At 61.1% G+C, this 119,637-nt stretch overlaps 15 protein-coding genes across 17 annotated transcripts; 11 read left to right on the forward strand and 4 right to left on the reverse strand.

Moving 5' to 3' along the window:
* The first annotated feature begins 3,831 nt into the window (after positions 1-3,831).
* On the forward strand, positions 3,832-8,311 carry TMPRSS5 (transmembrane serine protease 5). Its single transcript, XM_058423370.1, has 12 exons — positions 3,832-3,907; positions 4,103-4,210; positions 4,384-4,506; positions 4,780-4,963; positions 5,191-5,304; positions 5,468-5,511; positions 5,589-5,750; positions 6,282-6,461; positions 6,981-7,079; positions 7,256-7,398; positions 7,967-8,119; positions 8,269-8,311. The coding sequence occupies exons 1-12, from the start codon at positions 3,832-3,834 to the stop codon at positions 8,275-8,277; spliced, it is 1,395 nt and encodes a 464-aa protein (XP_058279353.1). The 3' UTR covers positions 8,278-8,311.
* Positions 8,312-8,393: 82 nt separating this feature from the next.
* On the reverse strand, positions 8,394-16,669 carry ZW10 (zw10 kinetochore protein). The gene is made up of 16 exons (XM_040085254.2): positions 16,553-16,669; positions 15,973-16,107; positions 15,399-15,500; positions 15,174-15,251; positions 14,915-15,074; positions 14,584-14,733; positions 13,997-14,188; positions 13,644-13,807; positions 13,277-13,459; positions 12,856-13,094; positions 12,050-12,121; positions 11,267-11,436; positions 10,585-10,715; positions 10,209-10,340; positions 9,801-10,003; positions 8,394-9,627 (listed from the first exon to the last, which is right to left on the reverse strand). The coding sequence occupies exons 1-16, from the start codon at positions 16,667-16,669 to the stop codon at positions 9,507-9,509; spliced, it is 2,349 nt and encodes a 782-aa protein (XP_039941188.1). The 3' UTR covers positions 8,394-9,506.
* A 1,233-nt stretch (positions 16,670-17,902) lies between these two features.
* LOC120762651 (T-cell surface glycoprotein CD3 delta chain-like) lies at positions 17,903-19,518 on the forward strand. The gene is made up of 5 exons (XM_040085255.1): positions 17,903-18,033; positions 18,328-18,534; positions 18,838-18,969; positions 19,127-19,167; positions 19,321-19,518. Exons 1-5 carry the CDS (start codon positions 17,961-17,963, stop codon positions 19,381-19,383), a joined length of 516 nt encoding a protein of 171 aa, XP_039941189.1. The 5' UTR covers positions 17,903-17,960; the 3' UTR covers positions 19,384-19,518.
* Positions 19,519-20,619: 1,101 nt separating this feature from the next.
* Positions 20,620-23,934, reverse strand: LOC120762480 (T-cell surface glycoprotein CD3 epsilon chain). The gene is made up of 7 exons (XM_040084922.2): positions 23,726-23,934; positions 22,625-22,645; positions 22,347-22,361; positions 21,957-22,157; positions 21,528-21,680; positions 21,195-21,241; positions 20,620-20,897 (listed from the first exon to the last, which is right to left on the reverse strand). Exons 1-7 carry the CDS (start codon positions 23,772-23,774, stop codon positions 20,841-20,843), a joined length of 543 nt encoding a protein of 180 aa, XP_039940856.1. The 5' UTR covers positions 23,775-23,934; the 3' UTR covers positions 20,620-20,840.
* Positions 23,935-26,259: 2,325 nt separating this feature from the next.
* MPZL2 (myelin protein zero like 2) lies at positions 26,260-30,562 on the forward strand. Its single transcript, XM_040084923.1, has 6 exons — positions 26,260-26,314; positions 27,689-27,855; positions 28,159-28,369; positions 28,578-28,722; positions 29,127-29,214; positions 29,727-30,562. The coding sequence occupies exons 1-5, from the start codon at positions 26,260-26,262 to the stop codon at positions 29,185-29,187; spliced, it is 639 nt and encodes a 212-aa protein (XP_039940857.1). The 3' UTR covers positions 29,188-29,214; positions 29,727-30,562.
* A 1,088-nt stretch (positions 30,563-31,650) lies between these two features.
* On the forward strand, positions 31,651-38,042 carry MPZL3 (myelin protein zero like 3). Its single transcript, XM_040085116.2, has 6 exons — positions 31,651-31,751; positions 32,448-32,614; positions 33,059-33,269; positions 34,080-34,245; positions 34,990-35,053; positions 37,068-38,042. Exons 1-6 carry the CDS (start codon positions 31,673-31,675, stop codon positions 37,092-37,094), a joined length of 714 nt encoding a protein of 237 aa, XP_039941050.1. The 5' UTR covers positions 31,651-31,672; the 3' UTR covers positions 37,095-38,042.
* Positions 38,043-40,399: 2,357 nt separating this feature from the next.
* LOC120762482 (junctional adhesion molecule-like) lies at positions 40,400-45,796 on the forward strand. Its single transcript, XM_040084924.1, has 8 exons — positions 40,400-40,444; positions 42,227-42,275; positions 43,549-43,700; positions 44,005-44,230; positions 44,322-44,463; positions 44,801-44,861; positions 45,065-45,160; positions 45,335-45,796. Exons 2-8 carry the CDS (start codon positions 42,233-42,235, stop codon positions 45,494-45,496), a joined length of 882 nt encoding a protein of 293 aa, XP_039940858.1. The 5' UTR covers positions 40,400-40,444; positions 42,227-42,232; the 3' UTR covers positions 45,497-45,796.
* Positions 45,797-47,381: 1,585 nt separating this feature from the next.
* Positions 47,382-52,901, forward strand: SCN2B (sodium voltage-gated channel beta subunit 2). The gene is made up of 4 exons (XM_040085305.2): positions 47,382-47,611; positions 50,199-50,365; positions 50,506-50,716; positions 50,820-52,901. Exons 1-4 carry the CDS (start codon positions 47,542-47,544, stop codon positions 51,017-51,019), a joined length of 648 nt encoding a protein of 215 aa, XP_039941239.1. The 5' UTR covers positions 47,382-47,541; the 3' UTR covers positions 51,020-52,901.
* A 5,415-nt stretch (positions 52,902-58,316) lies between these two features.
* On the forward strand, positions 58,317-62,706 carry SCN4B (sodium voltage-gated channel beta subunit 4). Of its 2 annotated transcripts, none has more exons than XM_040085050.1 (5): positions 58,317-58,410; positions 61,015-61,178; positions 61,796-62,048; positions 62,258-62,387; positions 62,478-62,706. In XM_040085050.1, exons 1-5 carry the CDS (start codon positions 58,359-58,361, stop codon positions 62,569-62,571), a joined length of 693 nt encoding a protein of 230 aa, XP_039940984.1. In that variant the 5' UTR covers positions 58,317-58,358; the 3' UTR covers positions 62,572-62,706. The 2 variants fall into 2 exon arrangements, with proteins under 2 accessions (XP_039940984.1, XP_039940985.1); XM_040085051.2 differs by having other exon boundaries at positions 61,823-62,048.
* A 2,467-nt stretch (positions 62,707-65,173) lies between these two features.
* On the reverse strand, positions 65,174-69,040 carry TMPRSS4 (transmembrane serine protease 4). Its single transcript, XM_040085148.1, has 13 exons — positions 68,914-69,040; positions 68,723-68,753; positions 68,528-68,641; positions 68,232-68,384; positions 68,017-68,146; positions 67,228-67,329; positions 67,101-67,141; positions 66,523-66,682; positions 66,240-66,406; positions 65,969-66,079; positions 65,725-65,864; positions 65,448-65,597; positions 65,174-65,310 (listed from the first exon to the last, which is right to left on the reverse strand). Exons 3-13 carry the CDS (start codon positions 68,631-68,633, stop codon positions 65,299-65,301), a joined length of 1,272 nt encoding a protein of 423 aa, XP_039941082.1. The 5' UTR covers positions 68,634-68,641; positions 68,723-68,753; positions 68,914-69,040; the 3' UTR covers positions 65,174-65,298.
* A 4,970-nt stretch (positions 69,041-74,010) lies between these two features.
* SMIM35 (small integral membrane protein 35) lies at positions 74,011-79,183 on the forward strand. 2 transcript variants are annotated; one of them, XM_040085065.2, is made up of 6 exons: positions 74,011-74,143; positions 74,504-74,698; positions 76,069-76,185; positions 76,491-76,524; positions 76,681-76,787; positions 77,001-79,183. In XM_040085065.2, the coding sequence occupies exons 2-5, from the start codon at positions 74,683-74,685 to the stop codon at positions 76,784-76,786; spliced, it is 273 nt and encodes a 90-aa protein (XP_039940999.1). In that variant the 5' UTR covers positions 74,011-74,143; positions 74,504-74,682; the 3' UTR covers position 76,787; positions 77,001-79,183. The 2 variants fall into 2 exon arrangements, with proteins under 2 accessions (XP_039940999.1, XP_058279366.1); XM_058423383.1 differs by lacking the exons at positions 74,011-74,143; positions 74,504-74,698; positions 76,681-76,787; positions 77,001-79,183 and having other exon boundaries at positions 75,604-76,185; positions 76,491-76,510.
* Positions 79,164-83,255, reverse strand: IL10RA (interleukin 10 receptor subunit alpha). Its single transcript, XM_040084925.1, has 7 exons — positions 83,189-83,255; positions 82,349-82,469; positions 82,081-82,259; positions 81,647-81,813; positions 81,183-81,333; positions 80,901-81,025; positions 79,164-80,779 (listed from the first exon to the last, which is right to left on the reverse strand). Exons 1-7 carry the CDS (start codon positions 83,253-83,255, stop codon positions 79,844-79,846), a joined length of 1,746 nt encoding a protein of 581 aa, XP_039940859.1. The 3' UTR covers positions 79,164-79,843.
* Positions 83,256-86,381: 3,126 nt separating this feature from the next.
* TMPRSS13 (transmembrane serine protease 13) lies at positions 86,382-94,764 on the forward strand. Its single transcript, XM_040084927.1, has 13 exons — positions 86,382-86,402; positions 90,998-91,172; positions 91,418-91,519; positions 92,188-92,310; positions 92,388-92,517; positions 92,731-92,823; positions 92,907-92,950; positions 93,194-93,353; positions 93,435-93,607; positions 93,920-94,018; positions 94,251-94,393; positions 94,494-94,646; positions 94,750-94,764. The coding sequence occupies exons 1-13, from the start codon at positions 86,382-86,384 to the stop codon at positions 94,762-94,764; spliced, it is 1,431 nt and encodes a 476-aa protein (XP_039940861.1).
* Positions 94,765-99,711: 4,947 nt separating this feature from the next.
* Positions 99,712-109,334, forward strand: FXYD6 (FXYD domain containing ion transport regulator 6). Its single transcript, XM_040085119.2, has 8 exons — positions 99,712-99,810; positions 106,115-106,177; positions 106,371-106,409; positions 106,498-106,572; positions 106,693-106,729; positions 106,969-107,018; positions 107,097-107,140; positions 107,587-109,334. The coding sequence occupies exons 2-7, from the start codon at positions 106,120-106,122 to the stop codon at positions 107,123-107,125; spliced, it is 288 nt and encodes a 95-aa protein (XP_039941053.1). The 5' UTR covers positions 99,712-99,810; positions 106,115-106,119; the 3' UTR covers positions 107,126-107,140; positions 107,587-109,334.
* Positions 109,335-110,363: 1,029 nt separating this feature from the next.
* Positions 110,364-112,474, forward strand: FXYD2 (FXYD domain containing ion transport regulator 2). Its single transcript, XM_040085122.2, has 6 exons — positions 110,364-110,471; positions 111,088-111,126; positions 111,257-111,331; positions 111,939-111,975; positions 112,101-112,131; positions 112,284-112,474. Exons 1-5 carry the CDS (start codon positions 110,462-110,464, stop codon positions 112,123-112,125), a joined length of 186 nt encoding a protein of 61 aa, XP_039941056.1. The 5' UTR covers positions 110,364-110,461; the 3' UTR covers positions 112,126-112,131; positions 112,284-112,474.
* The last annotated feature ends 7,163 nt before the right edge of the window (positions 112,475-119,637 follow it).

Below are 119,637 nucleotides of genomic sequence, written 5' to 3' on the forward strand. Positions count from 1 at the left end.
TGGGACGGGAGCAGTGTGCCCGTTCCCTGCCTCTGGGGAGGTTGGCACCAGCCCTGCAGGGAACCGCCTGGAAATTGTCTCCGCTTCACACGGTGCCAGCTGCTTTTTAAACAAATTATTGTATCGGGTTATAGCAGCGCCTCCGCTCAATTCCAGTTCTGCTGAAATTGCCTTCTCAGCTCCATAACCATTACCCAGCAAATTGCCTCGGGAGGGAGGCTGGAGCAGGCCAGGGGGTGGGGTGTGCTCTGCCTGTGCTGCAGTGGGAGATGGAGCAGGAAAATCCACCAGGAGCCGTGCCCGGAGTGGAGACTGCGCCTGTCCTGGGACTCACCCCACAGCCAGCTGCTCCTGCCTCCGTTAAAGGGAACAAACTCCCTTCCTTCACAACAGCTCACCCCTGGGCCTGAGGTGGGGAGCTTTGGAAGGCTGTTTCAGAGCTTATTAGTAATTCCTCTTCATCTTTCCTTTGTTGTTTTTTTTTTTTCTTTTTTAATAAAATATTTTCTTTATTTGGACTGCCGGGAAAACACACGACAGGATTGATTCTCCACGTTGAGGTCGGGCAGAGTCCTGCCGGGCTCAGGAAGGGCTCGGGCTGTTGCTTTGGGCCTTTTCTCTCATTGCAGGTTCCCTTATCTCACAGACAGGGGCTTTGATGAGACAGGAGACGAGAGGAGGAAGAGATGAGGTGGGGAAGGAAATGGTGCAGGAGAGGGAAGAGCAGCCCTGGGGAGGGGATGAGCTGCCTGTGCCTCTTGTCCACACAGCAGCTCCCCTTTGATGCCACAATCCCCTCTGGGGTGAGCACAGAGATTTTTCAGGTTTACGGGATTTTTTCCCTTTTAACTTCACTCCTCGCATTTAGGGACTAAACCTCACAGGAGTGGAGCTCACTTGTTGTTCTCTGAAAGAAAGCCTCACCCTCAGAGGGAAGAACTTCTTCCCCAAATCCCACCTCAGCCTGCCCTGTCAGTCTGAAGCCATCCCCGCCTTGTCCCGGCACCGCTCTGGTGAAACATCCCCGAGGAAGGGCTCGGCTTTTCCAAGGGAAAGGATGGAGCCATCAGCGCAGGCTGAGACAGAATTAAAGCGAACAGAGCTCGGCAAGCGGCTGCTAAAGCTGCTCTGAGACCTCCGAACCGGGAGCAACACCGGGAGAGTTTTATGAGCAGATTATGGACCCTTTCCTGCCGGTTTCGGCAGAAGGACTGGAGAGAGTTTGTGTGCGCTCTTGCACAAGCCGCGGTCGCGTCCCGCCCGCGCTGCGCAGCCCTGACCCGGTCAGCTCCGGGCTGCAGCACAGCCCACATCTGGCTGGTTCCCGCACAGCTGTGCTCCGCTGCCGCTCCCAGGGGGACAAGGAAGGTTGTTCCCACGGGAGGAAGGTCAAAAAGTGACAAAGGGAACGTTTGCTGCCTCGCAGCGCCTCTGCAACGTGCCAGGTCCCCCTGGACCAGGGTCTGGCGCCGCTGCTGCTGCTTCCCTTTGCTGCGCTGCGCTCAGGAACCACGGAAAAGCGATGGAAATGGGAGGGAGGGGCTTTGCTGCCGAAAAGCCATGGAAATGGGAGGAAGGGGCTTTGCTGCCGCTCCCCTTCCCCCGCTCCCCAGCCGTGCGCCCGTGCGGATCTCGCAGAGCAGAGCGCTCTCCTCTCGGCCGCTGCTCTCCCTGCAGGCGAGGATGGAAATATCGAACCTCCGGAATGAGCTCGGAGAGGAGAGACGAGCAGAGCGTGACTCAGGGCAGCGAGGCAGCCCGGGCTGAGGGATGCGCCCTGGCTTTTTAACCCCTTCCTGACGAATCCTTTTGGAACCTGCCCTGGTTCCTCCCTTCCCCGCAAGCACCAGCCCTCGCTCTCGGTGTTTTGCTGCGGGGAAGGTGTTTGTGCTTTGCTGGCGGTGCTCGCGCCTCTGTTTTAACTATTTCATCCTCGTTTAGCTCTGAACGGGTTGAGTTTCTGGCAGATTCTGGGAGGGGAGAGGACCCGAACCGGTCCAGCAGCACGGCGAGTCTCTCCCCTCCTGTGCGCCCTCAGGAGCTGGCAGAGGATGCTCAGAGGCTGGGTTCTGTGCCTGGGCTCTTCCCTCCTTTCCCACTGGTGCTCCAGCACCATCTACAGTCCTCAGGAAGCTCCGGAGCCACAGGGAGAGGGTCAGGCACTGAGGCAAGGTGAGATTTGGGGGATATTTGCAGCTTTTCTGGCCTAAACTCTAAATGAGACAGGGAGCTTGGAGAAAAAAAAAAATCCAAACCGATTCCAAGCCCCTCCGTTTGCACAGCAGCTGCCCAGCACTGGGCGGGTTTGTGCCACAACACACCTGGTGTTGCTCAGAGAGAGCACAAACCCCCACCCGGAGCCTGCAGGACAGGCCATGAAACATTCATGGGAGACTCTTCGGTTAAATAGCATTAAAAATTCATTGGTGCTTGCAGCGCCGAGCTGTGTCTGCCAGGGATGGAGGAGTAAGGGGGGAAAAAAGCCTTTATTCCATGGGACAGCTCTTCCAGTCTGTTCAGCTACTCTGGGTTTTGGGGCAGAGAAGGATGAGGGGATGCAGCAGCCCCAGGGATTTCTGCTCTGCACTGAAAATCATCTCCTGCCCCAACACGGCCCAGCTATGGGTTGGGAACTCCTCTTTCAGCAGCAAAAAATTTCCTGGGGGATCAGGAGCCAGCTGAGAGCTGCTGCCCGAGCTCTGCTGCTCCCCTTGCGCTCCAGGCGGGCAAAATCCAGCTCCAGGGGAGGTGGGGCAGATTCCCTGGGGGAGCTGATGGCGGGGAGGATTCACTGAGTGATGGGGCCCCACCAGCCCTCCCCTGTCCCTCCCCTGTCCCTCCCCTGTCCCTCCCCTGGCACAGCCGGCAGGTTCTTGGCAGGCGCTATGGGGGTGCTAAAAAGCAGCTCCAGGCTCCCCTCTGGTTTTTCCCTACTTTAGGAAGTTCTGATCCCCGAAGGACTCGCAGCCCACTGCTGTCAGGGCTGGCTGGAGCTGCAGCCGCCTCCTCAGCAGCTCCTGGGGCTCCTCACGTGGGAAAGGGGGGGGCAGCAGGTGGGAGACGGCTCCGGGGGCTGAGGCAGCCCCACAGCTGCTGCTCTGGCTCGGTGCAGCCCCAGAGAGGGACAGGAGAGTCCCCCTGGGACACCTGGAGCAGCAGGGGATGGAGCTGAGCCACTGCAGAGCCCTGGCAGCAGCAGAAGGGGGGTTTGGGGACAGGGAGCACCTTCAGCGCATGCACAGGAACCTGAGCTGGCTCCTGGGGCCCCGAGCTCGGCTCCTGCAGTGCTGGGCACAGATCCCAGAGATCATCCCCTCCCCAGACAGGCAGGCCTGTTCCCAGAGCTGTCCTGGGCTCTGCTCCTGTCCCCAGGGCTGTCCTGGGCTCTGCTCCTGTCCCTGATCTGCTCTGGGCTCTGCTCCTGTCCCCAGAGCTTCTCTGGGCTCTGCTCCTGTCCCCAGAGCTTCTCTGGGCTCTGCTCCTGTCCCTGATCTGCTCTGGGCTCTGCTCCTGTCCCCAGAGCTTCTCTGGGTTCTGCTCCTGTCCCTGATCTGCTCTGGGCTCTGCTCCTGTCCCCAGAGCTTCTCTGGGTTCTGCTCCTGTCCCTGATCTGCTCTGGGCTCTGCTCTGTCCCCAGAGCTTCTCTGGGTTCTGCTCCTGTCCCTGATCTGCTCTGGGCTCTGCTCTGTCCCCAGAGCTGCTCTGGGCTCTGCTCTGTCCCCAGAGCTGCCCTGGACTCTGTTCCTATCCCAGGGCTGCCCTGGGCTCTGCTCTGTCCCCAGAGCCGGGTCCCAGCTGAGCAGAGTCCCCAGAGCCCAGAGCACGCCGAGGATGCCGAGCACAGCCCCGGGATGGCCGAGCCCAGGAGGGGAGCAGCGGGGACACTGCCCTGCCCAGGGCACGCCAGGTGAGCCGTTTGTGGCCTTTGGGGACTGGGAGGGCTCTGGGTCCTGAGCTGGGGCAGAATCCAGGGCTCAGCTCAGCTGCTCCTGCAGGAAAGGTGAGCCCTGGAGATGAGCGCACCATTCAGGAGCTTCCCCAGGGGCTTGGGAGGGCTGTGAGGGGCACACCGAGCACGCTGAGCCTCTGTGCCCCCCTGCAGATCCTGCTGAGCTGTCCTTTGGGGCTCCCTGCCCCGTCAGGAGGCTGCTCCTGCTGCTGGGGCTGGCCGGGCTGCTGGCGGGGACGGCGGCTGGGACGTGGCTGCTGGGTCAGTGTCCCCCCAGGACAGCCCCGCTGCCACCCCGACCGCGAGTTCGGGGTGCCAGGGGTGGGCTGGGAGCTCCCTGCTCAGCCCAATCTCCCCTGCTGCGGGCAGGATTGTGCCCGGTTCGGGGCACCTTTGGGTGCTGCCCACCCTCACCCCTTCTCTGTCTCCCGAAGTGAAGCGGGTGAAGGAGCCCCCGGCGGGACAGGGCTCCCCCCAGGAGCAGGGGCTGGATGTCATCCCAGCGTGTGAGGAGGGGGAGGAGGAGGAGCCCGTGGTCCGCGGGGCTCCCAGCACAGGTTTGCACCTTTGGCTGATGGCACAGTGGTGGGGAGAGGGGAGCCCGGCTGAAAAGAGGCTCGAAAAATCAACGTCTGCTGCATTTGGCCCTTTTGCTTTTCTCTTAAGTCCTGCTGAGCCCCTCAGGTTCATTGCACGGGGGGATCAAAGATAACTCTCCATGATTCCTTTGCCTGTGACCCCGCTACCTGGGGTCATTTAGAGTTTCTAACTCCTCAAGTTTATTTTTTCTGGGGTTTAGGGTGGGGTTTTTCCCTGCTTTGGCCGTGCAGGACCCTGCACGGGGGGAGGGAGCTCACAGTGCAATGGAACGCCTTCAGTGTCCTTCAGGATCAGCACAGCGAATTCCTTGCTGGAAGCACGGCTGGAAGCACATCCTGGCTGGCTCCTGGTGTGCCACGGGCACTGGGGTCCCTCCCTGGGCACCCTGCTCTGCCAGCAGCTCGGGTACCTCAGGTGGGCACGGCATCCTTTCCATGGGGGGTGGATGGGCTTGGCAAAAACCGCCGCTTGAGGGCTGGGGGATTGCCAGGCACACCATTCCCTGGGGAAGCTGGGCTCGGGACCTGCAGGAGCAGCTCCAGAGGGTCCTTTCCCAGCTGGCAGAGCCGCGGGGCTGTGACACTCCCGCGGCAGGGTGACACTCCCGAGCCCTCCCGGGACACCGGCTGTCGCTCCCGCAGCATGACCCGGCAGCAGGGGGTGAAGCTGCGGGATGTCCGGGTGAGTGCGGGGCAGCGGTTCCTGCAGGCCACACCCCGGCAGGGAGGCAGCCTGCAGGACATGTGGCAGGTCAGGTAAGCGCAGCCCTGGGGCCGCCAGGGTTTGCGGGAGCCTTGTCTCGGGTTTAACCGCACGGATGTGCGGGTGCTGCGCAGCAAACGGCCCCGGGGAGCTGGGCTGTGTTAGAACCAGCACAGGGCTGCAGCCTGTTCTGAGCAGAGCCCTGCTCCCACGCAGGAGCAGCTGCCAGTCCGGCCGGATCGTGGCTCTGCAGTGCTCAGGTGAGTGATTCCCCCCGGCCCCGCGTCCCCGGGATCTGTGCCGGGATGCTGCAGCTCCTCTCCCCCGTTCCTTGCAGAGTGTGGGCTGCAGGCGGGGGCCGTCAGGGTGGTGGGGGGCACAGACGCGGCCCCCGGGCGCTGGCCCTGGCAGGTCAGTGTGTGCCAGGGCTCCCGGCACCGCTGTGGGGGCTCCGTGCTGGCCCCCGAGTGGATCCTCACGGCAGCTCACTGCGTGCACAGGTACCCCGGCTCCCTGCACTCATCCCCGGCTCCCTGCGCTCATCCCCAGCTCCCTGTGCCCATCCCGGCTCCCTGTGCCCATCCCCAGCTCCCTGTGCCCATCCCCAGCTCCCTGTGCCCAACCTGGGATCCCTGTGCCCATCCCCGGCTCTCTGTGCCCATCCCTGGTCCCTGTGCCCATCCCGGCTCCCTGTGCCCAACCTGGGATCCCTGTGCCCATCCCTGGTCCCTGTGCCCAACCTGGGATCCCTGTGCCCATCCCCAGCTCCCTGTGCCCATCCCCAGCTCCCTGTGCCCATCCCCGGCTCCCTGTGCCCATCCCCGGCTCCCTGTGCCCATCCCGGCTCCCTGTGCTCATCCCCGGCTCCCTGTGCCCATCCCAGCTCCCTGTGCCCAACCTGGGATCCCTGTGCCCATCCCTGGTCCCTGTGCCCATCCCGGCTCTCTGTGCCCATCCCTGGTCCCTGTGCCCATCCCAGCTCCCTGTGCCCATCCCAGCTCCCTGTGCCCATCCCGGCTCTCTGTGCTCGGTTTCAGGCAGCCCCCAGCCCCAGCCTGGCTGGTTTTTGCTGGAATTGTCACCCACGGCTCTCTCCAGCCCGAGGCCGGGGTGCCGGTTCGGGAAATCATTCCCCACCCACTCTACAGCGACAGCAGCCTCGACTACGACATCGCCCTGATGAGGCTCCAAGTGCCCCTCAATTTCTCAGGTGAGGAAGGGCTGGGGCTGTCCTGGTGTGTCCTGGTGTGTCCTGGTGTGTCCTGATGTGTCCTGATGTGTCCTGATGCCATCCCGGTGTGTCCTGGTGCCACCCTGGTGCCATCCCGAGCTGTCCTGTCCTTCTGTGGGGTTTTCTGTCCTACCCACACTGAAAAGCTGCCCAAGCCCAGCCTCTCCTGACCCTGCCAGAACCAGCAGCTCCGGCAGAACCAGAATCCCAGAACGGTTTGGGTGTGAAGGAGCCCTTAAGCTCCGCCAGTCCCATCCCCACCACGGCAGGGACACGTCCCCCTGTCCCGGGGCGCTCCCAGCCCCGTTCCCTGTCCCTGCCGCTCCTGCAGAACGCCCAGGCTGGCCCGGGGGAGGTTCAGCGTGCCCGGGGCCGGCCGTGGGAGCTGCAGTGCCCCAGCTCCCGGAGCAGGAGCCTCTGCCATCGCCGGGCCAGGCTGAGGGCTCGCAGCCCGTCCCTGCCGGGGCTGTCCCCTCTGAGCTGGCCCTGTCACCGCAGGTGCCATCCGAGCCGCGTGCCTGCCGCCGTCCCCGCAGGACCTGCTGCAGGGCACGCAGTGCTGGGTGTCGGGCTGGGGCTACACCTCACCTGAGCAAGGTGAGCTCCCCCCGAGCCCTCCCTCGGCACCGCCCGGAGCCTTTCCCCTGCCCCGAGCAGCCCCTCCCCTTCCGAATGCTCTCCCTGCCTTCATCCCAGGGCCGGGCCATAGGGATTTTGGGACTGCCATCCCTTAGGGCCGTACCCTCCTGCCTCCCCTCTGTCCCTGTCCCCAGCACAGGTGGCCGGGACGCTGAAGGAGGCCCTGGTGCCCCTGATCGGCACCCGGAGGTGCAACAGCTCCTGTGTGTACAAGGGTGAGCTCACGGCCAGGATGCTGTGTGCAGGACACCTGCAGGGACGCGTGGACGCCTGCCAGGTAGGGCTGGGAGCAGGGAGGGGACTGGGGACAGCCTGGGGACAGCCTGGGGACAGCCTGGGGAATACCCTGGGGACAGCCTGGGGAATACCCTGGGGACAGCCTGGGGACAGCCTGGGGACAGCCTGGGGAATACCCTGGGGAACACCCTGGGAACAGCCTGGGGACAGCCTGGGAACAGCCTGGGGACACCCTGGGGAACACCCTGGGAACAGCCTGGGGACACCCTGGGGAACACCCTGGGAACACCCTGGGGACAGCCTGGGGAATACCCTGGGGACAGCCTGGGGACAGCCTGGGGACAGCCTGGGGAATACCCTGGGGACAGCCTGAGGAACACCCTGGGGACAGCCTGGGGACAGCCTGGGGACACCCTGGGGACAGCCTGGGGACAGCCTGGGGACACTCCTGGAGAGGCACAGGCTGAGGTTTGTCCTGGTGTTTGGACGCTCCCTGAAGGGCTCAAGGCCGGGTTGGACGGGGTCTGGAGCAGCCCGGGGCGGTGGCACCCGGCAGGGGTGGCACTGGATGAGCCGAGGCAGGCTGTGAGGCCGTGACCCGCCCGCAGGGGGACAGCGGCGGCCCTCTGGTGTGCTGGGACGGATCCATGTGGCGCCTGGTGGGAATTGTGAGCTGGGGCCAGGGCTGTGCTGAGCCCAACCACCCCGGCGTGTACACCAACGTGGCTCAGCTGCTGCCCTGGATCCACCGGGTCACACAGGTAAGCCCAGCTCTGTGCCCAGCTTTATTTGCTCCTCAGACAAATCCCAGGATCCTGCTGAACTCCTTCCCTGGATGAACAAGCCTTTAGGACAACCTCTTTTACGGCACTGATTGCTTTTCCCGTTTCCTTTTTATGGATTTTGTTAGATCCACTAGAAATCAGGCAAGGACAGACTCCACGCAGCAGCCCTCTGCAGTGCCCACAAGGGGAGAACAGCCCAGGACCGGCTCCTCCTGTCTCACTGTGACCCAAAGAGACTCCCAGATGTGCTCAGTATAAATAGTTTATTAAAGAAAATAGCAAATTACAATTCTGTGAACAATCAACAGGCGAGAAGTGTTTTTCAAAATAGATGTTTTTGGATTACTGTGCTCGGAGGGGAGGGGGATCCCATGAGATGCCAGTGTTCTGGGAACACTCGGAGGGGGGGGAAATAAAAACAGAAGGGGTTTTGGGGTGACACAAAAGCCACAGCCCCTGCACAAACACCTGGAAATGGAACAGGAGTGGGACAAAAGTGCCAATGACAAGGAGACAACAGAAGACAACGGATTAAAACATTAATCTCTGACTGAAACTCTTCTAAGCACTACAGGGCAGGGAGGACTTTGCTCCACGAGCGCTCCACCTTGGGCTCTGGGCTGAGTTCAGTGAATGCTCTCAGTGAGGTTATCAGTTAAAAGCAATGTACAATAATCCGAGTGTCAAACAGCCTTTTGTGAGAGTGCTGTGAGTGCACCTTTCATTCCCTTTTGATTCGTTTCCATTTCTCTCATCATTCTTAAAGGACAGAAAATACGACACCAGAAAGACACCAGAGTCACACAGCTCACAGCCAACAGAAACATAAATGAAGGAGCTGAACTGGCTTCTACACTTGAGAAAGAGACTTTGAAAAGTTCTAAATCAGTTTGAAGACGTTTTCCATGAGAAATAAGAGAATATTCCTACTTGTGAGAAACCCTGAGGCCTGACCAATGGTTCATTCAGCACAGGATCTCCTTTGCCCACATCCCTCTCCAAGGTGTCTCTCCCTTGAGGTCTGCTCCTCAGGGGAAGCTGAGGTGGGAAAGTTTGGCCCTTCCTGGAGGGATGTCTAAAGCTCTCAGGGTCCCATGTGTGTTTTGAGGGACACAGGAGGTCACAGAGGGGCTGCAGGCCCCCTGATGTGGAACTGCACAGAGGAGTCCCAGCCGAGCCCTGAGCCCAGCCTGAGGTGAGCTTACACAGACACCGAGCCAGGAAATGTTCCTTTCCCCCAGCCAAGCTCCAGGCACCACTTACCCCATCCCAAAGTTTTTCAGACCAGTACAAACAATAAAGGTGAGATTTAAAATAAAAATATTTGGAAGTGTCAGTTTGCTCTTGCAGGTGTAAACCGGAGTCACTTGATCTTGGCCAGGGCTGCTGCTCTCCTCTCCGTGTTCTGGAACAAGGCTCGGATCAGACTCTTCACCTCAGCTGCCGAAAACTCCTCTGCCAGAGGCCCCTTGCCATCTGCCCACCTGCACGGGGAACAGGGAGAGCTTGGTGTCACCAACCCGCCCAGAAATGGCACCTCCAACGAGCACCTGTGCCAGGAGCTGATCCCGCCCCTGGTCAGCAGCTCCTGCCTCTCCTCTGAACTCCAGCTCCCTGCCACAGCTCAGGAGAAGCAGCTGGAAGGGAAAACACCTACTGATCCACGATTTCTTGGAGGTTGGCCTGCAGGATGATCATCAGCTCCTTGAATGTCATCCACTTGTGCACATAGACTGGAACTTCCTCTTGGTACTTCTTATTTTTGTCTTCTTCGAGCAGAGGGGTGAAAACTTGGGGTCCCTCCTCCACCATGATCCTGCAGAGTGAGTACAGCCTGTCTGCATCCTCTGCAGAGATATCCTGGAGCGGGGAGAACATCCACAGAGCAGGAGTGAGGTTTATGTTTGGAGTGAGCCAAGTGAAATGCGAAATTTGGATTGTGAACGTTTCCCACGGACACACGACTGCAATTTCTGTGTGCATGAACTGCTCCCCTGAAACGTGATTTTGGGGAGAGTTTCTGGAGGTGACAAATGCTGTCCCCAGCACCCCCCATGGCCGTTACCTCCAGGGCAGCAATCCTGGTGACAATCTCTGCCAGGGCTGTGTTCAGCAAGGCCCCCATGGCCTTGCAGTACACGTTCACAGGGAGCACATCCTGCCACACCATGCCCAGCCTCCTCAGCTGGTGCAGCACCTGCAAGGCAACAGCTGAGTGTGACACCAGACAGAACCCTGGGAAAGGCACCAGGGGATCAGCCGAGTACAAATGGGGGGAAACAGTGCAGCAATCCTGCTAAAGACACAGCCCAGGACAAAACTCCCCAAACCACCCCGTCAGAAAATGGCTTTTTAGCTGTTCCACAGCTGTCAGGGCTGAGATGACAACACTGCACCCTCCCCAGGCAGGCACTGGGATGTTCTTCCTCTGCCTTCCTTACCTGCTTTATGGCTTTATTTGCTGCACAGTAATTCTCCTCGTCATCCATGTTGGAAAAATTCCTGGCACTGGAGAGCCTCTCCAGGATTTCTCCCTTCTGCACTCGCATCTGGGCCAGAAAACACTCCATCCCTTCAGGAGCAAAACAAGCAGAGAGAAGCAATTAAGCAATTACTAAATTTGCTCTGCCTATTTATGACTGTAAGTGCTGAATAACAAACTTGCTATAATGTTCTATTTCTAATCAGATTTCCAGCCTGCAAACAGTCTCCCAGAGCCAGTTTAACCAGTGAGCTCTTGTGCAGCTTGCGTTGCTACAACACCACTGGAAAGAAAGCAGAGTAGCAGAACGAATCGTGGACGACTCCTGTTAGCTCACACAGACTGATCCCTGAATTTATTTCTGTATGATAACTAATGAAAACACCAAAGGACCAGGCAGCAGATCCCAAAACACAGTGCTGCATCTTGCTGGATACTGAACTGTTCTCGGGGCTGGGAAGACACGGGTTCCAAAACTTCCTAACTCAGAAAACATTTCTGCCGCTTGTCCAAAAAACACCAACCCACTGCTCACAGCGAGCGAGCGGCCACCCCTCCACGAAACCACCCCGCAGCAGCTGCCAGGGGGAACTCCCAGGTGAGCCACGGGCACATTTCAAGAGGGGAAGGTGGGAAGTTACCCAGCCTCCTGAAGCCAGGCACCAGGTCCACGAAGGTGGCAGCCCCGTTGCTCAGCACGCTGGTGCTGCGGTAGCGGAACTGGTGGCCCAGGGTGAGCAGGTGGTGGGCGATGTACATGCAGTTGTTGTGGTGGATGGCAGCCAGCTGGGGCAGCTTCTGCAGGTTCTCCCTGGCCCAGCAAGGAGGGAAAAGGAAGAAATGGGTTCATTTAGAGCTGGTTCTGTTAAAAAAGAAAATGGTTGTGTGCGTCCTAGAGAAACGCAGGGTCTGTCAGCAGATGGTGCTGGCACGGCCTGACCGACATCACAGCAAAAACATTTAACCTCTCACATCCCCACAGGAACTGGCAGGAGAAGAGTCTGAAGTGGCACTGAGGCATCTGAACCCTGTGTTACCCCACACTGTTTACAGCCATGCACTTTCAAACAGGAATACATTCTGTCAGAGCAAAGTCACGGCGAGGAAAAGAAGTTCTCTGACAGGACTGTGGACGTTGCATCTGCACTGCTGCCCTTTTTTCACAGGAAAAACATCATGAAAAATCTGTGCATTGAATCTGGGGTCAAAGCTACATGGCTGGAAACAAATACAGCTGTGTGAGAATTTCACCCACACCCTTCATCGTAAGACAGACAACACCAAAACTCTCAAGCACCTGCTCTGCACAGGTATGGTTTAAGGAGAGATTGAACAGCTGATTTTTGCTGATGGCTGCAGTGGACAGGTGGGACTGTTCCAAGAGCAGAATTCCCCCTCAGAACAGGAAATATGGACACACTCACCTGTGGTATGTGGGCACCACCTCATAGAAGAGCTGGAAGATGTTCCTGACACAGTCGAAGAGCTGCACACAGCTACGAGGCAAAGAGGGCTCATGTCAGCCTGGAATTAATGTCCTGCTCACAGCTGACCCTCGGCCTGCCCCACAACAAGGTTTTGTGAGCAGTGAAGCACCGGCACAAAGAGGGGATTGTCAGGATCAATGACAGCACTGTCAACGCTCTGGAAAACTCCCAAAGCCTGTGGTGACCTTGAGGTGCAGTGTGCAAGGGAGACCCGTGAAAGCCCGGAACAAAGGGGACACTGTCCCTGCCCCTCCAGGTGTGCAGGAACACTCAGCCCTCTCTCTGCCCCTTGAGGGCAGCTGTCACCTGGGCAACTCTCCTGCTTCAGGGCTGTGGTCTCGGCTTGTTGAAGGTGAGTTGACGTGGATCCTGTTTGTTTTTCCCCAAGAGCCCTGCCAGCTGCAGGGCTGGAGCTCTTTGCTTTCAGACAGCAAGAACTCTGCTCATGGAGAGGCCAGCACTTTGTTTTGGGAAAAAGAGATGGGTTTGATTTTTCTAAACAACTGATTTTCCTAAAAACCTGAACCTGAAGGAACAGCCTGCAGCAGTCTCCTGCCCTGTACCCAGGGATACATCCTCCAGCCAAAACAAGAGTAATGACCGAGTCCAATTTTTAGTATTTCCTACTCTTTAAACCTGTTACCAGATGCTTGGTGCTGCCAGAGGCTGACACACGAGTTACTGAACAAATGAATACTGATTTGCTAAATAATCATAACTGAAGAATGCCAAACAATTCCTACCAGAGGTCCGTGCTGGCTGTGGCCTCCAGCAGGGTGTGATAAGCCAGCTCCACCAGCTGCTGCACGGAGGAGCTGATGCGGCAGGTGGGCAGGCACAGGGTGAAGGGGCTCAGCCTGCTCTCGCTCCCCAAATTCACTGTCCCATGGTGCAGGAGGCTGGAGGGTCTGTGCATTTTTAGGTGGTCTCCTGACCCAGGATCGGGGAGCGCCGGGAGGGTTACGCTGGAATCGGGAGTGATCTAAGGGAGAACGAGAGAGAGGGTAACAGAATTTAGAGCTCAGAAAGGAGAATCTGCAAGATTAAAAAGCACTGAGTGGCAGAGATCTAAGACTCAAGATAAACACAACACTGCAGCCGTGTCAAAAAATATTTAGGGATTGTTTTCCAAGTGGAAAAGCCGTGTGAGGCATTCCCAGTCACCTTCACAGTGTTGTGTATTTCGGAGGTCATCAGGTTCCTGGCTGCCATGATCACATCCTGGCACTTCTTGTTGGCAAAGTGGGAATCGACATTGCAGGCGTATTTCAGCAGGGCAGTCGTGTCTTCCTTCAAAAACTGCATCCTCTTCAGGGCTTTCTCAAACTCCTCTGTGGATTCGATCACCTGAGGAGAGCAGATGTGTTCTATGTTAGCACAGTCTCCTAAAATCGGGGAACAAAGTAAAACTGGGGATAAAAGCCGAAAGCAAAGGATGAACGAGGCTTTGGAGGGCGTTAACCACTGGACTGGCAACACACTGGAGTGCCTGGGCTCCATGTTCAAACCTGAGGGGCTTTTTGGGACCCACCTCTTTGTACTGCTCCAGTTTGCTGCTGTTGGTCGGGATGGAGTTCACCAGGCAGTTGTGGATGAGGCAGTCTGAGAGCTCCTCCCAGATGAGCTCCCCCAGCAGCTCTGCCAGGGTGACTCTGCCTTCCTTTCTGCCTTCCCCAGGCTGCTCCAGAGGCACACCTGCATCCCAGAGAAGATAAATGGATTTGAATACAGCTGCTTCCTGGGCCAGACCCTCCATCAGTCCAAAAGCCTTTCCTCCATTTTCCTTGCACAAAATGCTAATTAACAATCATATACTCCAGAAAACCCTCATTAAATGAACAAGTCACTGATCATAACTAATTCCAAAAGAGAGGAACTACCTACTTAGCAGGTATTTGTGCAGAACCTCAAAAACCAGCTTGATCTTGTCGAACACCTCCATAGGAGAGGACTCGTCCAAGGCAAGCTCCTGGGACCTGAACCTCAGGACGAACACATCTGGCTGCTCCTCTGGCACTGGCTGCAGAGATGGGTGCAAGATCAGCGGCTTCAGGATGTACTGCAGCAACAAGTGGCCTGAGCAAAGGGAAAAACAGAGGTTTTCCAACAGCAGATTGCTCCAGTGAGGTCCAGCCCTGACTATTCTGAATTTAGAGACTGAAAGAAGTGGAAGGAATAATCCCTTGATCAGCTCTATCAGGGAATTATTAATGAGGTGAAACTCTTCAGGCTCAGGCTGTGAAACCACATAGATCAAAAGTACACTGAATTGTCAGGACAGGAGAAATGAGCCCAGGTAGATAATGGGATAAATATTTTCCTATTAATGAGAGCTATAGTATTCACCTCAGTGGAGAGAGGAAGAAGTTCCCCAGTGTACTGCTGGAGTGAAGTGGATCTCACTACCCGTGTTAAAACAAACCTGAACCAACCCCCTGAGCTACTGGAGCTGTTTCTGGGGTCTGTCTTACCAAAATCTTTGAGCTTGGAGTGCAGCTCTCCCAGGACAGCCAAGGCCTGCAGCACGGCAGCCACGGGTGGGACAGCAGCGTCCTCGTCCTGGGGTAGCACCGTGTGCAAGTGCAGCTCCGACAGCACCACGGCCTCCAGGCTGCTGCTGCCTGCACACAAACCACACCCAGGGCTGTCAGGGTGTCACAGCAGGAGCAAAGATCTACCCCTCCCCAGAGCAAGAGCTCGATCAAGCCCCTCAGCCCAACAGTTTTACTGCCTGTGCCACCTCGCAGGTGAAAACAGGCACTCCACTGGGGCAGAAGGAGTGAAAGAACCCCCCGTGAGCACCTTTGGAAGGGGGAAGCTTCCACACAATGAGCTTCTGCCACTCCTCCCCGAGATGGTAGATCATGTTCTGTGTCTGCACTGTGAGCTCTGTGCCCAGGGCCTTCAGGATCTTCAGCTCAAAGCCCCTGCGGGACTCCAGGCTCCTGAGGCTGCTCCGTGCCTGGTGTGGGACGGCAAACACAGCTCGGGTAAGGGCTGCCCTCTCCAGTGAGAACCACCCTCCGTGCTTCAGCCACCACTGCCAAGGGGTCACAGGTACCTTCTCCAGCTGCTGAGCTGCCGTCACGTACTGCCTCTCCAGCAGGGCAGAGCCGCACTCTTTGACACTCGTGTCAAACTGCAAAGGACACGCACACGCGGGTGTCACTGCAGCTCTGCCCTCACGCTGCAGACACCCACCCAAATGCGTAAGCTACAGACACATCCAAAGCCCAGGATAATGTCTCACACTGAGGAGCAGGATTGTTTTGCTCCCTCTCCTCACCTCCTGCAGCTTTTTCAGGACGCTCAGGACCAGCGTGTCCCTCTCCAGCTGCTGCTTCAGCTCTGTGAACTCAGCAACAGCGACGTCCAGATCTCGCTGGACCTAAAACAACAACAGGTTTCAGTTCATTGACAGCCTTTGTTAGGACGTACATTTCCCTCGTAAATTTCATTTGTCATTTATTTCTGTTCATAGAATAATTTAGTGAGAAGGAAAAAAAAACTCCAACCTTTTTATTCCAGTGTCATAGCCCCTGCCACAGCCAAGGCTGAAGGACACTGTGACACACTTTTACACCCACAAAGGAGTGACAATCCCTTAATGACAGCTGCTAATGCACACCCTGGCGTCACCTCAAGGCATTCTTTAGGGCTGATATCACCCAGGGATCTTAGTCACAGAACCACAGCATCCCCTGAGCTGGAAGGGACCCCCAGGATCATCGAGTTCTGCCACAAACCACAAAACCCCACCATGAGCTCTGGCAGGTTTGCGGCTGTGACCAAACACCCCACGATGGGGTGGGGCCCCCAGATTTGGGATGAAACGGAATGGAATGTGCCCCCGGAGTCACCTCGTTCTCGATGCCCGCCTTGAGCAGGTCGATGTTGCTGGCCAGCCCCTCCACCTGCGCCACCAGCTCCTCTGCGCTCTGCATGCTGGGCAGGAACTCGCTGTACTTCTTGTTGATCATGGTGCACACCTCTCCCTGAGGACAGCGAGCAGCAGGATGGCGTCACCTCGGGGGCAGAGGGACAGGATCGCCAGGATGGGGTAAGAAAGACAGGATGGAGCAGGGCTGGACATCCCAGACCAGAGCAGGGCACCCCCTGAGCAGGGCTAGGCACTCAGAGAATGACCAGGGCTGCAACCCGGGGCTGAACCAAGGCTGGCACCCGGATCCAGCTCACCTAGGGCTGGGCACCCGCTCCAAGCCAGGGCTGGGCACCCGGGGCTGAACCAAGGCTGGCACCCGGATCCAGCTGGCGTAGGGCTGGGACACCCTGATCCAGCCGTCCCAGGGCTGATCACCCGCTCCAAACCAAGGCTGCACACCCGAGCAGACCCAGGGCTGCACACCCGATCCCGACCGGCTCCGCCGCAGCGCCGGCCCCGCGCCTCCCTCCGCGCCTCCTCCGTTCCCCGTCCCTTGCCTTGAGCTCCTCGACGCGGCGGGACAGGCGCCCGACGCGGGCTCCCAGGTGCTCCTTGTCCAGCCGGCCCGAGTGTGCCAGCACGGCCGCCACCAGCGAGCCCGCCCGCGCCGCCATCGCTGCGCGCGCTACGGCGGCCGCCAGGGACACGGGACCGCGGCGCGGAGCTCGATCGGCGGGACGCGGGTTCGAGACCGCGCGGGGACACCGGGCACGGGGGGGATCGGGGACAGCGGGTGTGGGGACACGGAGATACCGGGGGAAAGGGGACAGCGGGTGTGGGGACACGGAGATGCCGGGGAGATCGGGGACAGCGGGTGTGGGGACACGGAGATGCCGGGGAGATCGGGGACAGCGGGTGTGGGGACACGGAGATGCCGGGGGAAAGGGGACAGCGGGTGTGGGGGGAATCTGTGGATGCTGGGGACACACACCCGTGGATACTGGGGTTCTGTGACTGCATGGGACACCAGTGGATACTGGCGATCTGTGACTTCAGGGGGACAGTGACCGGGGAGGGACATGGAAATCCTGGGGTCTCCCCAGCTGCTGCAGGGCTCCCTGGATGCCGGGATGTTCCCTGGATGCCGGGTTTGCTCCCTGGATGCCGGGTTTGCTCCCTGTATGCCGGGAGGTTCCCTGGATGCCCGGTGCTCCCTGGATGCCGGGTTTGCTCCCTGGATGTCGGGATTGTTCCCTGGATGTCGGGATTTTTCCCTGGATGCCGGGATTGCTCCCTGGATGTCGGGAGGCTCCCTGGATGCCGGGTTTGCTCCGTGGAGGCTAAGACGCTCCCTGGATGCCAAGACGCTCCCTGGATGCCGGGTTTGCTCCCTGGATGCCCGGTGCTCCCTGGATGCCGGGTTTGCTCCGTGGATGCCCGGTGCTCCCTGGATGTCGGGAGGCTCCCTGGATGCCCGGTGCTCCCTGGATGTCGGGAGGCTCCCTGGATGCCGGGTTTGCTCCCTGGATGCCGGGTTTGCTCCCTGATGCCGGGTTTGCTCCCTGGATGCTAAGACGCTCCCTGGATGCCGGGTTTGCTCCGTGGATGCCGGGTTTGCTCCCTGGATGCCGGGTTTGCTCTGTGGATGCCGGGTGCTCCCTGGATGCCGCTGTGCTCTGTGGCTGTCCAGGGACCGGGCGGTCCTTGACTCCCGGTGGTCCGTGGCTGCCGAGGGTCCCCGGCTGCTGGAGGAGCCGAAGCCCAGCCCCCCGCGTCCTCGCTGCCCTCGCACGGCTGTGGGGCTGTTCCGGGGTGAGGAGGCAGGCTGCCCCATCCATCCGCGGCTGCCGGGGGAGGGAGCATCAGCCCCCGGCATCCGGTACCTGACGCAGCCGCGGGCGGGCGGTGCCTTGTGGTGAGCTCTGTCCCGCGTCCTGCGAGCGGGGACAGAGCCACCGCCGTGCCATGACCCGGGGAAAGCTCCCGAGTGCCTGGGCGCTGCTGGCCAGCCTGGCCCTGGCCAGCTGCGGGGTCCGAGGTGAGTTCGCAGCGGTGGGGTGGGTGCCCGGACACTCGCCGTGGCTCCGGGACGTGCTGGGGGGGTGCTGGGGAGGAGCCCCAAGGCTCGGTGAGGTTTTCCACCGGGGGAGGATTGGAATGTCGACGTGGGGAAAAAGGAATCGGTGCAACAGGGATGGGGGAGCCTGCTTTGCCCAGAGGTTTTTTTTTGGGACAGCCCGATGTGATGCTTCGTCCCCGCGAAGGAGCTCCGAGCTCCGCGCTGCTGTGGTAACTCGCAGCTGAGGCTCTCTGCTCCCTCCTCCTTCCACAGGGCAGATATTCGTGAAGGAGTTCAGCGGGAAGGTGTTCCTGGAATGTGTGCGAGGCCAAGGCAACCAAAACGTCACTTGGTGGAAAGATGGGAGCGCCGTCGGGCACGAGGCACAGCTGCCCCTGAGCGGGGTCTATGACGACCCCAGAGGCCTCTACGTGTGTGAAACAGGAGGCCAGAGGAGAAGCCTCCAGGTGCACTATCGCAGTAAGTGTCGCACGCCTGCTTTTCCAGAGCCACAACTGCTCGGAGTTCGCACCCAAGCCCAGTCTGGAGGGAATTTCCCCCCATCTGGGAGCGTCCCCACCGGTTTGCTGCAGGTTCCTCTGCGTGTGGTGTCACTGTGACAGCTCTTCAACCCTATTTAGTGATCTGCTTCTCTGGGTGTGGGGGACACGTGGCAGCTTGTGCCACTGCCCTGGGTCACCAGCAAACCCAGCTGCTCCCCGTTGGCCTGGCAGAGCTGGATGTGCCCCTGCCCTCAGTGTCCGTGTCCTTTTGGGTTCCCAGTGTGCCAGAACTGCATCGAGGTGGACGCTCCCACCATCTCAGGCATCGTCATTGCCGACGTCGTGGCCACGCTGTTCCTGGCCGTGGCCGTGTACTGCATCACCGGCCACGACAGGGGACACACGTCACGAGGTGAGGGACGGGAGGGGCCCGAGGGCTGTGCCTGGCACCTCTGGGGGCTGTGTGTGGCACCCAGGGGCTGCAGCCAGCTCTGCTGGGTCTGTTTGTAAGTGATCCCCGCATTGCCCATGGCTCCCCTGATCCCTGAACTTGACTTTTCTTCTTTCAGCTTCCGACAGGCAGAACCTGATCGCCAACGAGCTCTACCAGGTGAGTGTGGGGGCACCCCTGTGTGTGTGGGGGCACCTGCAGCCCACTCTCACCTCAGGGTGGAGAGAATCCTGCCAAAGGCTGACCCAGCTCACCCTCCCCGGGCTGGGCAGATACAGTTTTGGCTCATGTCTCCTTTTTTCCGCCTCCCAGCCCCTCAGAGAGCGGGAGGATGAGCAGTACAGCCGGCTGGCTCCCACCCGTGCCCGCAAATGAAGTGGGAAAACTCTGAGACTCTGAGACTGCCTTCGTCAGCGTGCTGGGTTAGCTTGGAGGCCCCTCCAGGATGGGCTGCTTGCAGCCCTGTGCTCATTCCACAACCTCTTGCACTTCTGTACTCCTGCCATTAAAGATGAGCCTGTCCCACAGCCTCTCTGCTCCGTCTGTTGTGTCCAGGTCCTAGGGAAGGCACACACAGGGTGGGATCTGGTGTCTCCTAAGGTGCACGTGGGGTGGGATTTGGTCACTGGGGATGTGCACATGGGGTGGGATTTGGTCACCGGGAAGGTGCACATGGGGTGGGATTTGGCCACTGGTCTCCACTCCCCAGCCCCAGCAGAAGCAGCTCACGTGGTCTGAGTCCCCAAAACGGGACACAGACACCAGACAGGGCCAGCCAGCCTCACCCCACCCTTGGAAGGACAAAGGAATATTCCCCTGGTGCAGGTAAGCACAGAGGCAGAGCTGTTGCCACTGATGCTGATCCTGCTGAGAGAAGGAATGTGTGGGATGGCACCGGCTGGGGCAAACAAACCTGGGCAAACTTGTACATTGATGTACCCCAAAAATGGCAGTAGAAGCACTGGGCAGCAAAATTTAGGGTTTTTTTGAAACAAAATTTAGGGTTTCTTTGGAGCAAAATTTAGGCCCTGTACACCCAGGGCAGTCCAAGCCTCTCCCACCCCGCTGGTGGGCTGAGCAGACATCCCTGCAGCAGCAGCAGGTGAGAGGGTGGCCCTGAGCGGTTTTGGAGCTGCTGGGGGGTGGTGCTGTGTGTATCTCCCCATCTCCTGCCGGGGTGTGGGGGCTGTTGTGGCGGACGAACCCAGCTGTGCCTCCAAACCGCATCCTGCGGCGCTGCTGGGGCTCGCCTCCCCTCCTGCAGCTCAGCCACCCCCAGCCCCTGCTCTGCTGCTGCTTCCTCTGCTCAGGGGCCAGCTCAGCCTGAAACAGGCATCAAAACAACCCACGGGCCTTTCTCACCCCGCACAGTCGTTTTGGGGGGTTTTTACTGCCTGCCTCTGCTGCTTTGGCTGCACACGGAGGGCAGGCTGGGAGGGTGGGAGCAGGACGAGCTCAGAGAAAATCCCCCCGAGCAGGACCCACTCTCAGCCCAGGGAACCTCCAGAAGCAAGAGGAGGCACTCAGCAGAAATTAAACTGGAGGGAAAACCAACAGGAACAGAGAGAAGCGTGAGGGAAAAGGAGACCAGGAGCCACCAGTGAGGCTGCAGTCCTTTAATGGGAAGGAAATCTCTCGCCAGTGTGCTCGTTTCTGTTCCCTGACGGCAAACCCAAGCACACCCCGGAGTGGGATGGCAGATCCTTGTCCTGTGGCCACCTGGCTCGTCCCAAAATGCCAGAGCTTCAGCGGAGCTGCAGAGAGCTGGGAACAAGCTGGGCAGAAGCGTTTGGCCCCAGTGCTGCTGGTTCCAGCCTGTGATCCCGGGAATTTCAGATGCCCCTGGGTGCCAGGCCCGCATACACCTCCCGCTGGCCTTTGCGGATGGGCTGTGGGAACAGCAGAGATCCCCCTTTCAGGAATCCTTGTTGGAGCAAAATTTAGGCCCTGTACACCCAGAGTGGTCCAAGCTTCTCCCAGCCCACTGTTGGGCTGAGCAGGCTTCCCTGCACCAGGAAAAGGGGCTGCACCCTCACCACCTTTTTCCTCCACTGCCTGGAAAACTCGGAGCTTGACTGGATGCTCAAGGATAAATGACCTGGCTGTCAGCCCCAGCCCCAGCCCCAGCCCCAGCCCTGGCTGTCCCCCCCCAGCCAGCAGGGATGGACCCCAGGGACTGTCCTCACCTCATAGTCCGGGTTTGGGACAGGGGGAGGACGCTGCATCTTCTGACCTGAAACAGAGGCAGAGAGAGGGGGAATGCTTGGGGATCCCTGCCACGAGCAGCTCCAGGCTGATCCCAGGGCCATGGATCAGCTCGCATGGATTTATTCTGAGCTCTCAAAGAAGGAACTTCTGCCTGGGAAATGGGTTCCTGCGTGCAGGAAGCTTTGGCACAGCAGCCACTCCCATCCCCGCACAAAGGCAGCCTGGAGAGCACACGTGGGACCCGTCACACAGTGGGGATAAGGAGCTGGGAGCTCAGAGGATGGCACAGGGATGTCTGGAACGGCTCTCACCTCGTGGCCGACTGTCCCCAGCAGAGCTGGCCCGTCCTTTCCTGCCTCTGCTGAAGTAATAGACCAGGATCAGCACGCCCAGCGTGATGAGGAGGTCTGCAGTGATGATCCCTGCCACGGTCAGGGCGTCCAGCTCCTCGCAGTTGGCACACACTGCAGGGGACGAGGGCAGGGGGTGCTCAGAGCCAGCCCAGGCTCGCTCAGCTGAGGGCTGGCACGGGGCTGCAGCCGGCTGGGAGGGGGAAAGGGCAAACTGAGAGGAAAGGGGAGATTCCTTCTGCCAAAAATGGGCTCTGGGTCTCTTCCACTGCCCACGCAGAGCGGGAATGGCCTCGGCAGTGCCGCGTTCACCCACCCCAGCGCCGAAAAACAAGTGTCAGTGCCCAAAACCTGCCCCTGGAATGCGCAGGGTGAGGGGTCTGCACTCACCTCTGGCGTTCAGGTACAGCTGGAGGTTCTTACTACCCAAGGAGCAGCTCAGGTTGGCAGGAGTGCTGTCGTGGTCCCTGATAATGAACTTCCTCTCCTCCACGTCCCCTGTTTTCCCAGACAGGCGCCACTGGATGCCATCATCCTCAAAGGGACACGTGATTGTCACCGTGGTGCCAGAAATCTCCACCAGGAATTCCCCTTGGGAGGAACACACCAATGAGAGAGGAAACCAAGGGCAAAACTCAAATACTTCTACATGGTTTTAGTCATCTACAGGCTTTATATCCCACTAAATACTCAAGGTATTTAAAGATTAGTATTAAAGATTAGTATTTATTAAAGATTAGTATTAAAGATGCCAATATTTTGCAGGTAAAAATCACTTACCCTCCAGTTCTTCATCTGCAAAACAGAAAGAAAAAAAAAGAGTGTTAAAAAATCATCTCACCATTGCCTCACTGCTTGGTGCTGCTGGAAACGCCCAGTGCTGGTCATAATTAAGAACCAATTTCTCCAATCAGTGAGATCACTTGTCAATTAATGAACTGTGAACTTTTCCTATCCTGCAATATTTACAAAATTCAAATCTTTCTATTTGATTCTTAGTCTTTATTTGGGTTTTTTAGCACAATAAATAGCTAAGGATGGCGGTAAAATGCACTTACCCTGCTGAGCTGTGGTGCCAACTGCAAAAAAACAAAACAAAACAAAAAATTAAGAAATGTTATGTAATTGAGCTCCAGGTATCACACCTTTCCTACTCCCAGGACCTCCTTTCTGAACTCAGCAGCTTGAAAGAGATGTTTACAATCCCACATTCGTGCTGAAGGCACCAGAAACGTTCTGGTGGCGAGACAGGATGTTGTTCTGAACTTGGAAGACATTTTTAACACAGCCCAACGCAGAATGGAAACTTGAATCATTTTCCAACCCAGCTCAGAAAAAACCAGGGTTGTTATTGCGAGGTGCAAACTCCAAAATTCTGCTTTATTGTCATGGAGCAAACACTGCTGGGAAACCCTGGTGAGAACCTCTGTCCTCTGCAAGAGAACTCGCTGCTTGTTGATTTAACGCTGCAAAACTTTATCTGTGTGAGGTTTTCTGCCTTGTGGGAAACAACTTGCTCCATGGGAGGTTCTGGAGCTGGAATATTACAGAGAGAGTTTTTAGGAGGTGTCAATCAGATTGGTGATTTCCTTTAAAGACATCTGTCTTTTTGCAAAAAGTAACGTAAATAAGCGATGGCAGGTTTGAATTCCACAGACAGCGGACTCGGCTGGAGAGAAGGTGACCTGGTTTTTTAATTTTAATTTATTTTATTTTACAAAGACAAATTTAAATCGGGGGGGGGATTAAAAAAGAAACAAAAAAACCCAAAAAAACAGGCCATTGACAAACGACGTTTCTTATCTTGGCAAAGATTGGTGTTGGCAGCACTTTGGCGGGGCAGTCGCAGTCTCACTGTAACAGCTCTCGATAGATTACCCGGCACGTTTATCTCTCCTCATTACCGGCTTCTTTAGAGCCTTTACGGGTGCTCTGCTCCTCATCCTGAACCAGCGGGGCACTCCAGCTGCTCGGCTGAGAGCTGCCACCGCACCCCTGAGATCCCCCCCAAAGCCTGAAGTTTTCTACCCAGGATCGCGAAACGCTTTAGGAAAAGCGCCCGGATAAAGGATGAAAACCGGAATGCAGAGCGTGGAACCTTGCAGCTCGCACCGCACCGAGCTGCACCGGCTGCAGCTGCCTGAGGTCTGGGGACTCACCTGCACACAGCAGGAGCCCCAGGAGGGGCAGGGACCGCTCCAGCCTCATCCTCGTGCTCTTCCTCCTGCTGCTCCTCTCCACCACATCAGACTGGCACGGCTGTGGCAGGAAAGAACACGGTGGCTTTTCTAGAAAGAGGCCCAGGATTGTTTTTCCCAGAATTGTCACCGGCTCGAGCAGGGCTTAGGGACTCACTCCTTCCAGAGCAGCCGAGGCAGACCCAGACACGTGAAATAAGCCCAGGTCAGGAAGTGTGGAGGCTCAAAATGTCTTCATGGGACGTCACCGCCAGCGAGGGGTGGATGCTCTGCTTGCACCAGCTCTGCAGGGCTCGGGACAGCTCCTGGAGCTGCCCTGGGAGCAGCAGGAGAGAGAAACCAGCTGGAATCCAATTCCCCGTCAGGACCTTCCCAACAGCTTCTCAAAGCGAGGGTTTGAGAAGTTTTGAGAAGTTCCAACTGCAGCAAACGACTTCACGTGGAATCACAAGATAGTTTGGGAGGAAGGGACCTTAAATCCCACCCAGTGCCACCCCTGCCATGGCAAGGACCCCTTCCACTGTCCCTGCTCCAAGCCCCAGTGTCCAACCTGGCCTTGGACACTTCCAGGGATCCAGGGGCAGCCAACAGCTTCTCTGGGCACCCTGTGCCAGAGCCTGCCCACCCTCCCAGGGAACAATTCCTGCCCTACATCCCTTCTAACCCTGCCCTCTGGCAGTTTGAACCCGTTCCCCCTTGCTCTATCCCACGGCTGCTGACCGAGAGCCCCTCTCCATCCTCCCTGCGGGTCCCTTCCAGGCGCTGCCAGGTCTGAACCAAGGATCCAAAGCTCAGCACCCAGCTCAGCACGGGCAGGGAGCCGAGGCCATGGCTCCCTGCGCTCCCCTGCCCTCCGCACCGGCTCTCCCGGAGTTATCCCGGCAGCAGTTTTGGGATGTTCCCCTGCCCTGGAAGTGGCCTGGCCCCACTAGAGGGGGCTCCTGCCGCGGCCAGCGCCGCACGCAGGGCACGGTCGCTGCCAGCCGGGGCTGGGGGCAGGCTCGGACCCCCGAGGGACCCCGCCAGGGCCATCCCAGGCTCCGCTGCCCCCGGGGATGCTGGCATGGGCACAAGGAATGGTGCTGTGCCCCATTTCCCTTACTGGGGTGCTCCCTTTGGGCCGTCAGGGCTTTCTTTTCCTACTTTATATTTCCCAGTGGAGCATCAGGGAATTGAGATGCGTGCCAGGGACTTTTCTCTTAAAAGCTGGAGTCCACATGTTCTGAAAGAAGATGAAGATTGGCAAAAGTCTGCAGGCAAAGGTGGGAACGGGGGCTGTTCGCAGCCCTGTGCAGAAACAGGATGAGGAAGAGGCAGCAAATTGGCTGCTAAAATTTAAACACAAGCCGAACAAAGCCCCAGCGTGACAAACATTCACGGTGGCAAGGAAGCAAAAGGAGGTGAGACGCTGGAATAGTACCCGAGTGGAAATCTGGGGAGATGAAGCAATGAAGGGCTAACACGGGGCCAAATCATTCCCGGGAAAATCCTTGGTGCCCCGGAGCTCTTAGCAGGGATGTGTTAGCACACGCAGGATTCCCTGCTCTGTTCCGGGGACAATCCGGGGAGCTGACAGCCTCAGCGCTGTTTTTCCATGGCCAAATCGCTGCAGGGAGCCCCCCCCCCAAAACACCCAGAGGTTCGGGCACCCTCCCCTTGCACCCCTGCAAAGGGAACCGGCACCAGGCGCAGCTGAAGGTGACCCGGGATGAATCCCGGGGTCATGAACCGGACACCAACAGGGCACGGACAGGGATTTACAGCCCTCGGATGCGAACATCCTCACCCTGGCGGCACACGGGCTCAGCTCGGTTCCCCACGCTCACAACGTGCCTCCCGCAGAACGCTCCGTGTCCCGCGGAATTTCTCACTCGTGGAACACCGCGGCGTTTCCCCAGCTGTGCCTGGAATACGGCCGGGCTGGACCCATTTCCCACTTGGTTTTTTTCAAGAACTTCCCAAGCACCAGGCTCCCAATCAAATCATTTTAGGGCAGGTATCTGTGTTTGGTGGGACGTTTCCATCCTCTGGATGAGGGCCCGCACTGCGGCCACGGACTGTCAGCTTTGGGCCGCTCCTTTTAGGATCGTTTGCAGCTTTTTTTTTGCCGAACAAATGGCCCTCGTTCCTTCGAGCCACCTATGAACACCTCAGGCGAGTGATCCCTTACCTCCCACAAGAGGGGAGTGGTTTCGGGTGGCGGCTGGGAGGAGGGATGATTGCAACACAAAAGAGCAGGGGAATATGGGAGGGAGAAGAAATTAATCTTACCTTGGGAATCTCGCTGATTTAAGGCAGAAGTGAGCGGGGCCGGGCGCAGCTCGGCGGGGAGCGCAGGGGGAGCGCGGGGGCAGCGCTCACCTTCTCTCGCAGGCCGAGCTGGGGGAGAGGATTCTGCCCCGTTGTGCAGGGAAGACTTTGAGAAACTCATCTTTTAGCCGGTCTCGGACAACCCGGAGCGGATTTGTCTTTGCAGCCCCGGATTTGTGGCCCCGATGCGCGGCCGCACCTGGCTGGGCGCTGCGCTCGTCCTTGGGGCGCAGCTCCGAGGTAAGGAACCTGTCCCGGCCGTGCTGCCGCCCTCACTTCCCTCTTCCGATTCCTTAAATTATTCCTAAAGCTGAGGCTTTTCCCCCCGTGCTTGCTGCGATTCTTTCTGCGCGGGGCTCGCTGGAAGTGGCACCGAAGTGGTTGAGCTTCTTTCCCAACAGGTTTGGGCATATTCGAGAGGAAGAACAGCGATCTCTTCCACTGATCTCCTCCTCGGCTCGGGTTTCACCGTCTTTTTTTCCCCTGCCAGGAATCTGAACTTTACTCTCAGCCTTTTCTTTTTTTCCCCTTTTGCTACCTTTGTTCCTAAACAGTCCGGGATTGTCCAGGAGCCGCGGCTTCAGGTCCTTTACACAGCAAAGGTTCCAGACTGACACGAAACTCACTTGAATTCTCGGCGGTTTACATCAAAACACCCGGATTTTAAGAATAACACACCCTCCTTTCCCAAATACATCAGCGCGAGGATGTAATCGGCCTCGAGAAAAAAAAAAAAAAAAAGTATTTTGCTCTTATTTCTCTCTTAGTTCTTTTCACGAGTTTAAAATGAAAAGGTTTGGCACGGATCCGTGTATGAGCAGTGTGTTCTGTGCCAATGAGGTTTTTCACGTGTGAAAAATACCTTCAACGTTTTGGCATTCCTTTGAGATAAGGAAATACTTGGAAGGAAGTATTTAGTCATAAATGATTTCCAAATACATCTTCATTGTGAAGTTATATCTTACAACCCTAGATAAGAGTTTGGTTTTTTTTTTTTCTTATTTGGCTTGAATCATACCGGGGTGAGTTAACTTCCTAATGTGACAAGATATTGATATTTTGTATGTCCTTCACCAGCAAATCATTAATTTTTCCTTATTTTTCATTTTCCTCCTCTCTTTTCCTTGCTCTCCCTCCTGCTGGTTGTCCCTCTTTCAAGGGAGCATCGAGTGAGCGGTGCTCATTTATTTTTAAAGCAGCGGCCACGGAGGTCGTGGGGATGTTTCTTTGAAAAACAAATCCATATTTACCTTGGGGATTTCCTCTGGAATTCTTCAGCCCGACTGAATTCACCTGCAGTGGCCCAGCTGGGTTATAAAGCCTCTAAAACTGACTCTGGGTGTATCAGTAAGAGCAGTTCCACCGTGGTGTGCACAAGGCCGAGTAGACAGTGTATAAATGAGGTTCTAGCATGGGAAATAGCAATTTTTGGGTGGGTTTCGGTCCAGTTTGAGCGGGTTTTTCTGGATCAATCTGCAGGACCACCCCCTTTGGAATGTGTGTGAGACACCCAGGTTATCCCTTGCCGGCTGGGGCTCCCGGGGAGCTGAAGCCGATAAGGAGCAGCGATGAGCTCACTGCAGACAGTGATTTCCCCCTCTGTTTGCCCTGCAGCGCTGTGGCTGGCGGCGGCGGTGGAAGTTCACACTGCCAAGGAGGTGGTGGCCGTGAACGGGACCAACCAGCGGCTGAAATGCACCTTTTCCAGCAGCAGCCCCATCAGCCAGCAGCTGTCAGTGAGCTGGAACTTCCAGCCCGAGGACCTGAGCTCCCATGAGCCGGTGAGTGAGATCTCTGTGCTCCATTTCAGGGGTTCCCCCCCCCCCAACACCCAGGCTGAGCACCCCAAACCCACAAGTACATTCGGGCCTTCGTCACTTGTAGTGATTAATCCGAGCTCTGCCCAAAAACCACTCTCGTGTTTAGTTTTGGGCGATCAGGGTTAAAATATCTGTGGCTTCGCAAAGCTGGACCTGCTGACAGCACAGCCGAGCCCTGTCTTAGGTGACATCCCGCTCCTGACTTCAGGAATCTTCCAGCTCCCTTCCGAGCCAGGCCACTCGATGTTTCTGTGATTTTTGCAGGTATTTTACTACCTGAAGGAGCCCTACACGCCCCCCTCGGGGAGGTTTAAAGAGCGAGTCACCTGGGATGGGAACATTGAGCGCAACGATGTTTCCATCATGATCTGGAACCTGCAGCCCAGTGACAACGGCACCTTCACCTGCCAGGTGACAAACTGGCCCGATGTCTATGGCACCATCGGGGAGGTGCGGCTCCGGGTCGTGCAGAAAGGTGAGAGGCCAAGAAAACCCCCAGAGCCCGTGTGGATTTAACCAGATTTAACCTTTTCCACATCCGGGAAAATTATGGGAGAAAAGGGGTTGTGAGTAGAAAGCGTGGTGGAAAGAGAGGAGCCTGAGGAAAGGTTTTATTCACAGACCCCAGCCTCGTTCCTCCCTGCGTGACCCTCTGCTTCATTCCTCTGTCTCTCCCCACGCAGTGAATTTCTCAGAAATCCATTTCCTGGCCGTGGTCATCGGATCTGCCTCCGTCCTGATGGTCATCGTGGTGACAGCTGTGATTATCTGCCGGCAGCGTCGCAGGAAAGCGCGAGACAAGAGGCTGGAGGTGGCAGACACCGAGCGGTGAGGACGCGGCAGGGAGGGACAGGCTCCGGGGAGAGCCTGACAGGTTTATCTCCACGGCCTTTCTGAATTACTTTCTTGGACCCTGCATCTACAATGCAAAACACGGAGCAATCAGCGATAATTGGCTGCGTGCAGGCAGAGCGGAGCCCCGGGGTGGACAGGCTCTGGAGTCCTCACATGGCCCTCGCCCTTCCCAGTGGTTCCTCTCTCAGAGGAGGACGCAGCTGCTGTGGTGGTGGCAGATGACCTCCCTGAACCCTGAGCTGTGGCCACCACGCGTGTGGCACACTCACCATCTCACCTTGGGTGTGCTGGGTGTGACTCAGGACGTCCTGCTGCTCAGCGTGACGCTGATTCGGGGCTTTTTTTTCTCTTTTATTTTCCTCTCACTTTTATAACAGCAAAGAAAAGGAGAGCCTGAAGATGAGGGAGGAAAAGGAGCCCATTCCATTGGAAGATTAAAGGTCTTTGCTGGTGTGCACAATGCAGGTACCCAAACAAACCTTCTCTGATTAATGTCTCAGTGTTCCTGTGGGCTCCCCAGGACAGATTCCCTCGGGTGTTTCCCTGCCATTCACAGTCAGAACTGAGGCCACAGTCAAACATTTTGCTGTTGAGGATCCTTCAGAGACAGCTGAACAATCCCTGAACAATCTCAGCCACTTAAATGTACAAGAAATTTCTCCACCCTGGCATTGAGGAGCGTTTGTAGGAAAGCCGCTGTTGCTGCTTTCCATGGCATTCCTGCTTTGTAGATGAAGAGGAATGAATTACTTCCCTTTTGTCCATTTTGAATCTGCTTTTTGATTACTTCAACCTTCATTGTTTTAAAATTGCAACAGGAAGGCTGGCACTGTTTCCATATTCACTCTCTTTGCTTAAACGTGTCAGCACAAATTTTACCCGCAGTTTCTGAGGTCAGCAGCCGCCTCTATTATTTTGGTTTTTGACAGTGACCCTGAGTAATGGATGTTTGTTTTTCTTACAACCTTTCTTCTCAGGTACTTCCAAAGCAGCTGGTGGAAGCTTGTAATTTGGGGTGTTAGAACAAAGCCGGGTTACAGACGCCCCACGCTGCCGGTGCAGTACCTCTGCTCAACCTGAAAGTCCTGCACGGGAAGAGGGTGACTTTACACGAGCGGTGAATTCCCTTCAGGGGAGCAAAGCAGGAGGATCTTGCCCCATGAACAAAGAGCTTTCCTTCATCTTCTCACCTGTGCAATGTGAGCACGTCTTCTCCAGGAGAGATGAAAGTGCCAAGACTGACTGAACAGAGGGCTGGGAGGTGTTGGAGCAGATGCACTCTTGCACCTTACAAACCACAACGTGCCTTTGTGTGGCCCTGTTTTTATCTCCTGAGAAACCTCCCTGACACCCTGAGAAGGAAGACTGAGCAGTGAGGTCTCATTTGGTACAACAAGTGTCCTTGGAATCCCTTTTCTACCTTAGATGGGCAGTGTTAGAGCCGGGCAGGGGGTGCTGCTTGTAATTAGGGATAATATTCACCAACCAGCGTGGTTTGCACGTCCATGTCTGGCAGCTTTTGAGAATTTGGGGGTTGAGGAGACTTTTCTGCCTGGGTTCAGCAGCTGTTCCCATTCCCACTCTCGCTATCCCAGCGCTCCCCCCATCCCCCAAAACCCCTCGGAGTTTCCCCAAAGCTCCCACGGAGCTCTAACGGTGTCCAGCCAGCCCCAAACCAATCCCGTTACGGTGTTTCCCCAGCCCCAAATCAAAGCCTTGCCCTGTTTGTTTGTAGCGTGTCTTTATGGCTTTATAACCTGCGATGTGCCGGGCACGCTCCCTGGCTGTTACCTGCTGGCTGTTCATTTCCACTCGCCCGTGTTGTAAATAAAGGCCCTCGCTGAGAGCTGTGCTGGTGTGACGGGGGGTGACCTGGGGCCCCGACACCTCAAATGAGCAGATTTGCACTGTTTGTCCCCAAAGTCGGATCTGTTACCCGGTGTGCAACAAACCAATAATTAAATACTTGAGAGAGACGTTGATTATTGATTTCAGAGGAGCCCAAGCCTGGGGGATGTTGATTATTGATTTCAGAGGAGCCCAAACCTGTGTGCTCGGCAGTGTCCCACAAATCCAGCACACCCCACTGGACTTTTCCACCATTATTTATGCACACAATTCAGAGTTAGTAACTTTCCAAGTACCGCCCCCCTCTTGAGATGGGTTAATAATTCCCGTACAAGTTCCGTCACCCCAGCCAACTTCTCCCCCTGCTCGGGGACAGACTCTTCGCATGGCCAGGGTCTTTTGGCCCTGTAGGTGTGATTTTTGGTATTATAACCAAGATAGTTCAGCTCTGGGATATAGAAACCTTGGGTGTTCGGCCCAGTTAGCAATGTACACACACCTCAACAGCTTGATTTATTCCATCCCTAAAACCTGTCAGTTCCAGGGTGTCCATGCCTAAGGGACGCAGCTGCCCTCTGTTCCCCTGATTAGGGTCATTTTCTTTGCTGATTGCGCTTGAACAGCTACAAAGATCTCACAGGGAGGAACATCCCCACTCACTAGAGTCCCGACACATTCCTCATTTTGGAGCAGCGCCCAAAAACAAACAGTGCAGTGAGCAGGCAGACTGCGGGGACGACTGCGGTGGCCAGGCCAGACCCGGGTGTGCCTGAGTGTGCCCGGGTGTGCCCAGGTGTGTACAGGTGTGCCCTGGTGTGCCTAGGCATGCCCAGGTGTGCCCAGGTGTGCACAGGTGTTCCCGGGTGTGTCCAGGTGTGCACAGGTGTGTACAGGTGTGCCTGAGTGTGCCTAGGCATGTCCAGGTGTGTACAGGTGTGCCAGAGCGTGCCCGGGTGTGCCCGAGTGTGCCCGGTCGTGCCCGGCTCGCCCAGCCAGGCGCCGCGGCCATTTCGGGGCTGCCCCGCCCTCACCTGCGCCAGGTGAGCGCCATGTTCCGGGGCTGAGCCCGGCCGGGATGCGGCGCCCAGGGCCGGCGGGGGCCGGCGGCCGCCTGCTCCTCTTCCTCCTCCCGCGGGGGGCTCTGCTGCTGCTCGGTAATGGGGAGGGGGCCGGGGTGGGGTGGGACGGAGGGGACGGGAGCGGCGGTGCCCGCGGTGTCCCGCGTGGGAACCGCGCCGGGAGCGCTCGGGATGCGGCTGCCGTGGGTGGTCCCGGGGCAGCGGGAGGCTCCGAAGGCTGCTCCCGCGGTGCTCCGCGCTCTGGGGGAGGAGGGCAGCTCGGGAAGAGCCGTCCTGGAGCGGGGAGAGGCTCGCACAGAGCTGCCCCCGGAGCCTCGGGAACGGCCGGAGCATCGCGGCAGCCGGACGGGGCAGAGGTGGCTGCGCGCACGGGAAACGAGAACTGAGAGCGCTCCGTGCTGTGGGGAGACTTTTGACCCGGGGCGTGCGAAACCCAGGCGCCGTGGCCAGGAACGCAGAGCAGAGGTGCTCTGAGGAACCTGGAGCTGGTGTTTCGCAACTCGTCGGAGCTGCTGTTGCCATTTCGCAGCTCTTTGCCTCCTCATCTAAGCACCTGCGGTGGTACTGCCCGGGTACCTTATCTGGAGCCCATTCCAGTCCCTGTGCCAGGGAAACGGCTCGGGGAAGTTTTCTGCTTTCCCGAAAGTTACAGTGCTGTGCTTTAGTCTCTGAATTCTGGCTGGCCTGCACGTGTCTCCGTATTTTTGGGACAATTTTGCACCTGGCAGTTAACAGGAAACAAATCCCTGCCTTTTGTGCCTGTTCCATCAGGTGTCTGCAATGCTCTTTCCCTGGAAATCAAAGCCAGTCCTAAAGTCCGAGCTTTCGTGGGCGAGCAAGTGCTGCTGAAATGCTCCTTCAAGTCCAGCTCCCCCATCACGGAGAACCTGCTGGTGGACTGGACCTACCGTCCCCTCTCCGGGGGCCAGATGGAGACAGTAGGTGGAGCAGGGCCAGGCCTCTGGGCATGCTGAAAATCTGAGTTTTCCCTTTGCTTTGCCGGGCTGCCGCCTCGCTTTGTGGTTTGGGAGTCTCGCGGTTGCCTTCTTTCCCCTCTACGATCCCTTTGGTGCTCTCTGGGTGCAAAAATTATTCCGGGTGAATACAAAATAGCATAATAATGTGAACTAGATAATTTTGGGGGTGTGTGATAAGTGCTGCATTGTGCACTGCACAGAATGACCGTAAAGATTCGGTTGGTAGCTTTACTTCTCTTATATAGGAAATATTCTTCCTGACTTCATGTGTCATTATTCCTTTATTTTTTTTACAATGCAAAACCCCTTTATTTTTGCAATGCGAAAGAAAAAAAAAAAAAAAAAAAGTTCACCCTGCTTTCCTGGGTGAGGGTTTCATCGCCACAATCCTTTCCCTCCTTGCAGATTTTTCACTATCAGTCCGTCCCACACCCCACCACAGGGGGGAGGTTCAAGGACAGGATATCCTGGGCTGGGAACGTTGCCAGTGGTGACGCTTCCATCGCCATCCTAAGCCCGATGCTCAGTGACAACGGGACCTTCATCTGCAGCGTGAAGAACCCTCCAGATGTTTATCACAACATTCCCCAGACGGTGCTGGTGGTTACGGAGCGGGGTAAGGCTCCCTGCCCGGGACTTGACCTCACCCGTGGGACAGAGTTGCTTTGTGCGTTCTTGGAATTCTGAGCATCACGTGGGAAATGCTCCCTGGACTTCCACGCTGGAGTTCCAGCAGAGGTTACTTCAGCCCTGCCCTCTGAGCTCAGCGCTTGGAGAACTCCTGAATTGATTTGGGGCAGGAAGGGACGGGGGGAAGCTGTGGTGATAACAGGAATCAAAAGTGTCTCTTTGTTCAGAAGTTTCAGCCTCCGCGAATTGCGGCAGAACAAGTTAAACATTGAGGAAACGCTGGCCTAAAAATAATCTCCGCATCACAAGCGCCGATTGTCAGTAATAATTTCCTCATCTGCCCTGCGTGCCAGCCCTGCCCCAAATTCCCAGCTCAGCCGTGCTGATAGAACTGTGTCGTGCTCTGCCTTCCCCTGCAGCTCCCTCCCTCCGAGCCTGCCTGGCCTGGGTGTGGGGACAGGAACCCCACAGATGTGGGGACTGCAGGTTTGGGGACAGGAGCCCCACAGGTTTGGGGACAGGACCCTGCAGATGTGGGGACTGCAGGTTTGGGGACAGGACCCTGCAGATGTGGGGACTGCAGGTTTGGGGACAGGACCCTGCAGATGTGGGGACTGCAGGTTTGGGGACAGGAGCCCCACAGGTTTGGGGACAGGACCCTGCAGATGTGGGGACTGCAGGTTTGGGGACAGGCTGTTTCCAGCCTGCCAGCCCTGTGTTCCACGTGGAAGTGCCACCAAGCTGTGCCCTGTGCCCTGTCCCAGGGGCTCAGCAGAGCCATCTCTCTGTGTTTCAGGCCTGGCCTTCCAGCTGACCTCAGCAGCTCTGCTGTCCATCCTGGTGTTCCTCCCCTCTGTCCTCGTGGTCATTCTGCTGCTGGTGAGGATGGGGAGGAAATTCCGGGCGATGAAGGAGAAAGGAAAATGTGGCTACAAGAAATCCTCCATCGAGGTGTCCGATGAGTAAGTGCTGGCTGCAGGCTGGAGCCTGTATTTCCACTTTGGGGTGTTGGCGCAGGCACGAGGGATGATTTCCCCACTGTCCTGCATAAACTGACTGCAGTTCAGTCACTGGTATCTGCTGCTCCCCGGCGGGCAGAAAGCTTTGGGAAATCCCCGTGCTGGAGCACGAACCAAGTGCTGCACATCCCCTTTTTCCTGTCATTCGCGTGAGGAACGCCATGGAACTGAAGCAGTTTAGGGTCAGACGTATTTCACTTCTGTCGTGAGGTTTATTTGAGCCTGAGTCAGCAGGATGTCCTGCACGTGTGAGCCTTGTGTGCTGCGTTTCGGGGTGAAGTCCCCACAAAAGCAAAATAAACCCAAAAACCCTCCCTGTGGTGGCCTGAGCCGAGATGCCAGCTACCGAAGGAGCCTTGGAGACTGAACTCCCTTCTGCTCAGTTCCTCACAGAATTATTATTATTTTTTTTTTTTACTGCAGTCTTTTAATGTTTTGATTGGTGGTGTAAGATTTGCCACTCAAAAAGCAACTTTCGTTTTAATCCCCGTGGCACTCAAGCGCCACCTTCAAAACGAGGCGCCGGGCAGCTTTCAGCCCCTTCGGCTCTGCCGTGCAGGCTTGAAGGCTTTTCCTCACCGTGAAAAACCTTCAGCTCCACGTGGTATAACCAGAATTCACGGTCCAGGGGAGGTCCTGGAATGTCTGGGGGGAAAAGTCCGACCTGACCCCGTGCTCTTCCTGCAGGCCTGAGCACACGGGCACAGCCGGCTGCGGGGGGAAGGTCAAGGAGTGGTGCCTCAACTGTGTGGTAAGTGAAAGACGGTGTTTTCACAGCGGTTTTGCCAACTCAGGTGCCCAAAGAAGGTGCTGAGAGCAGCAGGTAGAGTGTCCTAACACCTCTGGGTGTCCGAGGAGCGTCCCAAAGGCTCCTCGGAGCTCCCCAGCTGCAGGGAGTGAGAGCTGCTGGTTGTACTGCTGGCGAAGCTGTGGTGAGGTCCATCAGGCTGAGTTTTCGCTGGGCTTGATTGGAATCAAAGCTGTCATTTTAAGGTGGCAAACAGGGGTTGAAGTGCCAGCTGCTGCTTTCTTTAGGGTTTCTTTAGGGTTTCTTTGGGGGCTCTGTGTGGGCAGGCTGTGACCCCTCACCCCTCTGTGTTTTTGCACAGCTGCTGGAGATCTTCCTCCTTTTACCTCACTCCAGCGGAACGTTGCTAAACACCCGCGGTTTGTTTGTTTGTTTGTTTCTGCTTTTTGTTTGTTGTGCTCTCTGAAGTGGTGGCTGCCTCCCAACTCTGCTGCCTCCCTTCCCACCCCTGCGGCAGCTCCTGTTCCTCGGGTGCCCCAGCTCCCGTTCCTCGGGTGCCCCAGCTCCTGTTCCTCGGGTGCCCCAGCTCCTGTTCCTCGGGTGCCCCAGCTCCTGTTCCTCGGGTGCCCCAGCTCCCGTTCCTCGGGTGCCCCAGCTCCTGTTCCTCGGGTGCCCCAGCTCCTGGGTGGTTTTGCCACCTGCTGCCCTTGTTTTGTTCGAGTCCTGCGTGCTGGGATCGGAGGCCACATTCCAGAGCAACGCCCCATTCGAGAGGGCTTTCATTCCCTCACCGTGTCCTACAGAGCAGATCTAGCTCAGGGGCACCTTTGCCTCTCGGGTACTCACTCAGGACGTGAGTTAAGGAGGATTTAAATAGGTGTTGCTTGATTCACTCTCCTAATGCCAGTGATTTAAAATGTCCTAAATGCCCAGGCCTTCAGACAGGCGTGTGCTGATGGTCTCCATTAGATGCAGGATGAAAAGCAGGCAATTACGTAAGTTGTACATAAAATATTTACAGCTCTGCATCGGGCACGGCAGGCACGGAGCTGCAGAACGGGGTTTTGGAGAGGTGCAGGGAGCAGGAAATGCCTTGTGCCAAAGGCAGAGTTGCCTTGGGAGGTGGAAGGGCTGCTCCAGGTGACGTCCTGGGAATCAGGGAGGTGCCAGGAGGAGAGGAGGGAAAAGATGGTGAGGAAATGCTGTCAGGATACAGGAGATCTTAAATGTTGAAGAATGTCCTCTCATCCTTTGGGAGGAGTCAGATTGGGATGATAAAATCCTGCTGCTTCCATGGAGAGTGCTTTGTCAGGTTTGATCCTTTGCTGATATTGAAATATTTATCTGATCAGGTCTGTGAGAGCGCTGCCCTCTCACATTAACAATGATGCATCTCTGAGGTTTCTCTGAGGTGCTTTTCCATGCCTCACCTGTGACCCAGCAATCAAAATTGCAAAGCCAACGGAAAATCTCTTTAGACTCGGAGTGTCTGGAGCGTCGGTGAGATTTCCCTTGCAGAGCTGAGGTGTTTGGGTGAGCTCCCAGCTCAGAGCTGCAGAGCTGCCTGTGGGGACACCACCAAACGAGTGCTGTGGTTACAGCCACCGTGGGCTTCTGCGAGTGGGTGTTTGTCAGGCTGAAAAACAAGAATTTATGCTGCTCAGGGCTGTCTCTGCAGGCTAGCGCTGCACATTCTGCTTCATCCTTAGCTGCTGCTTCTCTTAAAACATATTTCACGTGTGGGTTATAGCGTGGTGATTGTGTCTGGGAGAGGACAGTTTTAGTGCTTATATTTATTATATTTATATTTTAATGTTTATATTTAATATTTATATTTATGTTCAATGTTTATATTTGGTTTTTTGCAAGTCCCCTGGCTTGTTCAAGCACAGCAGCATTTTTGGGAAGCATCTAGGCTCTTGCCAGAAGCCCAGCCAGGCTCAGCATTCGGCTGAACTCATGCCTTGACTCATTTCTTCCCACAAAATCTCAGTTTCTCTCCATGTTCCCCATTTAGGACACGGATGAGGAAGATCCATACTGACAGAGGACTGAAGCTGTGGAAGAAGACTAAAATGACAGCACTGAAAATCACGGCTAGATCCTTCCAGAGGCTGCTGGATAACCAGAGCAGATTGAAGGGCGTGCTCTGCTCTCGGTGGATTGGAAGAATAATGCTGATGGGATAATTCACTTCTATTTAAGCACAAAATAACGATTTTCTAAAAATCTTTCCAGTTTATTGGGGAAAAGAAAACCTCTCGCCCTCAGCTCTGCGGGGCCTGCAGAAGCCTCAGTGCCAGCAATGCCAACGTGCCTTGGTTTTCCTGAAAATTGGTTAGCTTTATTCGTTTGGTTTTTTGGTGACATCCCTCTTTTCCTGAGCCCTGGAAATCCAACTTTTTGAAGTAAAGGCTGCTCCAGCTCTCTGGGCTGGTCACTGCCAAGGTTTCTTCTCAGGTTTTTTGGAACACACTGACTCACACCAGTTTATGAAGGGATATCTGGCATCATCTGTCTTGGAGTGAAGAGAACCTACTGCTCATGAAGTATTTTTTTATTCAGCTGCATCACTAGGTACCTCTCCTTCTACTTGTAGAAGCAAAGAACAATTCATAGAAAACTATTTTTTTTTTCCTTTTTTTTTAAATCAGAAATGCAAATGGGGACTCTGTTTCTGGGGACACACAACCCCATCTACCTCAGCCATGGACTCAAGCACTGCCCAAAGGAATGCTCTCTTTGCAGTAGTTGTTTTCCTCCTCCCTTCTTCTGGGACCCGTTTTAGGGAAATGGTTCATGGTGCAGCATTACTTCCCCTCGATGTAGGGTATTTCCTCTTTCACCAGCCTTTTCCAACAACAGTGAATGGCAGAGAGCAGTGGAACTCATCCACTCAGTCCCTAAGGAGCTGCTTCCTTTCTGTGTCAGTCAAATATTCTCCTTTCACAGATGTGCTCCAGGTTTACTGTTGATGTTGCTGTGCGATTACCAATAAATTGCATTATTCCATTCCGGGCTGTGGTTCTCTTTACTTGGCCAAACACAGGCTGAACTCATGAAACTGCCATCCCGAGGCGTGGAAATTGCCTTGTGATGATGGGTAAAGGATTTTAGGGGGCAGATTTAACCCAAAAGGGAACAGGTCCCAGGTCTCCCTTCAGCATCTCTGCTGGCTGCAGCTTTTAGGTGTGGTGAAGCTCACTGAGAAGTAGGTCAGCTGTAGACCTGTGCCTCTAGATAAGTACGTTTTTCTCCCGTCTGCTATAAAGCAATATTTAAAATGTTTGTGCTCCCTGGCAACACAACACCTGTGTCAGCCAAAATTCCCCCGGGAAAGGCTGGTGGTGGGATCCCGCAGCCCGGGGGAAGTGGCTTTGCTGTTCCGCTCCCAGCACTCGCACACCACACCACTTCCTCCGGGGGACCAAAGGCTCTGGTTTTGCTGCAAAAGGCTGGAATTCAGCTCTGGCTCCTCTGCCATGGGAGTACTGGAGCCTGGGCAAATATTCCTGGTGCGAAGCGGAGCCACAGCTCCCTTGGGGCTGTGGATGGTGCTGGGCTTTCCCTCCCTCTGCCAGCCCTGAGGAGATCTCTTAGTGCACCATCAAACACCCTGATCCTGGGACGGGGAACAGTGGGACACTGGGATGGGGAGCAGTGGGATACTGGGAACAGTGGGACACTGGGATGGGGAGCAGTGGGATACTGGGAACAGTGGGACACTGGGATGGGGAGCAGTGGGATACTGGGAACAGTGGGACACTGGGATGGGGAGCAGTGGGATACTGGGAACAGTGGGACACTGGGATGGGGAGCAGTGGGACACTGGGATGGGCAGCAGTGGGATACTGGGAACAGTGGGACACTGGGATGGGCAGCAGTGGGATACTGGGAACAGTGGGACACTGGGATGGGCAGCAGTGGGATACTGGGAACAGTGGGACACTGGGATGGGGAGCAGTGGGATACTGGGAACAGTGGGACACTGGGATGGGCAGCAGTGGGATACTGGGAACAGTGGGACACTGGGATGGGCAGCAGTGGGATACTGGGAACAGTGGGACACTGGGATGGGGAGCAGTGGGATACTGGGAACAGTGGGACACTGGGATGGGGAGCAGTGGGATACTGGGAACAGTGGGACACTGGGATGGGGAGCAGTGGGATACTGGGAACAGTGGGACACTGGGATGGGGAGCAGTGGGACACTGGGATGGGCAGCAGTGGGATACTGGGAACAGTGGGATACTGGAATAGAGAACAGTGAGATACTGGGAACAGTGGGACGCTGAGATGGGAGCAGTGGGATACTGGGAACAGTGGGACACTGGGATGGGGAGCAGTGGGATACTGGGAACAGTGGGATACTGGAACAGGGAGCAGTGAGATACTGAGATGGGGAACAGTGAAACGTTGGAATAGAGAACAGTGGGATACTGGGAACAGTGGGACACTGGGATGGGCAGCAGTGGCATACTGGGAATGGAAGGACACTGGAATAGAGAACAGTGGCATACTGGGATGGGGAGCAGTGGGATACTGGGAACAGTGGGACACTGGAACGGGGAGCAGTGAGATACTGGGATGGGGAACAGTGAAACGCTGGAATAGAGAACAGTGGGATACTGGGAACAGTGGGACACTGGGATGGGGAGCAGTGGGATACTGGGATGAGGAGCAGTTGGATACTGGGATGGGGAACAGTGGGATACTGGGAACAGTGGGACATGGGATGGAGAACAGGCGCTGCTCTGGTGTTTCAAGGGAAGAGGAAGGGTGAACACGGCCTCTCAGAGTGCCCAGGGGGTTTGCAGCAGAGGAAGTTCAGCGGCTGGTGTGTGTTTCAGAAGGAGGCAGCTGCCCATGCTGTGCCAGGCAGGTTCAGGGCCCTGGCAGCCCCAGGAGGAAGGCACAGCCACGTCACCCCGTGCTGCTGCTGCTGCCTCACCGGGACAAGCCCCAGGGCGCCGCAGTGACGGCCCCCTGAGCAGCTCTGCTCCCCAAAAACAAAGCAGGAGGGGGCACAGGGTGCGTGCCAGGACTCTGTGTGTCCCAGAGTGGTCACGGTGACCGGTCAGACCAGTCCCCCACGCTAGCCTGAGCCCCAGCTCGTCCCTGTGAGCTGCCTCCTGCAGCTGCCCCATCACCCCTCGGGGGCAGATGCATCTGCAAATGGTTTCCCCCCTCTATTGCACATCCTGATTTATGTTCTGCTTTCTCTTGTGTGTGAAAGTGATCACCAGACAACCTGAAAGAGGGAACCAAAGGCCACCAAGAAAGGCCTTGCATATTGCAACCTCAAGATGATTTAGCAACTGGTTCAGACACTCTGAATCAGTCGCTGGAGAACCCTCCGTGTGAGACAAGCTGACTTCTCCAGGCCAACGCTAGGTGAGTATTTTCGGCTGTAATATCTATTTCTGGATTATTCCTTTTTTTCATTTGTTTTCCTGAGGAGAGAGCCAGGGGAGCAGAAGTGCCAGAGGCTCAGATGCCACGTGCAAAAGCGGGGAAATGCGAAGGCCACGTGGCGTCTGTGCCCCTTTTGCCCGCAGTCTGTTTGGGAAAGGCCATTTGGATGTGTCAGCGCTGGCACACTCAGAACAGCCTGGTGAGTGGGTGCTGGCTCCAGCTGGTGCCTCCCAGCACCCTCTCACTGCTGTGTGTCACGGGGGGACACCCTGCAAAAACGTGCTCCCAGCCAGGACCTGAAATCCTTCTCAAAACCAGGGCAATAAATCCAGAAAGGACTCAGTGGCAAATAAGGCCCAGAACCCCAACAGCTCGGCTGCAGGGAGTTTTGGGTGTCCTGGGTGTGAAATCTCAGCTTTCTGCAGTCAAACAGGACTGGGTTTTGAGCTGGCTGCTGTTTCGGCTGCTGCACGGGGGTGGTCCTGGGAGGGTGCAGCTCTGCAGGTTTTGGAAGTGTCTCTGGGAAAGCAGGACACTGTTCCTGCTGCCCTGAGCTGCGCTGGCCCTGCTGAGCACAGAGGCTGAGCAGGAGCTGCGTTTGTAGGTGGGGTGTGCAGTGAAGTGTGTCACGGCAGAGCTGCACAGAGCACAGCAAGCCACGCAAAAACCCAACCCCAGAGGGCTCCTGTGCTCTGAGAGGCAGATGGGAGAGGATTCCAGAAGGTTTGCTGCCACTTCTCGGGATTGTTTTGTTCGTGGAAAGGGCAGGGGGATGAAGGTACAAAGCCGTAGTGATTTTCTCAGCCTAGAACTGATCCAAGGGTCTCCAGCAGCTGATTCTGGGCCAGGAATCCCTGTCTGAGGCTGACCTGGAGAGCCTCTCGCATGCACAGTGGAGCAAAAAGAGAGAAGCCATCAAAATGGCAGAGATGATTCAGCTCTTGTCTTTCCATTTCTGTTTCATTTCTGCAGCACTGGAAAATAGGTGCTGGTAATGGCAGCCTGAATTCCAGCTTCACGTGAGGGTTCTCCAGGCAGGAGAGCTGCTCTCAGTAACAGTTTACCCTCAAATGAGTGGCCACAGCTGGGAACCATGGAACAGGGACAGGGCAGCAGGGTGCTGACTCTTGCCTCCCTTTGGACACTGGCTGGCACACTCCTGGTGGTGCCAGCCAGTCCTTCCCTGGGCTGCAGGATAAACCTGCGGTGTGCAGAAAGGAGATGCCAGCTTTATTCTGAGAGAGGTGGAGCAGGTCAAGCTGGATCCAGACACCAGATGTGGCACTGCTCCAGCAGAACCTCTCACCGTGTGCAGCACCCAGGGGCAAGGATTTAGATCTGGAGCAGGGGGCCTGTGTTCTAGGACCAAAGATATCTGGTTCTGTCGTATTAAAAACATCTGATTGCTTTGGGAGCAGAGCCTACACCTGCAAACATCTTGGCTCCCTACACCTGCAAACGTCTTGGCTCAGATGTCAGAGGCTCGACCCCCAAACCACCGGAAAGATTCGTGACTGAGGGGAAAGCACGAAGGGGTTTAGGCTGAGCCCGGTCCCCCACGCCTGCTCTTCCTCTCCAGGCGCAGTGCGGTCTCACAAGCCCAAGCCCTGGTCTCTGCCCCCTGTGCTTTGCTGACTTCCAGCCTCCCAGCCTCGGAGGCTGCATGCCAGAGTGTTCCTCTGACCCAGAGCTGGCTGCCAGTCCTTGTTGTCCTGCCCCAGGGGACACTGGAGCCTGTGTCACCTCTGCTGTTCTTTTCAGAGGGAGATGAAGGTGCTGCTGAGCCTGACCCTGGTGCTGACATTGCTGGGTAAGCTCTGAGTTTTATTCCTCCCTGCTTTCCCCTCTGCCTTTGCTCTAAGAGCCATCAGTGTCTCTCTTCCTGCGGTGAGAAGCCCCTGGAGCTGCTCCTCTCCTGCCAGCCCCGGTGTGTGCTGCATCTCCCCTTCCTGCAGACCTCCCCTGTACCCCAGCTGCCAGCTCCCCTGGCATCCCTGGATGTGTCCTGTGTTGAGGCTCCAAGGCTTTGAAAGAAGCAGAACTGCTTCTCCGACTCTAAATACAGGGAGAGGTTTCCAAGGTATTGATTTTGGCTCAGCTCGAGGCAGGCTGCTCCCCGGGTCTTCTCCGCTGGCAAATATTTGTCATTTTCAGCTCCTCAGCTGGTCAAGACCAACAGAACTTGTTTGGGAAGCTGCAGCACTTTGCATTCATTATTTACGGGGTTTCAGACAAACACTTGGTGCTCGGCCAGGGCCCAGCCCTCGGTGGTTGTGGACAGGCTGAGCAGAGTGGCTTGGCCATGAGGACGAGCCTACCTGTCTGAGCAGCTCCCCGCTGAATCAGCTCAGAGCAAACAGCAGCCAGAGCCGCAGCCTCCCCTGGCAGTGCCACTGCAGGCTGAGCCAGGTGGGGCTGCTGAGCTCCAGTGATGTTTTCTGCCCCACTCATTTCAGAGAATCTCAGTTTGGAGAAGACCTTTCATCCCCTTCCTGCCGCGTGCTCTGCAGCCCCGTGAGCCGGCAGCTGCCTCGTGCGGGTTGTCAGCTCTGTGCTCTTTGATGTTCCCCTGGTTCGCTTTTTGCCCTCGCTGTCCAGCTTCTCTGGTAACCTCAAGCTGTGGTTATGTGGCCAGACAAGGACAAGCCCAGGTCTGGAGCCTGTGAGCAAAGGGGAAGGAAGCCAAAAGGGCAGCGAGGGAGGAACTGAAATCCGTGTGAAGCGCTCGAATTGCCCCCGGCCTGGTAGAGATGAGAGCAGCACAGGTTCTCCCAGCCAGTGACTCACAGGCACGGCCCTGCAGGAGCTGCAGGCTTTGGCTCCGAGGCGTGGAGGGCAGGGGTTGTGCTTCCCAACTCCCCTTCGGCTGGATCACAGGGCAGCAGCCCGTGGTGTGGCGGCGGGAGGATGTGCTGCCCCACATCACAGGCACGCCACGAGCAGGGGTCAGGCACGGGCTCGGCCTCTGGACCGGTCAGGGCCGTGAGCCCCAGGCTTCCCCGGAGAGGAGACAGCGATGGGGACAGGCAGGCTGCACCTGGCCGTCCTGCCTGGGCTCATCCTGCTGTCCTTGTCCCCGGCAGAGCGGTGCAGCGCGGCTGCCGAGGTGTTCATGGAGCCTCAGCTCCGAGCTAGGGCTGGGGACTCCGTGCTGCTGCGGTGCCTCTTCATGGACCCCGACAGCAGGGGATGGACCCTGCACAAAGTGGACTGGCTGCACAAGGCAGGAGCTCAGGTGGGTCGGGACGGGGGTGGCAGGGGAGGGAGGGCGAGGCGGCCGCGGGGAAGCAGCCCTGGAGGGGCTGTGGGGAAGCCCATCCGCCGGGCCGTGAGCAGAGGAAGTTTCCAGGAGAGGAAGAAGGGTCCCCGTGCGGGCACAGGAGCCGCAGCGCCGCTCTGGGCGCCGCACCCCGGGGCTTTCCCTGGGACTGCCGTGCGAGGAGAACGACCCACAGACAGGCAGAAAGCGTGAACTGAGGGCTCCCGAGGAGGGACAGGCACCTGACGTCCCTCCCCTGACGCCGTCTGTGCCCTGGCAGGAGGAGATGGTGTTTTTTTACTACAGCAACCACGGCGTCCCCGTGGGCCGCTTCAAGAACCGGGCGCAGTGGCAGGGGGACACCTCCCGCCGGGACGGCTCCATCCTCCTGCGGGACCTGCGCGTCAACGACAGCGGCACCTACGAGTGCGAGCTGCGGCTGCTGCACAACAGCAGCATCTTCAAGAGCCGGACGGAGCTGCTCGTCCTCCCCGCGGCGCCCGAAGGTGCGTGCCGCCCCCGCAGCCCCCCGCGGCTGTCCCCACGGCTCCGCGGGTCCCCGCGGTGCCATCCGCTGCCTCGGTGTCCCCCCGACAGGGCGAGGAGCGGCAGGACGAGGAGCAGGGGCTGCCGAGGATGCCGCGGCCCCGAGAGACTCCGGCTTCTGGCCGGCCGTGGTGGGCTGTGGCTGCGTGGCCGTGGTGGTGGCGTTCCTGGCCGGGCTCTGCGTGAGGAAGAGGTAGCGGGGCTGGCTCTGGGTTTACGGGGGCTGAGGAAGCACCTCCCTGCAGCTCTGGTGCCCTGCGCTGCCTGGCCGAGCCCTGCGCTGGCGCTCTCAGGTGCGAGGGTTCAGCTCCCCAGGTGCGGGGTGCAGCCTCCTGCCGCCATCTAGTGCCACCCTGCCCCGGCCACGTCCCTCGGCTCCCAGACCTGCTGGGCTGTGCCAGCAGCGCGGATAGCCCGCCCCAGGCGTGTGCAAAGGGGTGTCGGTGTCCCGGGAGAGGGAGGGAGGGAGGGACGGGAGGAGCGGGCGATGCTCCTCACCGGAGGTGACACTGCCGCTGCCTCTCCTCAAGGTTTAAAAGCATCACGGCCCTGGAGAGGATGGGGAAGAGCAGCAGCAAGAGCAAAGCAGAGGTGAGAGCTGGGGCTGGAGGGGTCGCTGGGGCTGGGTGTGTGGGCTCGGGGCTGGGGAGGCCCAGGGAGGGGACCCCACAGCGGGGCCATTTGCTGGCCAGCTCCAACCACGGCTCCTGTTGCTTGCCCTGTGGCGGGGGTCAGGCAGCCCCTGCGTGTTTGGGGGCTGCTCGTTTCCAAACACTCTGATCCTCCCCTCACAGGAAGCAATTTACTCCTCAATCCCTGGAGCTGAGGTTCCCAAGGCTGAGCAGGACGCAAAGAAGAAGAGGAGAGCTGAGGACACGTACATAACCATGGTGAGGAGCTGCAGCAGGCCTGGTGGGGCCCGCACACCACTGCCCCCCTCGCCAGGGTCACCACATCCAGGGCCTCACTCTCTGCGCCAGAGCAGCGTCCCGTGCCCCCTGCCCTCTCCAAACACACCCTGGCACCCGTGGTGAGGCTCACCCCCTGTCCCTTGCTCCCCGCAGCACCCATCTCACTGCCGGGACAACGGCGTCTACGTGGAGCTGGCCAAGAGGACGATCCCGTCGGAATGGATGGCAGAGGGGACACAGGGGGATGGACAGAGCCAGGAGCCCCACAGCAGGCCAGAGGAGGCACCTCCCCAGCTTCCAGAGTGGCACAAATAGCTGTGCTGTGGGATGGCAGCCCCTCGTCCAGGTGTGTCCAAGGCACCTTTGTCCCTCTGAGGACTCAGAACTGGTGACACATCATCGTGTGCCCGTGCCAGGGCACTGCTGGGGCATAGCCCAGCCCAGCTGTCTGCAGGGGACCAGGGTACACCTGTTCCTCTGGCTCTTGCCCCCTGGACTCTGGAGAAGGTGGGCACAGCCTCATGCTGCAGCTTTGATCCTGGCCCAGGATAAGGATCTCCAGCGGGGGAGATGCAGCAGCAGCAGCCGTCACTGTATTTTTCTGTAGATAATAAAACTCAGGGAGCCTTCCCTGGTGCTGTCTTCATTTCACCTCCTGCCTAAGCCTGTAACGTCCAAGTGTGCCAAAATCTGCCCGACCCAGCGCCTGGGAGCCCCTGAGCCCGTGTGCAGCCTGGCACGGGGCACCCGCCTGCCCCGCTGCCTCCAGGAGGCACCAAAGCCAAACGGGACAAAAAAGCGAGCAGGATGGGGACTGAGAGCAGCAGGACAGAGCCCGCGGGCAGCGGGGTGATGGGCAGCGCCGGCCGGGGCCAGCCCAGCCACCCCTGCCGGGCCCCCGGGCACCGCCTGGGCCGGCGCTGGCGCTGCTCCCGCTGTGCCTCCGGGTGCTGGGCGCTACGGCTGGTGCCAGGCGCTATCTATAGATGTTTGACACCTCCAGGTGCGGAGGGAGCCGGGACCCTCCACCTCCCCGCGCTGCCGGCTCACTGCAGCGCCGCGCTGCGCTCCTTGGTTCTCGTTGACACCCTGCTCTCTTTTCCCGCAGGCAGCCGCGGGATGGGATTTAGGAGGAGCCGGGCCCCGGAGCCGGGTTTGGGGGGACGGGGGACGGCACAGGGCCTTTGTAGAGTCGTGGAAGACGTAGCAGCAGAGCAGAGCGGGCTTTGCCTGCCCAGGGCGGGTGGGAAAGCGCTGTGCGTGCAGGGAGTGATGGTGAGCAGAGCTGCTGGGACGCTCCCGTGCCTTCTCTCCCGTCTGTCCTGCTCTCCCCGCGACCCTGGCTGGGCAGCAGAGCCCCTCTGCCTCCCTCCTGCCTGCCGCGGGCTCTGCTGCACAGGAACCAAGGTGTGCCCGGCTCTGGGGCATCCCTCGCCTCTCTCCGCAGTGATGCTGTCCCAGCAAACGCCACCACCCCGTGTCCCGGGGCCCGAGCAGCTCTGTCACCGCCTCTCTGGTCTCCAGGAGGTCGTGCCTCATCTTTCCTGCACCCATCTCTGCGGCTGGAATTCAGGATTGGAGCCCAGGCCCAAAGGCTTCCTTGACCGAGGGTGCAAAGGGGACCAAAGTCTCTCTTTGGTGCTGTCACTGCTGGGCAGAGCCTCCCCATCCCCAGGCTGGCTGAGGAGAGCTGTTATCCTGGGAGAAGATGCTGCTGGAGAAGGGGAAGGAGCCTGCAGCAGTTTGGCAGCCCTGGGATGCGATGGAGCTGTCCGGGAGCGGGCAGGTGACCGGGAGCACCTCCACCTGCCGCAGCCTCCCTGGGGCACCCTGGCGGGGCTGCTGGGGCCCCTCTGCCGCCCCCAGCCTGGAGCAGCCCTGGAGCAGCCCCTCTGCTCCCTGCCTGGCTCTGGGGGGGCATTTCCAACCCGCTGGGCTCTCCGGAGCGGGAGCTGCTGCCGGGGATGGTGAGAGCAGGGCCGGCCGCCAGCCTCCAGCGGGGCACAGGGGACACATCTGCGTGTCCCCACTGAAGGTGGGGGGCTGCGGGGGCCGCAGGAACCCACCGTGTGCCACAGCCCGAGCACAGAGCAGGCAGCCGGCGGTGCCAGGAGCTGTCGCCTGCAGTTCAGGGGAAAATTTTTCCGCCCTCCCACTCCGGCGGCTGCGATCCACCAACCACAGCATTTACTGCTTTTTTTCGCCCCAGCTCCGCTCCAGCCATATTGGGCTGTGTGGGAGAAAGCGGCTCTAATGTTCTATGTCACCTGCAAATAACCCGGGCGTTCGAAAAAGCACCTCCACCACCTGCACAATCCACACCAACACCACGTCCTCTCCACACACAAAAGTCCGTCAAAATGAGCCCGGAAGCCTGGCTCCCGCAGCCCACCTTGCTCCTCACTGGCCTCACCTTGCTCCTCTCGCTGGGTAAGTGTCGGCTTGAGCCCCCTTGCATGTGCCCAGGTGGGGAGACACCCGTGTCCCTGGCCAGGAGCCCCCCCGCCCGTGTGCCGGCCCCGGGAAGCGCCGTGCCGCAGGGATGGGGACGGAGGCGGTGTGGCGCGCACCCTGCGGAGAGCCACCAGAGCCAGGGTGACCTGCTTTCGGGCTGCGAGGGGGGTTCGGTGCCACGGCATCTCCTGCTGAGAACGCCCCGCAATGCCGCTGGCGGGGTGCGGAGCGCGGAGCCCTTGGCGTGCCGGGCAGGGGAGCGGGCAGGCGTGGGGACAGGGGGAGGGCAGGGGGGCTGCGCTGGCTTGTGGCCGTCCTGCGGGGGGCTGGCAGGTGGGCTGCGCTGGCTTGTGGCCGTCCTGCGGGGGGCTGGCAGGTGGGCTGCGCTGGCTTGTGGCCGTCCTGCGGGGGGCTGGCAGGTGGGCTGCGCTGGCTTGTGGCCGTCCTGCGGGGGGCTGGCAGGTGGGCTGCGCTGGCTTGTGGCCGTCCCGCGGGTGCTGTGGCCGTGGCCGTGGCTGTCCCCGGGCCGGTGGCCGTGCTGGGGCCGCGGTCCGTGGTGCTGCCCGGCCCCGCGGCGGCAGCGCTGTGTCAGCAGCAGCTCCGCATCGATCGCGGCCGGGAGCGCGCCGCTCCTTTGAGGCGCTGTCCTGGAGCTCCTGCTTTTCCCCGAGGAGGGAGCCTGCGAAAGGAGGGTATAAAACCCAGTCAGGGCTGCTGTGGAGGCTGCTGTAGGTGTAGCCCCAGCCTGGGTGCAGCGTGACGGAGCGCTTGGGAGCCTGCGCGGCACCGCAGGACCCGGCCTGGACGGTCCCTGGGGTTCAGGGGGTTTCTTCCCCCACCTCTGTTGTCCCCCAGGGCTGAGTGCAAAGTTTGGACCCGCACACACGGGTGCTCCTGGGTCCTGCCAGGCCGTGGTGTCCCTGCTAGAGGTGACAGGTTTGCAGCTGGTGGCACCTCACCCCTCTGTAGAGCCCTGGGGACCCCCGAGGACACGGGACAAAGCCACGTCACCCACCTGTAGCACACGGGGCATGGTGTGAGGGGCACTCAGACAACGATTCCGTGCAGGGACCCCCTCCAGCCATTCTTGCTGGGACAGGCTGTCTCCTGGCTCTTCTCTCCCATCCATGAGAGGCTTTTTGGAGGCATCAAAGGTGGTGGCTGCCACGGGGCAGCAAGTGACACTGGCTCAGGACACTTCTTCCTGCCGTGGGTGCTGTGACTCGTCCCCATGTGCCCATCCCCGTGTCCCCGAGCCCTGTGGGAGCCCTCCCTGCGCTGGGGCTGGATGGAGGTTGTTCCCCGTGGATGCCAGCATGGCAAGGAGCCGTCCCCAGGGCTTGGCCATAGCCGAGGGCACCGCTCTGCCCCCAGGGAGCTTCAGGGTGCCGCTGGTTCACAGCTGGCAGTGGCACCTGGGGCTCAGCACGGCTGTCCCTGCAGCTCGGGAAGGCTCCTGTCCCTGGCTGCAGAGCCTGGCCCCTTTCCTGCCCTGCTTGCAGGCGGAGCGCAGCGGCCAGCGGAGCAGCCCTGACATGCGCCCGGCTTGGCCTCGGGAAGAAGGTTTGAGAGCAAAGAGCAGCAGCCCAAGGGGAGAGGTGAGGTGATCATAAAAGCACCCGGTGGCACTGTCACCGTGCCCTGTAGGGTGCCACGGCCCCCCAGGACACTCTGGTCCCTCCCAGGGCTGGCTGTCCCCGTGTCCCTGTGCTTCTCAGGGCTTGGCCTCGTGTTTGCAGCCGGCTTGGCTGCACAGGAGCCTGTTCCCCGCACCCAGCCTGGGGACAGGTGCTGGATGCAGGCACTGCTGGGTTTGGGTGCTGCTGAGGGGAGCTGCAGGGAAGGAGTGGAGGAGGGAGCAGGGCACAGGCACCCCATCCCTGCCCACCCCCAGGTGAGTCCTGTCCTGCCAGCTGCACCAGGTAGTGCCCCTCTTTCTCAGCAAGGCAGGGCTCAGGGACTGGCCTTGTTCCCCCAGCAGCGACCGGGATCTTGCTCTGGTCGTTCCCAGCTGGAGAATCCTTGCGTGGGCACTGCTGGCAGGGAAAAGCATCATCTGCATTCCCCCCGCGGAGCCCCTGGGGCCGGCCCTGGCAGATCCCAGCCCTCGCTGCCGTAGCTGTGTCCTGCTGGGAATGAAATGTGATGAGCTGAGCCATAAATCTGCGTGTGGCTGTGGCGCCGGGCCCCGTGTGCTGACGCTGCAGCCTCGCACAGCGCCATCGATCCCGCAGCAGCACGGCCTCGGGGAACAGCCGGGAGCAGGGCCTGCACTCAGCAGCGTTCAGCACACCGGGGGTGGCACAGGAGGGTCATCAGCCCCGGCAGAGCAGGGACGACGCTCTTCCTGTCCAGCCAAGGGACGGTGCCAGCGCTGGGGCTGCTCCCCTTCTCCTGCTGGGCAGGGAAATTCTGGTCCCGGCTGGATGCAGAGCGTGTGGATGTCTGGAAGGCGATGCCAGGCCCCAGGGAGAGCTCTGTGCAGGCAGGGCAGCATGGGGACATGGGCTCAGCCTCCAGGATGGCTGCCTGTGACACCCCCAAATTCATCTGCTCTCGGCAGCACCCCCGAGACTGGGCATGGAGGTGATGGCCCCTGCCACCATCAATGCCTTGAATGGCTCCTCTGTGAAGCTCTCCTGCACCTTCAACTCCTGCTACAAGGTGGAGAACAAGCAGTTTTCCCTCAACTGGACGTACCAGGAGTGCAGTAACTGCTCGGAGGAGCTGGTGAGTTTCACTGGGGGTCCCGGGAGCAGCTCAAAGGGCGTTGCTCGGGGTTTCTTGCAGGGCAGCATGTGCAGGGAGGGGGCTCCTGGCTGGGAAATGAGCCCGTGGGGTGCCTCACCCGCTGTCCCCGTGCTGCCCAGTTCCTGCAGTTCCGCACGAAGATCATGAACAAGCAGCTGGACCGCTTCGGGAACCGCGTGGAGTTCACCGGCAACCCCGCCAAGTACGACGTGTCCTTCACCCTCAAAAACGTGCAGCTGGAGGACGAGGGCACCTACAACTGCTACGTGCTGAACCCCCCGGACCGGCACCGGGGCCACGGCAAGATCAGCCTGAGGGTGCTCACCAAAGGTCAGTGCTCCCCTGTGCCGCGGGGCGCCCATGGGGGCAGGGGTCGCTCCCAGCTGTTCCCACCGGACCCTGCGCGCCCTGAGCCTGTGCCCTGTGTCCCCAGAGCCCCCGAAGCACGACTCGACGGTGGCCGTGATCGTGGGCGCCTCCGTGGGCGGCTTCTTGGCCGTGGTGATCCTGGTGCTGATGGTGGTGAAATGCGTGCGCCGGAAAAAGCAGCAGAGGCTCAACACGGACGACCAGAAGACAGAGGAGGAAGGGAAGACGGACGGCGAAGGCAACCCGGACGAGGGCACCAAGTAAAGCCCCCCTGCCCGCCCCTCCCTCCTCTCCCCTGTACAGCGTGACCCTCTTGATGTGCTTCCCAGAGCAAGGATTTCTGTCTCCCCAGAGCATCCCTCCTTCCATCCAAACACCCAACCCAGCCTGGAGCAGGGCGCAGAGAGAAGGTCCCCGGAGCCTGGCCGTGCTGGGCAGGGCTGGGGAGGGGGGCTGAGGCTGAGCTGGGAGCAGCCTGTCCCCTGCTCTGAGTGCCAGAGAGCTGTGAGGAGGTGCTGGGGACGGGCTGGGGGCGGGTGAGGGGGGATCTGTGCAGTCCCCACACACGGAGGGGAGCAGGGGGTGCCAGGAGGGGCAGAGGGCTCTGGGCAGCCCTGTGCCCAGTTGTCTGCTCTCTGTCCCGGCAGAAAATGCGAGCAGGGGTCAGCAGTTTGCCCTCGGGGTCACAGCTCATCCCGAGGTGTCCCTGCTGTGCCTGGGCCGCTGGCACTGGTGTTCCCAACCTGAGGGATCCCAGTAGCTGCCAGTCTCCTCCTTGCAAGCTCATGCTCCTCAGGGACTGTCCCAGGCTGCTCAGAAGTCGGTGGCCAAGGCCATGAGCTCGCCCAGTGTCTTGGAGCTTCGCAGTGCTTTGGAACCCTTGGCAGCTCTTGGCGTGCAGGGGATGGACCCTTCTGCCTCTCGGGCTGTTCTTGGGTCTGAGCACCTCAGCCCAAGGTGCTGGGCTGACTTTTCTGTGCTCATTTCCATCTTGGGGAGGGTAATTGTGATGGAAAATGTCCTGCTGGTGTGTCAGACTGAGGGGGTGGGGAGTGGTGGGGTGAGGCTGCTGGGGACAAGGAGCTGCTGAAAGGGAGAGGAGCTTTTGGGCACTTGCTGGGAAGGACTGGGCACAACAGCAGGCCCAGAGCTGGGACAGCTCTGTCACCCTGGAGCAGCCCTGTGCTGCTGAGACTGCCACCTCCAGCCTCCCTGCGGAGCACTGCGCACTGAAACTGCCATGGCAACGCACTGCCAGCGTGCCCAGCCCCGTGTGCCCCCTGCCTCACCTGGCAGGTGAGCTGTGCTGGCTGCAGCACTGCGGGATTCAGGCAGGGAATGACCCCCGGCCGTGTCCCCTGTGGCACCGGAGCTTTTCCTCCCCCGTGGCTGCCAGGAGGGGACAGTGCACGGAGCCACAGGGGACACTGCCCAGGGGCAGGCGATGGGGGTCCCGTCACCCACGAGCAGCACTGCCGGGGGAGAGGGGACGCCTTTGCAGCGTCCCCGTGCAGAGAAGGGACACCATCGCCGCGTCCCTGTGTAGGTGCCACCCCGGCGATGCCATCGGGCCCCAGGGATGGCGGGACAGCTGTGCCCTCCCTGCTCTGCCCCATCGCTTTCCCGCCCTGCCCGTCCCACTCGACCCCGCCGGGCTCCACGCCGCTCCCCTCCCATCCGCAGCAGGAATGTGCCGTGTCCCACGCGTGGCTCCCTTGCCCCGGGCCCTGCTGCCCGGGGGGGGCCGGGCCGTCCCCACACCCCCGCACAGTGCCGGCGGTGCCCGGTGCCGCAGGGCCCCCGCACCGCCCTCTGCCAGAGCCGGGCTGCCCCCGGCTCCTGGTGCGACTGAGCCAGCACCTCGGGGGCGCAGTGGCCTCTGAGTGTTGCACATGACCGGTCTTGCATCTGCCTTTCATTTCTTTTCGTGCACTTTCCTTGGATTGCAACTTGCCAATGCATCTGTCTGTACGTAGCTGTGCACAGCAGAGAGCCGACAAATACAGATCTGTACACACAGGAGGGGCTGCTGTGGGTCGTGCTGTGGCCTTGGGCGTGCGCCTTCCCCCTGGGCTTCTCTTGCCGAGCGCTCTGCCGAGCGTGGGATGTTTTTATTGCTCTTTGTACGGTCAAAACAAACAAAAGAACAACGAAAACACCGACTTTGCCCTCGATGCTTTTGTGCCGCAGCCTGGAGGGGCGGGACAGGCCCCTCGGTCTGCTCTGCCCGGGGGGATGAGCCCGCTCCGGAGCGGAGACTGGTCCTGCTGAGGTGCTTTGGGTGCCGAGGGAGCCCAGGGCACCCCTGTGTGTCCACAGCTCTGTCCCTGGGAGCTGCCACAGAGCCAGGGCAGCGCTGGGGGTGGGAGCGTGGCCAGTGCTGCCCCAGCCTTCCCACAGGGGTGCTCCACACCCCCTGTGGGGGCTCCAGGACCTGTGCCCTGTCAGCTTCTCCACCCGTGCTTCTCAGCGAGCTGGGATTGATGGCTGCTCGCGGCAGGTAAGGCTGGGCAGGCTCCAGCAGAGCCCAGGGCACGCTCCGGGTGATGGACACCCGAAACCGGCTGTTCTCCCGGTCCAGCAGCGCCGTGGGGATGCTCCGGAGCAGCACGACACAACTGGGGCACAGTTAATAGGCGCATCCATCAGCTCACGCACCGTGGAGACACGAGGGAAGCTCTGACAGCCGCCCTGCGCCGCGCCTCTCCCCGCTGCCCTTCGCTCCGGGCTGCCGCTGCATCCCAGTTCCTCACACAAGCAGGGTCCGGCCACACGCTGCCCCGAGGCACTGCCACCACCTCTTTCCACCTTCCAGCCCTGCCTTGCCCGCTCCCCAGCCCCTCACCTGCTGTTCCCGGCAGCAGCGCCAGTGGGACGAGCTCTCTCAGTGTCCCTGGGACACCTCAGCGTGGGGTCAGCGCTGCGGAAAACTTGCAGCCTCCCACGGCACCTCTCCCTCCCCGAGGAAGGGCACCCAGATCACCTCCACTGTCCTGCTGACACGGTCCTGCAGCTCCAGGGGGTGCAGGCAATCGATCCCGGGCCCGTGGCAGGGAACAGCTTTGCCACGCAGGGAGCGCAGCTCCCCGGAGGAGGACGTGGGGCTATCCCCACCCAGCTTCAGGGGGTCAAAAGCATCCAAGGGAAAAGGGGATGGGGATCCCTTGGCACTTTCAGGATGCTTGTTGGAATGTCACAGACAAAAAACTTGAGGAGAGCAGTGGGATCACAGAGGAGACCCCGTGGGACACAACAAGGGTGAGTTCTCACTGCAGGGGACTGAGGGCAGGGACAGCAACTCCCCAGCACTGGGGCTTCACGGATTCCCCAGAACCATGGACATTCCTTGTTACAGAACACCAGCATTTCCTTGGGCCAGGTGGGATTACAGGTGCTGAAGAGCAGGAGAGGGGGTGGGAGGTGGCAGGGACCTGTGCCTGACCCTGTGCAGAGTTGCAGGGAACTGCTGGGTGTCTCAGGGAGAGTCCGGAGCCACAGCCCCTGCAATTCTGCCCTGCCACGGCTGGGAAGTAGAGAGGGGGCACCTGGAGAGGGAGCAGCACTGAGGTCCGGGGCACTGAGAGATGTGAGGAGCAGCTCTGGGGCACAGAATAGGGAGGGTTCGCTGGAGGTGGCCTCGGGCTCTGCCGAGTCAGGATCAAACTTTCTCCTGGGATACAGCAGGGTCACCTCAGCGATTCTTGCAGATGCTCTGCAGTGGCTGCCGGGGACACGGCCGCTCTTCCCCTGCGTGTTTCAAGGGCCCGTGGAAGGGGGTGAGGAACCTCTGCGCTCCGGAGGGCAGGCAGCTCTGCGGGCGGGGGCGAGCAGGCAGCGGCAGCGCAGGGAGAGGGGGAAGCACCGCTCCGAGCGAGAGCTGCAGGCAGCCGAGAGCTGGAATGACAAAAGCAGCCAGGTACTCACCCGCAGTCTGTGCCCGGCACCTCTCGCTCAGCTTCCAGCCCGGCGAGTCCGTCCCAGCCAGGACAGCCCTGCAGAGCCCGATCCCTGCGGTGCCTCCTGCCAGCTGCCAGCTGCCGGGACGCCAGGCCACCTTGTCTTTTAAAGGTCACAGCCAGAGGACCTTGCAGTAAATATAAGGTGCTGATGGGAAGCTCCTCTGTTCCAGCGTTGCCACCTCCTCCTCCCCCTCCATCGGCAGGAGGGCTCTGCCTGCTCCTGCTCCGGGAGCACAGCATCGTCTGGCTCCGGGAGCTTGGGGAGGAGGCTGGATTGTCCTCCTGGGGCAGCCCCTGGCACGACGCTCCAGGGCAGCCGGGGCCGGCGCTGCGCCTGCTGCGCTGAGCTGGGAGCTGCAGCCCAGCCGCTCTGCTCAGCTCTACCTGGTCGGTAGCCACGTGGAGGGAGGCAGGAGCCCTCCTCGGAGAGCAGCAGCCCGGCATTTTAACCCTCCCAGCTCCGCCAGTGCAAGGTGAGAGGGACTGAGAGCGCACAGGCAGCCGCTGTGCCCCCCGGCAAGTTGTGAGCCAGCTGGCAGCACCCCTGAGCCCTCCTTCCTGTCCCCCAGGGAGGTGACAGCGTCCGAGCGCAGGGTGCTCGCCTTCCCTGAAACCAGACACAGCAGCCCGGTGCTGGGCTCAGCAGAACAAGTTTCCGCTGAGCCGCAGGAATCCCGGATCCCATGCCGGACGTTTGCGACCTGCCGAAATCCCAGGGCCAGCTGCTGCCACTGCCCTTCCCGGCCACCGGCGGGCTGGGGGACAGCAGAGCCCCGTCCGGGCCCGCGGCAGCGGCAGATGTCTCACGGGATCAGTCGGCCGAGGAGACCGGCTGGAGCTGCCAAGTGTGACAGCTCCATCAGGCGCCGGTGACAGCCAGCGTCCCGCTCCAGCCCCGGGGCGTGCAGGGGAGCGGGCGCGGGGATGCCAGGCTGTCACCTCTGCGGGGACGCTCAGCACGGACGCGTGGCTGCAGGGCCGTGTCAGCACGGGACAAGCTGTGTGCCCACCTGCCCAGTGCACCCCGCTTGTGCCAGTGCCCACAGGAGCTCTGTCATATTTACAGCCAGGCTTCCCAGCCTTCCTGCCCCCAGAAGGATTTAGGGCTCTGCTGGCAGGATTGGCAGTTTAGCCGAATGCATCCCAACTTGCATCCCAAACGCAAGCAAACTTGGCAGGCACCTGAGAGTCGCAGGAGGGGCTCCTCCACACCTTCCCCCGCACCAGGGTAGGGCTGCAACTGCTCCAGGTCCCCCACTGCTGCAGGTCCCGTGCGCTGCATGCTGGCCTCAAACTCACCTGCACCTGTGCCTCTGGCCCCCGCAGCCACCAGGCTCCCCTGCGGGGGTGACAGGCGTGCCTGCAGCCCCTCGGATCCCTCTGCCTGCCCTCTCACCATTAGTGATGCTCCAGCAAACGCTGCGCTCCTCCTCCTGTCCCCTCAGGGCGCCTGCGGCTCCGCTCCCGTGGCTGGATCCACCACCTCGCTGTATCCATCGGCTCCTGAATCCATCCCCTCCCTGAATCCATCCCAGCCGCCCGCCAAGGCACCTTCTGCTGCATCAGCAGAGCCGCGCACGCTGCTCCCGCAGCGCCGGCTGCCAGCGCTGCCCTGCCTGCTCCGCCTGTATTTTTCCTGCCTCTCTTGCCAGCCCTGCAGCCCTAACGCCTTAACCCACAGGCACTGCTGGCATCCTCTCAGCCTCCCCTGGGATGTCCCCGAGCCCTGCAAAGCCTCCTGCTTTCCCTCCTCTCTGCTGCTTCACGCTGCTGGCCGGGAGAGCTGCGAGGGGGGCTGCACCGGGATGGGGAGCCTGGACGTGCCTTGTGACACCAGTCAATCCAGCCTGGTCCCTGGGGTGAGCTTTGCCAGGACGTGTGCCCTGTGTCACTGCAGAGAAGAAGTCGGCGCCGTTCCTGCTCCAGGAGCGCGGCAGCACCTCCGCCCCTTCCCGCCGCGGCTGTTTTGGGATGCATCACCTCCCGCAAACGCTGCTCTCTGCTCAGGCCTCGCTGTCTAATGGGCCTGGGCGCGGAGGTGAAGCTCTGCCTGCCCACACCACGCCCCGGGGGCTTCCATTAGGAGGGCCCCCACCGCCGCCTTTGGGATGCGGTGTGCCCAGGGCAGGCCTAATGGATGCGACAGCGAGGAAAAGGTCGCTGAGACGAGAACTTTTGTGCAGCCAATTATCCCGGAACGAGATCACGGTGAGAAAAATAAGTTCTGAGTGTTCCCTTTGGCGCCAGGCGGGTCCCTCTGCAGCCGTCGGGGTCTGGCTTTGCCCCCCACCTGTGTCTGCTGTCTGTCTTGGGGATGGAGGGCAGTGGTGTCGCAGTGCTGAGGTGCCCCAAATGAGAGCTGACCCACAGCCTTGTCCTGTTTTGTTGTCCTGGAAGCCACCAGCCTTTGTGGCACTTTGGCCTCTTCCCAAAGTGGCCCAGGGTAACACCAGCCCAGTGTTTCCAGGCCACCAGAGATTGCAAAAAACCTCTGAGACCAAGGCTGTCACTAAACCATGTCCCCAAGTGCCACAGCCATATGTTTTTTTAACTCTTCCAGGGTTGGTGTCCCCACCACTGCCCTGGGCAGACTGTGCCAGGGCTGTACAACCTTTTCAGTGAGGAAATCTTCCCTAATATCCAACCTCAACCTCCCCTGACACTGTTTGAGGCCGTTTCCTTTTGTCCTGTCATTTGTTACCTGAAAGAAAAGCCCGACCCCCACCTGGCTCCACCCTCCTGCCAGGGAGTTGACAGGGAGCGAGAAGGTCCCCTCGAGCCTCCTTTTCTCCAGTTTGAACCCCCCGGCTCCCTCGGCCTCTCCTCATCCGGCTGGTTCTCCAGCCCCTTCTCTAGACACACTCCAGCTCCTCCATGTCCTTCTTTCGAGGGGCCCAAAAGTGCGCCCAGGATTCGGGATGCGGCTTCACCAGTGCCGAGCAGAGGGGGAGGGTCACTGCCCCGGTCCAGGGAGCTCTCCTCGATCGCCCGGGCGGGGGGATGCGCGGGGGGATGCGGAGGAACGCGGAGGAGCGCGGAGGAGGGCTCACGGCAGCCCCGCCCGGCGGGGCCCCGCCCGGCTCCGCTCGCCCTCCGCGGGGGCGGCCAGAGCCGGGCGCTGCGGGCAGCAGGGACCGCTCCGCTCCGCACAGCCCCGCGCTGCCCAGCGCTGCAGCCATGGCCCCGGGCTCGCCCGCCGCTCGCCGCCGCGCCGCGCCGCGCCTGCTGGCCGCGCTCCTGGGTAAGGGGCGCGGGGGGCTGCGGGGACCCCTCCGGGTACCGCCCGAGTCCTGCGTCCCCCCCACCCCGGCTCCCCGGCGGGGACCCTGCCCCGGGGACCCGCGGCAGCCCGAGGCGGGGGTCCCCGCTCCGCGCCCAGCCCCCGCACCCCGCCCGCCGCGCCCGGGGATGCCGCCCGCGGGCGCTAACGCCGCTCTCCGCTCTGCAGACGGACGGTCCGGAGCGCCGGGGATAAGTCACTCGGCCAAGGTGACTTCGCAGCCGAGCCCCAGCTCCGAAGTCCCGGCTCCGGCCCCTGCCCTGCCCTCACCGGCGCTCCCGTCGCCAGCGCTTCTCCTGCGAGCACTGCGGCTGCACCCCGCTTTGCCCCGCTCCTGCGCTGCCCGCCTGCCCGGGACCGGGGGATGGCCGCGGGGAGGCCGTGCACTGCTTCAGCGCCAGCACGCCCGCCGACAGGTCATTGTCTTACGGTTCCTTCGGTACGACGACCGTTCGCATGTGCTTGTCCCTGGCGCGGGGACCGACCCGCGCTGAGGGGCCGCTGCTTGGAGCATGGTGCCCAGCCCTGTGCCCGGGGATGCCCGAGATCCCCCCCCCCACAGGGTGCAGGGAGGGGCGGGCAGCCCTTCCCTCCCCGCTGCACACCTGGGGCGGGCTCCAGCCACCTGCATCAGCCTCACGCACCCGCTGCACTTCTGCTCCCGTGGGGCATCCTCGCGTCAGCCCGGAACCGAGGGCTGGCTGGGCAGCGCTTGCTGCTGGGGCACTCCCGTGGGAGGCGTTTTAGAGGGCAAAGTTCTTAAGTTAAAGGATGCTGGAGACGCAGAAAAGCACGTAAGTACCTGACACCCTGCAAGATTTAGGTACCAGCACCTGAGCTGGCAGTGGGGTGGTAGGAGAGACGCAGAGATGCTTGAGACCGCTCGGGGCTCTGGGGTCCAGGGCGTGGAGGTGGAAACTCTGTCCCACAAGCTGCTCAGGTGGGCTGGGAGCTGGAGAGGACGGCGGGCAGGGGAGCGCAGGGCTGGTCTCCGTGTGTCTGTAGGTTTCGGGGATGCCGTGCTCCGCAGGGAGTGGCACCGGGCACCTGGCAGCACCACCAGTGCCACGGGACAGGTGAGGGCCATGTGTCCTGTCCTGGAGCACACCGCACCCGGCTCCGGGCTGGCCAAGGAGCTCCTCTCTCTGAGCCCTGCTGGAGAGGAGCCCGGCCAGCCTGCCAGGCAGGGCTCGCTGCCTGCTCCAGGATGTCACGCCGACTCTTATGGGCAGTGAAAGTTTTCCTGCAGCAGCTTTCCCGCAGCTGGCAGTGCGGGGTGAGCGCGGTGCCCAGCGAGCCCCCTCGCTGTGGGGGGCTCTGCCCCTGCAAGAGCAAAGCGCAGGCAGCCAAGGCTCTGGCTGCAGCAGGAGCGGCTGCTCCCTGCTTCCCCGGGCTGGTTCTGGGGAAACGCTGGTGCCTGCAGGCATGGGAAGGAGCCTGGAGCCCCCAGGGGAGTGGCCCTGAAGGTTGGGGGTCTGGCGGTGCGAAGCGCAGCGCCTTTGGGAGGGGATGGAAAAGCAGCGCTGGGAGCTGATGTGCGGCAGGTTCAGGCAGTGCTCCTCCAGCGTGTTTTCCTCGGTGCTTTATTTAGTGGTAGCATATCAGTTTTGTCTTCCTGAGAGCGCAGGATGTCGGCAACAAGGTCAGCCTCGATTTACCCCACACGCTCAATTCAGATCGCATTCTAAGGGCGGCAGACAGGTTTTAAAGTGTTACAAGCTGCAAGGAATCGTCTTTCCTGTGAGTGTGTGTGAGTGTCTGCTGGCAGCACGCTGCAGGCTCAGCCCTACCTGCAGAGCCAGGCATCCCTCTGCCAACTCCTGCTCCAGGGAGACAGCTCCTGTCCCCTGGGACGCTCCTGCCGGTGAAGTCCCCTCTGCAGCATCCCCAGGGCTGCTCCGGGAGCCTGAGATTCCATCTGCCGGGAACCACTCCCTGACGTTAGCTCCGGCCTCTCGAGCAAAATGAGGAGTGCTTCTGTGTAAAGTTAAATAACTCCTCGCCTGCAGTGCTTGCAATGCAGCACTGCAGCAGGGCCCGGAGCCCAGGATGCAGGGCTCTCAGGCTTGGCTCCGGCTGCGACGTGCCTGGGGAGTTGTTAGCACCGGCTTGTGTGGGAGAATAAATCAGCAGCTGAGGCGGCTGCAGAGAGAGGCGAGTCCCAGAACTGAGGGCAGCATGTCCGAGTTAAGGTCCTGGGACAGATGAGGGTTGGCTTGTGGCCATGAGAAAACTGTGTCCCCGGGACTTTGTGGCCAGGGAAAGCTCTGCAGGGCAGGCTGAGGTCTGGGAAAGGGGAGGACAGTGCTTTGCTGGGCCATGCCACATCATAAAAACGGGATGGGGCCGTGGTGGGATGGGGATGGGGAGTGGGGCTGCTCCTCTGGCCACGACCAGAGCATCCCTGTGCTCCCAGAAAGGATCTGGGGTGGCCAGATCCTGGCCAGCCCAGCGCAGCGCCAGTCCCTGCAGCCCAGGAGTGTTCAGCTCCTGCTGCAGCTGGGCTCCTACCTGCTCGTCTCTTCCTGCTCGTGGGGAGGCGAGGAGCGGGAGGAGAGCTGCATTTGAAGGTCATCTGGCAGCTCCCGAGGGAGCCGGGGCTCTCTCGCTGCTGGGCAAGAGGGGGCTGCTCCGGAGGGCCGGGCAGGGCTGCGGGAGGGCGAGCGGGTGGCAGGCGGCCAGGACAGCCTCGCTAATTACTGCTCCAGCTCCCGCCTGAGGAACAGAGCTCTGCTTCGCCTTGGCTTTCTTCTCCCCCTTTAAGGTCCAGCCGGAGGCCTGTGGATAACATGCAAATCAGGGCTCTCATTTGCACGCTTTATTCGTGGGGATATTCTGGTTCCCTTTGAACCCGCGCTGTGTCTGTGGGTGACCCAGCCCCAGTCCCCTCATCACCGAGCCGTTCTAGGGCTGGGGACAGGCGCTTTGCTCCTGCCGTGGCAGCCTGGTGTGCCAAAGGGGACACCACTTTGTCACCCTACAAAGCCTTGGCCTGACCCTCTCCTCCCCTCTCCTGCCAGGTTTGCACGTCTTCGCCATCGCCTTGGCCTTGGAGGTGTCGGTGGGGAAGACCAACACGGTGACGGCTCTCAATAACTCCAATGTCCTGCTGCCCTGCACCTTCACCACCTGCATAGGCTTCCAGGACCTGGTCTTCACATGGTATTTCAACTCGACGGAGCTGGTGGGTGGCTCTCCGGGCTCTGCTTTCCTGGCAGGTCCTGCTGTGCTTCCCCACTGCAGTCCTCGCAGTTCCCTTTCTCCTCGTGCAGGATGCCCTCCTCTCCGAGTGTCACCAGCTCTGGGGGGGACAAGGCTGTGCAAACGGAGTGACTCAAATACCCCGGAACATCGTGCTTTTGGCACAAAGCTGTTCTAGATTTGCTGCTGCCCACAGGCTCATTTGTTTTCATAAATTGGCTGTTCGGGTGCAAATCTGCACTTAGGGCAAAATATGGTTCATTTCCTCCTCCCTGGCTTGCTTTGAAATATGAAAGGTTCTCTATAGATTTGCTTCCTGCTGGGAATATTTGGCTCCTCAATTCCTCAGCGGGAGGGCTGGTTCGGAGCAGTTCAGCAAAGGAGTTCACTTTCCCTGGGGGTCTCCCATTTTTCCCATGGACTGTTCCATCGCTTGAGGGCAGGTCAGATCTGCTGCTTCCCAGCAGGATGTGCACCGGGTTCCTCTCCATGGCCATTCCTGCTTTGCTGGGGTGCAATGGGACGTTTGGCGGGGCGGTCTGCGCGTGCAGGGCTGAGTCTGGGCACCATCAGGAGAACGTGATCCTCTCCCTCACCCAGCTGATCCTGGCCCCCCTGCCTCGGCAGATTTACCACGGCAAGATAAAGAACAAAGCCACGGAGCCCACGCCCATCTGGCACAACCCGCGGGTGGAGTTTGTCGGCTCCACCACCAAGAAGGACAACAACATCTCCATCGTGCTGAACGGCGTGGAGTTCAGCGACGCCGGCAAGTACACCTGCCACGTCAAGAACCCCAAGGAGAAGAACGCCCAGCACAATGCCACCATCTTCCTCACCGTGGTCCATAAGAGTGAGTGCTGGCCAGGGTGCCGGGGGGGGCACTGGGCCGTGCCAGCACCCGGTGACAGGCTCCTTGCTTGGCTGTTGTGGTCTTGCTGGAGGTGGCCGACACCTCTGGAAGCCTCGGGTGGAGGAGGTTGTGGGGTTTTTGGGGTGGGATGTGCAGCTGGGAGCTCCCCGCTCCCCTCCCGAGCCCCCTCAGCGCCTTCTCTCCCGCAGTGGTGGAGACAGACAACACTGTGACGCTCATCATCGTGGGCGTGGTGGGGGGGCTCATCGGCCTCCTCATCCTCTTCATGCTCATCAAGAGAGTGGTCCTGTTCATCATCAAGAAGACGCAGGATGGGAAGTGAGTTGCGGCGGCGCTGCCGGGGGGTCGCGGTGAGCGGGCCCGGGGTCGGGGGGAGCTGTCAGCTGCCCGTGCGCTCTCCCCGTGCAGGAAGGAGTGTCTGGTGAGCTCGTCAGGGAACGACAACACCGAGAACGGCCTGGCCGGCTCCAAGGCGGAACAAAAAGCGCCACCAAAGGCATGAACGAAGCAGCGGCGCCCCGCGCCCGCCCCGCCGCGGGAGCCCGGGCACGGGACGAGCCTTCTTCCCCTTTTGTTTTCTTTCCGAACTGCCAGCGCTTGAGACATGTTTCTATTACACACGTGCCTGCAACCTGCACTGCTTCTCGGACAAGGCTGCGGCTGCCGGGGGGACTGGGAGCTTCTCGCGGACTCGGACTGGGAGGCTGCTGGGGCGGAGGGAGCCGCCGGCTCGGCTCTGAGCACAGGCAAGAGGAGGCAGGGCAGGGGCCGGGTGCTCGGCACCGGGGGTCCCGGCGTGCCCGGGGGCTGGAGCGTGGGGTGGCACGCTGGTTGCTGGCGGTGCGGAGCTGAGGCGGCTGGGAGCTGCCTGCTGCACCCAGAAGGTTTCTGGGATGCTCCGAGCCGGCCGTGCAGATGGAGTGGCGCAGGAGGACGGCAGGAAGCAGGGCTGTGAAAAGCACACTGGAGAACCAAATCAGTCACTGTGCCTCGCTCCCTCCCGCAGCAGGGCTGGGGCGGCTGGCCGTGTCCCCGGGTCCCTGCTGGCCCGTGATGGGGTGAGGTGCCACATTTCACCCCGGCTTTGTCCCCGCGCAGGGCCACCCCCGGGCGCAGGGCGCTCCTCCCCAGGCAGCCATCCCGGGAGCGCTCCCGGGCTTTGTGCTGCCCCCTGCCCTCGCTCTGGAGCTCGGCACTGGGAGCAGCGATGCTTTTGATGCCGGTGCCGAGGCTGAACTCGTTTCGTGGATGTTTTTGTATGAGGTTCCAGGCTGAAAGCAGCCAGTTGCGTCTCCCTTTCGCCGTGGCGTCCGCGGCCACGCAGGGAGGGAGCACAGCCGAGCCCCGGCGAGGGGAGCTGGGCCAGGGCTGTGCCACCGGACCGCCGGGCAACCCTGGGCACGTTGCTCTGCCTCTCCATGCCTCAGTTTCCCCATCTGTAAAATGGGGACAATAATACTGCTCTACCTCACGGGGTGGGTGTGAGGTTTCCTTGGCTGCGATGGTGAAATGCCCTGGGGTGAGGGGTGCCGCAGAAAACCGGGGTGTCCTTGTGAGTGGGCTCATGAGGATGTGAGACATGAAGTGAGCGAGCTGCAACTGAGGTTGACGATTTCCTTTAAAACGCGGTTTGGTCCCTATTTCTCCAATTTGCCGTTGTCGTACAGCGAAGCTGCAGGGCAGGCAGCTCCCCTGTCCCCACAGTAAATCAGGACTCACAGCCGAGCCACGGCTTGCTGTGGGGGCTCGTGCCCTGACAGAGGTGCTGGAGCGGGAGGTAGGTGAGGATTTGGTGGCCAAGGTGAACGAGGAAAGGCTGGGTGCTGCTTTCTCTGGAGATGCTGGTGCACAGCGAGCTGGTCACCCTAAGCTGGGCTTGGGAGCAGGGCTGTGTGCTCGGGACAGGGGACAGGTACTGGCACCTGGCCCCAGGCCGGTTCCCTTGGCTGTTGATCAGACAGGCAAGTGGGAGTCAGGACCTCGATCTTCTCTCTGAGGGTCTGTGGGACCCTCAGGCCAATCACCTGGCCTCTCTGTGCTTCAGCGTCCCCGTCTGTGAGCTGGGGACAGCGACTCTGAGCTGCCTCTCAGGAGGTGTGAGGTGCCCTGCACGGCTCTGCCACAGCCCCGGGGTGGAAGGCGCTCCGGTGCCAGGTGTTGTGACACTCCGCCGCCACCTGTGAGAGCCCGGGAAGAGGCGTGAGGCCTCCCAGTCACCCCGAGAGACCCCCGGCCCGCCCTTGGAGGAGCCCTCCCGCGGGGGGAGGAAGGGAGTTTTTTTAAAGAACTATTTTTAGCTAGTCCTAACCTGTTGGCCTTTTTTAGCCGGCGCGTGGACGCGGCTCCACTTCCCGCCGGATATGCAATGCTGCACTATGCATGGATTACTCCTCTGGCTCGATGGGAAAAGCCCATGTAAGCGGTTTTAGGAACGTAACTCCATGCGCACACGGGTGCTCCGGGGGAGCGGGCTGCCTCGGGGGCTTGTGCCAGCACCGGCGGGGTCCCTGCTGTCACCGGGAGTTTGGGGGGGCTGCAGAGGCTGTCCGGGGTCCCCCGGGGGTGTGTGCTGCCACAGACACGTGTGTGTCCCAGCAAATGTGTGGGAGGAACCCGCGTGTGAGCACAGGGTGCGTGTGCGCCGGGCTGTGTGATGACTTACAGCACATCTTTGCACTCTAGAGGTTTAGTTAGCTTTGCCTTGGATGAAATAAAGTTTACGTTTACTAGAGAAACTCGTCGTGCTTTGGGCTTGCTGTGGGTGTCTGTTTCAGTCTCGGGGAAAGGGGCTGGGTAAAAATGAACCCCTGAGGAAGAAGGACAAAGGCTCGGGAAGCTGTGTGAAAAAAAACAAATCTTTTCCTTTAATGGGAATAGGGCAACACTCTAGAGCACAATCATCATCTCTCTCTGTACAACAGGAATGGGCTGACAGCAGCTTGGCCCCCCAGGAGCCATCCTGCCTCAGCGGGGTCAGCACAGGGCAATAAATTAATCTCTCTCCGGAAGGGAGCTTGAGCCAGTGAGATTCCTTCACGGGATCAGTGGCCGACTCCGAGTCACCCTTTGCCTCCTTGGCCGGGCTCTGGCACCCGAAATCACCGCTGCCAGCGAGGGTTTGGGAGCCTCTGCTCACCTTCCGTGGCTGGAGATCCATGTCCCTGTTGCTGCCAGAGCAAGGGCAGAGGAAGGGAGGCTCGGCGCGAGGAGGGACCTGTTCCAGCAGGTCTCAGAGCTCCGACTGCGAGGACAGAGAGGCACAGAAGGGATTGAAAGCTTTGAGAGGGCAGCCAAGAGCAAGAGGAAAGTAGCTGCGCCCTAAAGGAGGCAGCCCAGGCGAAGGGAGCTGCCTGTGCCCCGGGGCAGGACGGCACTGACCCTGCGCACGGCGTAGATCCAGTCCAGGTAGGCACGGACGCTGGTGTAGACGCCGGGTGTGCTGGGGGTCCCGCAGCCCTGGCCCCAGCTGACGATGCCCACCACCTGCCAGTGCCCGCCCGAGTACAGGAGGGGCCCGCCGCTGTCCCCCTGTGAAGGACAGACCCCCAGGATGGCCCCACGGCGGGACGGTGCAGCAGCAGCCGATCCCAAAACAGCTCTTCCCTGGTGGATGGGCACGGACCCGCCCAGCCCTGCATCCAGCCCAGGCCCCCACCTGGCAGGTGTCCACTCCACCCTGGGGCAGGCCGGCACACAGCATCCTGTCGGTGACATCGCCGTGGTAGGCGGCCAGGTTGCAGCTCTGCTTGTCGATGAGCTCCACCTCGGCCTGCTGCAGGCGCTCCGACAGCTTCCCTGGGTGACACACGGCCTGTCAGAGGGACCCGGAGCCAGGAGGGAGCCCTCTGCCCCCCTGCCCCTGCCGGCAGTGCCGGGGCTCTGCCTTGTCCCTGTGCCACCGCTGTGCCACTCACCGTGCTCCTCCGTGTAGCCCCAGCCGATCACCCACAGGGGGGTGCCCGGCACCAGCTCCTCATCAAAATAGGGCAGGCAGATGGGCTTGGTGCTGTCTGGAAAGGAGACGTGAGGGGGGCTCGCAGGAAAGGGCACCCCACTCCCCGCTCCAGCACTGGGTGCCCATGGAACGCTGCCACGCCGGGCATCGCCATCCCGGCCCGGTGCTCAGTGCCATCAGGGGACGCTGGTGACTCCTGCCCCGAGCTGGCTCACCTGAGTCACGCACCGGGGAGCGCAGCTTCACCAGGGCGATGTCATTGTCCTTGGGGGACGCGGGTGTCACCTCCGCCAGGAACACCTTCTCCACGGCGAAGGTGGCAGCGCCCGACAGGAGGTCGGAGCCCGCCTTCACACGCCAGCTCTGGATGATGGGGTTGTTCCTGTGCGCAGACAGCGCTGTCACCGCTTGTCCCCCCGCCGCGGGGACAGGCACGGAGCCCCGTGCACGGCGTTAATTACAGGGCAATCAAGCAGCACACGGCCCAAGCCCACTCACTTGAAGCAGTGCGCGGCCGTCAGCACCCAGCCGGGCCCGATGATGCTGCCCCCGCAGATGTGCTCCTTCCTGTACTGCAGACTGACCTGCCAGGGCCACGCCTCGATGGCAGCCGGGCTGCCCCCCAGCACCCGCGGTGTCCTCACGCTCTGCCCGCAGCCTGTGAGGGGACAGCTCGGCTGGCACGGGAGGGACGGAGCCAACGGAGCCTCCCAGGGTGCCTCATCCCCACGGCGCTGCTGCCACCCCTCATCCCCAGGGGTCCAGCCATCCCCCTCCTGCTCCAGCCCTACCCCGGGATACTTGGTTTGATCAGGGTAATTCTCCTGATTGGGTTTACTACGGTAAAATAAACCCGTGCAGGCAGCTGGGTGAGCCTCCCTTAGGTGTTTCATTTCTGGGAGGTTTGTGCCGGCTTAACGAGGCTGGCAGTAATTAAATCCGCCTTTCCTCATGCACACGATGCGAAATGGGCTTGGGATGGAGCCACGCTCCCACGGGGCCGTGCCAGGAGCGAGGACCCGGAGCAGGACGAGGCCCCGGTGCCCACAGGGTCCAGCCACCAGCATGGTACTTACTGGAACAGAAGAGCGACACCACCAACCCCGAGAGGCATTTCCTGCAAGAGGGAGGAAAAGAGCTGGCTTTGGCTCCTCTGCCGGGCACCACGGGCCCCTGCTGGGGCTCCACACAGCCCCCACTCACCTGCCTGGATCAAGCACCTGGAGGCTCCCGTTGCTCAGCGCGACCTCGCGGGGAGGCAGCGGCTGCCCCACGCTCACCTCCACGCCCTGGAAAGTTGGGGTGCTGGAAGACACGGGGGGACGGGGCTTCAGGTGTGGGGGAGGACAGGCACGGGTGCCTCAGCACCTCGGGAGAGCCTGGATCCATAGGGAAAAGGGACAGGGATGCCAAAGTGGGGATGTCACAGCCCTGGAGGGTTGGGACACTGAGCCCAGGAACAAGGACAGGAGCGACTGAAGGAGAGGAGAGTGCTCCCTGCTCTACAGAGGAGTGAGCGGGGGGCTCTGGGGGAACTCAGGGGGGTCCTTGCTGTTGTGGCATTTAGGACCTGTGTTCAAAGCCTCAATCCCTGACTTTTTGGGCCTGGAAAATACCAGGTTTGACTCAGTCTGGGCTCTTACAGTGGCTCAAACATCCATTTAAAAGGGTAGTGCAGGGCCCTGAGCCTCCATCTCCAGGTGAGCCGTGTTGGCAGGGAGACCCTGGGCTGCTCTGGGGAGGGCAGGGCTGCAGGTCGGGGGGATGGAGGCAGGGCAGGGTGCCCATGGGCTGTGACAGAGCAGGGCACAGCACTCTGCTCTCACAGGAGGCTGCCAGGGCTCCCAGCCAGCTCCTGGGGACTCACAGAGTGCTCTGCATGCTGGGGATGGACTGAAACCATTAGTGCAGAGCTCTGAGTGTTGCACAGAGAAGCAGAGCCCCGCTCCAGAAGAGCTTTTAAGGCGGAGGGAAGGGGAAGCTGCCGGGTACCTGCTGTAACCCATCTGCTCACAGGCAGCTCTGGCCAGCTCCGGGGTGAAGTGGTCGTGGCACACAGAGGACCAGGCTCCAGAGTGGCTGTGGAGCACCTGCAGGATGGATCTGTCTTTGGAAACGCGGGCTGGAGGCACACACAGAGTCAGCTTTGGCGCGGGGTGGCCGCAGCAGCCCAGCCCCGGGGCACTGCTGGGGTGTCCTGCACTCACCCCTGGCTGGTGGCCCCTCGGGGACCCACTGGGGACAGTTGGCCTCGTCCTCGCCCTGCAGACAGTCCAGCTGCCCGTCACACACCTGCTTCAGCGGCACCAGCTTCAGGGGCTGCTTGCAGAACAGGTAGTGGTGGTCCAGGTAAATCTTCACTGGAGGGAGAGGGGGGCTCAGTGCGGAGCTCCAGCTCCCGGGCAGGCTCGGGGCTGGCACGGGGGGAGCAGCGAGGAGCTGGGTCTGCGTTTGCTGAGCCGTGGCCGTGGGAAAGGAAGGGGAGAGAGGTCAGGAGCTGTACCCAGGAACCCGATGGCGACCAGGCAGGCGAGGGTGAGCACCACGGCCAGGACAGGGATCCCGACCCGCTTGAGGGACTCCGGCGCCCTGGAGGATTTGGGTCTCATGTAGGGACCTGCAACACAGAGGAGCGTGGCCCTGCGTGGCCGGGCTCAGCCTGGCACCCCTCATCTCCCCCAGCTCCCACAGGTGTTACCTCTGCCGTTGAGCCGCTCCGAGGCCGAGTCCTGAAAACCAGAGAGGAAAAGCAGTCAGGAGCTGAAACTGCGGGCAAAAAGCAGCTGGAAGGTGTGAGGGCCAGTTGTACTGAGGGCAGTTGGCCCCGTGGTGAGCTCACAGCCCAGGGAGCGCAGCAGGGATGAGCAGAAAACCTGCCCCGACCTTCACCTGAGGTGGCTTCAGAGCTGCTGGGAACGGGGGTGGCACTGTCGTGACAACGCCCGGCCCTGCGGTCACCCAGGGTCACCTGCTGCCCTGTTCCCGTAGACACCACCTGTGCCGTTCCAGTAACTGGCTCTCAAAGGTATAGTTACTGTCATCAACACACCGGAGGCTTAAAAACTCTCAGATATTGCGAAAGAGATGCGCAGAGAAACCCTGAGTCAAAATACACACGCCTGCGGGGCTGCGGCGCACGGGCATGTCACGACGGGGGGCTGTGTCTTGGGCAGGGTCAGACCCGGGGTGGCACAGCCCTGGTGCTCCCCGCCGGGCTGCAGGAGCACCGCAGGAACCAGCCCGAGCCAGGGGAGCAGCACTCCCAGGGCGGGGAGGGAGGGAGGGAGGGAGGGAGGGCTGTGCCGCTGCTAAGACACGGGATAAACACAGCCGGGGCTGGAGCGGGGATGACTCAGGCATCGATCCGCTTGAGCTCCTCAAAATTATCCTGCTGTAACAATTCCTTGTACCAGAAACCCCCGGCGATGGGAGTGCCGGTGCTGTGAGCCTGTGCTCGGTGGTGGGCTGAAGCCCAGAGTCCCTTCGGGATGGTTCAGGTGGGCTCTGGAGGTGTCTGATCCGTGTTTTCCAGCCGTGGTCGTGCCGTGCCACAGAGCAGCCCTTTGGAAAGGTGTTCCTGCTCCACTGGGCCTGGTCCCTTCCATGCCCTGCCAGTCCCAGTGAGCTCTTCTCTTTTGCTGCTGCTTCCAGACTCTGCCACCGCAGGTATGACGAGATTTTTGCGTGAACGGAGGTAAGGAAGGTTAAACCCACTGTGATAAACCCGCCGTGATAAACCCACAGATCCAGGTGCACAGTCCAGGAGGGTTTGGGCTTTGCAAGCCTTTGCTCCCGGTGCTGGACTGCACGAGCAGCACAGGTCTGGAGATGCCGGCGTTTGTCGCGTCGGATGAGAGCAGAGATCCCTGTGCCGTGCCAGGGCTCAGAGGCTGGGACTTGGCGGAGCGCAGTGGGGGCACCGGGGATGTGCCCAGGTCAGGGGAGAGCTGAGCCCTCGCTGCCCGGCTCACCGTGCCAGGGCACGTTTAGCCACACACAGATGCTCTTCCAGGAGGGTTTTACAGCGAGTGCCAAGCCATTATCCCTGGGTTAGCTCACAAAGGCAGGTTGGCTGAGTGAGCCAGGAAGCGTTGCCTCCCTGTCGTGCCCCTGCAGCACGGCTGGGGCTGCCGGTTTTGGGAACTAGAAGTGACCTGTGCAGGAGAGGACTGGATCCTGCCTGGTGCCCTGTGGCTGTGTCCCAGCATGTCCGTGTCTGGCTCTCTGGGGAAATGCCAGCAGCCTTTCTCCCCAAGCCAGGCTCGGCCGGCACCCGTGCCAAGTGCGGGCAGCTTGTGCCAAATCCCCCAGCCCTGGATGGGCTCTGGTCAGCTCCTGGGGTGCAGAGCCTGTTTCCTGGTGGCAGGGAGCTGCTAGGAGCAGGAGGGCAGGACAGGAAGTGGGAACCTGGGTCCTGCGTCTCCCACCTCGGCTGCCCTTCCCGAAACGCTTCTCTGCGGAGAAGGGAAGAGCTCCAGGAGGCCTGGGAGTTTTGTAATGCTGCACCAACATCTGCCAGCCCAGGGCACGTGGGGCCGGTCCTTCCTCATGCTGACCTCCTGTGTCACCGTGGGCCTGGGCCGGGCACCACCTGGATAATGGGATCCTAACGGTTCCCTGTGGGAACGGTCCCCGGTCGTGATGGATCCTGCAGGCCCCACTGCAGCAGCACGGCGTCCCCTCTGTCCCCACACTGCCCACGCTTGTCCCCCACCAGGTCACTGCTGGGCTCCTTTCCAAGACACCAGGTCCAGTATGGATGCAGATGAGATGGGTGATTATTTGGTTTTTGGGGTTTTTCTGCAATTTCTTCGGTCCGTGAACCTCTTCTGCCTGGAAGGGATTCAGAGCCTGGAGCTGCCTCTCCGTGACCCCTCTCAAACCCGCGCTACGGGCAAGAGCCGCACTGGTTAAATCCACAAGGCGGTGGCCGTGCCCGCTCCTGCGTGGAGTGGAGGCACATGATTTCCTGCAGAGCTCAATGCTACCGTAACTAATTGAGCTCCCTTGCTGTGTTCTCCTCGGAGCACTTAACGTCACCATGGCCATTCCAGGCTCCAGCTGTGCGAGTGCCAGCCCAGGAGCCGTGGAGTTCTGCTGAACCTCTTCAGCCCTTCCCACGGGGAATCCGCACCGGGGGGCTGCAGGGTGTGCTGAGCTCGGCTTCCTCCCTCCCTCAGGAGCAGCTGGGACCTTCCTTCACCAAACCGAGCTTCGCAGGGCGATCAGATTCCGAGGGTGGCTCCTTGGCTGCGAGGATTTAACCCCCGGGTGTGTGTGGACGTTGCAGGGAGCGAGCTCCCCACCCTGGAGGGGTTGATGTCCCGCTGTGCTGCTGGCGGAGGGTTTTGCAGTGCCCAGGGTGCCTGGCCATACGTGTCTGCCCTCCTGGGGAAGTGTCTCTCTCCCAGGGAAGGACTGCATGCCAGGCTGGGGTTTGGTGGCCGTGGCTTTTCTTGCAGGTGTGTCCCCTGTGCCGAGCAGAGGGACGGCAGTGCCGAGGTGGGAGCCGTGCTGGCGGCTGGGAGGGCCTGGCTCTCACCCCGGCGGTGCCCAGGAGAGGGATGAGACCCTTCAGCAGGTCCTGCTCCCCTTGGCACGGGGGACACTGCCTGGCTTGTCTGTTCCCCGGGCCAGGAGGGGGAAAGGCAGCCCCAGAAATGTGGGAGCCAGAGCTCATGGGGGTACCGAAGTGCCATATCCAGCCAGGAGGGGAGTGAGGAACCGGGGGAAAACCTTTCCTCGGCTGCTGCCGGGGCCGGGGAGCAGCAGCTCCTTGGACCTGGGCTGCCCCATCCCCTCAGAACCTCTCCGGGCTGGGAGCGCGGGGTGTGAGGGGCGGGCGGCAGCGCTGCCAGGGACTCACCATGTCCATCCAGCTCCGGCGTGCTCCCTCCGCCTGCGGAAACCCGGCAAACGTCCCCGCTGCGGGACGCGGGGCGGCTGCGGCTGCCCCGATGCCCCGGAGGCGGCCGGCGATGCTCCCGCACCCCTGCGCCTGTGCTCGGTGCCCACGCCGCGCTCGCACTGGGGCAGGACCGCCCCGGCCCTCCTTAAAACCCACGAGGGGAGTTGTGAAACAGGAATTATGGTTTGTATTGTAATACAACACCTGTCTATCAGCAGCACCACCACCTGCGGTAATCTCCCGAGCATCTGCCACTGGGGGTGACTCACCTGCGGGGCTGCTGTCACCAAATAGCTTATCAGAAGTGAACGGACCGAATTTTCCTGCTCCTCCTGATGATAAGGGGATCCGCTGCCATCCCGCTCTTTGTCCGGCTCTTCCGCGTTGCGCTGGGTTGTTGTCAAACCGAGGTTTGAGTAGGTGGAGGAGGAAAGGAGGAGAGTTTGTGCTCTCGGGTCACTCGGTCTGTGTGTCCCTGCCAGCCCCAGGTCACAGCTGGCAGCGCTGGGGGAGGTTAAAGGGAAGGCAAGGAGGTGCCCGTGGAAGGTCACCCCAGGCTGCAAGGGGGGACCGTGAGGGGATCTTGGGGATGGCTGAGGGTCATGGGTCTGTGATTATCCAGGAATAATCATTCCCTCTGGGATGGAGCAGTTTGCTTTAGCCTGGCAGGATGGGAGGGAGGTTGAGGAGTGAAGGAGCCAGTGCCCCAGCGGGCTGATGGTGGCCCAGGCAGTGGGCTGGGGTCGGGGAGGCTGCTGGCTGTCCTCTGCACACCCATACTGGAGGTGCTGGGTGTGCAGGATGTGCCGAGCGGTTAATTACCCCCTTCTCCTGTGGAAATCCGGCTTTCCCAACGGTGCTGCTGCTGCCAGGCGTGTGGCTGTGCCAGCGGGACGCTGCAGAGCACCCACGACCTGCAGCTCCTCGGGGAGCGGTGCCGTCGTTGTGCCAGCTCACCCCCGCCAGCAGGGATCCTGCCCGCTCCCAGAGCCTGGCCAGGGCACTCCAAGAGCAGCCAGGCTTCCAACTTGTGGCAGCTTGGATCTGGGAGGAACCCTGATCCATTCGGGATTTTAGTGGGCAGAAGCCCAGTGCCAGGCAGTGTGCCTTGGACAGATACCGTGGCCCTTTTCTGTGGGAAACTAAACTCAGCCCCCAGGCTCCTGATGTCAGTTTGTAGGAGGCGTTTGGCCCTCCAAGGGCTGCCAGGGTTCCAAAACGTAGCAGCTTGGATCCACCCGTGGCTCTGCAGGTAAGGGGCACCCTACCCACGCTCACACTGAGGGTCCAGCCCCCTTGGGAGGTGTGGGGACCTCGTCTGGCTGCACCCTCAGCCCTCGTGATCCATGCCATGCCCAGAGGATGTGGGATGTAGGGTCCAGCCAGAGGCTGCCTGTGCTTCTGTGGCAGATTTCAGCTTGAAAAAGGTTTTGCGGGCTGTGGCAGTGGGAGCTGGGCGCAGCTTGGGTCCCTGGTGCACCTGGCAGGTCCTGGCAGGTTCCCAGAGCATCCCAGTGCCATCCCCGCTGCTGTGGAAGGGAGGGCAGCCCCAGAGTGGTGGCAAAGCAGGAGCAGCTCTTCCTCCTCTGAGGATCCCAAGGCTCTGAGGAAGCAGCTCAGGTTTGCTGCTGTTGTGTCACAGCCCCGCGCGCCTCCGGGGCTTTGCTTCCTGGAGTGCGGCTGCCTTTGCAGCCAGTCGCCCTTCCCTTCCCCGAGCCTGGCATGACACAGATTTCCGGGCATCCGGCCGCCCTGGGGTCAGGCAGGGGTCAGGCCGGGCTGAGTGACCACCAGCCTCCCCGGGGCACACGGACACACCCCCATTGCCGTCCTCCCTGCTGTCCAGCACTGGGGGCTGCAATTCCCGTTGTCCCCTCAGTGTCCTGCCGGCTCTGCACCCCTGCAGGCCCCAGGCATCGCCCCTGCTCTTGGCACCAGGTGCCCACCCTGGGCAGGGCTGCTCAGGGCTCGGCTCCCGCCCCGGCCGCCCGCTGCCACTGACGCGGGGCACGGCAGGGTCGGGGGCTGTGCCTGGCAAAGCAGCACGAAGCAGGGAGGGATTTTGCCCCTGGATGCCCGGTTTCCAACCGTTCAGGGTTTGTCTTTTTTCCCTGCAGCCACAGGAGGTGGTTTTCCCTCTCTCTACAAGCAGGAGTTGATTCCCAAGCGACGCTCCGGTTTGGGGCTTGGAGAAGGTGGTCAAACAGAGCTGTAAGTGCATCGTTTGGGGATGTGTCTGACTGGGGGCAGCTGGTGAAGGTCACCCCTGGCCTTCCCTGCCCCCTGGGGTCCCGCCTGAAGCCCCAAGCCTGGGCTCTGCGTGGGCCTCTGCCACCTTCTGGCTGCTGGTCTTTGCTGGGAATCGGCGATCGGATGACACGGCCACTCGGGCACCTTGCCACAGCTGGACGCTCCTGTGCCCAGGGTGTCCCTGCCCCTCTGGCTCCCAGTACTCCCAGCTGAGCCTCTTCCAGCAGCGGGAGGGCAGAGCTGCCCACGCAGGCGGGCTGGGCACGGCGATGTGCCGCCTGTCGTGCCTGCTGCAGCTCCTCTGCTTTCTCCCTTGGGAAGCAAACCAGTCGGACCGGTGGGCCAGGACCGGTGCCCAGCCTCGCTGCGGTGAGGCAGCTGTGTCACCGGGACACGAGGGGACAGGCAGGACGTGCCAGGCTCCAGCACAGACAGGGCACAGAGCAGCAGCCTCCAGCCCGGGATAACCCGGAGCAGCTCCTGCGGCACCACACCGGGACATGGACCCCCGGCCAGGTGAGTGGGCGGCCTTTCCCCCGACACTGGGGCACGGGTGAGATGTTCACGGCACAGGCAGTGCTTTGGTGACCTTTTCCCCCTCTGCCCACGAGCTGGGGCTGGCGTGGCTCTGCCCGAGCAGCGCTGCTCAGAGCCATCCCCTGGGATCTGGGATGTGGGGATCTTTGCTCCCCAGGGTGCCGGGGCAGGGATGAATCCCACACGGGGCACGGGGCAGGGCCTGGGCACGACGCCGACGCCGTCAGCCTCCCACGGGCAGTGGGCGTGGGGACGGGGCAGTTTCGGCAGCCGGCTGATTCAGGGAGGCGGTTGCACCACGTTCCTCCTGCCCCGCAGCTCCTGCCGTGACTCACGGCTGCTGCAGCTCCTTGACCTCGCCCACACCGCGCTCCGGGGCTCCGGCTCGCCCCTGTCCCAGCAGAAACATCGGTCACCGCCGTGTCCTGCCAGGAGGACCCCGGGGAAGGGAAAGGAAGGGGCGGGGCAGCTCCTGCCCCTCGGCGAGCTGCGGCCGATGCTCCGCGGCCCCCGGCTCTTGGCGCATCCCATCAGGCGGAGCCGGTGCTGGGGCGTGCGGGACCTTGCGCACTGTGTAAACACCGTGACCACAGGGGAAGTGTTCTCACTCCGCTGGCATCTGCCTAAATTTAGCTGCTCTTAGGTCATCCCGTTCCGCTGTCTCCTGGCTGCCGGTGCAGCAGTGGATCCCGTCCCGGTGCCCTCCCCCGGCCGCGCTGCGGGGCAGTGCCCAAACTCCCCGTGCCCCCCCTGGCACAGCCCCGGCAGGGCTGTCAGCGCAGGAATCGGCGCTCAGCGGCTGTGCCGGGCACCCTGGTGTCCCCACAGTTCCGGGAGCATCGGTCGGTGCTGGTTTTTGCCGGACCCAGCCGGACGGAGGGGAGCATGGAGCGGTGCGGAGCCCGCAGAGGTCCCGCACGGCCCCGTCCGTGTCCCCGTCCCCGCCTGGAGGAGCGGCTGCTCGTCCTGACAAAAGCATCCTCTAGAGGGAACTGCCAGCCCAGAAATGGCTCCAGCGCCGCCAGGAAAGGAGCATCACCCCAGGAGGGCGTGAGCGAGGCCAGGAGTGGCGATACAGCACGGTCGGGGTGGCCACCTCCCTTCCCAGTGACCGTGCCACCTGCCAGCTCACCTGGGGACAGCGGCGGTGCCCGTCACGGGGCTTCGGGGGCAGCAAAAATCCCCGTGCCGCAGTGGTGGCAGCCCTGCCGGGTGCAGTCCCTGCCCGCCGTGGGGACAGCCCAGGCTGCAGGGTTGTACCCCGGCTCCGGGGTGTCCTGTCCCCTGCAGAGTCCCCAAGCTCCCAGAGGTTTCTGTCTGCAGAGCCCCCTCCTCCCTCTGCTTTCCAGGACAGGAGCCCATCAAGGTGATCGGGGTGGTCTTGGGCATCGGGCTGGCCCTGCTGATCCTGGCGAGTTTTGGCTACAGCTTCCTCCGGTGGTACCGGAGGGGCCACTCCCGGCGCCGTGAGTACGGGCAGGGGACAGAGGACAGGGCAGGGGACAGGGGACAGGGCAGGAGGGGCTCAGAGCGCGGGGCTGCAGGGACTGGCGTGTGGGGAACACGGAGATGGGGGGTGCAGGGGGGCTCTGGGCCAAGCTGGGGGCACTCTGAGCTGAGGAGGGAGATGCAGAGCGATGTCCTGGTGCTGTCCTGCTGCCTGTCCTGCCTGTCCCCAGCCTGCCACGCAGACTCACGGCAAAGCAAAGGCGGGTTCATGGCAGCACACGCCTCTGACAGCTCTCCCTCCTCTTCCTCCTGCCTCCCCAAGGGCCTGACTTTGTCTTCAACCTCTACCACTCGCGGTGAGTGATGCCCTGAGGGGACCAGGGGCACCCTTAGTGCAGTGCCGGCATGTCACACCCCGCTCCCCAGTCCCAAATCCACCCAGTTCTGCTGTTGGCTCTGGCGGGGGCTGGAGGGGGACAGGCGGCTCGGTGACCTCTCTGCTCTCCCTGCAGCGGGTTGGGGTCGGTGGCACTGGAGCTGGTGCCACCGTTCAGCATCAGCGGCTCGCTGGGCACCTCGGGCAGCGGCTACGAGCCCTTCCACAGCCAGGGGCCGTGAGGTGAGAGCAGGGCAGGTGGGCAGCAAGGACATCCCCTTGTCCCCCCGTCGCCCCCCGCTGCTGTGCCCCAAAGCCTCCGTGCTGCCTTGTAGCCCCTGGGCATTCCAGCTTTCCTCAGGACAGTCCCAAGGTTTTTCCAGCAAAGGTCCTGCCCGTGGCTGTGGGGTTTTAGAGGCTTTTCCTGAGCTCTGGTTTTGGTTTCTCCCCGCACAGGCTCTGGTTTGCGTTTCCTTCCCCGCTGTCCCTGGGACAGGACGTGTGGCCAGGGACAGAGGGATGTGGTTGGAGCCCGGGCGCTCTTCCTCTCGCTGCCTCTCACTCACAGCCCAACACCAACAGAAAAAGCAACCAAAACCGGCCGGGGGGAATTCCTCCCTTTTCACTTCTGCAAGAAACAGCCCCTGAATGTGCTGGACTTCAACTGAAATGGCAACAGCGCAGTTTCTGTTGCTAAAAAATCTTCACAGAATCGCAGAATCGTTGGGGTTGGAAGGGACCTCTGGAGACCACCTGGTCCAACCCCCACCCCCTGCCCAAGGTCACCCGGAGCAGGTGACACAGGAAGGCACCCAGGTGGGTTTGGAATGTCCCCAGAGAGGGAAACTCCACAGATTCCCTGGGCATCTCCTCCAGCTGCAGCCACAGGTGCACGGGAGGTGCCTGGGCCAGCACTGCTGCAGCCTCCCCTTGCTTGGGATGGAGGAAAAGGATGCAGGATTATCCCTTATCCCAGGATTCCTCAGCACTGATCCTGGAGAAAACGGCTCAGAGACCTCCCAGCCCCCTGTACACCCAGAGACCTGGCGCCAGACTGTTCCTTAGGGAACCAGCTGAGGAGGAGGGCCGGGAGCCCCAGAACTGGGTGTCTGGATTTGTGCAGCTGCGGAAAACGCTGTGAGGAAATGGGAAATCTGTCCCAGGCTTCCTCCTCCTTCTCCATCCAATATCTGCACCGACGTGGAAGTTGGTTCTCCGCACTGCCGGTGCAAGGAAACACCTCAGAAAGCCCCGGTGGAGTCCCTCCTGGTTTTTTAGTGGCTGTGGAAGTGCCTGGAGGCCGGGAGCAGCCCCGGGGAGATTCTGTGGCCATGGAGAGGGGCCCTGCTCGGCCAGGGGGGCTGGCGAGGCACGGGGGGCCTTGGGACCATTCGAGTGCAGGTTTTTCTCAGAAGAAAAATGAAGGAAAAGCCATGAGAGTCACCTACACCTGTGTGTAGGGAAACCAGTGAGGACAGAGTGGGATTTCCAGGGAGTCACAGGGACCATCTCCGCTCTCGGTTATCAAAGCTAAACCCCGTGGTCTGGGGCTGTCTGCTGGCTGAAAGGAGATCTCTGACTGCCCGTGGAGAGGGGGAAACAGCATTTCCTGGGGCCTGGGAGCCCGCTCGTGGTGAGCAGGATCCAGCAGAGCCCTGCAGACGCAGGATCCGGCCACGGGGCCTGACGTCAGCGGCGTTTAAAAGAAAAACAAAAAACCCCACGCTTTTGATGACTCTGTTTTCCAGAGGAAGCTGAAAAAAATAAAAAAGAAAGAAAAAAGCTCTCCCCCCCGAAATATGCAGAGGCAGAAGAGATGGGGCCGGTGGAGGGGCAGGAGGAGGCTCCCAGTGCCCCCCACATCCCTGTGGGATGCAGGGATGGGTCTCAGAGTGAGCGGTGCCAGGTGAGATGCAGGAGAAGGAAACACAGCAAGGGCCAGCCCCGTCCTCCTGCCTGCGCTGGAAAAGCTGAAAACAAAACCAAAACCCCTTCACCTGAGAAGCACATTCCCCAAGAAGGGTTCCTGCCAGCAGTTTTACTTCCCACCGTGAAGGTTCCTGGGAATGGAGTGACTTTTGGAAAAACTTCCCCGTGGCCTGGAAGGTGACCCAGGATGAGCTGTTCGGTCTCATCCTGTTTCCATTCTGATGACAGCCGCTCACAGCATCACAGAATGTGTTGGTTTGGAAAAGACCTCTGAGATCATCGAGCCCAACCTATGGCTGAGCACCACGTTGCTGAGCAGAGCCCTGGTTGTTGTCTTTCCTCCACCCCCGGGTCTGACTGTTTCTGCCCCTGTCCTTCCATCCACGGGATGTGCATCCCTGTGGAATCACTGGGAGCAGCCCTGCTCCTTTTCCCTGCTGCTCCTCTGGTGATTGCCCCCACAAATCCACCAGGGACAACCACCCAGGAAGTCAGGTGCGTGAGGAGCTCTCGGAGAGCTGCCTTGGTTCCCCCTTCTCCCAGCTGTGATGAGGAAATGCTCTTCCCCACGTGACGCAAAGGCACGTTGCCTCTTGCTGACGAGGAACGTCCAAATCTGGAAACAGAACGCTCAGCCTGGCCTTGGGAAAGGATGAACACACAAATGGACCGAATAAATAACAACACGTCCTTTCTGTATTTACAAATGAATGCAATAAATAACGCCTGCGTCCAACAGCGGCGGAACACAGACCATAGTGTGGGTAGGACTGCCCACGCTGGCTCGTGCTGGGCTCCTAGGTGCATCCCATACCCTGTCCCGGGGCTCTCCCAGCAGGGCTGGATGCTGAAGGGTCTCTGTAGGGTCAGGAAAGTCTCTCGGTCCATGGGCGTGAGGTCAGGCAGGGCAGCAGCCCCGTGCTGCCAGCAGCAGGGTGCTGATGTCAGGCTGACGTCTGCTCTCGGACTCTGTTGTGAAAGGTTGGGGCGGCATCACGAGCGTGGGCATCAGCAGGAGGAGCCCAGCTGGCCCAGGAAAGGGGGAAGTGGAAGCACAGGCTGCCCCAGGCCCCGAGGGTGGCCCTGCACCCCGTGCCGGGCTGCTGAGGAGGGCAGGAAAGGCAGAGGTGCCCTGGAGCGTGTCCTTGGTGGTCCAAGCCTGTCTCCCGTTAGCTGGAGCGGCCGGAGGGATGCGCTGGGGGCTGCCCACAGCAGGACTGGGGCCCAAGCAGCCCCACCAGGGGCTGAGCTGGTGCTCCTGGGCCACGGCTGGGCCTGGCACCGTGAACATTCAGGGTCGGGGGTAGCTTATCCAGTGGCAGACGAGGTAGTTGGGTCAAGTGCAGGGCTGGTGGCCCCCAGGGGACGGGTCACAGGCGGCTGTCCTTGCTGTCCCCGCTGAGCTGGCCCAGGGGCTTGATGGGAGGCGTGATCCAGCCGGAGCTGAGGCTGGAGACGAGCGGCAGCGTCCCCAGGAAGGCAGTGTTGCTGAAGATGTTCGGGTCAAAGGGATTTCTCAGATCAGGGCTGGCTTTGGAGGTCAGCGGAGAGCCCGGAGCTGCCCAGCTCAGCAGAGTGGGGGCTTGGGGCCCCACCTGGCCGGAGAAGTCCCAGGCAGGGGCTCCCCAGGGAGCGAGGTCCTGTGTGAGGGGATGCTCGGGAGAGGACTGCTTCAAATACCCTTTGGACACAGGCGGCCCGGAGCACTCCGTGTCCAGCACTGTGTCGGTGCTGCCCACGCCCTGCACGCACCCTGCACAGCCCGAGAGGGGCACTCCCCTGCCCGGGGCCTGCTCTGGCCCCACGGTGCCCTTGGACTGCTGCAGGTAGCCCCGGAACTCCACATCTTCCCGGCTGACGGCCGGGGAGAGCCCGGGCTCCCCTGGGCTGGCATTCCCGCTGCCAGAGGAGCAGCCAGGAGCAGGGCAGGGGCTCCCCAAGCCCACCCCACTGTCCTCAGCCGTGGGCAGCTGCTGCCTGTAGCCCTGCGGCTCGGGGCCCGCGGAGCCGCTCAGGGAGGAGGAGGAGGAGGGGATGTGCAGGCAGATGCCGCTGTCGGTGCTGGTGCCGCTGCTGTCCCTGCTCGCCGTGGGCCCCAGCAGGCACTGCTGGTCCTTGGGCCATGCTGGGAGCTTCCAGCCCTGCTGCAGGGGCGGAGGGGCAGTGCCGGTGCTGCCATCAGGGCTGCTGTCCAGCTGGGGCTCCTTCTGGCACAGGACGAGCTGCTGCATGGGGCCTGCATCCAGGCTGCCCGAGGACGGGGGCTCGTGCTCCACCCAGAGCGAGCTCTGCTTCATGAAGGACTTCTGGGAGGGAGAGGAAGAGGGGAGTGAGCTGTGCTGGTTGGTGCCTGCCTCCCCCAGCCCTCCCCAAGCCTGCAGCCTTTCTCCAGCCCCAAAGGGTGATGTGGCACTGTCCCCGCCTTACCAGGACAGACGGTGTCCTCACAGGTTTCCTGATGTAGGTACAGGCCAGCAGAGCCCCCAGGAGGCCCAGCAACAGCAGCGTGATGATGGAGGAGCCGAGGATGGCCGGGAGAAGCTCTGCGCTCCCTGCAAGAGAGGACGGGACCAGGTGAGGAGGGACGGGGGGATTCCTCAGTGCACGCAGCACCCAGAGGGTGCCCCGGCCTGGACCCCCACGCTCCCAGGGCCGGGAGGCTGGGGGGGTTTGCATCCCGTGATTCCCCCTCCCCTGGGCCCCACTCACTGTCCCTGTGGCCGGTGGTGACGCACTGCTCGTCGGTGCGCGTGGTGGGGACGGGCCTGTGCGCCAGGCTGGGCTCCACGCTCAGGCAGTACTCTGTCACCCAGAACAGCTCCCTGATGGTGAACTCCGGGCTCCTCTCCACCACTGTGAGCTGCAACAAACAACACGGGCTGGCACCTGAGAGCCCCCAGCTCCTGCTCTCCTCCCTCCTCATCCACTGTCCCCTGGGGTAAGTCCCCAGGGTGTGCTGTGGTACTGATGGCAGCAGCTAGATCCAAACTCCCCACAAAAGCCGGAAAACTCTGCTATAAAACACGCAGAGAAACCTCTCTGTGCTGCTGTGGCTGTGAGAAAGCTCAGCGTTTACTCCTACAGAAGGCCGTGCTTTAGCAATCCCTTTTCCCCCTTGAGCAGCGCCGTGTGGGACAGGTGGGGACAGCTCGAGAACAGCAGACTCCTCTCACCGTGTGGTTGTCCCGCGTCCTCCTGACGTACACGTGGTACCGGCTCATTTTCCTCTGGAAGTCACTGTCCGGCAGGGTGATGTTCCCGCAGCGCAGCAGCAGCTGCAGCCGCACCTGGATGGAGTTGCCCCTCACGGAGAGGCTCTGGCCCGCCAGGCGCAGGCCAGCTGGAAGCAAACCAGACACAACAGCAGGTCAGGGCTGTTTCCTGTTCACAGCTCTCAGCTTTCGCAGCCCCGGACAGAGGTGTGACTGTCCCACCCACCCTCGGGCTGTCCCGTCCCTCTGCGCAGCCCCCCTGGCCTCTGGGAACGTGAGCATCCCTGGATGGAAGGAAACATCCCTGCTCTCATTCATCCCGCCGTTCTTCCGCAGCAGTTTGGCACCCTGACCCCGCCAACCCCAGCAGAGGGTGGAGGCAGAGCCCAACCCACCTTCCTGTGGGGAGAAGGAGCCGGTCCTTTGCCAGGGGGACTTGTGGTGCCCGGACACGGCCCTGACCCGCGCATAGTAGCGCTGCTCCGCGCCCAGGGTGTAGTAGGTGAGGTCACAGGAGAGCTCCGAGGTCTTCCCGCACTCTGGGATGGCTGTCCAGGGGGTACTTGAGCCATAGCTGTGGGGAGAAGCACCAGGGGTGAGCAGAGAGCTGGAATCGGCCCCTGGGCAGGGCAGGACCCCGTGTTCCCGCTCTCTGTTACTCACACTTTGTACTCCACGTCGTAGCGGGCGTCGCTGGGGCAGCCGTGCCCCGGCTCCCACCTCAGCAGGTGCCGCGCCAGCTCCGCGGCGAAGCGCACGGCCCGGGGGCTCGGCAGCCCCTCACCTGCGGGGCACAGGGGAGCTCAGGGGGGTGCACAGCCCTGTCCCGCAGCCCCAGGGAGCCTCAGGACATCCCGCTGCAGCATCACCCCGTGATGGGCGAGATAACAGCGCTGACCACCCGCAGTGGGCAAGCCTCTGCCCGGATTTCTCTTTCCAGGATTTCCTCAGCCCCCTCTTCTCCTTCCTCTTTCTTTAGTGACAGCCCAGCTGAGGCGTCTCGGTGCTTTCCTGCCCCAAGAAAGGAGCTGTATTTGCATCCCCCCATCCCCTGCCATTCGCCACCAGCTCTGTTTGGACTCGGCTTTCCTGTTTTGCTCATCTGCTGCCTGGGTGAAACCAGACTTTTTCACACCTCCTGCCTGATCTCGGCGTTGTCACCCGGCAGAAAAGCCCCGCGGGCAGCATCTGCCGCCTTTCGCCTGCCGGTTTCCCCGGCAGCTGCTGCCTGCTGGAGTCACCCAGCCCGGCACTGTGTCCCAGCGGGGACGAGCGAGGCTGGTGCCCCTGGCTGAGCCCCTCGGCTCCCAACCAGCAGCGAAAGGTGGTGTGCCGGGAGCCCCGGCCCTGCCCTGCCCCAAAGCGCTGATCTGAGGGCTGAGCACACAGCAGAGCTGTCCAGGCTGCGGCTCCAACCTCGTCCCCCATCCCGAGGAACCCACCCGGGGCCGTGAGGCTCAGCCCCAGCCAGCGGGGAGGTGAAAAGCGGCACGGGAGACTCACCGTGTGTCAGGCGGGCAAGGAGCAGCGCCAGGCACAGCGCCAGGGCGGTGGCAGAGGGGGCCAGCATCCTCTCAGCATCCTCTCGGCATCCTCCGTGGCAGCGGGGCGAGCGCGGGGCCGGGCTGTGCCCCGGCGGGAGCTGAGCGCTCGTTTTTCCCCCGGGGGCTGGCTCAGTGACGTCTGGGAGGCGTTCGAACAGCGCAGGAAAGTCACTGAGCAGCCACTTCCACTTCTCTTCGTTGTCCACCCACTCACCCCCAGCCTGGGCTGGGCTTTTCCGACAGAGCTCGGAAGGAATAATTCTGGGAGCTTTTCTGAGCAAAGCCGGGCCGTGCTGAGAAAGGCGAGTACGAGTAAGCGATGTCTTTGCCTTTGGCTGCTTTGCTGTGAAATGAGGTGTTAAAAGCACAGCACAGGTGAGTGTTAGCACCGAGGGTGACCCGTCACGGGGGTTTTCCCGAGCACAGCGCCGCGTCCTGCGCTGCCAGCAGCTGAATCCAGCCAGGTTCTAACCAGCCCTGGAGCCGCAGGAGAGGGTTCTGGCTTTCCCTTCCTTTGGGCTCAGCCTCCTGCCTCAGCCTGCAATTCCCCCTTCTCCATTTCTGGGGCTGAGTGACAGCCTCTGGGCCATCCTGTGTCCCTCACACAGGGGTGACACTGGAAATTCGGTGTGACACAGGGCTGCCACTGCCCCCAGGGCTCTGGTAGCCCCCCAGGAATGTCCGTGATCCCGTGGCTGGGGGGTCTGGCCCCACGGCGATGTCCTGCCTGTCTGGTGATGCTGGGAGCTGAATCACCAGCCAGCAGACTGTGTGTGAGCGCTCTGCTTTGCCCCGGAGCTTGCTTGAGGGCTTTCCTGGGGCCCTCATGTGATGGAGAGTGATTTTCCCCCAAAAAGTGGAATTCCCCACTGGGGAATTAGTGGAAAGGACACAGATAAAAAGAGCAAGAGAAACCAAAAGTGCTCTGGACAGACTCAGAAAGCATCATGGTGGGCACAGACATGCAGGCTCCTCTTTGGAGGACCATCTTAGAGGCTTGCAGTGGGAGATTTCTCCTCTTTTCCCTGTCTTATCCTTCCTGATGAAGGCCAAGGGCTTCCACAAGCTCGCAGCCTGGCCAGAGCACCAGCAGCAGATCCCCTCCCTGCCCTGGGTTTGTCCCCATCCAGGGCAGCCCAGGTGATGTCCTGCTGCTCTGCTCTCAGCCCCTGAGTCAGATCTGGCAGCCGCTGAGCTGAGGAGTCCTGAGATGAAGCACAGCCAGTCCCACACAAAGCCACAGGCTGTGCTTTGTGTAAGGTAATGACAATTAAAAGCAACGGGACCAAAAGCCAGGGAAGTGGGAGTTCTGTGGAAAAGCCACGGTGGGGCTGTCCCTGCGGGTGACGCGGTTCAGAGGCTTGGGAGAAGTGGTTGGCAGTTTAGAGGAAAGCGAAAGAGGCTGAGGAGGAACGAGAGTTCTGCAGAATGCTTGGATGGAGAGGGGGACTCGGGCTGGCACCTGAGCCCTGCACGGAGGGCACGGCCGGTGCCACGGGAGAGGCTGGTGAGGGCACAGCGTGAGCTGGGGGTGATGTGGCTGGCCCTGAAATGCCTCCCTGTGGACACGCCGCAGAGATCCCAGCCCAGGAGCAGCTGGGTCTGTGCGTTTCGCTCCCTGCTGTCCCTCGGGAAGCTTTCCCAGCGTGACAGCAGGCTCAGACAGGTGCTCCTGCACGGAGCAGGGCAGGGATGGGGCCCGAGGGCTGGCTCTGCACTGCCCCACCGCAGGACAGAGCGGAGCACAGTGATCCTCATCCCAATTCCCTCCTGCCTGGGGCTTGGAGCGGCTCTCCTGGGCTGGTGGAGCCGGCTCTGGCTGTGTGTTTTAGCCCCTCTGTAATAGCTGGGAGGGCAGGGAGGGCGCAGGGAGGGCTCACAGCAGCGCTACCAGCAGGAAAGGTGAGGATTTCACCTGGGAGCTGTGTGCAGGCTGACATTTACCATCGGGCTGCTGGGGTCGAGCCACACACGCTGTTCTCTGGAACCTGCTCTCTGTAGGTGGCTCTGCAGCAAGCAATGAACAATTCCTGGAGCTGTTTTCGAGAATCCCTTTCGGAAGTGGGCGCAGCATCTGGAGGGGGCACAGCTGGCTCAGGGCTGTCAAGCTCAGTGCTTGGCCACCCCTGGCACTCAGCAGGCACAGCCTGCAGAGGCACAAAGAACACACAAAACACCCCCAAACCCGCTCCTGCCTGTGAAAACTAGAGAGGAATGCGCTGTGCAGTGAGGGCTGGCTCAGAACCCCTCAGTGAGCTGGGGGCTCAGAGGGATCCAGCCTCAAAAGGGAGGGGTTTTCCACAGGGCTCCTCCAAGCTGGGATGTCCCTGCCTGTCTCCTGCCCTTCTGATGAGCAGGTGTGGGTGGGGAGCTGGGTGAATAAGGGACTTCCACTGTGAATAATGCCAGGAGAAGTGCGTGGCACCGAGGGTCATGGGTCTGGCTATCAGAAAGCGCAGGATGAAGCTTGGCCTTTCTCCTGTAATCTGCATATTTTCACCTGTTCCTACCCGAGTTCTTGGTTCAGCAGAGCATCCCCCAGGTTCTGCCTGCAGGGGAGGCAGGAGGCTGCTGGCAGCTCCTGGAAGAGGCACAGCTCCATCAGCAAAGGAATAAAAAGGCCTCTGGAGAAACTAGAGGGGAAATGCATTTAATTTCCTTTGGAACAGGGAATTCTTGGCTTCTGGGTTACACCAGCGAGGTTCTCCTGGGGCTGAGCAGAGCTGTGCATCCCCTCCTCTGCAGGGCAGGAGAGGTGCGGCTGAGTGAGTGGGGGGCACAGAGGGGAGGAAGGGGGATTGGGTGTGCAGGCAGCCAGGAGAGCAGCGGATCCCCAGGGACGCTGCCGTTCCCTGGGGCCGGGTGTCACCCGCTCGCAGATCCCCAGGGCCCCGCTGGCCCTGCCCCGCATCCCCGGGCCGGCCGGCACGGGGCAGGTGTTTTGAAGGCTGCGCCCGGAGCAGTTGGGAAACCGGCGGCGCTGGAGCCGGGCGGCAGGTCCGACAGGTTTGCTCCCGGCGCTGGCACTGACGTACGAGCCCGCTCGCCAAACACCTCCTGCCCCGGCCCCGCGGAGCTGGCTCTGCTCGGCACCGCGCTGCTGGCATGGCCGTGCCGCAGCTCTGAGCCCAGCCCAGCCGCGATCCCGGCCCATGGACGGCAAAACCTCCCCGGTAAGTGCGGGCGGCTCCGGGGCTCGATGGACCCGCTCCCCTCGGGGCTTGGTGGAGGGAGAGGTCTCTCCCTCCTGCTCTCCGGGGTGTTCCTTCACAGCGGCCGGAGGGAGAAGGAGCCGGGGGAGCTGCCTGAGGAGCTGCTGCCTCCGGCAGCCCTTGGAGCACGGAGGGAGGGCAGCCAGCATCATCCCCGGTGCCTGCCCTGTGCTGGCAGAGGTGTCGAGGCTCTCGGTCGCTTTGCCACGCTGGAGCTGTGAACTGAGGGGACCAGTCGGTGTTGTCAGAGGGGTCTGGTGGTGCTTGGCACGTTCCTGATCCCTCGGGCACTTGGCAGCAGCTCTGCGCTGGTGGGCACAGCCCCGCTGCTCCCCTCGCCTGCTCTCCAAGCAGTTTTCCCTGCGCCCTTTCACGGCTGGGCTGACTGGGACCTGCTCAGCCCTGGATGTGGGGCTCTGCTGAGCATCCTGTCATGAGGAAAACATCCATCCCGCCTGGGCACCGGGCGAGGCAGCGAGTAATTACCGTGCTGAGCAGCGCCGGCCGTGCCAGCGACATCCGGAACAAAGGCGGCGGTGACGGCGTGGATGGAGCTCCAGGGGAGGCAGAGCCAGCCCTGACACCCCTGCCTGCCCCTTGGCGTGGGGGTGCCGGCCAGGAGAGGGGGCACAGTGAGCTCGTGCTGGCTGTTGGCTGGCTCTGAGGAGATGCAGAGTGGTGCCAGCTCTGCATGACCCCAAAGCAGAGCGGCATCACTGCACCTTGGGGACAGTGGGGCAGGAACCGGCATGGTCACATGCAGGGACAATTGCCCAATTCTGGACAGCCCCACTGGGCCACCTTGGCCTTGTCACTTGGGTTAAATGGGCCATCAGGGGTGGCAGGAGCCACCCTTGGCTCTGCAAAGGCAGCAGCATCCTTTTGTCTTTCCAGGCCTCTGTTTGCCCCTCTGTGGGGTGAGGGGAGCAGTGGTTTCTCAGCCCCCAGAACATTTTGGGGTGCGTGCCCAAAGGCTGCTCACAGTGGCATAGGGTGATGACCTGGCCCTGGCCACATCGGGCTGGCTCAGTCGATACTCTGTCACCTGCACTTGCAAAGTGACGCTGGCTGATTTGGGGTTTCACTTTGCTGTGTGTATCAGGGTCTGGGCAGTGTCCTCTCTCCCTGTTCTGCTGCTGGGATCTGTCCCCTCCCAGGCAGGCCCCACTCAGCAGTGGCACTTGAGCAGGATATTGTCACCCAGAGGGAGCAGGGGCTCCCACAGGCTGGCCACATCTTTGTCCCTGGCGAGGACAATGTCTCCGTTGTGTGCTGGCTGAGCTGCTCTGCGCAGACAATCGGTGCTTCACAAGCAGGTGAAGGAGTTCCCAGCCTGGACACGGGGCTGTGAGCAGCTGGAGCCGTGCTGAGGATGCGTGGCCGAGCTCATCTGGGGAGGAGGATCTGAGGCAGCTCCTTCCAGCTTATTTAAGCCAGGCTGTTTCCCTCTTTCCTGTCTCGATGCTCTGGATTTTGGGGAGTTCCTGTGTCCTTCTGCTCCTCCAGGATGCAACTGGGCCCCGTGTCTGGTTGCAACACCCAGGTGTTCCCTGGCTTCCGCTTCCCCTCCCACTCCGAAACTGCGGGTGAGTGCTGGCCGGTTTCCCTGGATGCTGAGCCTCCAGCCCAGCCTGGATTACCTTTCCCCTGGTGATTGTCCTCTGCTGCCATGGGTTCGGGGCCTTCCCTCCACAGCAGGGTGTGGAGCTGCGGGCCAGTGCACGTGACAGCTCAGGGCGCAGAGGGGACAGGCACCTCAGTGCTGCTGCCCTTGCTTTGGGTGCCTTGCCCGGCAGGGGCAGGGAGTGGGGTGGCGTCTGCACTCCTGACGGCCTCAGCAGAGAGCTCCTGTTGCAGACAGGCAGTGTCCATGGTCTGCAAGGTGAGCAAAGCTGGCCAGGAGTCCCTGAGTGTCCCCAGTGTCCCTCCTGGGCATCCCATGAAAGAAAGCCCTCCGTGCCACAGGCAGGGGCTGGCCGTGCCCCTCTCCCCACAGCTGCCTCTGGCATGGGGCGCTCCTGTGGCTGCTGGAGCATTTGCAGAGAGGCTGCTGGGGAAAGGGCTCAAACCGCAGCGACACGTGTGATCCGGGCTGGGCTCTGCCTCTGACTTTTACTCAAAAGCCAGCCAAGGATGAGTAAAGGTTTTGTGGGCAGGAGCCGTCGCTTGCTCAGTGGGGTCACGCACTCTCCTCTACAGAAACATCTCTGCAAAACCACCTCTTGTTTTCTCTGCTGCTTACCAGTGGCAAGAGCTCTGATACCTTCTCTGGCAGGCCCCCCAAATTATTTAGACTTTAGACTTTTAAGGAAATAAGTCGCTGAAAGTTCTTTCACCTGGGTGTGAGTAAGGGCATGTGCTTCCTGCTGAGGAGCGCTCAGAGCGGTCTGAGCTACGGCATGTTTTGGTGTTAATTTGATATATTTGCACACTGGAGGTGGGAGTGCTGTGGCATCCAGCATCGCTGGCTCCCTGGGGAAGCCAGGCTGCGTTTTCCCTCTGTGCTGGAGCGGTTTCTCCTTTGGAGCACTGTAGTTCTGCTGCTCTGATAAGCAAAGGGTTACAGCCACTGCAGGGCGAGATGTGACACATCAGATGTGTGGAGATAGCACACAAATGTCAGGGGAAAAGGGCATTTACAAAAACCTCATTTCTAAGAAGGCAGGAGAAATTCTTTTCCCAGGAAGGGCTCCTGGCATCCCCACACTGCTTTGCTCAGGACCTGCCACAGCTCTGGCTGTCATGGACAGCGGGCACTGGGGGTACCCAGGGGTGCCCCATGGTGTGGGAGTGTGAGAACTGAAACCCCATCGCTGTTGGGACTGCTCAGGCTCTTGGGGGCACCCTCCAGCCCTCAGGGAGAAAACTGAGGTGCTCTCCTGGGCTCCCTGCACCTTTGGGAGAAGGCAGGGGCTGCAGCACTGCTGAGAAATCCGGGCACAGGGAAACCTGGAGCAGATCCAGGCTTGTTCCTGCAGCCTGGCGGGGAAGGGGTGAGAGTGGGGCCGATGCAGTGAAACAGAAAGTGCCTCTCTCCGCTCCTCCCCGTGCGCAGGAGCCCGGGGAGCTCATGCGAGTGGGGAGGTGGCTCCCCGTGGCCGGGGGACATCAGCGGCGCCTGCGCCAAGGGCCCGCGGGGGTGGCAGGAGGTCTGTGCCGGGGGGTAGCCCCGCACACGCCGCTGCTGGCCAGGGCGGGTGGCCCGGCCGCTCCCGGAGCCCGGGGTGCTGTGGCCGCCGGCTCGGCGGGGATGAGCTCGGCAGGCAGAGCCCGAGCAGCGCGGGTGTGTCCGCGCTGTGTCCGCGCTGTGTCCGCCCGGCGCTGAGCCGCGCTCGGACCCCGCGCAGGACGCGCGGCCGTGACTCACGGATAATGCCCAGGAAGTGACAGCAGCGCACAGAGCCGGGGCACAGCCGCGTTCGCACTGCACCAGTCCCGGCAGCCTCCCGAGCTGCTCATTAGGGCTCCCGGTTCCCGGCAGGAAACGCCAGGGGACAGAAAACCCGGCTGGAGGGGCGAGGGCGCTGGCAGCTGTGCCCCTGCTGTGCCCGCGTCCCCGTCCCGCCCGCTCCAGAGCTGCGCTCCAGCCCCAGCGTTCTTCGCTGGCTCGGCAGGGACAGGGATGATTTCTGGTCATGGAGAAAGGTCATCTCCAGGAGTGCAGGGCCGAAATTCGGAGACAGGCTCACGGAGGGATGTGTTGGAGCCCGTCTCTGGGTGGCAGGTGGTCCCTGCAGGGTGGTGGCTCCACTTCTCCCCGGGTTCCCCTTCGGAAGTGCCGCTACAGAAGCCCAGAAGGGTTTGGGTGGAAAGGGACTGAAAGCGCACCCAGGTCCAGCCCCCTTCCACAGACAGGGACCCCTTCCACTGGACCAGGTTGCTCCAAGCCCCATCCATCCTATAAAAGGTAGAGGAAGCAGCATTTATTTGGGGATTTGTTCGCAGGTCCTCTCTGGAGGAAAATGAGAAGCTCTGGCTTCTGTCACCAAAGGAGCATTTGGAAGAATGTATTTTAAGGGAAGGAAACAGATACATATCCTTTGTGAATTCATGGATCAGGAGTGACACAACTGCAGAGCAGCATTCCAGGGTGCAGGACGTTTCAGGGCTTGGAAAACACCGATTATTAAGTATTACTAAATGACAGCTGGAAATTGCACTGTATTTTTCAAATGGCTAATTAAGGATAGATGCATAAATTGGGGCACTGGCCCCGTGGAACTGGGCCACAGCGTGGATGTCACGATGCCAAATACCCGGCTGATTGCTGGGCCGGCAGTGGCGGATTTGGGATCTTCTGCTGCCTGAAGGGGAAAGAACCCAGTGACAAGGAGGTTTTTTGGCTGTCCTGTGTGGGATATGGCTCAGGTTCTGGCACAGAGAGAAGCACTGAGGCTCCATGAGGCTCATGGTTCTGTGAGGAGCAGGCTCGCTGTGGTGCCAGGGGGGCTCAGCTCCGTCTCTGTGCTGCTCTCACCTTCACAGCTGGCAGGGCGGCAGCTGGGGGTCTCTGGTGGGCAGCAGCGGCTGCTGGTGACAGTCCCCTCTGCCCACAGACCACTGCCTCGCCCAGCAGTGTCCCCCCCGGCCTCCTCCATGTCTCCAAGGTCAGCAGCATCTTCGGCGCCCGACCACCGCAACCTCGAGAGAACGTCCTGGGCATCAGCTTCAAACCCTACAGCCCCGAGTCCGGCCCGGCCCCGAGCCCCTGCTCAGCCTGTGAGAGCTCACGTAAGGATGGCTGATCCATGGCCCGGGTCCCTCTCAGGATGGAGGGAGACAGGGATGTCACAGACAGCCACTGGCCGGTGATTCCCTGGGGTGTGAGGGGCGTGGGGGCAAGGGAGGGGACAGTGACCCCAGGGCAGGTTGGGGTGGGCATGGCCCTGCTCCCCCACAGCCCAGAAGTGAGCAGCAGGGTCTGGGTGCCCTGAGGAGGCCGCTGCCCCCTGACCCTGTCTCTGCCCTGCTGCCAGGATCCTCCATGTTCAGAGCTCCCTGCATGAGCCAGCGGCGGCTTGCGCTCATCTTCTGCGTCTCCGTCCTCATCGTGCTGCTCATCGCCCTCATCCTGCTGTGTGAGTGGGGTCCCAGCCCGGGGCGGCTCCAGGCTCCTGGAGGGTCAGAAGAGACTGGGGATACCCACACTGGGACGTGCCAGAGGGAAACCCCTGGCCCAGAGACAGGGATGTGCTCTTCCCATTCCCTGAGTGTTCCTGACATCTGGTGGAGGGACAGGAGCTGGGGCGAGGAGAAACGGAGATCTGCTGCCTGGGCTGGTGGCAGTATCTGGGGGCTGGGGCTGCAGTGCGCTCTCCTTCTGCTGGGCTTACTCTGCTGGGCAGCAGGGCACCAGCAGCACCCACAGCTGCCCTCCCCAAGACAAATCGGGGTCCGTAGGCAGAACAGGCACAGCCACCGGGGAATCCCTTTAATCCTGGTCACATCCAGCTGCCACTCTCCAGCCGGTGGGCTTGGAGCACTCACAGGCTGAATGTACCTCCTGCAGGTGAAGAGAGAGGGGCTTGCAGCAGCTGGGCAGCACAGGGGGTGCTCAGGGTGGCCAGTCCTCCCCCAGCCCTGTGTCCAGCAGCTCCTCACTCTTGGCTCAAACACACCTCACGCTCACATCCAGTGACTGGGAATGCTCCTGTGCCCGGCACGCCTCCAGACGCCCACCCAGGTGGGTCACAGCCCTTCACCCGTGGCCAGCCCTGGCCTCAGCGTGGTGTTCTCCTGCTTCCAGTCATGTTCTGGCGGTCGCAGACTGGCATCCTGTACAAGGAACCAGCGGAGAGCTGCAAGGACAGCGCCGTGCGCTGCGACGGCGTCGTCGACTGCTCCCAGAGGAGCGACGAGCTGGGCTGCGGTGAGGCACCGGGAGCTGGGATGGTGGGATGAGGGGAGCCCCGGGAGCACCCCTGACCCTCCTGCTCCGTCCCACAGTGCGCTTCTCATCCGAGGAGTCCTTGCTCCACGTCTACTCCAGCACCGAGAACCAGTGGCTGCCGGTGTGCAGCAGTGACTGGGACGAGTCCTTCTCCAGGAAAACCTGCCGGCAGCTGGGATTTCAGAAGTAATTCCTGGAGGATGGGTTGTTCTACTCGGGTGCCGGGCCCTGCCAGACCCCTGCCCCGAGGGTGTGCAGGGTCTGCTGTGCTGTTCCCCCCGGCATTGTGTTTTCCCGCTGGAAGGCGGCATGTCCAGCGCTGCTCTGGACATAATGCAGGGACCAAGAGGTCAGTGCCCGCATGGGGGGACCCTCACTGCCTGTACTCTCCCCTCGCAGTGCGTCACAGACCGAGTACATCCCCCTGCACGTCCCTGGCAAGAGCCTCACGGTGGCGGATGAGCGAGAGACCATCCAGCAGAGCCTCAACAGGTACCAGGGTCGCCTCCTGCCCCGGCCCTGCCCTGTGCCGCAGGAATGGGGCTGAGGCTGGGTGTCCCTCCTCTCTCCTGCAGCTCCCAGTGTCTCACGGGAAAGTACGTCTCCCTGCGATGCACAAGTAAGGAGCTGGCTGGGCCCCAGCCGAGGGTGGGCCCCCTTTTCAGAGGTTTGGCAGCGCTTTCCCCCCTTCTCGGCACAGGCTTGGGCAAATGGGACATCTTCCAGCCAATCTTCTGGGTGACAGAAAACGACCGGCACTGAAACAAGTGCGGTGCCTGTGGGTGGTGGGGGTGTCGTGCGTGTCCCCCTCCACGCTCCCCTTCCCCCGAGCCTTTCTCCCAGCCCTGCTCTCCCCCCCCAGCCTGCGGGCAGAGGATTTCTGGCCGGATCATCGGCGGGAAGGAGACCTCTGTGAACAAATGGCCCTGGCAGGTCAGCGTGCAGTACGGGCCCATCCACATCTGCGGCGGCACCATCATCGACGCCCAGTGGGTGCTCACGGCTGCCCACTGCTTCTTCATGTGAGTGCTGCCGCCAGCCCGGGCACCGAGCCCGGCCCCGCAGCCCGGCTCTCACCCCTTGTGCCCATCTCACCCCGCCAGGAACAGCATGAAGATCCTGGATGACTGGAAGGTGTACGGAGGGGTGTCGGACCTGAAGCAGCCCATGGAGGGCATCCCCGTGTCCCAGGTCATCATCAACTCCAACTACAGCGACGACCACGACGACTACGACATCGCCCTCATGAAGCTCTCCAGGCCACTGACGCTCTCAGGTGAGGTCTCTCAGCTCACCTGGGCTTGGCTGGGTGGTGTTTGGGGCACAGGGAGATGGACAGGACCCAGAGGCCGCTCGGGTCCCCTGGGAGCCATGGGCCGTGTGGGGCTGCTGCCAGCTGGAGCATCCAACTCTGCTGTGGCCAGGAAGGGTCTGGCACCCGCAGCCAGCCCCACATGGGTCCGGGGAGACCCTGCTGGGATGGGCAGAGAGAGGAGCCTTTCCTGCGCCCCACGCCCCTCCCCGGCTGCGGGGCTGTGACCATTTCTCGCCCGTGACTCACCCCTCGCTGCCGTCCCGGCTCCTGCAGCCCAGGTGCGCCCCGCCTGCCTGCCCATGTACGGCCAGCGATTCCAGACCGGCCGGTCCTGCTTCATCACCGGCTTCGGGAAGACGAGGGAGAATGAAGGTGAGGGAGGACTGCGGCTGCCCGCAGGCGGCTCCTGCCCCCCAGCACAGCCCTGCTGCGGCCCGGCAGGGCTTTCCCGCAGGGATAACTCTGGGGATTGCCCTCCCGGCTGCGAGGCTCGGCAGAAATGAGACCTGTGAGAAGCACCCGCTTCCTCCCCGGCTGCGGAGGGGCCGGGAGCGGTGGGGGATGACGAGGCCCCCCCGGCCCCACAGCTCTTCCTGCCTTGCAGATAACACGTCCCCGAAGCTGCGGGAGGCAGAGGTGAAGCTGATCGACTACAAGATCTGCAACAGCGACAAGGTGTACGAGGGCTACCTGACCCCCCGCATGATGTGCGCCGGCTACCTGCAGGGAGGGAAGGACGCCTGCCAGGTGAGCTGGGGGCACAGCGGGGAGAGCTGCCCGATTTGGGGCACCCGCAGAGGGGCTTTTCCTGCCTCCCCCTCCTCACGGCTCTGCCCCTCTGAGCCAGGGTGACAGCGGAGGGCCCCTGGTCTGCGAGGACGATGGCCGCTGGTACGTGGCCGGGGTGACGAGCTGGGGGACAGGATGTGGCCAGAAGAACAAGCCCGGGGTGTACACACGCGTGACAAAGCTCCTCAGCTGGATATACAGCAAGATGGAGGTGAGGTGGCAGGGCCGTGCCCCGCAGGGTGGCCCTGGAGAGGGGCTGCACCCCCGGGCCAGCCCCTGACACCTCACCCTGCTCGTCTCTCTGTCCCTCGCAGAGCGAGAACGACTAAGAGCAGGATGGACACTCGCCTGGGCTGCGCCTCCCCAGCTAGCACGGGCCACTGCCCCAGGCTGCTGCCAGGGCACGACGGCACCAGCCAAGCCCCCGCCTCTCTCCGGACTGCCCCTGCAGCCAGGGACCTGTGGCTGCCCCAGAACTCTGCAAACTGCGCCTGCAAAGCGACCCTGCCCTCGCCCGGTGCCAGGGGTGACGTGGTGGTGGCTGGGCACGGCACCCGGCCAGGCCCGGGGGGACACAGCCCACGCCAGGTGCCGGCTGGGGGACACCCCCTGGCCCCGTGCCCCTGGCCCCTCTCCTGTAAATAGACCTGTCTGGACAGGGCGTGCGAGTGCTTCCTGGCAGGGCCCTGGCATACTCGGCTGCGCGGCGCTGCCGGCAGTGCCCGTGGAGAGGGAGCTCTGTCCTTCTGCCAGGTCACAGCTGTGCCACCTCAGGGCGCGCAGCGTGCGGCGGCCGCGTCCACGCTGCCCGCACCTCCGGCGCCACGCCGGCGGCTCTGTGGCGAAGGGGAGCCCCGAGGAGAGGATATTCCACCCTCTGGGAGGGGCGGCCGCTGCTCCCGTGTTTGCGGAGGGATTTAGGAAGTGCCTTTTACGGGGTGTCCCTCCCTGCGAGGCAAATGCCCGTTTGTTTATTTTTCCATGCCGTGGCTCCGGTCTGAGCCAGCGCTCCCTCCCGGGGCTGCAGCCGCTCCCAGGCTGCTCCGGGGAGGGCTTTGGGGCAGCTCTGCGCCCCGGGGTGGCTGCGGGAGGTGTGACAGAAGCCAGCGGCAGCCCAAGGCCAGGCTGGAGTGTGGCTCGGAGCAACCAGTGCCCAGAGTGAGGCAGCCCCGGGTCTCCCTGCTGCGAGCTCTGCGGTGCCCGAGCGCTGCTCCTGCCTGCAGGGATGGCACAGCCAGCCTGTCCTCACTGCCCACGCCCGAGCAGGGACACTTCTCCCTCGAGGAAACAAGCGCCTGCATCTCCTGGTGGATGCTGGTGCTCGCAAGGAGATCCCCAGGGTGAGCGGAGGCTGCCTGCTCCCCTCCCCAGCCCCGTGGTCAGCTGCAGGGGGGTCCTGTGGAGCCTGGCCACCCCGCACTCTTCTAATAAATGTTTTGGTAGTGCCCCACGTGGAGATGGCTCTTTGGGACGGGCTGGAAAGGAAGCAGCGATGCGCCCTGGGGATCGGGCACGTGGGGCTTGTGATGGAGTGGCCCCTCCTGCCCGTCACCCTCTGGCTGGGAGAAAAGGGATGGTTCAGGTTGCTCAGGTCCTGGGAACATCCCCTGGGCTCCCAGCACTGACCACTTCCCCTGGAGAAGGTTCTGGGCAGCTGTGGTTTGTGTCGGGATTTTGGGACAGCAGGTCCGGGGGGTTCTGGGTGTGCAGCAAGCACCTTCTCTCCCCGGGGCTGGGGCTGCCCCCTGCCCGCTGACGGGAAGGGGTGCGTGAATGCCGGGCTTTGCTTCGCTTCTCCTGGATTTGGAGCAGTGCTGGGTGCCTGCCCCGGAGCTGAACTGAAACAAAGGGAGCGAGTCGGTGCCTTTGGGGAGGCTCCAAGTCAGCCTGACCTCAAATCCCTTTTCAGAGCAGCAGCCCAGAAAGCTCCCACGGACTCAGGAGCTGCCTGTGAAGAACGGAGTGTGCAGGGCCCAGGGACTGCCCGCACTCCACGGCCTGTGACAAGGGCCTTGGGCAGCCCTGCTGAATTCCAGGGAGGAGAGGGGGGCTCTGCTCCACTCAGCGCACCGAGGCTGGACGTGCTGCAGCGACTGAGTGTGCAAGGCGGCACAATTTTCCACAAACAGAAGCAGCTGATCTTGAGTTAGAGATGAGGCCCTGACTTCCCTGTTTTGTTCTGCTCTGGTTGAAGTGGGAATTCAGTGAGCCTCAAATCACAGACCCAGCTCAGGTTTGTCCAGAGGCGATCTGGGAGTTTCTGTGGATAGGTCAGAGCAGAACAGCAGCTCAGAGTGGTTTATTACTGGAGGAATTGATCTTTTGAGAAGGAATAACCCAAAAACCGGAACCCTACAAGAGCTGATCTTGCTGGTGCTGTGTTCCTGGTAACATTTCAGCACGTGTGGGTCCTGTTCCTCTGCTGTGGATTTCTCCTCCTCAGGGGCTACTGCTCTTCCTAAAGTCTGTCACAGCAGAGAAATGCTTTCAGCCCCTAATACAAATTTAACCTATTTCTTCTAAACCTGCCATGCAGCAGTGTCTCCCCCCAGGCCCACAGGCAGGTACGCTGTGTTTTCCCACGGGATGAAGTTTTCTAAGCAGATTAGGAGTGATTATTTTCCCGTGAAGGCTGGCCACGGCTGCCGTGCTGTCCCCAAACGCTGTGCAGATGAAGCAGACCCCTTGGACACCGCTTTGCCTCCACTCCTGGGGGAGCAGAGCTGTGGTGGGCACCGGCCCAGCCCCGAGGAGCTCCCGGGACAGCCCAGGCCATCACCTGTGGCTCTTGTAAAGCCCTTTGCTTGCTCAGCGTCCTGCTCCAGAGCATCTTCTGAGACCAGGGGTGCGGAGCATGGCCCCACATCTGGCTGGGCTGTTCCCAAAGCGCACTGGAAATCGTAGGCCAGCATCCCAAAGGGATGCAAATTACCAAAATACAGCCTGGCGGGCACCACGTGAATTACCGCCCATTAGCAGCGGCTTTCCCGATCTCTCCTTTTATAGCTCTTTGTTCTGCCGGGTCAAAACAGATTTGTTTATAGGGTTTCAGCGATGATGTTTCTCTGCAAAAATGCTTTTCCTCTAGCTGGGGATTGGTTCCCTTCCACGGTCAGTAACATCGGCACTTGGCACGGGGCTGCTGGATTTCAGCTGGAGCTGTGCTCGACCGGGCAGCGCAGGAGCCTCGGCGCAGCCACTGCTCCATCCCCGCTCCTGCAGGGATTCGGGGCACAAGGAACGGCCTGGACCTGATGGGAAATGACGCTCTTGGGGTAAACACACAGCTTTTGTCACTGCTCCGCTCCCCTGTGTCCCTGCTGGGGCCGAGGGCTGGGCTGCCTCTGAACAGGCAATTCCCAAGCTTGGCATTACAGGGAGAGACCTTAAAATTGGAAGGGAAAGCTCTGGAGAGAAAGTGGCTCTGTCCCTGCCACAAGCCCACGGGGAGGAGACGCCTGCTCCAGGGGCAGAGGCTCAGATGAAACCATGCCCTGCTGGAGCGACTGGCAGTGCTCCTGTTCTCTCAGACAGCCGAGGAGAACAGCCCAGCCCCTCTGTTAGCATAAATCAGCGTCTCCTGCCTGGCCTCTGCGTTACTTTTGGCCCAGTTTCTCCAGAAGAAAAGCTGGAGCTCGGTCCAACCTCTCCAGCAGCACAGCTCTGGAGAGCAGATATTTACCACGAGCAGCTGCTGGAGCTGCTTTTCCTCTTCCCTTCCCGCACTTGGGGTCTCTATTTTACCTGAGTTTGTACAGGGGAAAAGAAAAAAAAGCTGTTGATTTTTGAGATTCTGCTCACTTTGGGCAGCTCCTTGGGAATTTGTAAGTACAGAACCAAGGGAAGGAGAGCACGGAGCACATCCAGACACATCCAGCTGTGTCCTGGCACTGCTGCATGGGGCATCTGTGCTCAGGGCTCTGCAGAGCCCCACCGTGCTCGCTGCAGCCCCCAGGGCATGGTCACACCTGAATGTTTTGCTGTTCGATGTGGATAATGGCAGCCCAGAAGCAGATAAGGTCAGAGGAGCCCCAAACTTGATTATAGTGCCTTGATCCCTGCCTCTCTTTCTGCGGGGTAACTGACAGCCTCATCCTGTTATCCCTCTGCATTAGAGGGATTTGATGTTTTCCAGCTCCTCAGTGTTGGTCTGTATCTCTTGACCCTTTGAATAATTGCCTTGAAATGCCACTGGTGGTTTATTTTCTCTTTATGTTTTACTGGAACCGGGGAGATGGCTGTGGAGCGGTGCCATCACCACCTGATTTCTATCTCTGATGCGTTGGAGTTAACTGGGGATGAGCCAGCTCGGCGATGACAGCATTGCTGAGGTGTTTTTCCAAGAAGGAACGGCTGTCCAGGGCAGCAGCAGGAGCCAGGCAGAGGTTTGCCAGTCTGGCCTGGGACAGAGCGGTGCCCACGGCTCTCAGCTACTGCCTGGCAGTGCCCCCAGCACCCTGTTCCCATCTGACACCCTGTCCTGGCAGCCTGGCAGCCCTTTCCCAGCTCTCAGGAGGCAGCAGGTCAGCAGGGATTCTGTGCCGTGTTTGCCACTTCATCTGTGTGTGTTTTCTGCTGGCCCCAGAGGAGCTCCCGCTCTGTTCCTGGCTCCCCCCACGCCCGGAGCACAGCTCAGGGCAGAGTCCAGGCCTGCTCTGCTGTGGGAGGGAAGGGATGTTCCACAGCCAGGTCAGCGTTTGCCCTCCACACCTGCACCCTGCAGGCACCCTGGCTTTGGCAGAGCCACAGAGTCACTGAATGGTTTGGGTTGGAAGGGATCTTCAAGGCCATCAAGTTCCAAATCCCTGAAATGCCTTCGACTATTCCAGGGTTCTCCAAGCCCCGTCCAGTCTTGGACACTTTCAGGGATCCAGGGACAGCCAGAGCTTCTCTGGGCACCCTGTGCCAGAGCCTCACCGCCCACATAGGGAAGAATTTCTTCCCCCTATCCCATCTAACCCTGCCCTCTGGCAGTGGAAGCCATTCCCTCTTGTCTCTCCACTCCACCCCTTGTCCCCAATCCCTCTCCAGCTCTCCTGGAGCTCCTTTAGGCGCTGCGAGGGGCTCTGCGTCCCCCCTGGAGCTTCTCTTCTCCAGGCCGGACAGCCCCAGCGGTGTCCGGAGCAGAAGGGCTCCATCCCCCTGAGCATCCCCGCGCCTTCCTCTGGGGGGATCTGGGAGCCGCCGGGGGCCGGGCCGTGCTGGCCGCGCCCCCGCCGCTGCCCGCGCCCCCCGCCCGGCAGGCGCCGCCCCCGCCCCGCCCGCCCGCTCCCCTTTGTGCAGCAGCCCCGCTCCGCGCTCCGCTCCGCTCCCCCGGCACCGCCCGGAGCCGCGGGGCCAGCCCGGCTCTGCCCGGCTCCGCCCGGCCAGCTCAGGTGGGTCCGGCCGGCGAGGGGTCTCGGGGGGGGCGGCGAGGAGGGAACGAGGGGGGGATCGGGGTCCCCCCGCCAGCTCGGGGTGCCCGCTCGGGGGTCCGTGCGCCGGTACCGGGGTGCGGTACCGAACCCGGTCCGCTCTTCCGGGAAGGCGGCCGGGACCCCGCCCCGCTGCCCCGGGGCATCGCCCCTCGCCCCGACCCGCCCGCATCCCGGCCCCGGCGGTTGCCGTGGCAACGCCGGGTACCGCGCTTTCCCTGATCCCACCGTTGCCTGGTTACCCGCCCCCCGTGCTGGGGAGAGGATGCGCCGGCGGACCCCACCCGAGACCACCGGGGACACCCGGAGCACGGCCCACGGTGCTCCGCAGGCTGGGCGGGCTGTGCCGGGCGGGGGGATCCCGGGGAGCCGGGGGGATCCCGGGGAGCGGGGGGATCCCTCTCTCGCAGCCCTTGGCAGCGCTCTGGCTCCTGCTGCTCAATATTGTAGTAACACCGTGCGTAAACAGCCGAGCGCCTCATCCCGGGAAGGCGTACGGAGGAAGGGAAGAGTGTGTCTCTCGGGGTGTGTAATTAATGCCTCCAAAGAAGCGGATTTTGGAGTCCATGTGGTGGAACTTGGATCTTGCAGGGATCTTTCTGTGGGAGGGAAAGTGACAGGTGGTTTGTGTGGATGTGAATAAGCAGCGTGAAGGAGCAGCCTCTCGGGGGAAGCCATGTGTGGATTAGAACGGAGCACCCATTTTGGCAAGCCCACAGCACTCCGAGATGCTGCTGGGTCCCGTTGGGATTTCCAGTCCCGCTGGGGGGGTTTTGCTCCCAGTTTGAAACAAAGACGAACCCGGAGAATCCCTGCACAACTGGATCGTGGTTCCAAGGCGGAGCAAAGTGGAGAGCTGCCAGCACGAAGTGCCATGGCTGCCAAGCCAGGCCACCTGTTAGAGCGTGTTTGGACCTGCTGGAGGATATCTTGTGCCTGCAAGGTGTGAGTCTGCCTGCACCTTCCTCCCACCAGCCTCACGGCTCACGCTCACCTGGAAATTTTATCTGCTTTGTCTCAACGTACCCATTCAGGTAAAACACGGTGGGGAGCCACGGCTTTGCCCGGTGTGGAGGACAATCCCTGGCCCAGCAAACCAGCAGCTCTGTGCGCAGCTGCTCCCCCGTGTTTGCCTTTCAGGCTGTTTGTGTGTTTGCAAGGTGTAAAGAGGCCGCTGAGCTCTGCAGCTGCTGTGTCCCCGAGCATGGAGGAGGCACCTTTGGCACTGGCACACGGGAGGTGTCCTGTCCCGTCCCGTCCCACCCAGGGGCCGTGCCACCTGCCCATCACTCTGTGCCTGGGGCAGTGTTGGTGGGCACAACAGCCAGTGCTTCTGGGGCCTGCTGTCTGCCTCGTGCTCTCAGTGGTCGCCGCTGATGGTGACAGCAGAGGAGAGAAGGGAGAAAATGTCTGCCCTGACGTGCTGCAGAGAGTGGCAGTGCCATGGTGCCCAGCACGCTCAGGAGCCTCCAACAGCTTCTTGCACACTGCCCTCAGGGTGTTTTAATGATCTGGGGTACTGTCACCACCGGCATCCTCCAGGAAGCCTCTCCTTTGTCTCACCCATGGGATTCTCGTGGCTAATGCCCCTGCAGAGCCCGGCCTCATTCAGCCGGTGCGTGGCCAAAGGAGGGGGTGGTGGGAGGATGGAATGGTCCAGGCAGGCACACAGTCAGGTTTACAGCCCCTGGTTATCTGTTAATCAAATAAGGAGGGATCAGGCGCAGCAGACTGCTGTGGGAGGTGGTGGTGATGTTTACTGGCTGCTGGAGCCCAGGCTGGGCTCCCTGGCCAGGCAGCCTGGAGCTCAGCAGTGTTTTCACTGGAAGGATTGGCCTCGCTGCCTCATTGGGGTGTCCTCGGGGGGCTGGGGACTGTGCTGAGCCTCACATGGCCAGGCGGTCTTGGCTGAGGCTCCTCCACGGTTTAGGGTCAGTTCCATGAGGCTGGAAGAAGCCCTGCAGGAGGCGAGTGGGATTCTGGGGTACAGGTGAGGGATGGAGCGCTCAGAGAAGCCCCAAACCAGCAAAAGAGACAATGAGACTGTAGTAAAGCCGGGTTTGTGCCTCCCATCCAGTCAGCCTCTGAATCAGCACCAGGTTTGGGAAGGGCCGTCCATGCCAGGATGGCGAGGGCTGGAAATCTCCTCTCTCATTTTGGAGCACGAGGCACAACAACAGGCACATTAATAGCCAGATTGATGCTGACGTGAAATGGCAGAAGAGCACATCTATGCGGAGCTGGAAATGTCCATTCACACATGCACGCTCTTAAACGCCCCGGGCAACGGAGCACTGCTGTCACGGTCTGGGGGGCTTTGCACAGAAACCAGAGATTTTAACTAGGTCTGATCTTCAGGAGATGCCCTGAGGACTCCTGACGGAAGGCGGAGGCTGCCTGGAATTGCACCGTGATGGCTGAGACATGACAGGGCAAGATCTATGCAAAACAATGGAAAGGAAAAGGGGACTTGGAGATCCAACAGCATTACAAATTCACCTGCCTTGCTCTGGCAGGATCTGCTGTGCTGCAGGGAGCTGAGCCGGGCAGGAGAGACTGGGTCTGTCTGCCCGGATTTGCCCGCTCCTCTTCCTCGCCCGGGCTCCATGCACGCACACACACCAAGCCAGTGGTGTGGAAACGGGCAAGGAGGGATTATCCAGGAGGAAGAGGCTGAGGAGGAGCTGCGGCTGTGCTCTGCATGGAGGGAGCGTTGGCTGTGTGCGTGGCAGGGCGGCGGCAGGGCTGTGAATCATCCGGCATGGGTGCGGGTGGCTCCCAGCTCCTGGTGCCAGGGTGGCCCTGCCACTGTCACCCTGCCTTGGTTTCACCCCTGGCTGTGCTGGGCAGGGAGAACTGACCCTCACCATGGGCAGGTCCAGCCCTGGCTGCCTCTGGCAGCCCTGGGTTAATCCCCCAACCCACTCTCATCCACATCCTCCCAGAAAACAGCAAACTCCGTGTACTTCCTCACTCTGTCGCTACTTCCTCCCTCCCCGAGCCTCTCACAAATTCCTGCTGCCTCCTCCTACCGCTGGCTCTTCCATGGGGATAGGGATGGTGGGGAATATCTGGTTTGTCTCATAAAGCAGCAGGTTGAGCTGGGATGAGAGGGAAGGGGAGTTCTGGACGCTGCTGCTCGGCTCCTGCGCCGCTCCGCCTCTCTGCGTTTTGCCAGACCTCGCAGTTTTGACAGGAAACCCTCGTGTTTTGGTTCAAGTCACAGGCATTTGTGGTGTCCAGGGTGGTGACTCCAAACTTACTGTCACCAATGGGGAGAAAACAGGAAGAGATTTGGGCTGCGGGACGTGGCAGCTGCTGGATTTCCTCTCCTTTCCTGTGCCAAGGCACAGCTGGATTCGGCGTGGGGGAAGCCAGGAGCGGGGAGAACGGCAAACCCTCGGCAGCGCTCGCTCTTCTCACTTTATTTCAGCTTCAGGAAGGAGTGGGTGGGCCAGCTTGGAGCAACCAAAAAAAAAAAAACCTGTGGCTCTTTGCAAGGCATATGCTTCCTTGGAGGAGAGCGGGGCTCGTTTGCACTGCAGAGCGCCGTGTTTGCCTTTGGAGCAGGGACACTGCCAATCCCGGCGGTTCACTCCTGCGCAGATAAGTTCGAGCGCACGGAAGTGTGTGAATTCTAGGAATTGAGATAGAAAAACAAAGAACATATGTGTGCTGCGTGCTTGGCTCGGCCCAGCAGTGAACTCTGCCGTGCTACGTGCGAGAAGCCAAACGCTGAGGAAAGGGTTGGAGGGGGTGTGTGTGTGTGTGTGTGCGCCTGGGCAGGGCCCAGTGCCACGTGGAGGGGCTCAGGGCAGGGAATAACGCGAAATTCCCTGAGAAGGAATGATCCAGCAGCGGGCAAATAGCAGCGAAGCAGTGAAAATCTGATGGATGATTTGTTTGAGAGATACGGGAGCCAATTAATATTGATCACAGCCCTTGTGCACGCACAGAGCCCTTGTTGGGGGTGAAATGACTGATTCTGCAGCCTCGTGGTGAAGAGATAAAGAACGTGAGGGAAAGGACGTGCAGCTCGAAGTGACTGTGTCACCAGCTGTGGGTTCTTTGTGTGTGCTTCTAAAACCTGCTAATTACCCAAAAATCTGCATCTCAGCAAATGAGGGGGTTTGTCTGAGCCCACTCCGGAGCAGCCCCGCGCTGCACAATGGCCCAGCAGCTGCGGCAGAGGGGGATGAAACCCTCCAGTGTTCGGGTAAACACATCGCCTTCGGAATGGCAAATCGTGGAAGGGGAGGGAGGCAGGGACGGGAGTTTTCTGGGATGCCGCTGGTTGTGATGAATGAGGCGGGGTCTGGGAATGTCGGTGGGGCCGGGGCTCTCTCCTCTGTGGGTGCGACGGGGACTGGCTCCCAAGGGCACCGCTGAGCCCGCTCCAGGCGTGCCCGTCCTGGGAGCGTGGAGCACAGCCTGGGAGAAGGGGCCGTGGCGGGGGCTGGGGCACCTCGGTGTCCCGGGGAGCCGGGCTGGAGCGGCTGAGCTGCGTCCCCCGCGGCTGCCAGCGGGGCTGGGCTGCGATGGAGGTTGCATCGGAATCAGGTCAGGCTCTGGAGGGGCTGAATGGCGGCACGCCGGGCTCCGCATCCGTCAGCGAGCTGAATTCCTGCCGTGTCCAGGGCCCCTTCCTTATCGGCACTAATCCAGCGCGGCAGCTGCAGCAGCTCCGTAGCACTCGGCGCTCTCGGGGCCGCGCAGGGCTCCCGATAACCCCGCCTTGCACCGGGCTCCCGATAGCCTCCCTTGCGCTGCCGAGCCAGCAGCGAGCCCTCTCCGTGCTCCCGACCATGTATGGCCACCCAGCCCGGCGCCGGGGCGCGGGGTGAGCGCCTGGCGCCGCTGACAGCGACAGGCAGAGCCCCGGGGCAGCGCGGGGAGCTGCGGGGACGGGGAGGCAGCGGCCAGCCCTCGGGGGAGCTGCATCTGCCGAGCCCTCTCCTCCTGGCACGAGGTGTCCCCAGCACGGGTCCGCAGCGCCCGGTGCCAGCTGGCAGGACCGGGAGCAGCTCCCCGCTGTGCCCCGGCAGCCGGAGGAGGGATGCCGGCAGCAGAGCAGCGCTGCCGGGTCCGTCCCAGCAGCGGAGGTGACCATCCCCAACGCAGCTGGGGGACGTGTCCCCTGTCACAGCCCGGCCACAGCATCCTTAACAGCCGGGGAGAAGGGTCCGTGCTCCGGCCGGGTGTTCCCAGAGAAGGGACAGGGCCAGGCTCCGCTGGGAGCGGACACCAAGATTATTTCTGGCCTCTCCGTGCTGCTGCAGGGAGCCCGGAGGGCGAGCGTGTCTTTGAGCTCACGTCCCACCAGGGCCACTGGCCTGGTTGCGGGAGTGTAATTGCTATGTTAATTGGGACAGATCATCATCAGGGGCCGGGCCGGGGGCTGACGGTCAGACCCGTGCCGTGCTGTGCTGAGAGGAGCCCTGGGATGCTCAAAACCGGTGAAGAGCAAAGGTAGAAAGAGTGAACTGAAATTGTTCTTCTCGCCTCTTCTTCAGTGGCGTCTCTCAAATCTTCTTGAGAAAGTTTTTAATTGAAACGCACCACATTAAAAAATAATCCCAAGTGCGAATGGAGTCTGTCCCAGTTTAGGAGGCTGGAAATGTTCAGCAAACTGGTTAAGTTATGCCAACTTCTCCCAAAGACACGGGGATTTAGGCTTGAGTGTTTTAGCAAACTAGGGTAACTGTAAATCCAGCCTCTTTTTTTTATTATTTTTTTGTCTCTGTGGAGGTTTAGGTTGAATATTATGAAAAGGTTCATCCCCCGGAGGGTGCTGGCACTGCCCAGGCTCCCCAGGGAATGGGCACAGCTCCCAGGCTGCCAGAGCTCCAGGAGCCTTTGGACAGCGCTGCCAGGGATGCACAGGGTGGGGTTGTTGGGGTGTTGGCCCCACTGCCTGCAGAGCAAACTTGAGACTGTGCTGAGATTTATGCCAAGTGGAGATGGTCGAAAATACATCCCAGACCCCCAAAAAAAAAAAAAAAAAAAAAAAAAAAAAAGCCTGTCTGGCTGCTCAAACCCCTCCCTTCCTGCCTTTGAACTGCTGGGCTGGGTTCAGCGATGGCACCAGGTACCCTGGGTGTTTCCTAGGACCAGCCTGGCTCCTTCTCCCGTGGCATGGGCTGGCCCTGCCTGCCCACACTGCCAGCCTTGGGTTCTCTGCAGCTCCCCCGTGCTCCCTGGCTTTGTCCCAGTGCCCTCCCTGAGGCACCTGGGTGCTGACAGCCTCCTCTCCCCTCTCTCACAGCGGCCATGGAGGCAGCGCTCATCTTCCTGTGCTCCCTGCTGGTACCAGCGGCCGTGGCAGACGGTAGGTGCCCGGTGCTTCCCACACACACCCCAGAAACAGGCTGGGGAACCCCGGGAACAGCCTCCACATGGATCCACGGGGGCTGCAGTGGGGCCTGGGGCAGCAGCCATGAGAACCCAGAGCCCCAGAGATTGTGGGGAGCTGCCAGGGCTCAGCTCACCCACCTCACACCCCTCTGTCTGCTCATTTCCAGTGGCCACCCAGGAGAAGGAGGAGGATCCCTTTAACTATGGTGAGTGAGTGTGGCTGAGGAGGGGGTGGGTGTGCCACGGCCCTCCCCTGAACCCAGCAGGAGTGAGCCCTGCCTCTCCCCCTCCCAGATTACCAGAGCCTGAGGATCGGGGGGCTGGTGTTCGCCGTGGTCCTGTTCACCGTGGGCATTCTCCTCATCCTCAGTAAGTTGGGGGTGTGGCAGGCTGGGGCAGCAGGGGCTGTTCCCGTGCTGGGGGGCACTGGGAAAGGCCTCACCCCACTCCCCCTTTGGCCACGCTCACCGAGTTTCTCTCCCCTCGCAGGCAGGAGGTGCAGGTGCAGTTTCAAGCAGAAGCCCAGGTGAGTGAGGGCAGCCTGGCGAGGAACATCTCCCTTGGAAAACCCCTCTGCTCTGATCCTCCCGCAGCTGGCAGAGGGGCTGCGCTCTCTGGGCGTCCCTTTGGGGTGCCCAAAGCTGGGGGAGCAGCTGTGCCTGATCCCTGTGCACCTTCCTGGCCATCCCACCACGCTGTTGGGGATCCCACTGCCGGGATGGGGCGCAGATCCCAGCTGCCCTCACCGTGCCCCTCTCCTTGCAGGGCTCCAGGGGACGAGGAGGCTCAGGCGGAGAACCTGATCACCTCGAATGGTAAGGACAGGGTGCCGTGGTCACTGTGCCCCTGCCCCTGTCACACGGATTCAAACCCCTCTGCTCTTCCCTTTGCAGCAACGGCGGCACCGAAAGCAGAGAACTGAGCAGGAGCCGATGCTGTGAGTCCCGGGCCGGGCTGGGTGGGGGCGTCGGGATGGGAGGGACAGCTGGGGCTGTGTCTGGGGGTGACTGCGGGGCTCTGAGCTGACCAGAGGGACTGGGCAGCTCTGCATCCCTGGGATGGGGTGGGAGCGAGCACAGGTGGGGTCCACAGCAAGGAAACGCAGCGGTGGTGAGGTCCTGAGTGTCCACAGGCAGCCCAGCAGGAAGAGGAAGCATCTGTCCGGATTTTCCCTTGTGTTACACTTCCTTTTCTCGTGCTCCTCCACCCCCGAGCGGTTTTGGTTTTAGGGCGTTCAGAAAGCTGGGTGTGGACCCCTCTGAGCTCTGGGCTGTGCCCTGGTTCGGAGAGGGGAGAGGCTGGAGCCCCTGCTGGCAGTTTGTGCTGCTGGGGTCCAGCCCCAGTGTGGGGAAAGCCTGATCCACTGCTCCGCTCCCCACGCAGAGCCAGAGACCCAAGGACAGACTCTCAGAGTGCAGATGCCCGCGGCCTGCGAGGAAACTGAAACCCCAGCAGCAGGTCCCTCTCAGGAGATGCGGAGCTGCCGTGTCCGTGTCCCCCTGTGTGCTCCAGCACCGGTTCTCTGTTTCCTAACCCGACTAAACTCCGCTCACCGTCCTCTCTGCCTCCCGTGGTGTGTAATGTTGCTGTGAGATGATCATTACCTCTAGGGCTAGTTGTTGCTGATGTTGTAATCGTGACTTTCTCTTCACCTTTCTCGTGCTGTGCGTGTGATTCGGGCTCTGTAGGACTGGCAGGCCGCTGCCCTTTGGGCTGCCCTCCAAGCCTGGGAACAGGGAGCGTGGGCTGTGGGGTGAGGACCCGCGTTCCCTGCCCAGTGCCAGCAGCACAGCCCCCCTGGCTTTGGGCAGGGCTTGGGGACCTGCCGCAGTGCCCTGGAGACATGCCCAGCCATTTCAGGGCCACCTGTCCCCATTTCAGCAATAACCCCCTGCGTGCTCCCGGCCTAAAAACAGCCATGGTGGGGGGTGAGCCAGGCAGGGACATCCCGTGGCCCAGCCCTCCTCGCTGGGGTCACCGGGGTGCTGGATTCAAGGCTGAAGGGAGCTCTCCCGCCTCTCCTGCTTGGCACTCCCCGTTTCTGTCCCTGCTTAAACCTCCGGGACGCTGCTTTAAGTGTGAGTCAAGGCCGTGGTGGCAGAGAAGCCCGTGAGGTCCCCAGCACGGTGACACCGTGGATGCGGGTGGCAGCACAGCGGTGACCCCACTAACCAGCACAAACCAGCTCCTGCCTGCGAGCCACAGCTGGGTGGGTGTCACAGGCAGAGGGCTAAAGAGAAACAGAGATCCTGGCTGCGCTTGTCTCTGGCAGGGAAGGGGCAGCAGCGTCTCCTCCTGGTGCTCCCTGCCCCTCCCGACGCCTTGTCGCTCCCTGTGCCACCCGTGTCAGTGCTGTGTGTTGTCCCGTGGTGGTTCTGTGTCACCCCCGGTGCCAGCTGTCCCCTCTCCCCGCGGAGCAGCAGCGAGTGGCACCGAGTGATTCTCGGGGCTTTTGCACACCTGAGCTTGCACTGTGACAACGTGCTGAGCCCAGAGGCCATCGTCACCCTGTGTCCTCTCACGGGTCAGAGGCAAACCTGTGATTTTTGGCTCTTCCCCAAGTCCATGGGCAGGCAAAACCTCGGCTGGGGCTAGGGACTGCCAGCTTGTGTGGGGTCTCCACCGAAACACCTCAAGGTGCCATCCCCACACCGAGAAGGGGTCTTGTCCTCCAGGATGGTTTTGAGGGGAGTCTCTGCTGCGTCCATCCCACTGTGGCAGCCCTGCCTCCAGCGTGGGCTGTGTCCCTGCATGCTTGGCATCACTGGGTGGCACCGGGGAGCTCTGTCCCGTCTGTGCCAGGCAGAGGGACCGTGTCTCTTGCTTTGTGTCCCCTCCCTCCGTCCTGGCCGTTGCAGAGAGCTCCCGGGCGGAGCAGACCCCCGGCCCGGCCCCTGAGTGTCACGGTGTGTGTCCCGTCGGAGTGCCCATGCTGTCCCTAGTGTGCCGTCGGTGTTACCACGAAACAAAGAGCTCCCTGTGGTGTGTAAAATGGCCAAACCCTGACTGTTGTAAAATAAACCGAGCTATTGTGTCTCCTTTTAAATAGGCGAGTGTGCTGCTGTGCTGGAGGGCTGGTGTGCTCTGTGCTGTGAGCTAAGGGGAGAGGAATAAAATATCGTTTCTATCGGTGCCTGTCTGCGTTGTCTCGAGGGCCGCGGCGTTCCCAGGGCAGCCTGGCAGCTTCCCACGCCGTCCCATTGTGGCCGGGCCGGGGCCAGGGGAGCAGGGGCAGCGCCCTGGGCAGCACAGCCGGGCTTTGTGCCGGCCGAGCCCCGTCCTGCTCCCTTCTGCAGCTCAGCAAGAGCCAGAGCCCGTGGGAAGGGAGCGCGGGGGCGCGGCCACGGCCGCTTTTGTCCCTCGGCTTTTTGGGAGCCGCTGTGTCGGGCTGCTGGCGCGCCGGTGCGGCGGGCGCTGAGCGCTGCCAGGGCACCGCCACAGCAGCGACAGCAGAGCCGCCGCGACAGCCCCACGCAGAGCACCCCCCTGGGGCTCGGCCGCACCCCGTGGCACCGGGGCCGGGCTGCCGCGGGCCCCGGGGGTCTGCGCTCCGCAGCCCTGCCAAGGGGAGCGTCCCTCGGGGCCGGCTCCCCCCCGCTCCCGGCCACCCCGGCGCTAATCGGCTCCTGCGCGTGACTCCCGCTCGCTGATGGCCAGATTAGAGCAAACTGGATTGCACAGCCCTCCTGGCAGCCGGCCCCGCCGGGCCCGCGGCTGGCACGGCCCGGGGAGGGGCGCGGCATCCCGGTGCCCACCGCCCGCAGGGATGCGCCGCGGACATCGCCGTGCCACGGCGCTGCTGCGGCCCGGGACGGCTGGGCACGGGGGCTGGCACGGAGGTGCCGGCCCGGCCGAGGGACACCCTCGGTGCCAGGCTGGCAGGACGGGGCGAGCCGCCTGTCTCCGGCTAAAGGCAGTCACAGCCTGTATTTGAGCCCATCCCTCGGCTCGTCACCGCCGCAGGAGGTGAAGCCCGGTAGGGCTGACAATGGAACGGGGCGGGAGGGCCGGGACAAGGACGCGCAGCTCGGGGTGCCCAGCCCTCCGCACCGGCTGGCACGGTGGGTGCTGCCCCTGCCCTTCCCTCTCCTCCCTCTTTCCCAAAGGCGGGCGGGAGCCCTGTGCCTCCCCTCGTGACTGCGATAAACATTACACCGAGGCCATTAATGTTTAATGAGGTTTGTCTCCCAATTAATGCGCTCTCCCCGTGGGCGCCCACTCGCAGAGCGAGGCGCCCGCCGGACGACACGCCGAGGCCATGGGTGACGGTAAGGACGGACACCTCCACCGGGACATCTCCGTGCGAGGGCAGCGCCGGTCCCTCCCACCGCGGGGGAAGTTCTCCATGAGGGTTTGGGGTGGGCAGACGTGGGGATGGATCCCCAGAGCTCCACGGCCCCGTGGCACATCGGTGCCAGCTGGCATTTGGCTTCCTGGGGTGATTTCTCCTTCCAAGCTGTTCCCGGCGGAGGGCTGTGCAGTCAGGTGAGGCGGCTGGAGCGGTGACGCTGGCATGGAGAGGGGTTGTTGGGGGGCATCTGGTGAGAGGTGTGAGCCTGAGGGGTTGTTCAGTCCTGTGCACGGAGGGGGCAGAGCCGTTGTTGGAGTCTGCAGGCAGCGGAACTTCCCGAGGGCAGTGGAGCTGGGTCCCTGGAGCTTCACCTGGAGCTCGAAGGCTCCCGAGCATCCGGCAAATGCAGCCTGCAAGCGCAATCCCGTGAATTTGCCACGGACGTTAAACCTCCCGCGGTGAGACCAGGAGTTCCCTGGCTCAGCTGCGTGCTGAGGAAGTCACAGCACTCTCACTTGCAGTCCTCCATCCTGGTCTCTCCCACCTTCACAGTGTGAGGATGTGGCTCTCACTGCAGTTTCTCCTCTTTTCAGAGCAAGTGCCCGAGCAGGGCCAGGACAGGTTCAGCTACGGTGAGTGTGTGCCCGGGCGGGCCGGGGGCTGCGGGCAGGGGCACGGGCAGCCCCCTGCCGCTCTGCCGTGGGCTCTGTGCTGCGGGCTCGGGCTGGGCTGACACCTCCTGGCCCTCCTCCTCCTCCCCAGACTATGACACCATCCGCAACGGGGGGTTGATCTTCGCCGTCGTGGCTTTTGTGATCGGGCTCCTCATCATCCTCAGTAAGTGCCTGGGTGGGCCGGATGCTCCTCGGCGCTGCTCCGTGCTCCGCTCAGCCCCCTCCTCCGGCCGGGAGGGGGCTGGGGGTCACCAACCCTGCCCCCACAGCACCAGGGGTGGGCACAGCCCGCCCCCGGGGCCGCCTGGGAACTTTCCATCCAGGCACGCTCCCAGCACGGGGCGAGTTGGGAGGGATACCACGTAAATATTTAGTGTTTCCCTGCCAGCGCCGGGGCTTTCAGAGGGAAGGTCACTCATTAAAAATAGCAGAGAAAACTCTGACATTTCCAGAGAGAGGAACCAGCAGTTCCAGAGCCCCCAAACCTCGGCAGCTCCCAGACTGACCCCGTGCTAAGTGTTCGGGGCACCCCAAGACCCCCGACTGGGTATTCTGGCACTGCTCTGTACCGCTCCATGCAGTGTGACTGCAGTCACAGCTGCTCCAAGGACGGTGCCCACTAATTTTAGGAAGAAAACCATGAAAACCAGCAGCATTTTCAGTCATGGGGCAGCTTGAGCAGGATCCCGTGGCTGGGCAGTGCCGGGGCTGCAGGGGTGGGCGTGATGGAGTGGGGGAGGCTCAGCCTCAGTCGCTCCTCTCGCCCCCAGGCCAGCGGTTCCACTGCGGAGGGAGGAAGAAGAGGAGGTGAGTATTGCACGGTGCCTGTTCCAGTCCTGCCAGCTGACAGGGCCGGGGTTCAGCCCACGTTCCCCCCTCCCTCAGCCACTTTGCCCAGCGTAACACCTCTCCCTTCGCTTTTTGCTCCACAGACAAGGGAACCAGGAAGAGCTGTAGGTGCAGGTAGGAGGCTGCAGCTCCTGCCAGGCTCCCTGTGCTGGGCAGCGATGCTTTGGGGTACTCGTGCTTCAGGGAAGAACTTCTGGGGGGTCTGTCCCGGGAGGAGAGGGGCTGGGACACGCTGGCAGCGTCATCCTCCCTCTCTCCGGTTCCAGAGCTGCGATGCCGCCGTGGAAGCAGAGCTCCAGCCGAAGCCCAGGAGTCCTGGCCGGTGGCCACCCCTCACCCCGCTCCAGTGGATCCATTCCCCCGCAAGGCCAGAACGCAAATTACCCTCGTGCTTCCCCCTCTCTTAGACCCAGCATCAGTTTCTTGGCTAATAAAGTTCAGGCTCCGCGAGGTTAAACTGTGTGCCCGAGGCGTTCGAATCGCCCACTCTCCTGGCCCGGCGCCAGTCACTTGTCTGCCCTGCAGGCGTCTTCAACCACAGACCCAGGAGAGGTTCCCGCAGGCTCCTCCGCAGCCCGAGGCACGGAGCAGGCAGCCGCCTTCACCCTGGGTTTGCTCCGGATGTTTCTTCTCCCGGCTGCAGGTCCTTGCGGCTTTTCCCTTGGGATGCCCGCGGAGGGGCTGGGGCTCTTTGTGCGCTCGTGTCTGGCTGGGATGGGGTTAATTCTCTCCCTCGCAGCCCTCGCGGCGCTGGGCTGTGTGTTGGGAGCTGGGAAGGTGTTGGGAACGCTCCAGTTCTGGCTCCTGCTGCTCCCACGGCAGCAGCGCTGTCCTTTCAACGCCCCCCTGAGCAGCACTCCGGGGTGGGCAGGATCCTGGCAGGGAACACCGCCAGGACAGCCCCAAACTGACCAAAAGGATATTCCAGACCAGGTGTAGCAGGAGAGGGAAAGGAGGAGAAAGGGAGGTGCTCCTGAGATGAAAATTTGCCTTGCGGAACCATCCTGACTTCCCGGGAAGGGGCCCGGCATCACCTGCAGATGGCAAGCGGAGAATTTCCGCCTCCTGGGTTTCTTCTTTTTCCCTTTTCTTGTGCTCACGCTCCCTCTGCTTTCACTTTATAAACTGCCTTTATCTTGACCCACGCGTTTGGGGGGGTTTCTCTCTTTTTAATCCCTCCCTGCCCTGCTGGGAATCGGAGTGGTGGAGCAGCTCTGTGGGCAGCCGGTGTCCCGCCAAGGTCAAAGCAGCGCAGCACCACAGGGCGAGATCCAGGCGTCCTTCTCGGTCAGGAACGGGGCTGGGATGAAACACGGAGCTCCTCCTGAGCTCTCGACCTCCCTCAGCTTCAGATTCAGCCAGAAATGCCTCTTTCAAAGAAGAAAAAAGGAGCAAAAACTGTCCCACAATTGTGCGGTGAGAGAGGAGGGAGGTTCGCTCTGTGTGCCGAGAGCTGGCCCGACACAGACACCTAGTGACGGGAGGGCACAGGGCTGCCTGTCCCCCACCCTTCCCCAGCATCCTCGCCCCTTCCCCTGCAGGCTGGGGCCAAAAGGGGCCTCGGGGCCCCCCAAAGAAGCAGAGGAGTTGGGGTCCAGGGAGGGATGAAGGGGGAGCTCGCTCCCAGCCTCATTGGTCTGTGGGTTGCTTTACCAGGGAATGGTTTGCATGAGAAACCCCAGCTCAGGAGGTTTCCTCCCCTCACCTGGAGCCACTGTGGTTGTTCGGGTGTGCAAGGGGCTGCCTTCAGTGACCCCGACCATGCCAGCACAACCGGGATGGAGAAATCAACCCCCTGGGTCCGTTTGGGCTTTGATCAAGGTCAGACACTGACAGAAAAATGGGATTAGGTGGGGGGAGATTATTAGGCAAAATCCGTGCAATTTGTCTAATCTGAGGTGCTTATTTAACACAGTAAGGAGATTATTCTGGAATATAATTTTGACTTGACAGTGACCCACTAATAAAGACTCGTTGCAGCTTTGCACAGCTCAAGCAGGGACGGGAGTCCTTCAGCCGAGGGAGAAAATGGTTAATGGTTAAACTTGATGGTCTTAGAAGTTTAGTTTTTCAGACTAAATGATCCTGAGATTCTGTGAAAAGTGCCTATTTAACAGCACAGAAGGGTTTGGCCACACCGAAACTGCCCTGCCCGCGCCTCACCGAGTGTGGTGGGGCTGCGTCCCCCAAAAGCTGGAGCTGAAGGTCCCAGCAGGCAGGAAGGTGGCAGGGTGTGAAAAGACCCTGTCCTCAGCAAGGTTTCACGCCCCAGGGTCCCAGGGTTCCCCTCCTTGCCAGGGCTGCAGCGTGCCCTCCCCTCCCCTCCCCGCGAGCCCCGCAGACGGAGCCCCCGTGGCGCTGGGGATTACGGGGAGCGAAAAGCCGTGTCTGGCTCCGGCGCGGGATCTCTGTCTCGGCACCAGATGGCATTAATGGCATTATTCTGCACGGCTCGGGGACACCCGCGTGTGCCCGCACCTGCACGGCCCCGCAGCCCAGCCCGGGGTCAGCCAGGGCTGGGGACACTGACGGAGGGGCGGTGGCAGGGCAGGGCACGTCCCAGCACCCAAATCTTTGAGCTGGGTGTGACATTTGGAGGGCAGGGGCTTATCAGAGCTCAGCTGAGAGCAGCTCCGTGCTCCTCCAGGATGGAGGAGGACAGGCACAAAGCAAGGGCAGGACGCACAGGAAATGCGGCCTCCCTGAGCTGGGCTAGAGGAGCTGCCAGCAGCTCTCCAAGCCTCCAGTCATTTGTTTTGGATGTCGAGCCCTGGAGCTTTGGGAGAGGGAAGCTGGGAGCACCCCAGGAAAAGGCCACCGTGTCTCCTTCCTCCTGCCACTGCCCCGATGAGAGGGTCCTGCCCACCCCCGGGTGTGTCACTGTCCCCATCAGAGGGTGTCCCACGGACAAGCCCAGCCCCTCAGCCCTTTCCTTGTGCTCCCTGGCCTTGGCCAGGAGGCGTTTGCCTTCTCCCCTGAACCAGGCAATCTCGGAGGATTTCTCTCACAGCCCCTTGAGCCGTTAATCTTCTCAAAGTAAATCTTTTCTGTGGCACAAAGGGGATTGGGTGAATAATACAGTGGACAACCGGAGTGCCCTTTTCCTCTGGGAAGGCTTCCAGATGCAAACAGCTTCCCCTTGGCGCTGGTTATTCCCTGTTTGCTTCGCCGGTCTCTGGATGGACAGGTAGGAGGGAGAGGGGCTCTGGCTGGCTGTGGCTTGGCCTGTCCCTGTGCTTCATCCCTGACCGAAAGAGGGGAGATGAGGCAGCGGAGCCGGAACCGGAGCAGCAGCTGCCAGCCCTGCCCCGTGGTGCCAGGGATGCATTTCACCCATGAGGAAACACGAATGCAAAATGTCTCCTCGTTAGTTTAAAGAGGAGAGCAGCACATGGTGACTCAGGGAGCCAGAGAGGAGCACTGGAGAGAGGAGAGATGGGCCGGGCTGGCGGGGAGCCAGCCACGTGCCTCGGCCTCCCTCTGCTCTGCTCCCGAAAAGGCAGCGCATCCAGCAGCAGCAGCACCTCTGCAGAAACAGCACCGCTCCACGGGCTGGAATGGTCCTCCGGCCCCAGGAAACGACATTCCAGCCCCATCCCATCTCCATGTCGCACATGCCCCGAAGCGGAGGAGATTAGGGAGTGACTGCTCACATGCAGACGGCCGGGAGCAGCGGAGCTGTGGGAGTGCAGCCCAGGGATGGACAGGCTGGACCCTCCCGGTAGGATTTACAGTGGGATTCACGGTGGGAAGCAAAGGAGGGTCCCCACGAACCCAGTCCGGTGTGTCAGGATCCTGCCTTGAAATCACAGAGGCTGGGAAAACCCCTCTAAGCCCATCAAAGTCCATTAGCCGACGCTGCCAAGGCCAGCGCTAACCCATATCCCCAGGGGTCACATCTGTACACATCTGTCCTTTAAATCCCTGCTTTAAATCCCTCCACCGCTGTCCTGGGCAGCCTGTTTAGCCCCTGGAGCCTGCTAAAACTGCGCAAAGCCCCTGGAGCTGGCGAGGACAGGGACTCCGCTCTCCCTTCTCACCAAAGCCCGCTCCCTCGCCCCTGTCCCCGCTCTTCGGACCCTGCTCCGCAGCGGAGCGCGGCGACACTAGAGGGAACCAAATCCCAGCTTCTTGCCGGGAAAGAGGCTTTTCCTTGGGAAGACGAGCATCTCGGCTAGGGGTTCGGGCTGTTGGGCACGGGGGACGCGGAGCCCTTGGCAGAGAAGAGAACCACAAGCTGGATTTGGGCTGGAAATTTAAAGCGGTTTCCCCTTTCCGTGTCACTGTCTGTCCGCAGCCATAAGTGCCAGGGATCCTTTATGGGAACGCGGCTGTTCCTGCAGTGCACGGCCCAGAGTGGGATGTCATTTTGGGGTACATTGACCTGCCGGCACCTGTTCATCCATGGGTTTGCAGCCCTTTACTGAGGCACAACCCCTCACCACCTCCAGGGAGTTCATCCTGCACACTCCACGTGGCAGCCGCTTGCTCCTCTCTGTCCCTGGGGAAACTGAGGCACTGGGGAGCTGCAGCCGCAGGCAGGGTGGGGTCCTTCCCCCCTCAGCACCCGCACAGGACCAGCCTTGGGGTTGGGGGCACCTGGGGAGGAGGGGCGAGGGGGTCCAGGACACGTTTTGCTGGAAGGAATCCTTCCGAGCCCTTTTCCACCCAGGTGCACCCGGTAATTAGCTGAGACCCATCCTGCGATTCCCCGCGGAGCTGCCCACCATGGCACTGCTGGGACTGGGCTGGCAGCGGTGGCTGCGCAGGACCCAGCCCTTGCCTTGTCCCGGCGGGACAGGGTGTCCCGTGCGGGGTCACAGCGGGCTGGCCCCGCTCCGAGAGGCGCTGCCGGGGTAAGTTGGCGATGCGTGGGAAGCGCTCTGTGGCAATCGGCTGGCGGCAGATAAGTAGCCCTGTTGTTTTAATGACCGCTTCCTCCGGGGATTTGTCTGCCAGGGCGGCCGAGGCCACGGGGCCGGGGCCCGGCGGGAGGTGAGCTGTGCCCTGGCCGGAGGGATGCGGGAGCAGCGCCTCTGCCCGGCACGGGGCACAGCCTGGGGCCGGGAGCTCCGCGGGTGCTGTGCAGACCCTTCTCTCGGCTCTTTGCCTCCGTGTGCTGCTTGGACAGCGGGCTTCTCGAGTATTAGTGGAAGAATTGCCTTTAGGGGGGGATACCTGGCTGGCTAACGGGGTGTGCTGTAACCCCCAGAGCTCTGAGGTAGCCCGGAGCTGAGTGTAAGTCTGCCCAGAGGCAGAACAAACGCCGGGGAAGGCGGGAGCTGTGTTCAGAGGGCTGTGAGATGCCCCGTGCCCGCAGGAGAGGCAGCAAGACTGCCCTGTGCAGTTTCTGCAGTGGTGAAGCACAGAGGGTCCCCCCTCCCGAAGCCTGTTGGGGCTCAAAGCTGTCCATGGGCACGCATTGCTATAATTTCTCCTGTGTCTTGTGCGGAGTTTGGACCAGGGAATGAATCCCTCAGCGTGAGCTTCACCTTTGAACCGTGCAGCTGGGCTGGCTGCTGGCTGCTGGCTGCCTGTGAGCGGGGCAGCAGCTACAGGGAGCGTGAGACGGGCTTCTCCCCGCTGGCCTGGCTTCCTGCGAGCCACCTGTGCTGCCAAAGCGCAGGTCAGCGCTGCCCAAATAGCTACTGTGGAGATCTCCTGCCTTTCCTCATGGCAGCCACACGAAGCACACGAGGCAGCTCTGGTTGGTAGCGGGACACCAGCTTTCCGGGCTGAACGTGCACGCAAAGGCGACACAGGAACGCTTCCTGTGCGCATCCAAGCACGGAGCCGTGGAGAGGCCGGTGTGCCCGAGCGGTGGCTGGCTGCTGGGCACGAGCTGAGCCCCAGGTGGGGGCTGGCAGGAGCTCCTGCTCCGGGAGCTCTGGCTGCCTGCCCGGCGCTGCCAGCTCCGCACGTGTGCCCGGGCTCAGCGAGCTGGCAAAGGGCCTGGGCTGAGCGATCCGGGCAGGAGCGAACAGGGCAGGAGCGAACGGCACGGGCGGCCCAAGGACTGGCCAGGGCTCCCCGAGTGTGACCTGGACTGAGAGCTCGCCCTGCCAGCCTTGGGGTTTGACTCTGGTGCTGCCTCCTGCGTCACCAGCAGCCCCTGTCCTGGAGGAAGGAGCCCTTGGTGGGGGACGTCAGTGTGCTGGCTTGATTCTCTGAGCTGGGCACGGCGAGGAAACTCATGAGAGCTGCTGAACAGCCAAGGGAGCTAAAAATGAACGGGCGAGCAGCATTTACTCCCCCTGCTCACATGCCTCACACACAGATCTGTGGGGCCCCGTGGGTGCTGTGCCAGCGAGTGCCCCGCCAGCCCACGCACCCCCGTTCCATTCACTCCCGAGCGTGGGAGGGTACCAATCGCACCTGAGTCCGACGCGTTGTGTGCTGGTTTGCCAAGCGCTGTAGCAGGTTCCGGGCTGGCAGCTCGCTGTGAACAGGCTGGGCTGGGCTGTGCTGCCATCCTGCAGCAGCTGCCGGGGAGGGAAGGGGGCAGATGCCTGGCATGTGGCTGGGGCTCCCCAGAGCCCGGGCTTCGCTGGTTGCCTGGGCATGGGCCCGCATACCAATTTCCCCGCGAAGTATCGGGCGAACATCTGCGCGGCGATGTAGGTGGCGATTGAAATGCACCCGGGCTGCTGGAGGGGTGTGTGGGCACCGCGTGCGCATCTTCTGCCGCCCCCCGGGACTCCGGCGGCGGCCAGGGGTGTGAGCGGCACGTGCCCGCGTGGGACGGCAGCGACACCCACGAGGTGGCCTGGGATCGGGATGGGGAGGGGGTGGTGACGGCGCTACCGAGCACCGAGGGAGAGGAGGCTCATCCTTGGGGAGGAGGAGGAGGAGGAGGAGGAGGAGGAGGAGGAGGGAAGGCTGTGGTGTGTCAGACCCGCACAGCACGGGCACAGTGTTGGACCCCATTTCTGCTGCTGGCACTGAGGGGTTAGGTGGCAGTGGCCTCGCTAAAATGACAGAGTCTCTGGTGTGGGTGGCCTGCAGCAGGGAGGGGACAGGGGACACAGGGCGGGCATGGAGGGCCCTGCGTCCTGGCAGCTTTCCCGTGTCCCTTGGCAGTGTCTCCCCTCGGAAATGGGGACCTCCCACCCACCGGCACCCCCTCGGTGAGCTCTTCAGGGGGTTTCTAATTGGGAAGGCTCGCAGTGAATCCGCGAGGGCTGGAAATGGCCGAGGGGCTGTTGTTTTCCCAATTTCCGTGAAGATAGTTGTGTTCTGAATTAAATCTAAACAGCGTTTTTTAAAAAATCCGAACGTAATGTTTTTCCTGCTGGTTGTTTTGTTTGAAATCTGAATGCTTTAATCTTTCTTTCTGTTTATTTTCCAACAAATTGGGCTTGTAAAGGCTGTTTTGGAAAGCAAAGAAAACCTGCTATAATCACTTCAAGAAAAGACACTCTGAATGCTCTAACGGTCCAGACAAATTGGCTTTGGTGCGACTAAGTCTTGGGGAGTACAAGCCTTGGATAAGCTAAGCCTTGGATAAATACACCCCAAAGTAAAGCATTAGCCGATATTTGTTTGTTTGTTGCTGGCTGGAGGGATGAATGTGTAATAAATCTGCTGGCCCTGTCTCGTGTCCCACCCTCATGGGAGCAG

The sequence above is a fragment of the Hirundo rustica genome, chromosome 23 (genome assembly GCF_015227805.2).
Source record: "Hirundo rustica isolate bHirRus1 chromosome 23, bHirRus1.pri.v3, whole genome shotgun sequence".
Classification (NCBI taxonomy): Eukaryota; Metazoa; Chordata; class Aves; order Passeriformes; family Hirundinidae; genus Hirundo; species Hirundo rustica.

Coding starts and splice junctions, on each gene's coding strand:
- TMPRSS13 (XM_040084927.1), top strand. CDS start 86,382: ATGGACGGCAAAACCTCCCCG. Junction 92,824..92,906: donor ATCCAGCAGAGCCTCAACAG/GTACCAGGGTCG, acceptor TCTCTCCTGCAG/CTCCCAGTGTCTCACGGGAA. Junction 93,608..93,919: donor CAGGCCACTGACGCTCTCAG/GTGAGGTCTCTC, acceptor CGGCTCCTGCAG/CCCAGGTGCGCCCCGCCTGC.
- TMPRSS5 (XM_058423370.1), top strand. CDS start 3,832: ATGCCGAGCACAGCCCCGGGATGGCCGAGCCCAGGAGGGGAGCAGCGG. Junction 4,211..4,383: donor GGCTGGGACGTGGCTGCTGG/GTCAGTGTCCCC, acceptor TGTCTCCCGAAG/TGAAGCGGGTGAAGGAGCCC. Junction 5,512..5,588: donor CGTGGCTCTGCAGTGCTCAG/GTGAGTGATTCC, acceptor CGTTCCTTGCAG/AGTGTGGGCTGCAGGCGGGG.
- SMIM35 (XM_058423383.1), top strand. CDS start 75,605: ATGGAGCGGTGCGGAGCCCGCAGAGGTCCCGCACGGCCCCGTCCGTGT.
- LOC120762482 (XM_040084924.1), top strand. CDS start 42,233: ATGAAGGTGCTGCTGAGCCTGACCCTGGTGCTGACATTGCTGG. Junction 42,276..43,548: donor CCTGGTGCTGACATTGCTGG/GTAAGCTCTGAG, acceptor TGTCCCCGGCAG/AGCGGTGCAGCGCGGCTGCC. Junction 44,231..44,321: donor CCTCCCCGCGGCGCCCGAAG/GTGCGTGCCGCC, acceptor TCCCCCCGACAG/GGCGAGGAGCGGCAGGACGA.
- LOC120762651 (XM_040085255.1), top strand. CDS start 17,961: ATGACCCGGGGAAAGCTCCCGAGTGCCTGGGCGCTGCTGGCCAGCCTG. Junction 18,535..18,837: donor CCTCCAGGTGCACTATCGCA/GTAAGTGTCGCA, acceptor TTGGGTTCCCAG/TGTGCCAGAACTGCATCGAG. Junction 19,168..19,320: donor TCGCCAACGAGCTCTACCAG/GTGAGTGTGGGG, acceptor TCCGCCTCCCAG/CCCCTCAGAGAGCGGGAGGA.
- IL10RA (XM_040084925.1), bottom strand. CDS start 83,255: ATGCTGGCCCCCTCTGCCACCGCCCTGGCGCTGTGCCTGGCGCTGCTC. Junction 82,470..83,188: donor CCTTGCCCGCCTGACACACG/GTGAGTCTCCCG, acceptor TGTGCCCCGCAG/GTGAGGGGCTGCCGAGCCCC. Junction 82,260..82,348: donor TACGACGTGGAGTACAAAGT/GTGAGTAACAGA, acceptor TTCTCCCCACAG/CTATGGCTCAAGTACCCCCT.
- SCN2B (XM_040085305.2), top strand. CDS start 47,542: ATGAGCCCGGAAGCCTGGCTCCCGCAGCCCACCTTGCTCCTCACTGGC. Junction 47,612..50,198: donor CACCTTGCTCCTCTCGCTGG/GTAAGTGTCGGC, acceptor TGCTCTCGGCAG/CACCCCCGAGACTGGGCATG. Junction 50,366..50,505: donor GTAACTGCTCGGAGGAGCTG/GTGAGTTTCACT, acceptor CGTGCTGCCCAG/TTCCTGCAGTTCCGCACGAA.
- LOC120762480 (XM_040084922.2), bottom strand. CDS start 23,774: ATGAGGCTGGAGCGGTCCCTGCCCCTCCTGGGGCTCCTGCTGTGTGCA. Junction 21,681..21,956: donor GCTGTACCTGAACGCCAGAG/GTGAGTGCAGAC, acceptor CGTCCCCTGCAG/TGTGTGCCAACTGCGAGGAG. Junction 21,242..21,527: donor TGGGGACAGTCGGCCACGAG/GTGAGAGCCGTT, acceptor CCTCTGTTTCAG/GTCAGAAGATGCAGCGTCCT.
- MPZL3 (XM_040085116.2), top strand. CDS start 31,673: ATGCGGCGCCCAGGGCCGGCGGGGGCCGGCGGCCGCCTGCTCCTCTTC. Junction 31,752..32,447: donor GGGGGCTCTGCTGCTGCTCG/GTAATGGGGAGG, acceptor CTGTTCCATCAG/GTGTCTGCAATGCTCTTTCC. Junction 33,270..34,079: donor GCTGGTGGTTACGGAGCGGG/GTAAGGCTCCCT, acceptor TCTGTGTTTCAG/GCCTGGCCTTCCAGCTGACC.
- FXYD2 (XM_040085122.2), top strand. Junction 111,127..111,256: donor CCAGGACAGGTTCAGCTACG/GTGAGTGTGTGC, acceptor CCTCCTCCCCAG/ACTATGACACCATCCGCAAC. Junction 111,976..112,100: donor GGAGGGAGGAAGAAGAGGAG/GTGAGTATTGCA, acceptor TTTGCTCCACAG/ACAAGGGAACCAGGAAGAGC.
- FXYD6 (XM_040085119.2), top strand. CDS start 106,120: ATGGAGGCAGCGCTCATCTTCCTGTGCTCCCTGCTGGTACCAGCGGCC. Junction 106,573..106,692: donor GGGCATTCTCCTCATCCTCA/GTAAGTTGGGGG, acceptor CTCCCCTCGCAG/GCAGGAGGTGCAGGTGCAGT. Junction 107,019..107,096: donor GAACCTGATCACCTCGAATG/GTAAGGACAGGG, acceptor TTCCCTTTGCAG/CAACGGCGGCACCGAAAGCA.
- ZW10 (XM_040085254.2), bottom strand. CDS start 16,669: ATGGCGGCGCGGGCGGGCTCGCTGGTGGCGGCCGTGCTGGCACACTCG. Junction 14,734..14,914: donor GAAGCTTCCCCCTTCCAAAG/GTGCTCACGGGG, acceptor GTTTGTGTGCAG/GCAGCAGCAGCCTGGAGGCC. Junction 10,004..10,208: donor CCAGGATTGCTGCCCTGGAG/GTAACGGCCATG, acceptor TCCCCGCTCCAG/GATATCTCTGCAGAGGATGC.
- MPZL2 (XM_040084923.1), top strand. CDS start 26,260: ATGCGCGGCCGCACCTGGCTGGGCGCTGCGCTCGTCCTTGGGGCGCAG. Junction 27,856..28,158: donor ACCTGAGCTCCCATGAGCCG/GTGAGTGAGATC, acceptor TGATTTTTGCAG/GTATTTTACTACCTGAAGGA. Junction 28,370..28,577: donor GCTCCGGGTCGTGCAGAAAG/GTGAGAGGCCAA, acceptor CTCCCCACGCAG/TGAATTTCTCAGAAATCCAT.
- SCN4B (XM_040085050.1), top strand. CDS start 58,359: ATGGCCGCGGGGAGGCCGTGCACTGCTTCAGCGCCAGCACGCCCGCCG. Junction 58,411..61,014: donor GCCAGCACGCCCGCCGACAG/GTCATTGTCTTA, acceptor CTCTCCTGCCAG/GTTTGCACGTCTTCGCCATC. Junction 62,388..62,477: donor AAGAAGACGCAGGATGGGAA/GTGAGTTGCGGC, acceptor CTCCCCGTGCAG/GAAGGAGTGTCTGGTGAGCT.
- TMPRSS4 (XM_040085148.1), bottom strand. CDS start 68,633: ATGAGACCCAAATCCTCCAGGGCGCCGGAGTCCCTCAAGCGGGTCGGG. Junction 67,330..68,016: donor GAGCAGATGGGTTACAGCAG/GTACCCGGCAGC, acceptor CGTGTCTTCCAG/CACCCCAACTTTCCAGGGCG. Junction 66,407..66,522: donor ACGGCCGCGCACTGCTTCAA/GTGAGTGGGCTT, acceptor GTCTGCGCACAG/GAACAACCCCATCATCCAGA.